Source organism: Xiphophorus hellerii, chromosome 10 (assembly GCF_003331165.1).
Source record: "Xiphophorus hellerii strain 12219 chromosome 10, Xiphophorus_hellerii-4.1, whole genome shotgun sequence".
NCBI lineage: Eukaryota > Metazoa > Chordata > Actinopteri > Cyprinodontiformes > Poeciliidae > Xiphophorus > Xiphophorus hellerii.
In genome coordinates, this window is record NC_045681.1 from 3,574,917 (window position 1) to 3,678,172 (window position 103,256).

General features: G+C 38.9%; 7 protein-coding genes and 2 long non-coding RNA genes across 20 annotated transcripts; 4 read left to right on the forward strand and 5 right to left on the reverse strand.

The window, feature by feature from the left end:
* The first annotated feature begins 1,785 nt into the window (after window positions 1-1,785).
* Window positions 1,786-15,800, forward strand: adprh (ADP-ribosylarginine hydrolase). Its single transcript, XM_032574961.1, has 8 exons — window positions 1,786-1,962; window positions 3,280-3,394; window positions 3,480-3,588; window positions 7,738-7,836; window positions 7,913-8,018; window positions 8,502-8,768; window positions 9,740-9,954; window positions 15,383-15,800. Exons 1-8 carry the CDS (start codon window positions 1,955-1,957, stop codon window positions 15,529-15,531), a joined length of 1,068 nt encoding a protein of 355 aa, XP_032430852.1. The 5' UTR covers window positions 1,786-1,954; the 3' UTR covers window positions 15,532-15,800.
* A 681-nt stretch (window positions 15,801-16,481) lies between these two features.
* LOC116727497 (uncharacterized) lies at window positions 16,482-17,824 on the reverse strand. The gene is made up of 2 exons (XR_004340808.1): window positions 17,768-17,824; window positions 16,482-17,121 (listed from the first exon to the last, which is right to left on the reverse strand). It is a non-coding gene; the product is annotated as an uncharacterized LOC116727497 (long non-coding RNA).
* A 1,662-nt stretch (window positions 17,825-19,486) lies between these two features.
* Window positions 19,487-26,181, reverse strand: LOC116726570 (uncharacterized). 2 transcript variants are annotated; one of them, XM_032573333.1, is made up of 2 exons: window positions 26,111-26,181; window positions 19,487-24,803 (listed from the first exon to the last, which is right to left on the reverse strand). In XM_032573333.1, exon 2 carries the CDS (start codon window positions 21,467-21,469, stop codon window positions 19,967-19,969), a length of 1,503 nt encoding a protein of 500 aa, XP_032429224.1. In that variant the 5' UTR covers window positions 21,470-24,803; window positions 26,111-26,181; the 3' UTR covers window positions 19,487-19,966. The 2 variants fall into 2 exon arrangements, with proteins under 2 accessions (XP_032429224.1, XP_032429223.1); XM_032573332.1 differs by lacking the exon at window positions 26,111-26,181 and adding an exon at window positions 25,450-25,506.
* Window positions 26,182-31,808: 5,627 nt separating this feature from the next.
* Window positions 31,809-49,928, reverse strand: atxn2l (ataxin 2-like). 5 transcript variants are annotated; one of them, XM_032573994.1, is made up of 24 exons: window positions 49,703-49,928; window positions 49,201-49,307; window positions 47,169-47,208; window positions 46,386-46,442; window positions 44,104-44,175; window positions 43,819-43,978; window positions 42,475-42,605; window positions 42,269-42,360; window positions 41,102-41,350; window positions 39,344-39,783; window positions 38,811-38,897; window positions 38,622-38,726; window positions 38,389-38,469; window positions 38,236-38,297; window positions 36,833-37,185; window positions 36,674-36,743; window positions 35,981-36,115; window positions 35,656-35,719; window positions 35,154-35,311; window positions 34,928-35,069; window positions 34,483-34,592; window positions 33,498-33,677; window positions 33,267-33,426; window positions 31,809-32,469 (listed from the first exon to the last, which is right to left on the reverse strand). In XM_032573994.1, the coding sequence occupies exons 2-24, from the start codon at window positions 49,251-49,253 to the stop codon at window positions 32,420-32,422; spliced, it is 3,051 nt and encodes a 1,016-aa protein (XP_032429885.1). In that variant the 5' UTR covers window positions 49,254-49,307; window positions 49,703-49,928; the 3' UTR covers window positions 31,809-32,419. The 5 variants fall into 5 exon arrangements, with proteins under 5 accessions (XP_032429885.1, XP_032429884.1, XP_032429882.1 ...); XM_032573993.1 differs by having other exon boundaries at window positions 49,201-49,310; XM_032573991.1 differs by having other exon boundaries at window positions 42,484-42,605; window positions 49,201-49,928.
* On the forward strand, window positions 39,653-47,367 carry LOC116726999 (uncharacterized). Its single transcript, XR_004340739.1, has 2 exons — window positions 39,653-39,760; window positions 47,171-47,367. It is a non-coding gene; the product is annotated as an uncharacterized LOC116726999 (long non-coding RNA).
* Window positions 49,929-50,284: 356 nt separating the features above from the next.
* mto1 (mitochondrial tRNA translation optimization 1) lies at window positions 50,285-59,510 on the forward strand. 2 transcript variants are annotated; one of them, XM_032573995.1, is made up of 13 exons: window positions 50,285-50,326; window positions 51,673-51,875; window positions 51,944-52,143; window positions 52,419-52,536; window positions 52,910-53,208; window positions 53,301-53,413; window positions 54,531-54,721; window positions 56,357-56,487; window positions 57,261-57,465; window positions 58,025-58,193; window positions 58,279-58,388; window positions 58,595-58,752; window positions 58,832-59,510. In XM_032573995.1, exons 1-13 carry the CDS (start codon window positions 50,295-50,297, stop codon window positions 59,000-59,002), a joined length of 2,100 nt encoding a protein of 699 aa, XP_032429886.1. In that variant the 5' UTR covers window positions 50,285-50,294; the 3' UTR covers window positions 59,003-59,510. The 2 variants fall into 2 exon arrangements, with proteins under 2 accessions (XP_032429886.1, XP_032429887.1); XM_032573996.1 differs by having other exon boundaries at window positions 50,298-50,400.
* Window positions 59,331-67,647, reverse strand: LOC116726998 (tectonic-3-like). 5 transcript variants are annotated; one of them, XM_032573998.1, is made up of 15 exons: window positions 67,052-67,647; window positions 65,884-65,998; window positions 65,704-65,801; window positions 64,885-65,012; window positions 64,697-64,805; window positions 64,238-64,350; window positions 63,889-63,930; window positions 63,709-63,783; window positions 63,518-63,637; window positions 62,670-62,771; window positions 62,480-62,583; window positions 61,238-61,385; window positions 60,364-60,498; window positions 59,569-59,792; window positions 59,331-59,532 (listed from the first exon to the last, which is right to left on the reverse strand). In XM_032573998.1, the coding sequence occupies exons 1-15, from the start codon at window positions 67,404-67,406 to the stop codon at window positions 59,499-59,501; spliced, it is 1,902 nt and encodes a 633-aa protein (XP_032429889.1). In that variant the 5' UTR covers window positions 67,407-67,647; the 3' UTR covers window positions 59,331-59,498. The 5 variants fall into 5 exon arrangements, with proteins under 5 accessions (XP_032429889.1, XP_032429891.1, XP_032429890.1 ...); XM_032574000.1 differs by having other exon boundaries at window positions 59,331-59,527; window positions 59,564-59,792; window positions 64,885-65,000; window positions 67,052-67,646; XM_032573999.1 differs by having other exon boundaries at window positions 59,331-59,527; window positions 59,564-59,792; window positions 64,885-65,003; window positions 67,052-67,646.
* A 6,198-nt stretch (window positions 67,648-73,845) lies between these two features.
* sult1st6 (sulfotransferase family 1, cytosolic sulfotransferase 6) lies at window positions 73,846-81,348 on the forward strand. Its single transcript, XM_032574008.1, has 7 exons — window positions 73,846-74,601; window positions 75,972-76,100; window positions 77,295-77,392; window positions 77,585-77,711; window positions 78,593-78,687; window positions 79,664-79,844; window positions 81,053-81,348. Exons 1-7 carry the CDS (start codon window positions 74,415-74,417, stop codon window positions 81,163-81,165), a joined length of 930 nt encoding a protein of 309 aa, XP_032429899.1. The 5' UTR covers window positions 73,846-74,414; the 3' UTR covers window positions 81,166-81,348.
* On the reverse strand, window positions 81,346-95,254 carry atp2a1l (ATPase sarcoplasmic/endoplasmic reticulum Ca2+ transporting 1, like). 2 transcript variants are annotated; one of them, XM_032574007.1, is made up of 24 exons: window positions 95,137-95,254; window positions 94,486-94,503; window positions 94,236-94,318; window positions 92,933-93,037; window positions 91,406-91,544; window positions 89,681-89,761; window positions 89,507-89,592; window positions 89,125-89,422; window positions 88,864-89,030; window positions 88,415-88,503; window positions 88,220-88,322; window positions 87,997-88,128; window positions 87,767-87,883; window positions 87,473-87,691; window positions 86,504-86,615; window positions 86,140-86,363; window positions 85,821-86,041; window positions 85,544-85,746; window positions 85,375-85,460; window positions 85,158-85,291; window positions 84,961-85,078; window positions 84,143-84,260; window positions 83,833-83,878; window positions 81,346-81,979 (listed from the first exon to the last, which is right to left on the reverse strand). In XM_032574007.1, exons 1-23 carry the CDS (start codon window positions 95,252-95,254, stop codon window positions 83,874-83,876), a joined length of 2,976 nt encoding a protein of 991 aa, XP_032429898.1. In that variant the 3' UTR covers window positions 81,346-81,979; window positions 83,833-83,873. The 2 variants fall into 2 exon arrangements, with proteins under 2 accessions (XP_032429898.1, XP_032429897.1); XM_032574006.1 differs by lacking the exon at window positions 83,833-83,878.
* Between the last annotated feature and the right edge of the window lie 8,002 nt (window positions 95,255-103,256).

Consider the following 103,256-nt stretch of genomic DNA (forward strand, 5'->3'; position numbering starts at 1 on the left):
GTTCTGCTAAACACATCTTGAAGGGCACCTTCTTTTTCTCGCTATGCATCGTCGTCTGTGGCTCAACTTCCCTCACAACAACATTGTTGGGTGTATCTATCTTAACAATAAGATGGTTTGACGACATCCTTCTTTCAGTCAGAGATAAATCCGTTTTCTACTAGATTCTGTAAAGATTTCACACAAGCTCAGTGTCCGTTGAGTATCAAGCAAAGTTGAACTTCTTTTGAGTGTCGAAAGGAACTCCCAGGTGAATGTGTCGCGAACGGCTGCTATGCGGTTGTGACAAAGGTTGATCAATATGACAAGCCTAAATAAAGGTTTGATGTCACAAAATTCTGCCTATGACACGGTAGTGTGATGTCACACATTGTGACATTACACTACACTGCACTACAGTGATGTCACGTTGCCATGGTTTCCTTTGAATTCAAACACTGATACTGTAATATTTCAAACACTCAAGAAAACATCCGTTTATTCAATACCATTTATACATAAGTAACATATATTATATTGTAAACTGTTTATTTCTTTAGCAGAATGGCATGTTATGGTTTACAACAATCATCTAACACATCAAGTGTGTTAGTTTCATAATTTTGGTGCTTTTTCACCTCTAATTTTCTCATTTTTAGCTTCCTAAAAACTAGACTTGAATTGAAACAAGGTGGACGAGAGAAGAAATATAAAGCCTAAAAAATACAGTATCATTCAAACAGCAGCTGCAAAATCAGATAATCAAGAAAATCCAGCAAAAACCTCAGAGATGCGTCTCCTATATGTAAAAACATATTTGCTGAGTTACAAATTTTGAAGGTTTTTTTGTCACATAAATACATTTATATGTATGTTACATTTTAAAGAATATAGTTTATAAAAAATATCATAACATTATTTTAATCATTTAACTCTACGAATCACTTTGCAAGTCATAATAAACTATTTTATGTGGAAAATAAAATAGTTTTATTGGCATTGCCGTGGAAAATATTTGCCTAGTTACAATTTTCTTGTGCTTATTTAGTTACATAAATTATTCAGATGCTGAAACACCATATCAACACACTGTAATGATGAAACACACTGTAATAAATATATGTGTTTAAAACTGCATTTTAAACAATGTAGTTTATGAAAACTTTGTCAAATATTTGTTTTTAAATTTTATTTAGCATTTTTACATCCTTTCTGTGCTGAAATACAGATTAAATTACCAAGAAGAGCCAAAACATTTGTGAGCCAAGTTCCTTTCGGCAGCAAAAAATAATAATAATAATTAAAAAAAGAAAAAGAAAAACAGTTGTAGTTTACTAGATTTGAGGGGCGATTAAGTATTTATTACAGTATTAGAATATCAAAATAAACACATTCCTCTAACTTGTCCTTTTACCTATCTAACATAAATATATATTTTTAATCCCATAAGATGTAATTATTGAATGTATTCAGATATTCCCCCTCAAAAATGACAATATTGACTTTATAAGTGGACCTTCCATTTTGAAATTCCAGACATTGATGAAACAGTGACATCTAGTGGTGAAATTGATTAGAGTAATATCTTTGAAGGGTTTTTTTAATTAAGAAAATACCCATTTTACATGGATGAAACATTTTGAGGAACCGCTCTAGGTAATCAGATGTTTTTGGAATTTAAATTCTGAAAAAGAAAGCATTATTGTGTATCATTAAATATTATACAGTATATTTGCTTTTGGTTAGACGTGGGGGGATAAAAGCCCCGGAAACAAGCTCTTATTTTGAAAATAAGCCGTAAATGTGTTTACCGTAATACTTAGCACTCGTGCGCCACAGAAAAAGGCTCGTGGGGGGCTGGCTGGACCGTTTGTTCCGAAGCAGAGGCTGGTTTGACCGCAGCGCCGCGGCCTCGGTGTCAACTGAACTGAATGTCCGCCTCGTCAGGTCTGATTTCCGGGAAGGACGCTTTACAATGGACCGGTGAGGCTGATGCTGTATAACGGCGTTTCTGTGCGATACCGAACCGGTGCAATACTCTCTAATAAAGCCAGACAGCTACTTTTTATTTAATCACTCGCTTATTTCTTCGCTAAGAAGCCTAACACGCCATAATAAATGTATTCATAACCACACTGACACACTTTGGAGAAATATTATGCACAGGTGTTTCCCAGGAAACCCGAGAACTCTATTTATTTTAGTAATAAATGTTAGAAAGTGCAATTTACGGATTTATAGAATAGCTACAAGAAAAGTTATTTACTTTGTCCGAAAATGTCAAAGATCAATAACATTTTTGTATAGAAATGTTGGCCCATTGAAGCAACTACATTGTATGTGTTCTCAATACTTTGTTGGGGCTCCTTTTGCATGAATCACTGCATCAGTGCAGCGTGGCATGGAGCTCAGCCTTCAGGCAGAGTCTCCATGATAGTCATAACATTTCTGAATTAAAAATCATTTTCAGTGGTCTTGTGTAATGCTCTAACTTTCTGATAAAAATAATTTTCGGTTATCACTAGGCATGTCACGAAAAATATTTTTTGCTGGACATTAAATTGCCCCAGAAATTATTGTGATAATATCGTTATTTTGAGACCATGGTTTTTGTAGCTAGCAAAAAAAAAAAAACAATAAAAAAACATGTCTTTAAACAAGTCAATGGAGTTAGGTCTTAGAGATCTAAAAAGAAACTGCTTTTTAGGAGTTGCTGTCTGTGGTTCCACCTGACCATAGCCACAGCAAATCAACATGCTAGTGATAGCCATCATGCTAATAATAGTATTTAAGCTAGTTTTGATATAAACGCTAAACTTATACTAAACAAAATAAGTCAATGATAGTCAAAATGCTAGCAATAGCCAACACTTTTTTTCTTCTTTTCTTCACAATTAAAACAAAGTTAAAAATTTGGCATCATTTTAGCTAGCTAATATTTTAGCTAAGTTTTACTTATACAGTTGTTTGTCTACTAAGTTGAATAAGTCAATGATGGTCAACATGCTACTTATACCCTATGCTATTGGCATGATTTTAGCTAACCTTAGCAGTTAGCTAAATTTAGCTTATGTACTGTTGTTTGCCTACAAAATTGTGTAAGTCAATGATAGTCAACATGCTACTGACAGCATTTTAGCTAAATGTAGCTTTGTCACTCTAACCCTATATACGAGAACAACGAGACACATTTATTTCAACTTATTAGAAATACAAGATGTCTTCTTTTAGAATGGTATGTGGATTGATAGCAGCATATCCAAGTTAAGGGTCCAGGATTGTTTCTCTTTGCACCTACAGATTTGCTACGGTGGAGCATTATAAGGCGGGCATGGTGCTGAGTGGTGCTGGTGATGCTCTGGGCTACAAGAACCAGCTCTGGGAGTATAACGAGTCCGGACCAGCTATTCACCAGGTCAGGAAACTAAATCCTGTATCTTCAGGAGCTGATCTCAAAGCAGAAAAACTTCATGATGTTTGTCCTCTTCTGGCCCCCGTAGGAGCTGCAGGAGCTCGGCGGTTTGAAGAGCATCAAGGTGGAGCTTCCTGATTGGCCGGTGAGCGACGACACCGTTCTACACCTGGCAACAGCTGAAGGACTGGCAACAGGTGAGATCAACAACCCAACAAACCCACAAACTACAGTTGAGCGATTAATTGGATTAATTGATTATTCAAATAATCGTCAACTAATTTAGCAATTGATTAATCGGTAAGTGGAGTATAGAATCAAAACATGGCAATTTGCTGAAAAAACAACATATTCAGAGCAGTAATGAAGCCAAACATGTACAAAACATATATACATTTCGCATTTATGATTATAGACTTCTCCTCCATGGGCTGCCACCTTATCGTGGTGGAGGGGTTTGAGTGTCCCAATGATCCTAGGAGCTATGCTGTCTGGGGCTTCATGCCCCTGGTAGGGTCACCCAAGGCAGACAGGTCCTAGGTGAGGGACCAGACAAAGAGCAGCCCAAAGACCCCAATGATGAAGGAAAACTTTGGACTTGGTGTTCCCTCGCCCGGACGCGGGTCACCGGGGCCCCACTCTGGAGCCAGGCCTGGAGGGGGGGCACGATGGCGAGCGTCTGGTGGCCGGGCTTTTACCCATGGAGCCCGGCCGGGCTCAGCCCGAAGAGGAAACATGGGCCCCCCCTCCCATGGGCCCACCACCCGTGGGAGGGGCCAAAGGGGTCGGGTGCAGTGTGGGATGGGTGGCAGCAGAGGGAGGGGACCCTGGCGGTCCGATCCTCGGTTGCAGAAACTGGCTCTTGGGACGTGGAATGTCACCTCTCTGGTGGGGAAGGAGCCGGAGCTAGTGCGTGAGGTCGAGAGGTTCCGGCTAGAAATAGTCGGTCTCACCTCGACGCACGGCTCTGGTTCTGGAACCAGTCTCCTTGAGAGGGGCTGGACATACTTCCACTCTGGAGTTGCCCAAGGTGAGAGGCGTCGGGCAGGAGTGGGCATACTTGTTGCTCCCCATCTCGGCGCCTGTACGTTGGGGTTTACCCCGGTGAACGAGAGGGTAGCATCCCTCCGCCTACGGGTGGGGGGACGGGTTCTGACTGTCGTTTGTGCTTACGGGCCGAACGACAGTTCAGATTACCCACCCTTTTTGGAGTCCTTAGAGGGGGTACTGGAGAGTGCTCCTCCTGGGGACTCCCTTGTTCTGCTGGGGGACTTCAACGCTCACGTGGGCAATGACAGTGAGACCTGGAGGGGCGTGGTTGGGAGGAACGGCCCGCCCGACCTGAACTCGAGCGGTGTTCTGTTGCTGGACTTCTGTGCTCGCCATGGATTGTCCATAACGAACACCATGTTCAAGCATAAGGGTGTCCATATGTGCACTTGGCACCAGGACACCCTAGGCCGCAGTTCGATGATCGACTTTGTCATCGTTTCATCGGATCTGCGGCCGTATGTCTTGGACACTCGGGTGAAGAGAGGTGCGGAGCTGTCCACTGACCACTACCTGGTGGTGAGTTGGCTCCGGTGGTGGGGGCGAAAGCCGGTCAGACCTGGCAGGCCCAAACGTGTTGTGAGGGTCTGCTGGGAACGTCTGGCGGAATCCCCTGTGAGACGGAGCTTTAACTCCCATCTCCGGCAAAACTTCGAACACGTCCCGGGGGAGGTGGGGGACATGGAGTCTGAGTGGACCGTGTTCCGTGCCTCCATTGTCGAGGCGGCCGATCGGAGCTGTGGCCGCAAGGTTGTCGGTGCCTGTCGCGGCGGCAACCCTCGAACCCGCTGGTGGACACCTTCGGTGAGGGATGCCGTCAGGCTGAAGAAGGAGTCCTATCGGGCCTTTTTGGCCTGTGGGACTCCGGAAGCAGCTGATGGGTACCGGCGGGCGAAGCGGCATGCGGCTCGGGCGGTTGCTGAGGCAAAAACCCGGGCGTGGGAGGAGTTTGGAGAGGCCATGGAGAAAGACTTCCGTACGGCTTCAAGGCGATTCTGGTCCACCATCCGGCGTCTCAGGGGGGGGAAGCGGTGCAGCACCAACACTGTTTATAGTGGGGATGGTGTGCTGCTGACCTCTACTCGGGACGTTGTGGGCCGGTGGGCAGAGTACTTCGAAGACCTCCTCAATCCCACCAACATGCCTTCCACTGAGGAAGCGGAGCCTGGGGACTCTGGGTTGGGCTCTCCAATCTCTGGGGACGAGGTCGCCGAGGTGGTTAAAAAGCTCCTCGGTGGCAGGGCCCCGGGGGTGGATGAGATCCGCCCGGAGTTCCTTAAGGCTCTGGATGTTGTAGGGTTGTGTTGGTTGACGCGACTCTGCAATGTCGCATGGACATCGGGGGCAGTTCCCCTGGATTGGCAGACTGGGGTGGTGGTCCCCCTGTTCAAAAAGGGGGACCGGAGGGTGTGCTCCAATTATAGAGGGGTCACACTCTTAAGCCTCCCTGGCAAGGTCTATTCAGGGGTCCTGGAGAGGAGGGTCCGTCGGATAGTCGAACCTCGGATTCAGGAAGAGCAGTGTGGTTTTCGTCCTGGTCGTGGAACGCTGGACCAGCTCTACACCCTCGGCAGGGTCCTGGAGGGTGCATGGGAGTTCGCCCAACCAGTCTACATGTGTTTTGTGGACCTGGAGAAGGCGTTCGACCGTGTCCCTCGGGGAGCCCTGTGGGGGGTTCTCCGGGAGTATGGGGTACCGGGCCCTTTGATACGGGCTGTCAGGTCCCTGTATGACCGGTGTCAGAGTCTGGTCCGCATTGCCGGCAGTAAGTCGGGCTCGTTTCCGGTGAGAGTTGGACTCCGCCAGGGCTGCCCTTTGTCACCGATTCTGTTCATCACTTTCATGGACAGAATTTCTAGGCGCAGCCAAGGTGTTGAGGGGATCCGATTTGGTGGCCTTAGGATCTCATCTCTGCTTTTTGCAGACGATGTGGTCCTTTTGGCTTCATCAGATCGTGATCTGCAGCTCTCGCTGGAGCGGTTCGCAGCCGAGTGTGACGCGGCCGGGATGAGGATCAGTGCCTCCAAATCCGAGGCCATGGTCTTGAGCCGGAAAAGGGTAGAGTGCCTTCTCCGGGTCAGGGGGGGTGTCCTGCCCCAAGTGGAGGAGTTTAAGTATCTCGGGATCTTGTTCACGAATGGGGGAAGAAGGGAGCGGGAGATCGACAGGCGGATTGGCGCAGCGTCTGCTGTCAAGCGGGCGCTGTACCGGTCCGTCGTGGTGAAGAGAGAGCTGAGCCAAAAAGCGAAGCTCTCGATTTACCGGTCGATCTACGTTCCCACCCTCATCTATGGTCATGAGCTTTGGGTCATGACCGAAAGAACGAGATCGCGGATACAAGCGGCCGAAATGGGTTTTCTCCGTAGGGTGGCTGGGCTCTCCCTTAGAGATAGGGTGAGAAGCTCAGTCATCCGGGAGGGACTCAGAGTAGAGCCGCTGCTCCTTCACATCGAGAGGAGCCAGTTGAGGTGGCTCGGGCATCTGGTCAGGATGCCTCCTAGACGCCTCCCTGGTGAGGTGTTCCGGGCACGTCCCACCGGGAGGAGGCCCCGGGGAAGACCCAGGACACGCTGGAGGGACTATGTCTCTCGGCTGGCCTGGGAACGCCTCGGGATTCCCCCGGAGGAGCTAGAAGAAGTGGCTGGGGAGAGGGAAGTCTGGGCCTCCCTTCTGAAGCTGCTACCCCCGCGACCCGACCTCGGATAAGCGGAAGAAGATGGATGGATGGATGGATGGATGGATTATAGACTTTGTAAATATTTTCTACCCAGAACTCTTTAAGTGGCAGTTTTAGCTTCACCTGGTTTAAATTTAGTTAAAAATTGAGCTCCTTTTCCATCCAATTATTAAATAAAATAATTAATCAACAGATCACTCTGTATTGATGTTAAGTTAAGCAGAAAGAAGAGCTTTTCACATGTTGATGTTGAAAGTAAATTATTATTTATATAAATTCTTTATTATGGTTTTCATGCATTTTAATATTGTGTATGTAATCTTAATCTGATTAATCATTAGAATAATTGATTATTAAATAATCGTTGGATACCTACCACAAATCTCTCGTCTCAGTGTTTTTCCTCAACTTAAAGATTTTAAGTATAATTCCCAGTCTTGCCTGGAGTTGCAGTTTAATTGAGGTTCTATTTAAGACCAAAATTAAAAATGGACAATTAAATTAACGTTTAGGTTTATTCATAAAGCCTCTCAGATTAGTTCTAGATTTGAGTGTCCAAAAAGCGCTCTAAAAATGTTATTATTACAATTTAAAGTCTGCAAATTGTGGCATTTTTTAGGGAAAACGGGGGAGGAGCTCCTGCATGAGGTGGCTGGTCGGTATGTGGAAGCGATGAAGGACATGGACGGGAGGAAACCCGGCCCTTCCAGCATTCTGGGTATGTTTTATTTGTAAAATGAGCTAAAATTTGCTGTTTGGAAAGATAGATGTGCAGCTGTGATGTGCTCTATAAGGCGTTTCCCAGCTGAAGCCAGGGGAAGAAGAGGGCTACAGAGTAGCGTATAACCCAGATGGTACGGGCTGCGGCGCGGCGATGCGGTCCATGTGCATCGGTCTGAAGTAAGACGCTTCGTCCTGCTGACTTCAACATGTTTCATTTTGGTTTAATAAAACAACAAACCAACAAGGCGTGGCTCATACTTGTGAAAAATAAAGGAACAAATCTTTTTCAGTTTAATTTCAAATATGGACGAAACGATTAATCAATAATCGTAATTAATCGATAATTGAAATAATCATCAACTAATTTGATAATCGATTAATCGTTATGCAAACTCAAAAATAAATAAATTTTACATTAAAGTTTTAAAAAACTATTTCTAATATGTTTATAAATAAATAGAAAATAAATAATATAAAATATAAATATCTGGTTCAACATCTGCCAAAAAATGTGAAAATATAAAATTTTCCAGGAAACAGAGTTTTCCATTAGCAGAGCCATAAACGAACATTTTAAATTAATCTTTAATTAGTTTACTTATACAATTGAAAGAAACTGACTCTATGAAAAGATAATTTGAGACACGTCTCCTGCTTCAGGTACCCGAAGCCTGACCAGCTGTTGTCGCTCGTGGCTGTTGCCGTGGAGACGGGCAGGATGACCCATCCGCACCCCACGGGTTTCCTGGGGGCCGTGGCGTCAGCCCTGTTCGCCTCCTACGCCGTCCAGCGGCGGCCGATGACCACCTGGGGCCTGGGCCTGATCAACGAGGCCTGCCCGGTGGCGCGGACCATCGTCCAGGGCCGGGGCTTCGCCGTGGACGAGACGGAGCGCGACTGGGGCTACTTCTGCGACAAGTGGCAGTGGTGAGAAACGATAAAATCTGTTTTTAATTTTACTTTTTATCTATGTGAAAGGTTCATAGGCCGCTTTTTGATGAGTTTCACAATCAGAAATTTGAGTTATTTAGTGTCATAAGTCAAATGAATAACATTTTCACCATGTTGTACATTCTTTAATACGTCAGTTTGAAACTAAATATTTGTCTCAAAATTACATATTTAGTTAGCAAGCTAAAAAATTTTGCTGAGAAGCTACACATTTAGTTAGCAGGCTCAATACTAGCAAGCTAAATTGAATATTTAGCAAGTTCAATATTTATTTTGAATCAAAAATATATAGCAAACTAAATATTGAAGCTAAATTTAGATCAAAACCAACATTAGCTATCAAACTAAATATTTAGCTCCAAACTACATATCAACTTAGCATTTAAAGCTAAATGTTTAACAAGGTAAATATTCAGTTGAACTAAATATTTAGTCTGCCAGTAAATATTTAGCTAACAAGCTAAATCTCTACCTTCAAACTAAATATCTCGTTAACTTGCTAAATAATTTGCAAACTAAATATTTAACTATTTAGTTTTCAAGATAAATATTTATTTATTAAAAAAATATTTAGTAAAATACTAAATACTATTTAGTATTTAATGTATTAGTAATATTTACTTGTCAAACTAAATATTTAGCTAAGTATAGCTTGCTAACTCTTTAGCTTCAAACTAAATATTTAACTAGTTCAGAGCTAAAAAGTTAGTTTGGATTGTTAATATTTAGTTTGAAACTGAGATGTTTATAAATGAATGAATAACACGGTGAGATGATTTTGTGCCAAATGTCCCTGTTAGATTAAGTCTAGCTGCAGAGAATACTAAAGTCCAGCCTGACAGACGATTGATTGATTGGTAAAGCTAATTGATTAGATACCTAACTGCTTTGTTGCAGCACATGAGTTAATCATGTTGATGTCATCAATGCTCTTCCTCTGTCCTCAGGTACCTGGACCTGAGGGGCCTCTCTAACGGAGTGGGCCCTTTGCTTTGGCCCCCGTCCTACGGCCCAGCTGAGCGGGACGAGGCCTATAAGAGCTTCAGTCTGTCTGGCTGGGCGGGACGCAGCGGCCATGATGCTCCCATGATAGCGCTGGATGCCTTACTGGGCGCCGGTTCCGACTGGGAGGAGCTGATGAACAGAGCTGCTTTCCATGGAGGTCAGTTATAAAATGTAGAGTTAAACATTACAGGAGCCCTGTGGGCTTTACAAAATATATTCATTATTTATTTTTTTCCACAAAATTATTCTTAGATCAAATTTTAGTGTGGTTAGTTCTGTTGAGCTTTTTTGGGCCTCGTCACTTTAAATCCAAACATGCTGCTGCTGGCCACGGCCCCAACTCAATGTTTACACTTACACATGAAAATGGCTGCAAACAGATGCGCAACTATATATCTTGGAAAAGCAGAAGTGGAGCCTCCTGCACAACCAAGAATGCAGCAGTCCTGGAGGTCAGATAGGGTTGCTAGGAAACAGGCTGGGCTTCACTGGGGGTTGCTAGGTTATGGAGCAGTGCCTGCTGATTTGTGATGTTACATTAGGGAGGTTTTCGAAACAACTTGTTTTCCAGACACCAAAAGAAGCTTGTTAAGAAGCTCATTGTTAAGAAGCTTGTCTGCATTTTACCAACAAATGCGCCAACCAGATGTCTTTTAGATTGCTTTATGTTCAAGTCATTGATTACCGTATTTTCCGCACTATAAGTTGCACCTAAAAACCTTCAATTTTCTCAAAAGCCGTGAGTGCGCCTTATAATCCAGTGCGCCTTATATATGGACCAATATTGAGCCACAACAGGTCTCGCAACTACGATAAGCAGCCGCTGACTTCATTTCCCCCGTAGAAGAAGAAGCGCACGGTGCAGGCTGGGTTTTGTGTAAAGACCCCAAAATGGCTCCTATTAAGAGACAAGCTTACGACGCAGAGTTTAAGCTCAAGGCGATCAGTCAGGCAGTAGAACACGGGAACAGAGCAGCAGCCAGAGAATTTAACATGAACGAATCAAAGGTGCGGAAGTGGGTATATATTGTGATTGCACTAACGTTTGATTTACCATAACAGTATCAGACTGTTTTTTACGTGTTTATTGAATCGAGGAAAAGTTCCCCTCCACTATATGTTATACCTTGCCGTTGTTAAAAGATAAACTGTGTCACGAAAATACCACGTCACTTACTTTACCTCGGGGAAAATAATAAAACAGCTGTTTATTCATTTTGGGAATGAACTGAGTTTTCAGAACGCTGGTTTGTAATCTATTTATAAACTTTGACTGACCTATCTGACTATTTTGTTGACATTCCCTTTAGCGCAGCTCCATCTAATGGATGCATAACGTAACCCCAGCCTCTACTGTAGCGTCTATTCTATGCGCCTTATAATGCGGTGCGCCTTATATATGAAAAAAGTTTTAAAATCGGCCATTCATTGAAGGTGCGCCTTATAATGTGGAAAATACGGTACATTGATGACCACATTTATTGACAGATTTAATGTTTCTTTTATTTCTTTTGCATGATATAACATTTTTAGAAAAACTTAATTCCATAATTTGAGTGTATTTATTCATCATTATGTATAAATGTTAACAAAAATCACCAGTAGCAAATGTAACGCTTTTCTTAAATGCGCAGGTCTGACTGCAGGGCTTAGTGTTAACCACTCTATAAAATCAGAAATAGGTACGGCATGGAGTCATGATTGGGTGGATAATTGATGCAACTGATGCAAAGAGCTTTGTTTATATTGCCATTTATTGCAGTGGAAATAGTAATGATAATAATAATGACAATAATAATAATAATAATACTAACAGCAAAAACTAAACAAAGAGAAATTGTTCAAAAGAAACAAGGACGGGGAAAAAGAACAAACCGAAAAAGAAATAATCAATAATACTTCAAAACCAAATGTAGTTCAAAAGTCCAAGAGCAACGGGAGAATTGTTCTTTTCCTTTAGATACTCCCTTAGAGTTTATTTTGTTTCCTGTATGGAAAGTGTTGTTTGGTTTTCCTGTGTGGAGAGTGTCTTTCTTTTTCCTACCACCAGGTGGTGTGTGGGTAGCTCGCCATCCTCCTTCAGCAAGCGAGTCGATGAAGGGGGAAAAAAAAAACCTGACCTAAAAGGCCAGAAAACATACATTAAGTTCATATATAAATGTTATATTTATATAAGCTAAATGGGAAAAAAACAAATACATACTGCTATGTATTGACAACCACTTCATATATTATAAAAATGAGAGAAAACAAAAAAATCCTTTTAAAAAGAAAAGTGCACTTCATAATTCAAGTTCAAAATTTCTCAAGGTAATTAGCAGTCGCTACGAACAGCTAATAATAAATCAAATCAATCAACTTTAAGAATGTGATTGATCAAAGTAGCTACAAACAAAATCATATTAGGTACCAGACTTCATTGATGCACCAGCATGGAATACAACAATAAACAAAGAAATCATGAAAAATAATCAAATATAAAGTTGAAAGAGAAGCCTTTAAATATTAAAGGTGTGGCCTTTAATTCGGCTTTAACAGTGTGACTTTTTATTAAGTAAGTTATTAGTAAGTGGACTGAGCTGATGTGGCAACTGATTGTCGAGTTGGTAGCTAATGCTAACTGGCGGCGCACAGCGGAAATAACGCCCCATCATATATGGATGAATATTTACTCACCGTCGAGTAACGGCTTGTTTGAGGAAGTGGATGTTACTTGTTCTCATCAGAAGGTAAACCAGGCATCAACAAAGCCCAACCTGGTGAGTATTGCAGCGGATATATTAGCGGCGCTAGTATTGCTGATACAACGTCAAGTTCAGATGGTACTTAACTCACCGCAGATCCTCGAGTTTTAGAGATGAATTTGTTCAGCGATGAGTTGAGTTGGAGATTTGAGATTGTTTTATTAACAACCAACGCCACAACCAACAGTGAGCAGCAGCACAGTGGAAACCCGGAAATACACATGAGGGTCCCAGCTGTTAAAGGGACGGCTTAAAGGGAAGGTGGTTGGGGCGTGGCGGTCACGTGGGTTACACAAACCAAACCTAATTTTTCAGCATTTAATTAGCCAGTTGGTATAGGAATAAAGATGGCGGCCATGCCAGAACGGAAGAAAAAAAAAACACTTTATGCAGTGCCGTTTTGAAATAAACACTCGAGAAACTCCTTAAGTTATCAATAGTGCTCAGATGAATGATGGAGCAACGCAAACTTTCAACCAAAATTACTGACACGCTATGAAGAAGGACACGACAACACGGGAGACATAACAGGAACCCCTTAGCATGATAGAAAAATGCCTTTCTAAATTTACTAATGTGAGAATACCAAAGTTTTCTGTTTATTCGATCAATATTTAACACAAAAATTGTTTATATGTGCTTAAAAATTTAGCACTTCATGTTATGGAAAGCGGTCGGCCATTTTTTTTTTTTTTTTCTCCGAAGAGTTTTTGCGGCGCTAGTGGCTCGTATTTTTTCCACAGTAGGCAGACAGCAGTGGTGGGAAGTAACGAAGTACAAGTACTTCGTTACTGTACTTAAGTACAATTTTCATGTATCTGTACTTTACTTAAGTAGATTTAATAATGGGTACTTTCTACTTTTACTCCACTACATTTTACAGTAAGTATCTGTACTTTCTACTTCACTACATTTCTACAAAAGTGTCGCGTTACTCGTTACATCCAAGTCGCACTGCTCTCTTTTTGTCCGTTAAAATATGAAGTTCAGGGACTTTAAGGTGGCGCCGTAAAATCCAAGTAATAACGTGACTTAGTGTCTGTTGTCACCCATCGCCTCCCCCTTTACTAGCACGCGGAGCTCCAGACATGCGCAGTGGTTTCCTCTGAGCGGGAGAAGATGTCTAACTAATCGATAATAGCTGCATAAATCATAAGATATGACGACATGTAAAACCAGCAGCGCTTGGTGGGACTTTGTCCAACTTTTAGCGTCACTTGGAAGGAAAGCTTAAAGAAAGGTAAGATCTGTGGACGTGATGCTAGCAAAGCTAGCTGTACTGAGACACATGTTGCATCTGCGATGAAAAAAAGTTGTCACTCATGCGCTGAATTATTGTGTGGATTCAGGAACGATCCGATTCTTCTGGACGGATCTTTACTAAGGTTGATGGGACTGAAGCCTCACTGAGAGCCATTCTTTGTTCTTGTATACACTGCAATAGCTATATATATATATATATATATATATATATATATATATATATACACACACACACACACACACACATTTATTTAATTGCCGAATAAGTAAAAGTTGAACGTATGAACACAGAGCATGCTCATTGATTGATTTTGTCTCCTGTCATGGTGGCAAACATGCAGTGGGAGGGAGGATGAGAACAGTCATGGTGCTCCTTCTGCTTGTTGCGCCGTTGGACAGTGTTCATAGTGTTGTTGTAATGTTACAATTACAACTGTAATTGTAACATAGCAATTACAGTTAATTGCTATGTTTCATGGTTTAATGGTGCAGACAGTTGTGGTTTCTGACATGGGCAATATGGGCAACCGCCCAGGGCGTTATTTTTATAGGGATGGCAGGCGACCTCTGCGGATTGTAGCACAGCGATGAAAGCAAAACAGAATGAAATGAGTTGTAATTGATACTGGTTAAATATATTTCAGCTCTAAGTATTTATATCTAGGTGTTTTTATGGAAATGAGGATCTTTCAGATCAATCTGAGAACCAATTTTGATAGGTGCACTTCATTTTATTGTGTCATGTAGCGCAGGGCGCTGGTCTTGGTCTCGTGTTCAGTGGTCTTGACTACAACTCTGCTACGTGGCTCCTCGATTGCATGTCTTCCCCCGCACACCTTCGTTCCATCCCCTTTCAGTTGGATTTCTTTCTAAATAAATGTCACTAATGAAGTTCATGCTACGTTAGGACAGGAAATAAGATGTTTCCATCCCTGAAATTATGATGCATAGAATCACATATCTAAGTCTAAACTCTTACAGAGAATAAACACAATAAGAACATGTTTAATCTGTGACATTGTTTATTAAAATGGCACATTTATGATGTATTCAAATTAAATACTATCGGCACACTTAATGATATTAGCGATTAGGTTATGTATTCAGCAAGTACTTTTACTTTTAATACTTAAGTATTTTTAAAAGCCAGTACTTTTTTACTTTTACTTAAGTAAAATGTTAATGTGGTACTTTGACTTTTACTTGAGTACATTTTTGCCTGTGTATTTGTACTTTTACTTAAGTACATTTTTTGAGTACTTTCTCCACCACTGGCAGACAGGAAGGAGGGTGAGGAGAGGGGGGAAGACATGCGGCAAAGGTCGTCGGGACCGGGAGTCGAACCCGCGACGTCCGCGTCGAGGACTAAGGCCTCCAAACGTGGGGCGTGCTAACCCCCTGCGCCACCACAGCACGCCCCCCGGTCGGCCATTTTGATACAAAAGAAAACTCAGTTTTTAAAAAAATGGCCGCTCATCACTCAGTCGATCGATAAGAGCAGCCAACTTTAATAACTTTCATTCCTACAACTGCGAAGTAAAACTACTTACTTATACCTTTCTCTTTGATTCTGCCAAGGTGACAGCGACAGCACAGCGGTGATCGCCGCCTGTTGTTGGGGTCTCCTTTACGGAACCAACGGGGTCCCCGAAGGCAACTACAGCAACCTGGAGTACCGCGACCGACTGGAGCGCTGCGCCGAACAACTCTACGCCCTCTCACACTAAAACAGCGGCAGAAACCGGGCCAACGAACCGGCGAGCTCCCATCGACCCACAAAGTGGGTTGTCATTTTAGCCTGAAGGGAAAAGATTGGTCCAGTAAACTAGAGTCGTTTTCCTCGTGGTTGACAACAGCCTGGCTTGTGTTTAGAGCGCTCCCCCTGGTGGCCATTCCTGAGATGACAGTGGAGGCAATTACCTCATTTAGTCTACCGGTACCTTAAATAAAGGAAAGCGATCAAAGATGCTAAATAAACACAGTTGACACGTACTAATTATTGATGTCTTTTTACTATATTACTTTAGTTACTGATCAATCAATTATTCTAATGATTAATCGATTGATCTGCATGAATGATCTGCAGGATGTACCATTTTTTCCAATCGCTTAAGCCTTTCATACAATATTAGAAATACATTAAGAGGCAAATAAATGCAGTTCCTTTTTAAAATAGAAATATTTTTTTTGCCTTAAATGCAATAACAAATGAAAAGCTCAGCTCTTCCCACTTGATTTATCAACACTGTTTAAGTGTTGATTATTTTAACATTTAATTATTTGAATTAATAGATTATTTTTGGCAGAATTTTAACTGGATGAAGCTAAAATTGTCTCTTGAACAGTACTGGGTAGAATATATTTACAAAGTAGGTTTTTTCCCCAAGTTAAATGCAAAATGTATATTTTTGTTTCACTGTTTTTGTTTAAACACAACTATGAATATGTTTTTTCAGCAAAATGGCCTTTTTTGAGTCTGCATATTCCAGTTATCAATTAATCAGATTATTCATGATTAATTGGATTACTTATGATGAATGCGAGTAATGACAATTAATCACGATTAAACATATTATTCGCAACTAATCCGATTAATTGTTTTGAGTAACATTTGCACCATTACAGTAGAAAGTAAAATAAAAACAAATGACGGTAGTTGAGTAGAGAACTTTATTTCTTAGTCATTGTTTTTAAACTTTTTTTTGTCTTGTCCATTTTTTTTATTAATTATATTTTCCTACAGGAGAGAAGAAGGGCTAAGGGGCAGATTTTCACTACTAGATTGAGTTTTAAAATTTTTTTTGCTAAAAGTCCCCTCACGTCGTCGCCTCCCTCCTCTGTCACGCTCTCAATCTTTTACGTCAGTCCGTTTCCCGTTTGTGTTGTGGTAAATACAAAACCTCACAAGGCTTAAAAACATTTCTGGAAGAGAAAAAAACGTCTGCTGCTGCCCCCGCCTGTTTCTGATTATCTCCCCGGTCCAGGACAACAAAAACCAAACAAAAAGCGGGGAAGAAGGTGGAGGGAAGAGCTGCGGCTGTCCTCTCATCTTCATCATCACCAGTAATAAAAATGTCCTCGACTGGGCAGACGTTCTCGCCGATGAGCAACATCACAGCAGAAGAGTAAGGTGCCGTGAGAAATTTGTGTCGTCGTCTCTCCTCTGTGTGATTCTGTCAGTTCTGGGTTGTTCTGTCCTGGACCGCAGGTCCAGCAGGAGGTGGGGGAGGGGGGACCAGGACGTCATGGAGGATGGGACGGAGGCGTTTAGTTTCCAGGTGGATGGAAGGGGGCAGGGTGTGTTTGTACCTGCATCGCTGTGGAGGACAAGGACACAAACCGTTAAGATCGCCGATGTAATATAATCGTGATCATGGAAATTCACGTAAAAAGAGATTTTCTGAGTTTCAAAAGTCAAAAACTCTCGACTTTAGAAACTCTGAAATTTCCAAGTATTTTTCTACAAAATGTATGAGATTAATTTTTAAAAAAAAAATCTATAGAAAATTTTAGACTTTTCAATCCTGAAAATTTTCTTGTCAATTTTGATCTCAAAATATCTGAGTTTTTTGGCATAAATTTAATTTTAAATCTACAATGGCGCTAATGTTACATTGTACAAACCTGACTTCATGTAATTATATTTTTTGATTTACTGATGTGTTTTGATGCTCTTGTAGAAAATAACAGGAGAAAATAGTAAAAAAAAGGAAAATTCAGTCAGTGTTTTTTTAACACTAACCAAAATTTAGACTTACTTTATTGTCATTTTGCATGCACAGGGTGTATACAGAACGAAATTTCGTTGCATACGGCTCAGGACAGTGTTTTGAGCTTCCAATGTTGTGAGGTTTATTGATTAATATAAAACTTTCAGAGATTTTTAATGTAAATATATCATATGTATCATGACGATGAGTGGAGTTAGTGGCGGCTGTAGTTTATCTTAATGACAGTTGCTACCTGGTGGGTGTCCTATGTAAAAGTGCTGGTGCAGTCCTAAATATACTTAGTAGTTATTAAAAGGAATACTTGAACATCTTCAGTATGTCTATTCAACGGAGCTTTCCTAAGGAAGAAAAATTTGACAATGTTCTCCATCCATCCTCTATGGAGAATATTTATTTATTCTTCTTCATTTCTCTTTATCTGTCTCCCTCCCTCTTTCAATTTTTATCAATTGTATTTTTCTCTGTAATTATCAGGTTTATTTCCTTACCAAGTTCAGACTGTCAGGCTGTTTCCCCTCTGAGAGCCAAACCTGGTCAAAACTTTTATTCGGTGATGACTGAATTTTAGCTGCGTGTCAGGGCAGGGCAGGGCTCACACGTCTTCATTTCTACAGTTGGCCCTTCGCCATATTAAGACATTTCCTCCCGCTGCTGCTAGCTGGAAGCTAAAGCTAGTTCCGCTTTTTTAACTTCACATTGAGCGCGAGCGAGCAGAGCAGTCGCATTACTTTTCTGTGACTTTAGCCGTTTTCTTTCTCTTTGAATCGTTCTTCTGCTGTTTTCCACTCACGGAAACCCGTTTCAAAGCATCACTGACTTTTAGCATCGTTTAAAATACAAAACACAGCCGCGGTGGATGGAGGAAAACTCAGCCTGTGTTTGGATGTACTCACCACTTGCGAGTTGGCTTTCAAAACGCGATCCGGAGAAGAATGGACCTTACCAGAGAGGCCGCTTTTCATTGGCTGATGCCCATTCTACGTGGTCACGTGAGTGGCCGTCTCACAAACACACTTAGCTTCCCGTTAGCTAAGTACAGCATAATGGCAGAACTGATGCAACTTCTACACCTTGAAGCCTGTCTGCTACACAGTCTTACGTTAGCTAAACAGATCAATATGCAATGTGTCTGTATCTGACATACACTAAAGATTTTATTTTAGCAGAAAAGGCTTTGGACTAAACTGTTACTCGTGTTAGCCACGTTAGCACCAAGTACAGCTAGTCAATCAACCATCGCTGTGTTCAGGGAAGCGCTGATTAATAATCGAGAAATAAATATCAAGCCTGGAAACTTGATATCGTAACGGACTGAATGTTATGTTTTTAACGTAATCTTTGCTCGTCTTGGGGCGCAGGCGGTTGCCACGGTAACAGGTGTGCTTAAACTACAGAGAGAGAGAGAGTAAAGAGGTAGGAGTGGTTTTGAGTTGATCACCTGCTAATCAACCGCTGCTGTGTTAGCCATTTATTGGTGACAATTTTTAGAGTCAGATATAAAGACTGTAATGGATGTTGGACTGAATGGGGGAAGCCGGAGTACCCGGAGGGAACCCATGCATACACGGGGAAACTCTGCCACCGTGCAGCCCTCGCTTTTTTATATATGTTGCCTCACATTATTACTGGTTCATGTTATGTTTATTTATGTGAAGCATCCCTTTCATGTTTGGTGGTGTAGTGGAGCCAACTGCAGCACTGAGAACAATTCATTCAGCAGGTCATGTTTTCATCATTAGCTGTAAGTGGAAAATCGTCAGAATTTCTCTGAAATGTCTTGTATTCAATTCCTCTAAAGGCCATCACGTTTTTCCAGAGTATGTTGTATATATATATATATATATATATAAAAACATATATATATATGTTTATATATATATATATACAGTATATACTGTATATATAATGAATGGGGGAAGCCGGAGTACCCGGAGGGAACCCATGCATGCACGTGGAAACTGCCACCGTGCAGCCCTTGCTTTTTTATAAACAGAAGTATAAAGGACTAAAACTACCATAACTAAGAAAAACTATAATAAAACAAAGCAAGATTTAATTAATTAATAACTAATAAAAATGAGCAACTACACTCTAAAAATGAATTAAAACAAGTCACAAAACAATTTATTGCAATTTATTGATCGCAATAAATTGCAACCAATTACTTGTTGCATTTTTAGAGTCAGATATACAGACTGCAATGGATGAACGTGGATGTTGGACTGAATGGGGGAAGCCGGAGTACCCGGAGGGAACCCATGCATACACGGGGAAACTCTGCCACCGTGCAGCCCTCGCTTTTTTAAACAGACGAATACAGGAACTAAAACTTCCACCAAGCAATATTTAACTAAAAATAACTAATAGAAATGAGCAAATACTAGGGAGGCCCAGATTATCTAACTCTCACCTCTCTTTTGAATATAAAACATCAGCGCTCCATGTTGGCTGGTTTGCTCTTATCTTTATATTGCCGCATAAATGATGGGGTGACAGCTTTTTTAAAACGCCTCCAAAATGAAACCTCTTTCACTGGGTTATTGTCTTCGTCAGAGGTGGTGTCCTGATTTTGTCCGGGTTTTGATTGGTGCCTGATGTTCTGTGTCTCCATCTTGGTTTTTGTGGCTATCTTTGGATGGACTGCTTTTGATTGCCGCCTGAATTTCTTTGCTGACACAAATTGGCGGTGGACTGCTTTCAATTTTGAGGTCTCTGGAAATTCTGTCTGGGTTTTCACAGAGACCATTTTGTTCTTGTTCTCTCCTTGTGTAATCGCATTATGTCCCATTTCATGCTCATCAGATGTGGCTTCACTCTTTCTTTGAGGTTCTGGGGACTTGGGCAAATTTTCTACTTCCTCTGAGTCTTGAAGCAGTCGCATCTGTTCATAGAGCTGGAGCTGTCTCAAACAACACTCATAACTATTTTCTAGGAAAGTTCTCCTTTCAACTCCCTCAGGAAGCGACGCAGTTGTTTTCCACAGTTCTTGAAGAAGTTCGTGTAAATATTGTTGAAGGTCAACAATCAATTTAAATAAAGGTTGTGGCTCTTTTGGACATGGGAGAAGCAAAGGGATGGGGATTTCAGTGTTGTCGTGTTTGTTGACTTCATCTTCAGAGGTTTGGTTGTCAGGGACCTCAGGGACGTTCTCTAACTGGACATTTTCTACGGTTTGATCGTGGGAGACATCGGGAACTTTCTCTACCTGGATGTGTCCTGGTTCAGACACAGTTAAAGACGGTGGTGTATGTTTCATGTCCTCACAGGTCAATGGCTCTTTCTCTCCTGGCTCATTGTCTGTCTCCGGTGCTTCATACATTGATTCATTTTCCGTATCCAGTTCAGTAGAGATGACAGTTTCCCTGCTATGAGCCTCCTGATCTAAGCAGTCTGTCTGATCATCTTGATTTTTCAGAACAGTACTATCATTTTTTTCATCAGCATTTTCAGTGGATGAAATCTTACCAACCGATGGAGTGAAATCTTCTTGTGAGGTCTTAATATCCTGAGCAGATTGCTCCTCCTGTGTTTGAGCCACTTCCTCTTGTGTTTCAGGGATAATTTCCTTTATGGTGATCTGTAAGGCGTCCTGCATTTCGGTGATTTCAATTGAAATGTGTTGATCAATAGGAGCGCGTAGCTCCACCCAGACCTTCAGTGGTAGCGGCTCCTCCTTCTTCTTCTTCCTCTTCCTCTCAGGTGGTCCGTTTTTTCCTTCATCATTCACAGTCTCCTGTGTTGCATCGATGGGTTCAATGATGAGTGAATCGTAAAACTTTCCAGTATCGTCATCCAAACTGTGTTCATGTCCTGCTAAACACATCTTGAAGGGCACCTTCTTTTTCTCGCTACACATCGGCGTCTGTGGCTCAACTTCCCTCACAACAACATTGTTGGGTGTATCTATCTTAACGATAAGATGGTTTGACGACATCCTTCTTTCAGTCAGAGATAAATCCGTTTTCTAGTAGATTCTGTAAAGATTTCACACAAGCTCAGTGTCCGTTGAGTATCAAGCAAAGTTGAACTTCTTTTGAGTGTCGAAAGGAACTCCCAGGTGAATGTGTCGCGAACGGCTGCTATGCGGTTGTGACAAAGGTTGATCAATATGACAAGCCTAAATAAAGGTTTGATGTCACAAAATTCTGCCTATGACACGGTAGTGTGATGTCACACATTGTGACATTACACTACACTGCACTACGGTGATGTCACGTTGCCATGGTTTCCTTTGAATTCAAACACTGATACTGTAATATTTCAAACACTCAAGAAAACATCCGTTTATTCAATACCATTTATACATAAGTAACATATATTATATTGTAAACTGTTTATTTCTTTAGCAGAATGGCATGTTATGGTTTACAACAATCATCTTTGGTGTCAAGTGTGTTAGTTTCATAATTTTGGTGCTTTTTCACCTCTAATTTTCTCATTTTTAGCTTCCTAAAAACTAGACTTGAATTGAAACAAGGTGGACAAGAGAAGAAATATAAAGCCTAAAAAATACAGTATCATTCAAACAGCAGCTGCAAAATCAGATAATCAAGAAAATCCAGCAAAAACCTCAGAGATGCGTCTCCTATATGTAAAAACATATTTGCTGAGTTACAAATTTTGAAGGTTTTTTGTCACATAAATACATTTATATGTATGTTACATTTTAAAGAATATAGTTTATAAAAAATATAACAGATTATTTTAATCATTTAACTCTACGAATCACTTTGCAAGTCATAATAAACTATTTTATGTGGAAAATAAAATAGTTTTATTGGCATTGCCGTGGAAAATATTTGCCTAGTTACAATTTTCTTGTGCTTATTTAGTTACATAAATTATTCAGATGCTGAAACATCATATCAACACACTGTAATGATGAAACACACTGTAATAAATATATGTGTTTAAAACTGCATTTTAAACAATGTAGTTTATAAAAACTTTGTCAAATATTTGTTTGTCCATTTTATTTAGCATTTTTACATCCTTTCTGTGCTGAAATACAGATTAAATTACCAAGAAGAGCCAAAACATTTGTGAGCCAAGTTCCTTTCGGCAGCAAAAAATAATAACAAAAAAAAGAAAAAGAAAAACAGTTGTAGTTTACTAGATTTGAGGGGCGATTAAGTATTTATTACAGTATTAGAATATCAAAATAAACTTGTCCTTTTACCTATCTAACATAAATATATATTTTTAATCCCATAAGATGTAATTATTGGATGTATTCAGATATTCCCCCTCAAAAATGACAATATTGACTTTATAAGTGGATCTTCCATTTTGAAATTCCAGACATTGATGAAACAGTGACATCTAGTGGTGAAATTGATTAGAGTAATATCTTTGAAGGGTTTTTTTAATTTTGAAAATACCCATTTTACATGGATGAAACATTTTGAGGAACAGCTCTAGGTAATCAGATGTTTTTGGAATTTAAATTCTGAAAAAGAAAGCATTATTGTGTATCATTAAAGATTATACAGTATATTTGCTTTTGGTTAGACGTGGGGGGAAAAAAGCCCCGGAAACAAGCTCTTATTTTGAAAATAAGCCGTAAATGTACCGTAAGTACATTTGTGCTAAGTACCGTAATACTTAGCACTCGTGCGCCACAGAAAAAGGCTCGTGGGGGGCTGGCTGGACCGTTTGTTCCGAAGCGGAGGCTGGTTTGACCGCAGCGCCGCGGCCTCGGTGTCAACTGAACTGAATGTCCGCCTCGTCAGGTCTGATTTCCGGGAAGGACGCTTTACAATGGACTGGTGAGGCTGATGCTGTATAACAGCGTTTCTGTGCGATACCGAACCGGTACAATACTCTCTAATAAAGCCAGACAGCTCCCCCTGGTGGCCATTCCTGAGATGACAGTGGAGGCAATTGCCTTATTTAGTCTACCGGTATCTTAAAGGAAAGCGATTAAAGATGCAAAATAAACACAGTTGACACGGACTAATTATTGATGTCTTGTAACTATATTACTTTAGTCACTGATCAATCAATTATTCTAATGATTAATCGATTGATCTGCATGAATGATCTGCAGGATGTACCATTTTTTCAACCACTTAGGCCTTTCATACAATATTAGAAATACATTAAGAGGCAAATAAATGCGGTTTCTTTTTAAGAGTTTTTTTGTCTTAAATGCAATAACAAATGAAAAGCTCAGCTCTTCCCACTGATTTATCAACACTGTTTAAGTGTTGTTTATTTTAACATTTAATTATTTGAATTAATAGATTATTTTTGGCAGAATTTTAACTGGATGAAGCTAAAATTGTCTCTTGAACAGTACTGGGTAGAATATATTTACAAAGTAGGTTTTTTCCCCAAGTTAAATGCAAAATGTATATTTTTGTTTCACTGTTTTTGTTTAAACACAACTATGAATGTTTTTTCAGCAAAATGGCCTTTTTTGAGTCTGTATATTCCAGTTATCGATTAATCAGATTATTCATGATTAATTGGATTACTTATGATGAATGCGAGTAATGACAATTAATCACGATTAAACATATTATTCGCAACTAATCCGATTAATTGTTTTGAGTAACATTTGCACCATTACAGGAGAAAGTAAAATAAAAACAAATGACGGTAGTTGAGTAGAGAACTTTATTTTTTAGTCATTGTTTTTAAACTTTTTTTTGTCTTGTCCATTTTTTTTATTAATTATATTTTCCTACAGGAGAGAAGAAGGGCTAAGGGGCAGATTTTCACTACTAGATTGAGTTTTAAAATTTTTTTTGCTAAAAGTCCCCTCACGTCGTCGCCTCCCTCCTCTGTCACGCTCTCAATCTTTTACGTCAGTCCGTTTCCCGTTTGTGTTGTGGTAAATACAAAACCTCACAAGGCTTAAAAACATTTCTGGAAGAGAAAAAAACGTCTGCTGCTGCCCCCGCCTGTTTCTGATTATCTCCCCGGTCCAGGACAACAAAAACCAAACAAAAAGCGGGGAAGAAGGTGGAGGGAAGAGCTGCGGCTGTCCTCTCATCTTCATCATCACCAGTAATAAAAATGTCCTCGACTGGGCAGACGTTCTCGCCGATGAGCAACATCACAGCAGAAGAGTAAGGTGCCGTGAGAAATTTGTGTCGTCGTCTCTCCTCTGTGTGATTCTGTCAGTTCTGGGTTGTTCTGTCCTGGACCGCAGGTCCAGCAGGAGGTGGGGGAGGGGGGACCAGGACGTCATGGAGGATGGGACGGAGGCGTTTAGTTTCCAGGTGGATGGAAGGGGGCAGGGTGTGTTTGTACCTGCATCGCTGTGGAGGACAAGGACACAAACCGTTAAGATCGCCGATGTAATATAATCGTGATCATGGAAATTCACGTAAAAAGAGATTTTCTGAGTTTCAAAAGTCAAAAACTCTCGACTTTAGAAACTCTGAAATTTCCAAGTATTTTTCTACAAAATGTATGAGATTAATTTTTTAAAAAAAAATCTATAGAAAATTTTAGACTTTTCAATCCTGAAAATTTTCTTGTCAATTTTGATCTCAAAATATCTGAGTTTTTTGGCATAAATTTAATTTTAAATCTACAATGGCGCTAATGTTACATTGTACAAACCTGACTTCATGTAATTATATTTTTTGATTTACTGATGTGTTTTGATGCTCTTGTAGAAAATAACAGGAGAAAATAGTAAAAAAAAGGAAAATTCAGTCAGTGTTTTTTTAACACTAACCAAAATTTAGACTTACTTTATTGTCATTTTGCATGCACAGGGTGTATACAGAACGAAATTTCGTTGCATACGGCTCAGGACAGTGTTTTGAGCTTCCAATGTTGTGAGGTTTATTGATTAATATAAAACTTTCAGAGATTTTTAATGTAAATATATCATATGTATCATGACGATGAGTGGAGTTAGTGGCGGCTGTAGTTTATCTTAATGACAGTTGCTACCTGGTGGGTGTCCTATGTAAAAGTGCTGGTGCAGTCCTAAATATACTTAGTAGTTATTAAAAGGAATACTTGAACATCTTCAGTATGTCTATTCAACGGAGCTTTCCTAAGGAAGAAAAATTTGACAATGTTCTCCATCCATCCTCTATGGACAGTATTTATTTATTCTTCTTCATTTCTCTTTATCTGTCTCCCTCCCTCTTTCAATTTTTATCAATTGTATTTTTCTCTGTAATTATCAGGTTTATTTCCTTACCAAGTTCAGACTGTCAGGCTGTTTCCCCTCTGAGAGCCAAACCTGGTCAAAACTTTTATTCGGTGATGACTGAATTTTAGCTGCGTGTCAGGGCAGGGCAGGGCTCACACGTCTTCATTTCTACAGTTGGCCCTTCGCCATATTAGGACATTTCCTCCCGCTGCTGCTAGCTGGAAGCTAAAGCTAGTTCCGCTTTTTTAACTTCACATTGAGCGCGAGCGAGCAGAGCAGTCGCATTACTTTTCTGTGACTTTAGCCGTTTTCTTTCTCTTTGAATCGTTCTTCTGCTGTTTTCCACTCACGGAAACCCGTTTCAAAGCATCACTGACTTTTAGCATCGTTTAAAATACAAAACACAGCCGCGGTGGATGGAGGAAAACTCAGCCTGTGTTTGGATGTACTCACCACTTGCGAGTTGGCTTTCAAAACGCGATCCGGAGAAGAATGGACCTTACCAGAGAGGCCGCTTTTCATTGGCTGATGCCCATTCTACGTGGTCACGTGAGTGGCCGTCTCACAAACACACTTAGCTTCCCGTTAGCTAAGTACAGCATAATGGCAGAACTGATGCAACTTCTACACCTTGAAGCCTGTCTGCTACACAGTCTTACGTTAGCTAAACAGATCAATATGCAATGTGTCTGTATCTGACATACACTAAAGATTTTATTTTAGCAGAAAAGGCTTTGGACTAAACTGTTACTCGTGTTAGCCACGTTAGCACCAAGTACAGCTAGTCAATCAACCATCGCTGTGTTCAGGGAAGCGCTGATTAATAATCGAGAAATAAATATCAAGCCTGGAAACTTGATATCGTAACGGACTGAATGTTATGTTTTTAACGTAATCTTTGCTCGTCTTGCGGGGCGCAGGCGGTTGCCACGGTAACAGGTGTGCTTAAACTACAGAGAGAGAGAGAGTAAAGAGGTAGGAGTGGTTTTGAGTTGATCACCTGCTAATCAACCGCTGCTGTGTTAGCCATTTATTGGTGACAATTTTTAGAGTCAGATATAAAGACTGTAATGGATGTTGGACTGAATGGGGGAAGCCGGAGTACCCGGAGGGAACCCATGCATACACGGGGAAACTCTGCCACCGTGCAGCCCTCGCTTTTTTATATATGTTGCCTCACATTATTACTGGTTCATGTCATGTTTATTTATGTGAAGCATCCCTGTCATGTTTGGTGGTGTAGTGGAGCCAACTGCAGCACTGAGAACAATTCATTCAGCAGGTCATGTTTTCATCATTAGCTGTAAGTGGAAAATCGTCAGAATTTCTCTGAAATGTCTTGTATTCAATTCCTCTAAAGGCCATCACGTTTTTCCATAGTATGTTGTATATTTATATATATATATATAAACATATATGTATATATATATATATACAGTATATACTGTATATATAATGAATGGGGGAAGCCGGAGTACCCGGAGGGAACCCATGCATGCACGTGGAAACTGCCACCGTGCAGCCCTTGCTTTTTTATAAACAGAAGTATAAAGGACTAAAACTACCATAACTAAGAAAAACTATAATAAAACAAAGCAAGATTTAATTAATTAATAACTAATAAAAATGAGCAACTACACTCTAAAAATGAATTAAAACAAGTCACAAAACAATTTATTGCAATTTATTGATCGCAATAAATTGCAACCAATTACTTGTTGCATTTTTAGAGTCAGATATACAGACTGCAATGGATGAACGTGGATGTTGGACTGAATGGGGGAAGCCGGAGTACCCGGAGGGAACCCATGCATACACGGGGAAACTCTGCCACCGTGCAGCCCTCGCTTTTTTAAACAGACGAATACAGGAACTAAAACTTCCACCAAGCAATATTTAACTAAAAATAACTAATAGAAATGAGCAAATACTAGGGAGGCCCAGATTATCTAACTCTCACCTCTCTTTTGAATATAAAACATCAGCGCTCCATGTTGGCTGGTTTGCTCTTATCTTTATATTGCCGCATAAATGATGGGGTGACAGCTTTTTTAAAACGCCTCCAAAATGAAACCTCTTTCACTGGGTTATTGTCTTCGTCAGAGGTGGTGTCCTGATTTTGTCCGGGTTTTGATTGGTGCCTGATGTTCTGTGTCTCCATCTTGGTTTTTGTGGCTATCTTTGGATGGACTGCTTTTGATTGCCGCCTGAATTTCTTTGCTGACACAAATTGGCGGTGGACTGCTTTCAATTTTGAGGTCTCTGGAAATTCTGTCTGGGTTTTCACAGAGACCATTTTGTTCTTGTTCTCTCCTTGTGTAATCGCATTATGTCCCATTTCATGCTCATCAGATGTGGCTTCACTCTTTCTTTGAGGTTCTGGGGACTTGGGCAAATTTTCTACTTCCTCTGAGTCTTGAAGCAGTCGCATCTGTTCATAGAGCTGGAGCTGTCTCAAACAACACTCATAACTATTTTCTAGGAAAGTTCTCCTTTCAACTCCCTCAGGAAGCGACGCAGTTGTTTTCCACAGTTCTTGAAGAAGTTCGTGTAAATATTGTTGAAGGTCAACAATCAATTTAAATAAAGGTTGTGGCTCTTTTGGACATGGGAGAAGCAAAGGGATGGGGATTTCAGTGTTGTCGTGTTTGTTGACTTCATCTTCAGAGGTTTGGTTGTCAGGGACCTCAGGGACGTTCTCTAACTGGACATTTTCTACGGTTTGATCGTGGGAGACATCGGGAACTTTCTCTACCTGGATGTGTCCTGGTTCAGACACAGTTAAAGACGGTGGTGTATGTTTCATGTCCTCACAGGTCAATGGCTCTTTCTCTCCTGGCTCATTGTCTGTCTCCGGTGCTTCATACATTGATTCATTTTCCGTATCCAGTTCAGTAGAGATGACAGTTTCCCTGCTATGAGCCTCCTGATCTAAGCAGTCTGTCTGATCATCTTGATTTTTCAGAACAGTACTATCATTTTTTTCATCAGCATTTTCAGTGGATGAAATCTTACCAACCGATGGAGTGAAATCTTCTTGTGAGGTCTTAATATCCTGAGCAGATTGCTCCTCCTGTGTTTGAGCCACTTCCTCTTGTGTTTCAGGGATAATTTCCTTTATGGTGATCTGTAAGGCGTCCTGCATTTCGGTGATTTCAATTGAAATGTGTTGATCAATAGGAGCGCGTAGCTCCACCCAGACCTTCAGTGGTAGCGGCTCCTCCTTCTTCTTCTTCCTCTTCCTCTCAGGTGGTCCGTTTTTTCCTTCATCATTCACAGTCTCCTGTGTTGCATCGATGGGTTCAATGATGAGTGAATCGTAAAACTTTCCAGTATCGTCATCCAAACTGTGTTCATGTCCTGCTAAACACATCTTGAAGGGCACCTTCTTTTTCTCGCTACACATCGGCGTCTGTGGCTCAACTTCCCTCACAACAACATTGTTGGGTGTATCTATCTTAACGATAAGATGGTTTGACGACATCCTTCTTTCAGTCAGAGATAAATCCGTTTTCTAGTAGATTCTGTAAAGATTTCACACAAGCTCAGTGTCCGTTGAGTATCAAGCAAAGTTGAACTTCTTTTGAGTGTCGAAAGGAACTCCCAGGTGAATGTGTCGCGAACGGCTGCTATGCGGTTGTGACAAAGGTTGATCAATATGACAAGCCTAAATAAAGGTTTGATGTCACAAAATTCTGCCTATGACACGGTAGTGTGATGTCACACATTGTGACATTACACTACACTGCACTACGGTGATGTCACGTTGCCATGGTTTCCTTTGAATTCAAACACTGATACTGTAATATTTCAAACACTCAAGAAAACATCCGTTTATTCAATACCATTTATACATAAGTAACATATATTATATTGTAAACTGTTTATTTCTTTAGCAGAATGGCATGTTATGGTTTACAACAATCATCTTTGGTGTCAAGTGTGTTAGTTTCATAATTTTGGTGCTTTTTCACCTCTAATTTTCTCATTTTTAGCTTCCTAAAAACTAGACTTGAATTGAAACAAGGTGGACAAGAGAAGAAATATAAAGCCTAAAAAATACAGTATCATTCAAACAGCAGCTGCAAAATCAGATAATCAAGAAAATCCAGCAAAAACCTCAGAGATGCGTCTCCTATATGTAAAAACATATTTGCTGAGTTACAAATTTTGAAGGTTTTTTGTCACATAAATACATTTATATGTATGTTACATTTTAAAGAATATAGTTTATAAAAAATATAACAGATTATTTTAATCATTTAACTCTACGAATCACTTTGCAAGTCATAATAAACTATTTTATGTGGAAAATAAAATAGTTTTATTGGCATTGCCGTGGAAAATATTTGCCTAGTTACAATTTTCTTGTGCTTATTTAGTTACATAAATTATTCAGATGCTGAAACATCATATCAACACACTGTAATGATGAAACACACTGTAATAAATATATGTGTTTAAAACTGCATTTTAAACAATGTAGTTTATAAAAACTTTGTCAAATATTTGTTTGTCCATTTTATTTAGCATTTTTACATCCTTTCTGTGCTGAAATACAGATTAAATTACCAAGAAGAGCCAAAACATTTGTGAGCCAAGTTCCTTTCGGCAGCAAAAAATAATAACAAAAAAAAGAAAAACAGTTGTAGTTTACTAGATTTGAGGGGCGATTAAGTATTTATTACAGTATTAGAATATCAAAATAAACTTGTCCTTTTACCTATCTAACATAAATATATATTTTTAATCCCATAAGATGTAATTATTGGATGTATTCAGATATTCCCCCTCAAAAATGACAATATTGACTTTATAAGTGGATCTTCCATTTTGAAATTCCAGACATTGATGAAACAGTGACATCTAGTGGTGAAATTGATTAGAGTAATATCTTTGAAGGGTTTTTTTAATTTTGAAAATACCCATTTTACATGGATGAAACATTTTGAGGAACAGCTCTAGGTAATCAGATGTTTTTGGAATTTAAATTCTGAAAAAGAAAGCATTATTGTGTATCATTAAAGATTATACAGTATATTTGCTTTTGGTTAGACGTGGGGGGAAAAAAGCCCCGGAAACAAGCTCTTATTTTGAAAATAAGCCGTAAATGTACCGTAAGTACATTTGTGCTAAGTACCGTAATACTTAGCACTCGTGCGCCACAGAAAAAGGCTCGTGGGGGGCTGGCTGGACCGTTTGTTCCGAAGCGGAGGCTGGTTTGACCGCAGCGCCGCGGCCTCGGTGTCAACTGAACTGAATGTCCGCCTCGTCAGGTCTGATTTCCGGGAAGGACGCTTTACAATGGACTGGTGAGGCTGATGCTGTATAACAGCGTTTCTGTGCGATACCGAACCGGTACAATACTCTCTAATAAAGCCAGACAGCTCCCCCTGGTGGCCATTCCTGAGATGACAGTGGAGGCAATTGCCTTATTTAGTCTACCGGTATCTTAAAGGAAAGCGATTAAAGATGCAAAATAAACACAGTTGACACGGACTAATTATTGATGTCTTGTAACTATATTACTTTAGTCACTGATCAATCAATTATTCTAATGATTAATCGATTGATCTGCATGAATGATCTGCAGGATGTACCATTTTTTCAACCACTTAGGCCTTTCATACAATATTAGAAATACATTAAGAGGCAAATAAATGCGGTTTCTTTTTAAGAGTTTTTTTGTCTTAAATGCAATAACAAATGAAAAGCTCAGCTCTTCCCACTGATTTATCAACACTGTTTAAGTGTTGTTTATTTTAACATTTAATTATTTGAATTAATAGATTATTTTTGGCAGAATTTTAACTGGATGAAGCTAAAATTGTCTCTTGAACAGTACTGGGTAGAATATATTTACAAAGTAGGTTTTTTCCCCAAGTTAAATGCAAAATGTATATTTTTGTTTCACTGTTTTTGTTTAAACACAACTATGAATGTTTTTTCAGCAAAATGGCCTTTTTTGAGTCTGTATATTCCAGTTATCGATTAATCAGATTATTCATGATTAATTGGATTACTTATGATGAATGCGAGTAATGACAATTAATCACGATTAAACATATTATTCGCAACTAATCCGATTAATTGTTTTGAGTAACATTTGCACCATTACAGGAGAAAGTAAAATAAAAACAAATGACGGTAGTTGAGTAGAGAACTTTATTTTTTAGTCATTGTTTTTAAACTTTTTTTTGTCTTGTCCATTTTTTTTATTAATTATATTTTCCTACAGGAGAGAAGAAGGGCTAAGGGGCAGATTTTCACTACTAGATTGAGTTTTAAAATTTTTTTTGCTAAAAGTCCCCTCACGTCGTCGCCTCCCTCCTCTGTCACGCTCTCAATCTTTTACGTCAGTCCGTTTCCCGTTTGTGTTGTGGTAAATACAAAACCTCACAAGGCTTAAAAACATTTCTGGAAGAGAAAAAAACGTCTGCTGCTGCCCCCGCCTGTTTCTGATTATCTCCCCGGTCCAGGACAACAAAAACCAAACAAAAAGCGGGGAAGAAGGTGGAGGGAAGAGCTGCGGCTGTCCTCTCATCTTCATCATCACCAGTAATAAAAATGTCCTCGACTGGGCAGACGTTCTCGCCGATGAGCAACATCACAGCAGAAGAGTAAGGTGCCGTGAGAAATTTGTGTCGTCGTCTCTCCTCTGTGTGATTCTGTCAGTTCTGGGTTGTTCTGTCCTGGACCGCAGGTCCAGCAGGAGGTGGGGGAGGGGGGACCAGGACGTCATGGAGGATGGGACGGAGGCGTTTAGTTTCCAGGTGGATGGAAGGGGGCAGGGTGTGTTTGTACCTGCATCGCTGTGGAGGACAAGGACACAAACCGTTAAGATCGCCGATGTAATATAATCGTGATCATGGAAATTCACGTAAAAAGAGATTTTCTGAGTTTCAAAAGTCAAAAACTCTCGACTTTAGAAACTCTGAAATTTCCAAGTATTTTTCTACAAAATGTACGAGATTAATTTTTAAAAAATCTATAGAAAATTTTAGACTTTTCAATCCTGAAAATTTTTATAAATGGTAGATATAGAAAAAAGTGAATTTCCACAAAAAAACCCTAAAATTTCTGAAATTCTTTTTATCTACAATGACCCTAATATGCCGTCGTACTAAACTAACTTCATTTAATATTTTTAAATTCACTGTTTTTGTGCTCTCCTGGAAAAAACCACAAAAAACAAAAATATTTTTGTTTTTCTGACAATTTTATTGTGAATTATTGTGACAATTTTCATCTTTTGAATCTTAAATTTCTGTGACTAAATTAAAAAATTCTGGGTTTTTTTAATTTAACTTTTTGGCATAAATTTAATTTTAAATCTACAATGGCGCTAATGTTACATTGTACAAACCTGACTTCATGTAATTATATTCTTTGATTTACTGATGTGTTTTGATGCTCTTGTAGAAAATAACAAGAGAAAATAGTAAAAAAAAAGAAAATTCAGTCAGTGTTTTTTTAACACTAACCAAAATTTATTCGTTTATTGATTAATATAAAAGTTTCAGAGATTTTTAATGTAAATGTATCATATGTATCATAACGATGAGTGGAGTTAGTGACGGCTGTAGTTTATCTTAATGACAGTTGCTACCTGGTGGGTGTCCTATGTAAAAGTGCTGGTGCGGTCCTTGCTGCGGCCCGTGCTGCGGCACGCCGCCTGGTCCCTGCTGAGGCGTCTGCAGCATTACTAGCTGCGGCTGGCCGTGGCTGCCTGAGTGGTGAGGTCCCGGCATCGCTCCTTGAACGTGAGCCTGATGGGAGCCAATGAGAGCTTAGATCCCGTCCAGGTAGAGCAGCGCTCAGGGAAGAGGCAGAGACGTACCTGAGTCAGCTGGCTCAGAGTGTAGGCAGGCGGGAGGCCCTGGTGGCTGTGGATGCTGTACCCCGGAATGGGGTAGGAGCCCTGCGGGGAGGTGTGGCCCGGCGGCATGTTGGGCGGAGTGGGAGCCGAAAGCGGACCTGAGTGGTACAAGGACTGAGGCTGCGGGCCGGACTGGGCGTTCTGCAACGAGACGCAGCGAGAAAACCTGAACCCGGGCATCTGAAGACGAGATCGTCACTCAGGATTCAACACTTATATCAGCATGACAGAGCTAGGGTTTAAATATATCGACTCGAATGAACGAGTTACTAACACTAACAGACAGAGAGTTGGTTAGAACAGCTGGGAAACTTCAGAATCCATCCAGAAATTACATTTCTGGAACATTTTAAAGAACAAAAAAACTAAATTCACAGTAAATTTACAGAAGATTTTTCACTCGTCAGGATTTGAACCATGCAACCTGCAAAACAAAGGACAAAAAAAAGGATGAAAAACGAACCAAATGACAGATGCAAGGAAGGATGAATGAAAAGATAAAAGAGGAATAAAGGAAGAAAAAGGACAGACAAAGGAACCCAATAATGAAAAGAGCTAGGAAGATGTAAATATCGAAAGGACAGAAAGAAAGAAAAACTAAAATGCCGAAAAGAGACAAAAACAACAAAAGAGTGAACAAAAGTAAGGACAAAAAAAGAATGAAAGGACAGATAAAGTCACAAAGGGATGGAAGAAAAATAAGCAAAAGAAAGTGAAAAATGAGATAAAAAAGGAAAATAAAAATGTGTCTCTGCTCTAAAGTCTCGTTTCAAAGCTGAGACTTTTCTCTCCTACTTTTCCAAAAGTTTTTCCCGCCTTAGAAAAAATTACTCCAATGAAATTTCAGAACTCTAATTTAAAATATCTAATTAATGCTGCCATATGTTTAAAGTCACAGTCTCATAAAAACAGTGAGAATAAGATGAAGGTTTTCTGGGTGTGGTACCTGCCCAGGGCTGGGAGCAGCGTGCTGCGGGGGCGGCTGGTTGCCGGTCGGGGTGCTGGAAGGCTGCGGCTGATGGACGGCGCCCGAGTGATGAGAGAAGGACTGCGGCGCTGCACGCAAACAGAAAGGCCGTCACAAATATTGTTTTTCTGTAAAGAACTTGAATAGCTCGATGTTTGTTACAAAGTGGGCAGAGAACCCAAAAATTTACTCAAGTAAGAGTAGCTGGTCCAAGAAATTACTCAGGAGTAAAAAGTTTAAATCAAGGTTTTGATTTAATAGACATGTTTTATTTTTGTTTGTTTTATAAACCATGTAAAGGTTTGGTGTTTTAGTTTGGTTCTATTTTGTTATATTGTGAAAAACGAAAACTGATGGGGGGGAAAAAAAGTTAAACTCTGCCTGCTGCTGAGATGTCCTGACTTGAAAACCCAGCCCCACTCACCATAGATGCCCTGCTGCGGCCCCTGGGGCCCCTCTCCCTGTGCAGGGAACTGAGGCCCTCCGGGCGGGCCGAGGGCCTGGGGATGGTGGCCGCTGCCCTGACCTATCATCCTCGCTCCGCCCTGCAGCATGGAGTACATGGGCTGTGGAGAAGAAGCAAACGTGTTCAGGCTGCTACCCCCAGCCGCCCGGTGAAGGAGATTTAAGGCCTTTATTTGGCGCCGTACCTGTCCATTGTATGTCATGGCCTGGATGACCTGCTGCTGGCTGTACTGCTGCGGGTTGTACTGAAGGTACGACTGAGGGTACGGAGACGCCACCAGAGGGGCTCCAGCTACTGATGCAGCAGCTTGCAGCATTTGTGATGTTTCAGGCCGCGTCGGCACTAGAGAGGAGAAAATGTTAGGATAAATCTCACACCTGATAGTCTGGTTTACAATCAGACCAAGTCTACCACAGTGGCAATATTAGCTAATATTTTAATGTGGTGGGGTTTGTTTTCACACTGAACTGAGCCAAACAAACCAGAGTTTGATGCATTAACATCTCCCCAAGCAAACGGGACTTTGTAGGCAAACAAACTAGAGTTTGATCAAACCGGATTAATGGGGCAGTCGTAGTCACCGGAGCAAGAAAATCTGATCATTTCCTGATTTTAAAATGAAAATGTGGCAACAAATCCCATATATATATATAAGTTTACTCAGATGAGACAATAAAAACAGTTACCTTTGCCCCTGGGGTATTTTCCTTGGTTAACTGTCGACATTGGGTACTGGTACATTTGTGGAGCCTGCAGGAAATGTAAACAGGAAAATAAAAACTAAAATGTTGCTACTTTTACTAAAAAAATCCCAAACTTATGTTCCATAAATTGCATCATGTGCTTAAAAGAAGTGTTAATTTTCATCAAATGAAATCAAATTTGCATTCTTACCCAAAAAAATGCATAAAAATTTAATTTTTTAGACAAGAAACTATAAATATGCTTGAACAGTTGTCACTATGCCAATAAAATCTCTCAGTGATGCGTGTTTGTCTTCTGCCTGCATACCTGCACAGGGTGCATCTGTGAAACGTAGGAGAGGTAGGGAGCATTGTAGAGCTGTCCCTGCCCACCAGGATGCTGCAGGACCACTGGGCTTGGAGGAGTTGGACGAGGCGGGGTTGGTGCAGTGTTGGGTTTTGTCTGTAACAAAGCAAATAATCAGGTGATTATTTTATAGGTGATTCAGGTGATTATATACAGATGATTATTTTAAATGTCTCTGAGTTTGCAGTTTAAAATTACATATCAAGCGTTTCACTTTTGAGAAAATTCAGATAACCTGCAACCCAAGGTGTAAAAGAAATTAAAACGGATGGTAAAGAAAGTTGGGGACTTGAAATAAAAAGTTAAATATTATCAGTATAAAGAGAAACTTCACAGTCGTAAAACTAGGGCTGAAATAAATAATCAAATTAATTGTGATTAATCGATTGTTGAAATAATCCTCAACTAATTTAGTAATTGATTAAGCGCTTTTGTAAAGTTTTGACATAATTACTACTATAACTATATTGTACTTCCAGCAAATTACTTTTTGAGTCTATTTACTCCAGTTAATGGTTAACTGATGACTAAACTACTTGATCATTTTATTTATCAATTAATCACGGTTAATCATTTCAACCACAGTGTTTTTAATCAACAATATCTCCACATTTTCCTCTAATAAACAATTAGAATGTGGATAAACTTTCTTACCATGGGCATCTGAGTTTTGTTTGGGTTGAACTCTTTAGCATTTGGATTTAAAGTTGATTTCTTCACTTGACTGAAAGACAGAGAAAGATTGTATTTATCAACAGGGACGTCAACATGCAGGAAAAAAACCCTCATTCATTCACAGCCACTGAAACTCACTCTGCCACACCCTCAGTACGCTCTCCTGTCTCAGACCTAGCATCCTCTGTTCCCGGGGTCCTGGCCGGCTGAGGGGTTGCTGGTGATTGCCTGTCTGGAATGGGAGCTGTGGTAGCAGCAGCGGTGCCCAGTGGCGTTGTGGCGTCCTTGGTGGGCTCTTCAGAGGGAGCTGGTGAATGCTGGGGTTGGGTCTGGGAAGGACTGGGAGCTGGAGGCTGAGGTTTGGGCTCTGAGGGCGCGTGGGTGTCTGACGGAGGCTTGGCTGCACCTGACTGGTTCACCTCACCGACCGAAGGTGGCGTTGCTGCTGCCGGAGAGCTGGGAGAGCTGGAGCCGGCTCCACTGGGCTGGAGCTGGAAAACAAGAGTTAGTTCATAATAAAGTGAAAATCTTAGACTTTGTGTGTGTTTAAGAGGTCAATAGGAGGTCAGGATATTTTTTTATCTGCAAATGTTCAACAGCACATAGCTTGAAATATCTACAAAAGCGCATTTCATCCAATTTATGACTCAGTATCACATATGTACTCATGTATTTTCAAGTTACACTGAAATCACATATTGAAAAATCACAGAAGAGAGTTTTGAGGATAAAACCTCAAATTATTAAAGTGACTTTGGGAAAGGAGTTAAAAACAACAGAGAAATGGATGTGACAGATACCTTCCCATCCGGTCAATGAGGTAATGCAAAAACTATTTTCTGCAACCACACACAAGTAATAAAATGATTCATTCACTTTCTCTTAAAGTAAAGAAACATAATTGTGTTGGATACTATCTAGTTACATTTACTTAATTACATTTACTTGAGTAACTTAAAAAAAGTACTTATAGTATTTTTACAACGTTGTACTTTTTACTTTTACTTGAGTAATTTTATTATGAAGTTTTTCTACTCTACTTGAGTAAAATTTCTGTATTTTCTACCCACAGAATAAAAAACAAACATGTTTTAACCAAAAATTCAGCAGACACAGACCTGCAGTTTTTGTTAAAAAGTTTTTTATTAAAAGAAACTGATTTGGAAAAAGGATATTTTACCTGATTTTGTTATATTTTGTTACTTATATGAATTTTTGTCATATTGTAATTAAAATACCAACATTTCCACTTCATTTTACATTTTTGTCCTTCTGATTATGTAATTTTTAAATATTAAGTGATTACAGTTACTCAGTACTTGAGTAGACTTTTTACCAAACACCTTTTTATTCTTACTTGAGTCATTTCTTGAACGGAGACGTGAGTAAAAAATATGCTGAAGTAGTCCTACTCTTACTTGAGTAAAATTTTTGTGTATTCTGCCCACCACTGGACAGGACAAATGTTTTGAATTAAAGTTTAGATCAATATAATTGTTCATAATTTTTTTAAAAACACATTTCAACATAAACAGGCTTACCCTGAATTCTTTGCCGAATTTCCGCAGCTCTTCAAGTTGTGACCGTTGCTGAACCGAAGGAGCTGACAGAGGAAACGGAAAACAATGGTTATAAAACTGAGCAGCCATTTAATAAACCGATTAATTTTCCTTAAATGTCCGAAGCTCATAAACCTTTGCTGCTTTTGCCGTCCTCTGTGCTGCCAGGGCTTTCTGCAGAGCGCTCTTTAGCAGCTGTACCAAGGATCTCATTCACTGCAAAGGCAAAAATAATTAGAAATCAAATCTCCATTCTACTCTAAAAATATGTTGAATTAAAGTTTTTGCAATTGCGGGATTGATTTTGTACACTCCATAAAACCCAGAGGAACAGGAACCAAAACAGACAGCTGGCTGGGAGCCATTACCATCTACAGTGAAGAGAGGGGCGGGGCCAGACGTCTTCTGGGCGGACACAGAGACGTCTACGAAAGGCGAGTCCTGGGAAGAGGCTGATTTAGGAGAACGAGTGGCTGCAAGGACATCAGAAACACCATGGGTAAGTCTGGATAAAATGTTGCAAGACAACTAAGTTTTTATTGAATTTGAATCGTTACCTGTGGACTGTGAAAGTGGGTTTGGAACGCGATTTGTCCGACTTGGCTGTGAAGGTCTTTGGGCTTTAGGAGACGGTCCAGCAGAAACTGATAAGACACATAAAAAATTGGCTTTAGCTACTCAAATTTGTGAGGCGGCAGATGGAACAATCAGTGATTTAATTCATGCAGGGTTTCTGCAGATTTCACCAACAAATTTAAGACTTTTTAAGACCATTTATTAAATTTAAGAGCTGCATCACGACAACACAAATTAGTAAACAGGCAATAAATTTACACTTTACCCTTGATAGACATAAAAAAGCTAGCCAGCTAGGGTATATTAGCAGTAGCAGCAGCTACCTTGAGTCACAGAACGTAATGATTATGTTTGCGGGTGACTCAAAGGTTTGCCTGACAGAGAAGCCCCACAAGATCAAATATTCCTGCTGCAACAAAATTTAAGACCTGTGACTAATGTATTTAAGGCCAACTTTGAATGATTTTAAAGCCTTAATTTAAGACTTTATGGCTGCTCTGACAGCCTGTCTTACCTCCATTAACAGGCCTGCCAGCATCAGACAGAGACAGCGGGTGTGAGTGGGAGTGAGGAACAGGATGTCCGTGAGGGTTGGGGGGGCTGGATGGAGACGTGGCTGTAGAAGCAGAGGTTGGAGTGGCTGCTGACCCACCAGGAGACGCAGGGGTGTATGGGCTCGCCGGACCGGAACCTGGACTCGGACTTCCCGGTGTATGGTGTGCGGCGTATGCCCCGACTCGACTCGACTGAGGGCTGCTTCTCTCTGAGGGAGAGACTCCGGGTTGGGGTCCAGCAGCCGAGGGGAGCTGGGGCCTCGGCGAAGACGAGGATGAAGGAGTGGGCCGGTACCCTCCGCCAAATCGACTGTGTGGTGGCGGCCCGCCGGGACCTCTCTCAGCTCGCTCGCGGTTCAACTCTCTCTGACGTTGAGGTAGTGGAATGTATTTTCCCTCTCTGAGAAACAGAAAGTCCATCAGAAATGTACTAAAAACAACTAAAACCAGGTGGTGCAGCATTTCAAATGTCACTCCTTTCACATCATCTCATATCGGATCTCAGTAGTGCCAATTAATCGTATTAATTGTGATTAATCGATTATAGAAATAATCGTCAACTAATTTAGTAATCGATTAATCTGTAACTTTAGAATACAGGCTCAGAAAAGGTTAATTCAGAGCAATAATTAATATTTTGAATTTAAGATGAAAACATCTGTCTGTAAATATGTTTAACCCAAAACTCCTCAAGTGACATAATCTCAGCTTCACCCAGTTCAAATTCAATAAAGGAAAGCTATATTATTGCATTTTAACCAATAAAATGTTATTCTCTTGTCAAAAAAAGGATTTTTTTTATTACATATTTTAATGTATTTCTAACATTGCATAAAAAAGGTTAAAGTGACTAAATGAAAAATCAAACCAATTTTTTCCTCCAATTAAACCGACTAATTGTCAGAATAATAACCGATTATTAAAATAATCGTTAAGTGCAATTATGCAAAACTGATGAGCTCCTCTTTTGTCCCATCATAGACAAAAATTATATTGGAGGTTTCCTTTATTCATATATCAGCTTCAATATTTATTATTGTAGGTGAAGTCATGGCAAGGTGTAGGACTGAAACAATTAATCGATTAATCGCGAATAATCAATTATTGAAATAATCACCAACTAATTTAGTAATCAAATAATCATTCATTGCTTTATACAGACTTTAAAATTTGGGGGAAAACACTCTCAAAGCAGCGATTAAGTTAAAACTGTTGGATTTTAGATGAAAAATCTTGTCTGTTTATAAGTACGTTTCACCCAGAACTCCTCAAACGTTACAGCTTTAGCTTCACCTGGTTCAAATTCAGTAAAATTCTCATATTAGGCACCTTTTGCTATCCAGTTACTAATTGGCTAATTGAAAAGAATTTGTCAAAATATTAGCCCTAAAATTTACTAACGTTATGTCATGAAGAAATGGCTCTTATTTATTATTTGTTTAGATGCCGAGGTATTAATCCTTTGCCATTTTATTGAATTTTAGGCGATAAAATACTGTTTGTCTTTAATTCATTTGCATTTTTTACATAGCTTTAAAACTGTATAAGATAAATTTAGTCGTTTAAATGAAGAAAGATTAATCGTCAGAATTATCTATTAAAATAAGTCCTAGAACAGTGGTTAAATTATTAGGGACATCATGTTATGCATGTTTGCTTAACATTCTCAGGACGTTTACACACATCTACATGAACAAGTCATGGAGATCCAGTCTCACCTGCTGCTTGCTCCAGGACTGTCTCTGCCTTTTTCGCTGCCTCTGTCTCGAGGGCTCTCGCGACCTTTCTCGCGATCGCTACCGTCCCGCGCCACAGAGCTGTACTTCTCCTCCTCGGATTTGCCCTCGTCGTTTTCCAAGCCGACGCGATGGCGGTACTGGGGGCTGGATTCGATCTCGCTGGCCAGGCGGGCGGCGCGCGCCTCCCTCTGCCGATAAACCTCGGAGTTGCCCCGCTCCAACGGGACGCTGTGAGGACGGAAAAAATATTTAGAGCAGCAGAGTCCAAACATTTAGTCACATGGGCTGAAATGGTCACAAGTATTCATGAGCCAAAAAATAAATAATAATTTTTCTTCTTAAAAATTATTTATTTATTTATTTAAATTAAGTGCTAGTGAGCACTTAATCTGTTATTAAGTGCTAATTAATAATAATAATTATTATTATTATTAATAATAATAATTAATTATTTTTACATTTTCATAATTTAATTAGACAAATGAAGCTTGTCACATTATTTGCAGAAAAGGGGTGTGTAAAACTTTGCAGAAATGAAACTTTCTGCATATTTTCCTCAAAAATTTAAGGCTCCAAGCTTGAACATTTGGATTGATTTTAAAAAATAGACCTATAACAAATTATTATTATTAATTATCAGCAGTAACAGTTATTAGACTTATGTGATCCTATCTAATATAAAATTAAAGAGAAGACAAAAAGTGTATTTAATAATAGACAATTATTAGACCTGTAATTTTTCTGCAATAATTTATGGGATAAATTGTCCCATAAATTATTGCAATAAACGATAATGTCATTTTGAGACCATTTTCAGTCAATATAATATTAATATTGGCAGATTAATGCAGGCATACTCAATGATAAAAAAGTTTAATCACCACTGAATTAGTGCAATGAAAGAGAATAATCAATGTTTATTATATTTTTACGCAGGTTTATGTTAGCTCTGCGTCAGCTCCAAGTTATTTACACTAAAACACAATAATTATCATTATTTTATTAACCCTGAACGTCTGATTCTACGGAGTGATTAATTAATCTACACCTGTTAAAAAGTAAAATTAAAATTACAGTAAAAACAACTTCTGACAAGGAGACAAAACATTCTTAAATACAAATTTACCATGAATCATTTTAACTTACGTATACATGGAGAGACTGGAATCATATGTAGATGTGACTCCATATTTTACTTCATTGTAGCGAAACATCTCGTTTGCATCCCAGCCATTGGCCTGCAGAGCAAAAATCAAAGAGACAATAAATACCCAATCTGATACAAGTATTTTATGGGATGGGAAGCAAAAATCCCCCATTTTATGCGGCGGTTCTGGTTTCTAAAACGTCACCTGACTTACGGCATCATTCTCAAGGTCGTAGCTTTCTCCGTTGCTGTCTCCTCCCTCCCATTTCTGTAGAACCTTCTCCTTATGTTCTCCGTTAATGCGACTGGAGCTGATGGCCGTGTCTGTGAAGGTGTCTGAAAGTCAAAAACACACAAAGTCACGATTTTATTTAGGGAACAAATAATGACTGACGAGTTGCAACGCCTGGTTTTATTTTCCATGTTATCAGAAAATAACATTGGTAGGAGTTCACCGTTTTGGTCCAACAGTTCATACTTCCTCATAAACTCCAACAATTTATCCTCAAAACTATCCAGCATGTTTTCTGGCTTCAGGAAGTTTAGCAGTTTGGCTCTATTCTGACCAATCTTGTATAACTTAGTATGATTGGAAAGTTCACCAGGTGGGATGTGATAAGACAAAACAAACGATTAATCATGATTAATCGATTACTGAAATAATCGTCAACTGATTTATTGTTAACTGGAGCATACACTCAAAAAAAGACAGTAAGTAAGTCAAAACTGTACCAAAAATTGTAAACGATTAATCGATTACTTAATTAGTTAATGATTATTTCAATTATTGATTAATCACGATTAATCGCTTCAACCCTAGTTACAGTGACTGTGAAGTTTTCCTTTAGGCTGATGATATTTTACTTTTCATTTCAAATCCCCAAATTTAAAATAAAAACCTTTGCTTGTAAATAAGTTCTACCCAGAACTGTTCAAAATTTCTGGAAAAAAAATTCTCACATTAAGCACCTTTTTCATCCCATTACTAAACAGCTAATCCAAAAATCAATCAACAGCTGAGCCCTACATGGTACTGATGCCAAGTCAAGCAGAAAGGCTGAGTTTTTTCTGTTTTTTTTAGCTGCATCTGCATCCTTTGCTACAAATGATTATGAGTTCACTAAAAGGAACTGTGGGAATAAAATTAAATTTGATGTGATTAATACAAAATTTTGCATATTTTCTTATAACCAAAAGACTGAATTGTTATGAAAAAAATTATTATCTGATAATAAAGTTATAGTACATTATCTGATGAAATTTTCCACCACAGAAATCATGGTCATCTAAAATCAGAAGCTGTAAGGCAACATTTAAAATAAAGTAATGTAATAATTATTGAATACTAAATAAAAAAACATTTGAAAAGTTGATGTTTCTTTACATAATGTGTAGCATTGTCTGTGGGCTTGCAAAGGGGTCCCTCAGACAGAAGTTAATGCTTTTTGGGGGGAATAGCATGAATAAATAAGATAATCCTTACTGCTCAAATTGTGCAGTTTGAAAGCATAATTTGTTGAATTTAATCCAGATAAGTGACTGTTAGTACCTCTGGTAGCGTAGTTGAGGTCAACATCTCTGCAGATCATTGTAACCAGATCTGTTGGGCTGAAGATCATTGTGTCGGTAATGTCCTCACTGCGTGGCGGAGCAGATGACGAGCCCTCTTCCTCGCTGCGTTTGTGTACAGCGTCCACAGCCAGCTCACACTAGGAAGCAAACAGAAATATTAGGACAGAGCAGATACGCACAAGAAGCTAACAACCGAATCAAAGCTCCCATTTCAATCTGATTAAAGTTGTAAGATTATTTATGGAGTTTAAGAGCGTCTTACCCGAGAACTGAGTGTCTTGAAAATGCCTTCGAACATGCTGCCATTCTTCACTCTTAATTCACAGGTGGAACCCTGAAAAATAAACATTTTATTTGAAAAGTTCATCCTTTATTAACGGATTATTACAGAAAAATTGGTACATTTATTATGCAGCATCCTGTGTATAAAGAGTATTAGGAGAAATATGATGTAACTTGAATAAATATTTTAAAAACTTTTCCAACTTGATCTCACATAATCAGATATTGATCTTTATTTGGCTAAACATTAATCCAGTTGTATCCCAATGTGAAGTGCAACCATCTGCTCAGATCCAGCTGCCATGTTGTTTTATTACAGTGTAGTTTTTACAGGGTTTCTGATTTTTCTATTCCATTTAGCATATATATGTAATTTTCCTTTGGTTGCAGAGTGAGTAGGACTGGGCAATTAATAAAATTTTCTGTTTTTGAATTTTAAATTTTTGAAAAATCTGGATTTTCCTTCAGTTTCTATAGTTCAGAGTGATATAGTGCACCCGAAAACCACCATAGTTTTTGAAAAGCAATTTTTACAGCTTCTATTTATTTCAACGTTGAATTTATTTCAACTCACAGAAAGAATGATTGTAATAAAAAAGTCAGTTTTTTAATTTATTTTCTGCTATTTGAATTTCTCTTTTAAGAAAAAGTCATGAGGTAAACAATTTATTTAAAATAGAAAATCAGATCTGGTATAAAGAAAAATTGCCTAATAATGATTGGCTTAATTTTAGAGGTTCACAACATTTTTAAAAAACAAACAAGTATCTACAAAAAATAGCCAAAATGCACCAAAAAAACATTAAGCTGTTGAGTATTATTAGTGTTCAATACAGCATGTGGAGAAGATGATTTATTGTATCGTTTATCATGTATCGTGATAAGAAATTTGAAACAATAGGAATTTTGATTTATTCTTATAATGAATTCAAATAAATGATGTTTGTAAAAAAAAAAAATATTCTGGTGCCAGAATACAAACTAGATGTGTTAACATTTCTGTTTTGAAAAAGTTCGTAAGTGTAAAATCAATCAAATTTAAATTACAAATAATATTTTATATATTTAAACCTCCAAAACTGTCCATATTGGTGCGATTGTTATTTTAACTATTTAGTTTGTTCTTTTCAACAGTTTGTTGATATTTAATATGTGAAAACATAATTAAATGCAGATACTATGAGCAGTAAATGTATCATTTCTTTATGTGACTGGTGTCTTAAAGAAGTGTATTACAAATAGGAATCAATGTTTTTCAAGAGCAGCACTATATTTAAAAATTTACTTACATTTTCTCCGCACTCATTTATAGATTATTTTTAGATTAACATATTTGCATGTGCATGCTTGTTCTTTATTTATATTCAGTCATACTAAATTACTTATCTCACTCATATATATTTTATAAACTTTATCTCTCATAGTTATATTTGTATTAGTTCCTTAGATGGAGTAGCTTGTCAATGAATATGAACTTTACTTTGGAGATCAATAAAGTATATTCTATTTTATTCTATATTTATGGGGCTACAATTTCTGTGAAATGCGATTATAGTTGTACAATTACCTAAAATGTAGTAACAAACTGTTTTTGTAGTCTATTCTATTGCTTTCAGAATAGTACCAATAAATATTGTGGTAAAACTTTAAGCCTATATCGCCCACCCCTAATGATATGAAGTGATTTTGTTTTTTATCTTTCAGATGTTTGATTTTAGTCAAATGCCATTCCTTCCTATTTAATATTCATTTTCAATCCTATTTCACATTTACCTGCCAAATATGAACAAGATTAAACACACTGAGGGAAAGTAGGTGTTAATGGATTTCCACATAATGTGTAGAATCATTAGCCCTGCTTCAGTGTGACCCAATATATCCAATCACACAAGTGGCTTAATGACACCATAAAATAACTTTTTTGTGCGTTTGTGTTGCTTCCTTGTCTTTCGCCTCCCCTCTAATAACCGCTGCTTCACTATAGCAGGAATAAATGTGTGGCGCAGCTTTTAAAAACGCCATTTAACACATAAATAGGCAACAGAACTGAGGTTTTAATGTTCACGTTCAAAGCAATGTTGTTGCTAATTTTAGATATAGATGTATGACTTATCACCATTCAATCCTTCCCTGGAAAAATGTTGGTTGTCTTTTACCTCTAATGTTTTTAATTAGTCACACAAACTGAAGGAAGTAATTCTTCCAGACTAACAATTAGGATCTGGGGGGGGAAACTGACAATGATCCAAATGACTGACTCACCACTACAGCTGTGAGGAAGTGAAGCATTCTGGCGTTGTTGTACACACCCTCAAATACCTGTACACAGGAAACACACAGGTATGCATCATGAGAGCTTCACACACATCTGACACATAAACCCAAGAAATATTTATTTATATAAGAGCTTTAAAAGACACAGATCACAAAATGGTGTGGATAATAAGATTAAAAACATTAAACATCAATACATCTACATTAGTAAAAACAATTGTAAAAAAATAAGATTTTAAAAGCTTTTTAAACAGTTTAAATTATACAAATATTAATTAACGTTGAGTTGAAGGTCATGTTGACATCCTGGGATGCATTATCTGCAGTTAAGCTTAGACTGTAATTCTGATCCATTTTAAAAAGACAAATTACTCTTTTAAAGAAAAATCAAGTCACAGTTGATAAGTGAGAAAACCTGAAGTGAACTTGAGTTTATTAAAATGTTTAATGACTTGAAACAAATGAAAAATTATGATTTGAACTTTTAATCTCTTTAAATGACTGGATTGCTGTGAAAATACAATTATATAGTATGTATATAAATCACATCTACTATCTTTGTAAAGTGGTTTAAAAAACACATTTATTATAAATTGGTCCCATATAAAAATAATTAAAATAACCTGAATTCTGAAAATCATGTAAAGTTTTAAAGGAATATTTTTCCTGTTGCTGAAGTTAAAAGCAGAATCCTTTTAATTTAAATGCTGTTCATTTTTTTGTTTTATTAATTCTTCAGCTAAAGCAGCTTTTTGTGCTTGGTGTACTTACAGGAGAGGACTGAAACGACGGCTTTGCAGAGGAACGATTCCTGCAAGAAACAGAAGAAAAAAAAACTATTTAGAAGAAGAATCAAATTTCTTTTTATCTTCCCAGGGTGCTGTTATTTCACTGTGTACATAAATGTAACAATTTGTAAAAATTTAAGTATTTTCATGAATAAGATAAGATAAATGACTTATGCTGGTCAGTTTTCCCTGGATCTGTAATTTCTGAACCATTTCCTTAAAAGAAGCTTTATTGCAAGTATCCTGTTAATCTTTCCACATATATAAAAATAAATGATTTGATCCAGGGTCTATCAAAAAAAAACTGGAAGTGTTCTTATCTTATTTTTAAAGACGAACTATTATATTTACTTTAAAAACTTTGGTTGTCAGACAGAAGGAACTCTTAAGCTGTTTTTAGATTCTAAATATATATTAAAAGTAAGAAATAAACTTTCTTCTAAATAATTGGAAGGTTACAATATTACCATCAGAGTTTGCAGCCTGCAGTTATTTAATTTATCATTATGTTATTGTTCCTGTGCCCTCCTATTTATATGCCATCATTAGGTTAGAGTTTCAACCATTTTTATTGGTAAAAAAATGGTTGAAACTGGTTAATGTAAAATCAAAACACCTTAAATATTATCAGTTAGGTCAGGTTGAACACAGTCATGTTTGATTTAATTGAAAAAAAACTATCTTTGTTTTTGTGTTTTGAAAATTTAACTGATTTGATCCCTGAGCATGTTTTATTATGTCAAAGTATCCCATTATATCACAATTTACCTTTTTGTTATTACTTCAAAAAATATGCAAACTGATTTTGTTTGTTTCTTTGTTACCGTTTCTAATATCGATGTCTTTTGCCTGTGTGAAGGGACTCTAAATCATTATCATCTGATATTTACATTTAACTCCTTTAAAAGGTTAGATCAACCACCAAAGATCATATTTTTTTAAGTTAAGTAATTTTTTATGATTCTGACTCTTGTCAAGGGTTTCTAAATAAACCAGTGTTTTTGCTTGTTAAAAATCTTCTCGTTTTAAGAGAAGCACCAATCTTCTTGTGCATTGATCTTCTATTTTGAGTTTGACATAAATAAGAAAAACATTAAAGGCAATCTTATAAATCTTTCATTTGTAATTGGATTTTAAATCCCTACATCCATGAAATTACCTTAAGCACATTTCTCTTGTTTAATGTGTCATAATCCTTACAAAAACACATATTAAAAAAAATTTAATTTATAAAAAACAGCAAGAAAACTAGAAATTGCTATGGGCCAATCTCTCAACAACAAACGTGCAATTTTTTTATTTTATCTTTGGCAAATTATTTCAAAATTAAATATTTTTTCTTAATATATGACAATAAAAAATCGGAATATACCTGGTACTAGGATTTCATTTGTAGCCGTCTTAGAAAGAGAAACACTGACGTATTTTTTTTTTCTTTTAAGATTAAAATAATTAACGGAATTTAATTTCTATTTAGACATTTAGCAAAAGCATCCGGATTAATTCATGTGCATTAAATTGCTAAGAATAAAGAAGGTAAGCTAAAATAAAATGTAATTTTATCGCTGCTACACACAAGGTTACAAAACAAAGACGGAGCTACAAAGACTTCAGTCAACAAACATCTAAAGACATGGTTCATACATGCCGGAGTCTCTGCAGCGTTAATAACTTACAGAATTATAACGACAGCAGACGAAAACAAAACAACCACATATCGACACGAAAAGGCAGCTTTTCAGAACTGACAGGCCAGCTAAACTTTGCATAGCCTTAATGCTTCTTTATTGTTTTCACAAAGTCGGACCCACCTCACTGATTCGGCTATATAAAACAAACAGCATTTATATTGGTCCATAAATTCTGCCCATCATAATTAAACGAATCCTATTGGCTAAGACAAAGTCTCTATGTCCAAGTCACGCCCCCTTCGAGCAGGGTGCTTTAACCGGTAGGCCTTGCGCGCACGGGACAATCCCCGGACTGTCCTACCCAGAGAGACCCCGCTCGCTCACCTTCCAGCCGGTGTCCGGCCGCCGCTGTTGATGCCGCTGACTGGGGAAGACATACCGCCGGGCCCTGATGTTCCGTTAGTCGCCTTTCTCCCGCCTGAGCCGGATTGCTGCTGGGGTTTCAGCATTGCGAAGCACAAGCCTTAGACAGTACCAAGCTTGAGCTAACTTAATAAAACTGAAATCTCCCGAAAAGAAGCTGGTGTAAAGCCAAACTACCTTTAGCAAAATCACCTGCCCTAGAGAGAGAAGAGCCGGGGTAACCTCAAAAAAACACCCCGGCCACTGTAGCTACTCAACACCAGTCGCCTGTGGCCTACAGTGTTAAGGCAAACCTCGTTGGAAATAAAATTAATTATAACATATAAATTAAACCTCTCAGTTACTAACTATTTTGTAACCCCTTGAGTTACGTAAAAAACAAACAACTACTTTAAAAAAACAACAGCTTCCATGTAATTATTTAGCAGGCTAAATTAGCATTAGCTTTGATCCTCAGGCTCACTTCGGACGCTTTCCCTCCGGGATTTACTTTCTTCCCTCTGTCCTGTCGCCTCAACTTCGGCACCGCTGGCTCTTCCGTTACAAACTAAGGGCTTGACGTTACTGTCAGTCGCCTCAGAAGGTTGAAATTGTTCAGGTTTCTCGGAGAAAACCTGCTGCGGTCGGTCAACACCACCTTTCGGTAGGCTCACTTGACTCAATCCGCGCGCGGCTGACTGGAAACCGGCTGGAAGGGGGAGGGGGCGTTGACGTGCTTTTTTCACGTACCGGTGAGAGAACAACGAGTTCATTAATCCACGCTTTGATCTAAACAGGTGTATAGCAGGTGATAAAAACAAGAATTGATGTATTGTAATGTACACGTGGCAAACACTACCTATCTTTATTGGTTTACAATATTTTATTCCATTTGATCATGTTCGATTCTATCTTCTCCCTCCACCATTGCACATTAAGTTGCAGCTTCTTTACTCAATTTCTCTAACTTCAAGAATAAATTTTGAATAGATTTCAAATGATACGAAGTCATAGACACAAAAAAAATTGTGCGTGCGCCTATACGGCATGTATTACGGCGCTGTGCTCCAAACAGCATGGCAGCTTCCGTACAGAGCATTTGCGTAAGGTAGCTGGAGTTTCACATTAAAGAAGCCTTTTTTTCTGATTTGGTCTTCGTTTCTGTTGGATTCAAGTTATACAGTAAGCATAGCAACGATTTTATTTTCTGGTTGGCTAACTGTAAGTAGCTGTAACGCTTAATAGTGAATGTTAGTTGTGGATGTTCTTAAAGTTACAAAATATGGAAGCGAGTTACCAACACTAGTTGTATGTATGTGCGCTTTGTACCAACAAAGTGCTGATATTGTGGCTCCAATTCACTATTTATTGATTCTGTTTGTAGGATTTACTAGAAATGTACATCCACGTTTAATTTAAAGGTTACATACGGAAGTGGATTAGAGCACTAAAAAAATGAATTCTGACTATATATCAGAATTCCAAGATGGTTCGAAATAGTCCAAATTCTGGAGAAAAAAATTATGAATTCTCAAATTAAAGTATCCGGACATTAATCTCAGCATTCAAGAAGACAGTATTCTGACTTTCTCTGACAGAATTCTGGCCTTTTATCTCAGAATACAGAGAAAAAAAAGTCTGAATTCTGTCTTTGATTTCTGAATTCAGATCTCAGAATTCTTTTGTTCTGCTTTTTCTTTTTTTAGCTCTTCTAGAAATAGTATAATGACCTTGTATTTCCCAGGTTATTGAAGTATAACCTGGACACACATAGACATAAAAAATTCAGCATTGTGTATCAACAATTTTTCCTCACTTCACTTGTAAATGTTGATATAAACATTACCAGTCGAATATGTAATACTTTTTAACATATATAGAATGTCATATGTTAGCGTTTTGTATTAAAAGTGCAAACTAACTTTTGAAAAAAAAAAAAGTATTCTCATTGCATAGTCTCTACTGCTTCTAAAAACAACCCAAGCACTTAAAATAACATCCAGATGTTCTTTTGACAATATGTTAATGTTTTTTGGTGTCCGGAAAATGAGTTGTTTCAAAAACCTCCCAATTTTTAAGTCCCAGTCAGAACTGTACCATTACCTAGCAACCCCAGCCTGTCACCTAACGACGCAAGCTGAGCTCCAGCATGTTTGATCAGCTGGTCTTACTGCTGTAAGGGCTGTACAATGGCTGCTGGAAAACACAAGTGTTTTTTTTTGTTGACTTACCGACCAGAAACCACTTGCTGCATTCTTGTTGGTTGTGCAGGAAGCTTCACTTCTGCTTTTCAAAGATGTAGGCTTGTATAATTGTGCATCTTTTTACAGCCATTTTCATTTGCGAGTGTAAACATTGAGTTGGGTTATTTGCATAAATAAGAGACTATAGACTGATCCTAATCTGTTCAAGAAAGCATAACAGGTCACCTTTAAAGCTGCAATTCTTTGATAGGTGTATGTCTCACATGTTGACGAAGAAGCTGCCCCCAGTGCAGAGCGTCTTGTTCCTGGTTTCCAGGAGAGCCAGTCAGCTCTCCAGACAGCGGTATGATGTCATCGTGGTGGGTGGGGGCCACGCAGGAACCGAGGCAGCGGCTGCAGCGGCCCGAATCGGGGCAGAGACCCTCCTGGTCACACAGAAAATACAAACAATCGGTACGAAGAATGGGTTTATTGAGACTGGGTGAACATTTAGAGATCTCACTGTGCCTACTTCCTCACAGGCGCGCTGTCCTGCAACCCGTCCCTGGGCGGCATAGGTAAGGGTCACCTGGTGAGGGAGGTAGACGCTCTGGATGGGCTCTGTGGTCGAGCTGGAGACTGGGCGGGGATTCACTTCTCCGTCCTGAATCGTAGCAAAGGCCCCGCCGTGTGGGGGCCGAGAGCCCAGTTGGACCGGCAGCGCTACCGAGAGTTCATTCAGGTTCGCCACACACACACACATATACTGTATATATATATATATACTGCATATATATATATATGCTGGGCCAGACGTTAGAAAGAGGTTATAGGGGCTGTAACCCCACAATTTTGGGGGGGGGTGCAAAAATAATTTTTTTCTTTTTATGTAAAATTTACTTTTTTGAGCTTTACATTATGTTATAATCTCTCATCAAAAACATACCTGGAGTGTTGCTTTGGTTCTTTCATGTTTGTGAAATCTTTTAATCTCAGATCCAGTTGTTCTACCTGCAGGCAGAGCTGCTGTCCACTCCCAGGCTGAAGGTTCTGGAGGGCTCAGTGGAGGAGCTGCTGGTGTCGGAGCCGAACCCTGCAGAACCTGGACGCCACAGAGTCACCGGGATACGGCTCGGTACGCATCAGTCATTTTCCACATTTTATTCAGGGAGTCCTTCCTTCCTTCCTCTCTCCCACTGTCCCTAACTCCCATCCAGCGAAACCACAGCCAAGGGAACGGGCTTGGCAGAATAAACGGGGAAAGAAGACAGTGTTGAACTTCCTTCCTTCCTTCCTTCTTTCCTTCTCCTCCAGACAGATAGGCACGCACACGCACGCACACACACACACACACACATACATACATACAATGTTGACCTGAATCCTGGATCCCTTCAACATGAATTTGTTTTAAAATCTAGACTAACTTTGTTCTCTATCATATAAATTGTCAGTTGTATAATCTCAGGTCAGATTTTGTCACCATGGTTTCTTAATCCCTCCATCAGCCAATGGCAGCCAGCTGATCTCTGCCTCCTCCGTGGTTCTGACCACCGGTACCTTCCTGTCCGGCTCGCTCTTTGTGGGCCAGACCTTGTCCCCCGGAGGCCGGATGGGAGACGCCCCGTCGAGTTCTGGCCTGACCCAAACGTTGAGGGACTGGCTGGGTCTGAGAGTGGGCAGGCTGAGGACCGGAACCCCACCCAGACTTTTAAAAGACTCAGTGGACCTTTCCCTGGCTAAACTCCACCCGCCGGACTGCCAGCCGACGCCTTTCAGCTTCATGAATACTCACACCCGCTGCAAGGTCCAGTACGGGATTGGTTCTGACTCGGTTGGGTCCATCGGCACATTTTCATCATAATCACTGCAGATACTTTTATTTTGAAACTTCTGTAGCCGGAGGAGCAGCTGCCGTGTTACCTGACCTACACGACTCCAGGTGTAGAGAGAGTGGTGAGGGAGAGCCTCCACCTGAACTGCCACATCCAGCAGGACGCCAAAGGACCCAGGTACACAGAGTTCACCAAAAACGTATTTACACCCCCAACTGTCAGTCTGAGCAGCTTTCACTCACACAGCATTATGCTGCCACCACTGTTTTTCTAGTCATCAATCCCTCGTTGTACATTATCATCTGTGTAGTTATTATTTATCCTTCCTTCTTTTCTTCTTTTCCTTTCTTGTTTTCTTCTCCCCTTGCTTCCTTACTCTTTTCTTTTTCTTTCCATCTTTGCCTTAGTTTTATTCCTTCCTTCTTTTTCCTTTCAATCCTTTCTTTCTATCCTTCCTTTGTCCCTTTCCTTCTTTCTTCTTTGCTTTTTCCATCCATTTTCCCTTCCTCCTTTCTTTCTATCATTCCTTCTTTTTCTTCCTTTCTTCTTCAATTCTTTCTGTAAATAATCAAAAATTAAGCTCCTTATTTATTGTATTCCCTTTTAGCACTTATTGCATTTACTTCGTTTTATTTTGTATAATATATGACCAACTTCCGGTTTTTGACTTAATGCTTTTATTTTGATAAGAGAGCTTCCGTTGTTTATATTGTAGAACTGCAGCTTAAAAACAGAAAGGAACAGACAAGTTGCACCAGAATTGTAAAATGTATCTTGTGATTAGCGGCCCCCTTGATAGAGGCACAAGGTATGTTTATTTTGTAAATAAGGATATTTCTAATATTGATCGGTTGGAATTGTAAATTTGTTTTATTGTATACAAACACTAGGTCATAGTTTTGAATTGGAGTTGATATTTTTAGGAATGAATGTTATTTTTAGTTGATATGTTACGGTTGTAAGAGCGTGTTTTTGTAGCTTACACTGTCTTTTTGTGTGTGTGTTTGTGCAGATCTTACTGTGAAACTCAGGGTTTACTCCCAATAAACCTCACTGTTCATCAGTAAAGTCACAATCCCTCATTTGGGGGAATCTGCTACACTTTCCTTTAACTCCTTTCCTTCTTTCCTTCCCTGTGTATTTGGAGTGATGTGTAGCTCTTGTTTTCTCCCACCCACATTCTGAAAGCCTCTCAGCTGCAGCTTTAAGCTGTCAGCCTCTTCAGCCTCCTGCTGATTTTTGATCCAGTTGAACTGAAGCAGAAACATTTAATCTCTGTGTTTTTCTCTCACAGATATTGCCCCTCCATTGAGTCCAGGGTGCTGCGCTTTCCAGGAAGAAGTCACCAGGTGTGGCTGGAGCCTGAGGGGTTGACCTCTGACCTCTTGTACCCACAGGGTCTATCCATGACCATGCCTCCTGACGTGCAGCTGCGCCTCATCAGAGAAATCCCTCCCTTGCACAGAGCAGAGATCCACACTCCAGGTATGCAGAAAACCTGGAAAACCTGACCCAGAGCGGGAAATGGACGCCATCAGTAGATGCATCTCCATTAAAAATATACGTAAAAGGGCGTGCCGTGGTGGCGGAGGGATTAGCGCGACCCACATTCAGGCAAATGTAGCCTCGACGCGGCTGTCTCGGGTTCGACTCCCGGACCCGACGACGTTTACCGCATGTCTTCCCTCCTCTCCTTCCCCCTTTCCTGTCAGCCTACTTTGAAAAAAGGGACACTAGAGCCCACATAAAGACCCCTTGCGGGGCGATAAAAAAATAAATAAAAAAAATATACGTAAAACTTTGTCGATATTCCACTAATGTTAAAAAACGCACACAATTTTACAAAAAACAGTCTTCAGTGATTCCATAAAATAAGGAACACAATTAAAATCAAACGTGTTCGGAGGAGGATTAGGACCACTGACTTTTTTTTTACCCCTCCAGGGGGTCTTTTGTGGGCTCTAGTGTCCCTTTTACGAAAGTAGGCTGACAGGAAACAGGGAAGGAGAGGGGGGAAGACATGCGGCAAATGTCGTCGGGTCCGGGAGTCGAACCCGCGACGGCCGCGTCGAGGACTCAAGGCCTCCAAATATGGGTCGCGCTAACCGCTACGCCACCACGGCACGCCCAGGACCACTGACTTTAAACACAGAAATTTAATCTCAGAAGACTAAAGTCAGAATTCAGAGAAAAAAGTCGAAATTCTGCGATTAAAGCCATAATTTTGAGATTAAAGTAAAAATTCTGAGGAAAAAAAAGGCCTGAATTCTGAAATGAAAGTTAGAATTCTTAGATTAGCCAGATAATATTCTGAGATTATTGTCTGAATTCTGGAAATATAATCAAAATTCTTTGTTTAAAGTTAAATTTCTCAGGAAATAAATTCTAAATTCTGGTTAAGGTCACAATTCTTAGGAAAGGAGTCTAATTCTGAGAAGAAAGAAAAAATCTGAATTCCAAGAAAAATGTCAGAATTCTGCGATTACAGCCAAAATTTTAAGATTAAAGTCAAATTTCAGAGAAAAAAAAATTAAATTCTGCGATTAAAGCCAAAATCTGGAGATTAAAGTTAAAATTCTGAAGAAAAAAAAGGTCAGAATTCTGAAATTAAAGTTAGAATTCTTAGATTAGCCAGATAATATTCTGAGATTAACGTCTGAATTCTGGAAATTTAAATCAAAATTCATTGTTTAAAGTTAGATTTCAGAGAAAAAAGTCTAAATTCTGAGATTAAAGTTATTTTTTTAGTGGTCCTTATCCTTCTCTCTCTATATATGAAAAAATTAGTTCACAGTTAAATCATTAAAAAAAAACCTGCTGCGCCATCAGCCTCCTAGTCTTTTCTGCCACAGTATCATCATCCGTTTATTGATCACATATTTTGTATGATGCAAAATAAGTGCTTCCATTGCAGTTTTGTGAAATACCCCAATTTCAATACAGCAAATAACCTAGGCAAAACCTGTTTTATATATATATTTTTTATCAAAAACGTGTTTTTTTAATTGTCCTTTCATCAAACTAATTTATTTTCATAATTCCAATTTTGTGAAATTTTATGGTTAATACAAACGCAGCTGCTTGTTTTTTTTTTCCGTACAAACCTCCCGCTCTCTGCAGGTTATGGTGTGCAGTATGACTACGTGTGTCCCACCCAGCTGAGTCCCGCGCTGCAGGTGAAAAACACGCAGGGACTTTTTCTGGCCGGCCAGATCAACGGGACGACGGGTTACGAAGAGGCAGCTGCACAGGTGATTCCTGAAGCTCAAAAATAACTTACGGCGTTGGATAGAGCTGCATAATCTTTTAAATTAAATCCTCAGCAAACTGTCAATGGTTGGAAATTTGGAATTTCCAAGTAACAGAATACCTTGGAAAAATATTCAGAATGAAGTCCTTATTATAATCGCTTAAAATCAGAACAAGAATTACTTCAAACCCATATCTGCTACGAATAGGGATACAAGTTATCGATTGTTATAATTTTGCTCCAATATATCTCCTGCTTTTGTAGCTAAACCAATCAGCAATTTTTTAATGATATTGACTCGCTCCGCCATTAAGAACGGCTGAATGAGCGCTGTTGATAACATAAGGTTCTTGCAGATGGTTTCAATTTCTAAATAACTTAAAAGAGTTTGTCGAGTGCTTATGTTTTAAAATAGAAACGCATACAGTTCATTTTTGATCCCACCCGTGACTTTGTTTGGAGCGTTCCCGTTCTGGTGTGTCCGCCATCTTGAAGTCCCGTATCATTCCTGTTGGTGATCCTCCGCGTCAGGATGACCAACAGGGCCCTCTGCTGGATGGCAGCCAAACTACAACACCAAAGGAAGGTTTAACGGACGCCATTAGCTAATCGATCGGATCTAATTTTAATCTAATAAACCATTAATTGAAAATAAATAGTAAGTCAGTTACCTAGCTAGCATCCAACCTAGTTAATGAATAATTTTGTGTTTAACCGTAGCGATCAGACAGGAAGAGAAGAGGAATCATGTTTCTCCGTTGGTCTTCTGTACAGGGGCTGTGGGCGGGAGTGAACGCCGCCCGCCGCGCCCTTTCACAGCCTCCGGCGGCGCTGTCTCGGACGGAGAGCTACATCGGCGTCCTCGTTGATGACCTGGTGAGTCGAGGAGTTACCGAACCGTACCGCATGTTCACCAGCCGGGCGGAGTTTCGGACTTCTCTGAGGCCGGACAACGCTGACCTCCGCCTTACGATGAAAGGTAGCCCTCCGCATCTGACTTGGTTTCCCTAATAAAGCGCCAGCTAGGGCCCGGCGACATGGCTTAAAAATAAAATCTCGGTTTTTTTCATACTAAATCTAATTTTAGTCGATTATTTTTTTGCTTTTTTTTTCCAAAAAGAAATTACAGAAAAATATTTACAAAAAGTGAGTTTCATTTTAATCATCCATTCTGCGAGTTGTATGACGGAGCATTAGGACCAGGCTATGAACATTTTGGTTTTTGTAATATTATGACTCTGGCTTATAATTATATTCTTGTAATTTTACGGCTTTATTCTAGTAATATTAAGACTTTATGCTGGTAATATTTCAGCTATTATACTACTTTATCCTAGTAATATGACTTTAATCAGACAATAGTATTGCCAGAGTTAGACTTTATTGCAAGAATAAGTTAATTAAGACTCATTCTGGCAAGACAAAAAAAAAATCCAGATTTCCCAAAAGTTAAATCTTTAAAATCCAAAAATCTGACTGATGGAGAGAATCGATTTATCTGCAGCTCTGAACAGCATGTTGTTCTGCGTCTCCATCAGGGTTTGAGCTGGGATGCGTCTCGGCTGTGCGCCACCATGAGGCAGTTAGGGTGCGTTGCAGTCTCCAGAACGCAATAGCCGCCCTCCAGGCTCTCACAATGTCCTCAACCAGCTGGAAGAAGAAGCTGCCGGGAATCAGCATGAGCGAGAACAAGAACCAGGCGCTCAGGTGAGTCCTGTCGGTTCAACCAAAACTACAAAGGTTTCTGTAACATCCCCGGTTTATTTTTGGTTCTGGTTACTTTTCTTTCCAGCGGGATGGACCTGCTGCAGTACAAAGACGTCTCCTTCGAAATGTTGGCTTCTGTCTTTCCTGAGTCCCTTGCACCATACATGGAGTTCTCACAAAGACTCAAAATAGAGGGTAAAACCTGACTTCTGGCATTCCACGTTAAGAAGACGATCTCACTGTAAACCCAGGGACACAGGATATTTCAAGTTTATTCTCGTAATTCTAGTGACTTTCTCGTAATTTCATTTTTTCTTGGTATGGCCCAACTACTCCCTTGTAGGAAATAATTTTCTTCAGGTTCGAACATTAAATAATCTTGACTCTCGTCTGTCATGCAGCCGTGTACAAGCCTCACTGCGACCAAAACAAGAGCGAGATCAAGAGGATTCAGAGCGAGGAGAACATGTCTCTGCCGCAGGACATCGACTACTTCACTCTGTCCGTGTCTCTGTCGCAGGAAGTCAGGGAAATCCTCGACAGATTTCGACCGACCACCGTGAGTCTGAATTTTACTGCGTTTTGTGACATAAAGAAGTTAATTCTTTTCGTAACTTGTCGCTGTGTCTGCCGGCCAGCTGGGAGCTGCTACCCGTCTGGAAGGCATGACTCCTGCGGCGATCGCCAATCTCTTCAAGTACGTTGTCCTTACAAGGAGACAGGAGACCATGATGAGCAGAAAGCAAGCGGACAACGAGGAGGAAAGAGGAGAGGAGCCGTGCAAAAGAAATGCATCTTTACCTCAATAAGACAGACTGAGAATGTAAAGAAAAAATATTTATTCTGGGAAGATAAGAATAAAATACAAGACTTTCATTCAGAAGGACGAGGAAATATGTAATAAAATTCAGACTTTAATCGCAAAATTCTGACTGATTGAAATCCAAATAAATAACCAAATGTTCTTAGGTGTTAGTAAATTAATAATTATATAACTGTTTCTTCCTCGTTAGAGGATTTGTAAATCTGAATTTTAAGCCCAAAATGTCCCAAACATATTTGGTAGATTTGAGTTTTGAGACTAGATTTGCCTTATTGTGCATAAACAATTTAAACATTTCTGATTCTGAGAAAAAACAGAATTCAGAAATAAAAGTCAGAATTCTGAGATTAAAGTCAGAATTCAGGCTTTAATCTCAGGGATTAAAGCCTGAATTCTTTTCCATTGGCCCTAATCCTCTTCTGTGCATTTGTTATGTAAAATAGTGTTTTATTTTTGAAAAATAGCTGCACAATTAAAAAATTTCACGTTACGTTCTGTAACGTGAGGAATCCTAACGTGAGGAATCCTAACTCTGATAGCAGAGTTCCTAACTCTGATAGCAGCAACAGTGGGAACACCATTAAACTCCATGTGACCTTCTCAGCGCCGCAGCCGTTCGTATCAAGATGGCCGTCCAGCTCCGCGGCGCCTCGCATGAAGAAGCCGAACGGAAACCTCCAGTGAGGCTGAGGAACCCCTCTGGGGGCTTCTGGGTAAACTGTGGTTTCTACGAACGTGGCTTTGGCCGTCAGGGTGAGAGGAGATGATAACGGACACTAGAGAAAAGACAAATACAGATAAAATGACCCAAAAAGTAAATGTTTTACAGTGTCTTATACAATGGCACATAAGGGCCATTGTAGACAGAAAAAAAACTACATTTCTGCCAAAAAATTTCAGAAATTTTTAAATTAATCTTAGAGAATTTCTAAATAAGAATTTTGAAAATATCTTAGTTTCAAAAGTTAAAAGTGTTCAACTTCTGAAACTTTTCTGAGTTCAGAAGTCAAAAATTTTAAAATTTCTAAACTCAGAAATTTTGACATTAATCTCAGAAATTTTCTAAAGAAAAAGAAAAATTTCTGACTTTCAAAGTTAAATTTTTGACTTTTGGAAATTTTAAATTCCCACATTTTTTCTAGAAATTTTCTTAGATTAATGTAAAAAAAATTATTATTTTTTTGTGTGCAAATTTTCAGCTTGGAGCTCAGAAATTTTCTCATTTTTTATGACATTTCTAAGATTAATCTAAATGTTTCTAAGCTTTTTGGTGGAAATGTACTCCTTTTTAATCTCCAATAGCCATGATATGCTATCGTAGTTTTTAGGACAAGCGAGTTTCTGCACCTGGACTTTTTGACAGCGGAAGAGAAATTTGGCTCCCAGGATGTGGTTCTGAGGAACCTCGATGAATCCCTGACGAGCCCAAACAATTTGGATGGAGAAAGAGAGAGGAAGGTTGCAGCCAGATTCACATGACTCCTGTAGAAAGAGGAGAAAATGTTACAATAATTGTGATACAACTGCAGCCTCACAATGAGTGGAATAGAGATCACCTGAGTTAATCTGAAGTTGATTGATTGATCTCAATTGACTAACGATTAATTGATAAGCGGACATTTTCTTAAAAGCCAGTGTCAAGAGGGTCAACTGACGTCTTTCCATAACAAGAGGTCCTACATTTTTCGTTTTTAAAAAAGCACTTTTTATTTGATCATTCAGGTTTCCTCACATTATTAAACTTAGACAGCTCTCAAAATCAACCGTGCTTACTGACACCGTGTATTTTTATATAACATTTAAAAAATTTTCTGTTATGCCCTCTGATTTTTACTCATCACATTCTCACCTTCATAGCAAATCAGTTATTTCTGGTTGCTCCACCATTCAGCACAACTGAAGCTTATCTAGTGTTTATATTTCTATTTTCCCCCCATATGGCGCCCCTGGGGTGAATACTTTTTATTTAAAAGGATTGTGTAAGACCGAACAACAGAAAGTAGTTAGTGACGGTGAAGTAGAAGGAAAATGATACACGATTCTTTATTTTTAATTTATGAACAATCTAAAAAGTGTGGCATGGATTTCTTTCCCAACCCAGTTTACTTGAACACATTTTGCTCCAGTTTCAGCTACAAGTCCGATGCGTTTTGACTTCCAGCTTTGTCAAGAGGCTGACATTTTTTCCAAATTATTTTCTTTTCATCAAACTGATGCGTACCTGCGGATCGATCTGACAGTCCTGTATCAGAACTCTCGTCCAGTTCGGTTGGAGGCCCGAGTTCATGGCGATCTCATCTGGAGCAGTGGATCCTCGGAAGATCTCATAAATCTGTGAACGCAGCTCAGTGCAATTCTGAGTTTCAGAACTAGATGGCATAGGAGAGGAAATAAAATACTTTTTAGGGTTTTAGTTTGTTTAAAACTGGTGTTTTCTCCCTACAAAACCATTTCACATATAAGGATAAATTGGTGTCTGCTAGGCTGCAACTAATGATTATATTGGTAATCAATTAATCAAATATTTTGATGATTAATTGAATATGAAAAATTATGGACTCTGAAGATTTTTTTAAATTAACCACTTAAGCTTTTTATATACAATACTAAAAATACATGAAAAGAGGGAAATAATTCAATTATGTTTTTTTTCTTACTTTTTAAACAGGAAAATAAACAAACTAGTCAATATAAAATATGCCACATCAAGTGGCATATTTTGTTTAAAGAAAAAAAAATTGGGGGTTTTCAGATGAAAAGTAAAATATCATCATCATAAAGTGCAACTATGGCTGAAACGATTAATTAAATTAATTGTGATGAATCGATTATCGAAATAATTGTTAACTAATTTAGTAAGTGATTAATCATAAAATGAAGTACAGTTTTTTGTACAGTTTTGGCCTAATTACTGCTGTGATTATGTGTTTTTGATTATGTGTTTTTCTTCAGCAAATTATCTTTTTTTAACCAGTCTGTATATTTCAATAAACAATCAATTACTAAATTAGTTGACGATTATTTCAATAATCAATTCATTATGAGTGAGCCAACTAATCGCTTCAGCCCTGGTTGTACTGAGGTGATGTTTCCCTTTATGCTGATGATATTTTACTTTTCATTTCAAATCCCCAAATTTCTTTACCATCTGATTAAAACCATGTTGGTTTGTAAATATGTTTTAGCCAAAACTCAAGCGGCGGAGTTCAGATTTACTAAAGTTATGCAGTTTATTTTATATAAAATGCTTAAATTGTTAAATGAAAATTCTCAAAATATTTTATTAATCAATTACTAACATAATGATTAATTAGCAGACACCAATTTACTACAATTCTAACCCTAAATATGTTCAAAAAAGAAATAAATATAGTCTATATTCAATCCAAAGTTTACTGCAACAAAATGCACCAGTGGGTCACAAAAATATCTATATTTTACACTGAGCCTGGTGTCTGCTCACCTGAATGTGCAGCCATTGATGGTGTTGTGTGTGAAGAGGATGGACGATAGCCTGCTGGGATCGGAGGAACACCTGCCACCGTCTGACACGCCAAGTGACTTCAACTAATCCACCATCAAGGAAGAACGATGCATTTATGCCGATAATAATCAAACTTCTGACACAGCAGTTACTTTATTGTCAAGGATACCGGCTGCATTTCTCCGTCAATAAGCGCCATGACAGCAGATCCCTCGCTCAGTCCAACTGCAGGTGGTTTTGGTTTCACAGAAGTGGGTCTGGGTGTGTCCCGCTGTAACAGCATCATAGCAGACATCATAAGCTGCATTTCCAGAAACCATGAAAATATCCAAGAACTGAAATTACACAAATAAATGCGCTTAATGGAAACACGGCAATTTCGAAAAGAACCCATGCTTTTCGATGAAAGGTTTCGCAAAAATGCAATGAAAAGACTTCTTTCGCGTCATACGAGTCACGTGATCAACACCATGACGTTACTACTGGCGAAAATGTTGAAGATGACGACAGGAAGTAGTAGGAGGAGAGTGGTTTGTTTTTGTTGTTTTCTGTATTACACCAAACACTATAAACAATATTACCTAGAATTTCGCCGGTGGACTTAAATACAGTACAGAAACATTCTAATCACAAAATATAAACTACAACATGTCCATCTAATAGTGAAAAGTTATCCCTCTCTCATCAAAAGTCCGTCGATTTGAATAAAAACATCCCGCAGTGCCGAGGCTTCTTCTGCTGTTTTGGTTTAGCCAAGTAGGACGGACGACCGCCCCAAGATGGCCGCCGTATTTCCTGCGCTCCAGCAGGCAATGCGGGGACTACTCTTGATTATGTCTAGTAACATTGATCACTTGACTCCTGTGACGTGAAAAAAATGCTTCCGATACGACTGAAAAACCACCTCACCCTAGCACAAAAACCTTTTATCGAAAAACATACGTTCTTTTCATTAAGAACATTTATTTTCTTAATTCCAATTAGCTGAACTAATGGAGACGAAGATTAAACATTTACTTGAAATTCTACAGAGTGTGTCTGGAGCACCAGCTGCTGAAGAGGAACGTCAATCAGGGTGAAGTTGATGGAGGCGTTCGTCAGCTCCCCTTTGGGTGTGTAGTAAACCAAAAACTGTACCTGCAGGAAACAAGCACAGCTGAGTTTGAAGCTTCAGTACGGATTAAAAGCACATTTATGGGCCTACTCACCGTCTTCACAACATTTAAACAAAAGCCGTTTTGCTTGACAGGTGCAGGCCAGTCAGACAGCGGTGTAACAGGGACCTACAGATAAACAGCATTATTAATGTACTGCCATCTTTGTTTACACAAAATCATAAAAAAACAAACAACAACAAAAGGTTCTGAAACTGTCAGGTGTTTCTTTACCAAAAGATCTGATGTTATTTTCATGGTGTCCGTTGTTGGAACCTGTAACAATAAAACACAGGCATCAGTCTGATGCAAGAGAACATGGAGTATGTATTAAAGCTCGGCGATAAATTAATTTGATTTATTATTAAAATTTTTGGAAACCTGGATTTTTTTTCCACCAATGCATTTCTTGAGTTTCCAAAGTTCAGAGTGATGTCAAGGCAGCCAGGGCCACCATTTTGATTTACAGCTTCTATTTATTTGAATTTTAAATTCAGGTCAAAGTCTTAAATTTTATTTTTAAGCCATATCGCCCAGCTCTGGTGTGTATATTTTTAAAAAGTGTTCATCTGGACTTGCTGACCGTTACGAGACTCATGTTAAAATAGTAAGAGCTGGAGCTGAGATCCGGATCGGTGGTGCAGGACTGAGAGGTCACCATCCGGGTGCAAGAGAGCGACGTAGATCTCAAAAACTCTGAAGAAAACAAACACAAACATAAGTGAGATTAAAAACTCAACAAACACAGAAACCTCTGCTTTAAGATATTCTTTTTTTAGGTACGTTTGCAAATATAAAGAAATAAAAAGTGCATTTTAAAAATCTGGTCATCTTTTATTTGTTGAAGCACAGAAACCAACATGTTTAACAAAAGACGTCCTCTGATAAAATACTAAGTTTAGTAATGTTTGTTTCTCTTTCAAAGTTAATTAAACTCCAAACATAAAACGCTATCTGGCAGGTTTCCATCTGAGTCTATTTGGGGAAAGTCTGGTTCACTGTGTGATTCAGCAGTTTAACTTTTCATGCGGTGTGAACTTACTTGCAGGGTTACGGTTGAAGCAGAAGGAAGAGGCGGCACCAGGGGCCGGCTGATTTAGGAAGCCTTGCACTGAGAAGTTGTACCAACACGTCTGGATAAGATCATCAACCTAGAAAAACATTTTCTCTATCAAAAAAGGAAGAGAAAACACGTTCCCTGTACTCCCTTTGTGTAATGTAGGTATTTACCTGGTGAAAATGTCTCCTGTATGCTGGGATCGGATATTCTCGAGGTGAGAAATGGTAGACATCACCTGTCGCTGGAAACCGAGTCAAAGCAGGAAGAGACGGCGGTTCTGCTGCTGCTTCTGCTGCTGCTGCAAGATCGAAACATTTTAAACAGCAATTCAGGTTAACATCTTTATCTCTTATAAGGTTGAAACTATCAATCAGATTAATTGTGACTAATCTATTGTTGAAATAATCATCAACTAATTTAGTAATTATTTAATCATTACATTTGAGTATCCAGATGCAAAAAAGCAATTTTTTGAAAGAACAACATATTCAGAGCAGCAAGTAAGCCAAAACTGTACAAAATATGCATACATTTTGCATTTAAGATCAAAAAACAACTTTTCTATAAATATGCTCTATCCAGAACTCCTCAAGTGCTAGTTTTAGCTTCACCTGGTTCAAATTCTGTAAAAAGAAAAACATCTATCTCATATTAATCACCTCTTGCTGCTCAATTAACAAACGGTTTATCCAAAAATTAATCAACAGACCAACCCTGCACCCTAGTGATTTTAAATCAAGCAGAAAGACCTGAGCTGTTTTGCATTTTGAACAATAAAATGTTTATATTCTAACTTAAAAATAAATGTAACTATTTGTGTATTTTTAATGCATTTCTAATATTTTAGGAAGTAACCTTAAATGGTAAAAGGAAAAATCAGCAAAATATTCCAGTATTTTTTATCCGATCAATCTTCAAAAGATAATCACTGGAATAATCGATGACTAAAATAATCGTTACTTGCAGCCGTAATCACTTAATCCATTTACCTGCTGCCTGAACACAAAACAATGTGTCCGTCACCGTGACGAGTGATGGATCCACGTTGGCTCTGAACATCAGCCATTTTTCGATGCAAACTCGTTTCCTGCATCAAAAAAGCAGATTTTAAAAAAAAACCATTAAAGCATTTATGTAACACACAGGGAGGGAATGTGTGGAGAACCTACACGTCTTCTTTTGGACAGCCGGTGAAGACGGTGGTTAGGTTGGCAACATCACAATCAGCTGTGTCACAGCAGCAGCCGATGTCGCAGAAGTCAGGAGTTAAATCACAGAGACAAACTGCAAAAACAAAAAGATGAGTATTAGTCACGGGATTCGCTGTCAAAATCAAATACGAGACTTTTCATACTCTATGAATGATGAAGAAAGAAGTGATTACTGGTGAACCACAATCCAAACACTTGACTGTTAGGTTAATTTGTCTCTCTAACACATCGTTTGTTGTGTGTGAATGGTTGTTTTTCATTTATGGTGGCCTGTGAGGAACTGTGTTCAGTCAGAGGCTTCTTCAGAGTCACTGCAAGACTGACTGCTACTGGAGATTCTTCCTGCCCACAGCAGCTGCAACACTTAATTTCCCTTTTGGAAAAATTGCTTTGATTTAAAATGAAGCAAAAATTATTATTATAACCTAAACAGTAAAGATAGATGGCAACAGAAAGGTACAAAATGATTATAAATATTACTAAAACAACCAAATCTTGCATTTTGGGGGGAGATTTGGTGTCTTGGTATTTAATATTAAATCTGAAATGACTTCAAACATTAATGACTTTACACATAAATTTCTTCTAGCTTCCTTTTATGTAATGCAACTAACAGTTACACTTTATTTGAAGGGTTGTGCATAAAACTGACATGACGAACACTGTCATAAACACAACATAACACCTGTCATGAACACGAAGCAGTCTTGTGTTTGTGACTGCTGTCATGAAGTGTCATTGGGTAAATAATTATATTTTAATGCAAGGTTGCACTAAAAGATGCTTTAAAAGTGTCCACTTTGTATTATTCTGTAAATAATTACATTTTAAAAGCAAAGTTGCATTAAAATCTGCATTAACAGTCCATTAAAAGTGTCAACTTTGCATTAAAAGTGTTATTATTTACCGAATGACAACAGTCAAACCTTCATGAAGAGTCCTTAATTTTTATGACAGCGTCATGTCAGTCTTTTGCACACGCATTCAAATAAAGTGTTACCCAATAAATAAAATGGGGCAAAAAAAAAAAAAAAGATATTAAAAGTATAAATATTTATAGAAAATGTTAAACATACTTGAACTGTCAAACCAGCAATTACTATCCCTGCTAAATTGTTCTGCTTACTCTGTGGGTCGCCCTGTGATGACATCGGAGTTCGGACGGTGGTAGGAGACGGAGTTTCTGTGCCCAAAGTGGGATAAAGAGTGGCTTCCTCTGTGGCCCCCGCAACAGAGGGTGTTACGGGGGCCACAGAGGAAGCCCCCGTAACACCCTCTGTTACGGGGGCCACAGAGGACCCACCCCGGCTTACGGGGTGGGTCTGTTCACCCACCCCGTAAGTCGGGGTGGGTGAACTGAAAGGGCCCCCATTTGTTTGGCTGGAGATGGTAGAGTCAGTGACCACTACATCTGTGGCTGAGAGAGCCAAACGTCCACACAGGAGGAGGACGTGAAGTGAATTCAAACGGCTAATAATCATTTGGCTAGCGGAGACATGGTTCGGTGAACGGATCCGGAGCTAAATAGTTAAATCAGCTGTAAAAACAATGTTAGTTTTACAGCTTAGTTTCCGCTACACCCATAACGCCAAACATGCACTCTGTTTCATATATTAGTAATTAAGAAATTTCAGAAAATATCCTCCGAAGTAACATTTAGCTACATGCTAACCAGGCATCTCCAAGCAAGCTGCTTGTTACCAAGGAAGTTGTCGTCCCAACTTCCGTTTTACGTAACCGCTACCGTAAAACACGAATAAAGAAGCACTACATATCATGAGTGCATTATATCTTAAACATTATTTGAAAAAACAAACAAAAAACAAGAGAATAATCTTATAGATAAGAAACCTCTCAACCAAAATACTGAAATTAAATGGTGATGCTTTGTCCAATAAAATTGGTTTCATTTTATTTGGGCACTGTTAAAAATCTGATCATATTTAACAACAGTGTTTAAAGAGAGAAATTCTCTGATGACGTTTTTTTAAAAAACCTAATAAAACTGACTCTTCCCCCATTTTACATCGAAGTGAGATAATATTAAGCAGTACCTAGCAAGTTCTTCTGTCTGATTTCTAGTGATGACCCAATTAAAACATTTGGGATGATATTTATACTAATATTGTTGCTGTGACGGAATACCAATATTATTTATATTATATATATTTCCTTGTCTCTATTAACATTGCTAAAAATCAACAACACAGCTAACATTGCTTTTGTGCTTTAGTTAAACATTTTGCGATCATGCGGTCCATGACTCTCACATGACCAAGTAAAAAGGAGGTTTCAATTTGAAGGACATGTGGCATTTGCAACATTTTACTGCCTTAAAACAGACTATAGAATGTAATGAAGGCTGATATTTAATTCAACTTTCATTTAGGACTAATAAAGTATTTTTTAAATGAAATTAAAATTGAACATAATTTAATGTGTTGTTTAAGTTTTACAATATTTTACACAACATTATTGTATTTTTCTGCACGTCTGCAGGCTTTATATGTACAATTGGGGGATATATGTGTAAGAAAAGCGTGTCCATGATCTTCAGTTTATTCACTGTTACTCTCTCTTTTAAATTTTAATGCCTCCTTTCTGATGATTTATTGATGGATTTCATTTGACTGCATGTTTCCTCCCCAGAAAGCCAGACCAGCTCTCCTGGAGCGGCAATGGAAAGCAAAGAAAAACATCTGTGACCTGGTATTAGAAATATCCCTGATGTGGACCCGTGGAACCGAGCAGCTTTAAATCAGCCAACGCTCACAGAAGTATGCTTCACTTATTCAGCCTGCAGCCAAAAGGTAGAGATTTTGCTCTTAAAACACTGTTTTTATCCTTAAATTCTTTAGACGTAGCAGTTAATCTATTCAGCATCGGATATGTTTTTATTCTTTGCTTTTGCATCAAGCTTGCCTGTGCATGGTTTCACTTTTTTTTTTAGCGGTGTTGCACATAAAGCAATAATAAATAAATGAACAGATGTTATAAAGCAGGTCAGTGACAAGCTGAGTTTTTAGTTCGAGCTGAGTCATCAAAAGGAGCTGATTGAAAAAACATGAATGAAACAAATCTTATATTCCTGTTAGAAACCTCACAAAGATAACAACATTTTACTGTTTTAAGCATGTGTTTCTGGATAATTTTATAAATATTAGATGTGTAATTTAATATTTTTGTTTGTTTTGCTCTCCTTGGCTCATGCATGAATGGGCCCATTGCAGTGGATGAATGCTGCTACTCATACATGTATTTATACATTTTTAGAAAAGTGTAGGGTCATTCTAACTGAAAACAGAGCAAAAGTTGACCACAACATCCAAAGAAGAGATTTGGAAAGTACTTGAAGAAGCCAGGAGGAATATTTCTCATTGGGTTACCAAATGAAACCACAAGAAAACTTATCAACGAGCTGCGTGAAAGTGTTTCTTTTGGGGGCCGAGAAGGATGACGATATCAGAAAAATGTTATAATTAGGAGTAAAATCAACAATATTAATAATTATATTTCAGAATTACGGGCACTGAAAGCATTTTTTGCTAATTTTAAAAAGACAAACTATACATAGTACTCATGTAACGTCACACTTCTGGGAACTTTGTAGCTGACAGCCATCTTGGTAGGTATCCGTAACTAAATGTCATGACAGTTGCTATGACAACAGTAAACAAGCCCCATTGTCTATATGGTTTGATCCCAACCACAGCGATTTTATTGATATATAGTTGTCAATAAACTTTCTTTTTGTTGATCTTGAAGCCATGGTTCATCTATGCTTTGAGCTGTGTTTGCCTACCAAGATGGCGGATCAGCGGCGTGGATCACTTCCTGTATAAACTGTCTACACTAGAAATTACCCAGGGGGGCCTTATTAATAATAAAAACACTGCAGTTGCTTCCTTTGCCTTAGTGAAGGACAAGAGAGTATTAGTTGGTTAATAAAAAACGTAAATTAAATCACTAAATAAACACAAGCTAACGTAGAATATTTTGTAGAGAAATAAACAGCATTTAAAATTGGCTTATTTTGTGTTGACATTTGTGAACCACAATCTCATTGTTATATTTTTAGGTTTTATAGCAAAAAGAGAAAAAAATCACAGGAACTAAACAAGTTTTATTTACCTGGATTAAGGATGAAATTGCTCTTTGGATTATAAAGGTTTCAGATCAAATCATATTGTGTTAGAATGGCCTAATCAAAGTAAGTAAAAATTTAAAATAGGAGATTTTGAGACATGACTTTTAAATTGCTGTTTACAAAAGCTCTCCATCCTGTCTGACTAAACTCTGCTTTTATTTAGCAATGGGGAACAAATTTCAGTTTTTAATTTAAAGATTGAGAGAGAGACTGAAGAAGTGAACTGCAAACCTTTCAAGCTTTTATTTGTAAAATAATTTTGTAATAATTTTTCTTCCACTTCTCATTTAACCACAACTTTGTGTTGGTCAATCCCCTTAAATCCCTAAAATTTATTTTGCTTTGTGCAAGTCCTCTGCCATCCACTAGGGGGTGCTGCTAAATCTTCAACACCAAACGGTACACAGGGAAAGACTAGAACAAGTCTTGACCTGTGGAGTCAAACAGGGACATAGACATAAAAGAAACTGATCATATGAAGGAGGTGAATAGCAGGTTAGGTAGGATTACTGTCGAAATGCTACTTTTATAGTAGTTTGTGGCTGTTTTAAGAGTTTGAACAAGAAAGTAAGAAGCTAAAGCCAGTTTAAGCAACAATATTTCTTGAATGCAAATTTTATTTTTAATTTCTCTATTATTTGTTTTTAACTATATCATTTTCACATTATTCTTGAACAAAAACATGTTTGGCTTTTAAATGTAAAGGCAATGTAACAGTATTTATCCCTTCTTACTTACTCATATAACAAAAAAATGGCAACTATTAGTGTGATTTATGTTGATGCTGTTATTTTGAAATGTAACCGGAAGTTTGTGCTTTGTTAAGGGAGGCGGGAGAAGTTTGTGGAGACGCTGCTAATGTCGGAGCAGCTAACAGCGTGATCATATTTAAGTGCTTGATAAATATTTTGATACCTTCGTTTACTTAGCACTCGAAACTAAGTAAAGAAGTGAAAGTCCGATACCAGCGAAGTAAGCTAGCCAAAAAAGTTTAAAAAAAAAAGAAAAGTGGAATGGCGGACATCCAAACTGATGTCCTCCTTGAGAAACGCCCATCACGAGATGCTCGTCCAATCGTGTTGCGCCTGATTTTGTTCGTCCAATCAGATGATGCTCTTGAGAGATGTCTTCTTTTGGAAACATTTACTTCATCTACAGACAAAAGGTTTGCAATATTGAATATTTTGGTATTGATCCGATACAAAGTAGGGCCTAATACCAATACTGATATCTACATTTTTTCGAAGTTTCCTATTTTTAATTAAATTCAAATTCAAAAATACTTTATTAATCCTAAAGGGAAATTAAATGTTGTTGTAACTCATTAATTATCAACCTCTGTGACCTTTTTGTAGTTTTTCCTTTGAATTATTTTGTTTTTAAAAAGTTTATATGCCTACAGAATACTCTACTGCATGCATTATTTTCTACACAAAGAACAAAAACATCTAAAAAGAAACAGAGGATAAAGAAACTCTTCATAGAAAACACACGTGCTAACTTCCTCCAATGTAGGAGTTTCTTTCATTCCTTAAATAGCTACATTTTGAGTTTTTGCACGTCAAGGCCACATTTGGAGACATTGTGGAGCCTCATCAAATTCAAATCAAATGTGGATCATGAGATTGCAAATTTTTTAGTCCCTGTTAGATCCCTGCTGCCAGCTCCCACACAATGAGCACGTAAGCTTTACCTTTCTCACGCCACAGATCCTGTTTGTCACGCAATGAAGGGGGATGGTGGTGGTGGTGGTGGTGGTGGTGGTGAGATGACTGATAAAAATCCATGCATGAAAGAAGTTGGCTTGTAGCACAAGCTCAGACAGAGCAGAGGAACAGGAACAGTGTTTTGCATAAAATTTCACCTGCAGGTCTAAACTATAATTTTAAATAGGAAATAGATTATTTTGTTAATTTCTTATAGACTCACCTTTTTATAACTCAATTTTTGTTGTGTTTGTTGGCAAGACTTTCCTTTGTTACATTTCCTAAAGGAAACTTAACTGTCATGAGATATCTGCAGTTTGCTCTTTACAGGAACGACTGTCATGGTAAATTTGGAGCGTTTTGATTTTTTTCAGGGTGGAATAGCTAAATATTATTTAACAGAACTGAAACGATTAATCATACCAATCATGATTGTTTAATAATCATTTAACCGTTGAATTTTACAGACTCAGAAAAGGTCAATTTACTGAAAAAACAACATATTTAGAGCAGTAATTGGGGCAAAACCTTACACCAAATTTATGCATTTCACATTTAAGATAAATAAGCCTTTGTCTGTCACAGAAATCATCAAATGGCAAAGTTTTAGTTGCATCTTGTTTAAATTCTGTAAATAAAAAAGCAACATTTTCTTTTCACTATTAACCAGTTAATCCAAAAGTTAATCACCAGATCAGCCCTGTAATGTCAAGCAGAAATTGGTTTTCACATGTTGATGTTAGGATTATTATTTTTGCTGCAAATGCATCCATTGCTCTAAAAATGATCAACCATAGACTAAATGAATGTTGTTACATTTTAGGAAATAAATTTGTATTTTCTTCTTTTAAAAAAAAGGGAAATATAAATCATATTTTTGTTTTTTATGTATTTTTATTATTGTATAAAATGAGCATCAGTGGTTAAATAAAAAACCATCACAAAATAAGCCTTTCATATCAATCAATATCAATAATTATTGATTAGTTTTTTTGTTTTAAATATCTGAAATACTACCAAACTAGTGATTTCCCTGTTTTATCCACGGTTTTCACTTCACACTGTTGCTTTTTATTTTTAAGCAGTTATGAGGCAAAGTGGCAAAACCTTAAACGGTTGCTGGGCAAGTTACTCTTCAGGTTGTTGCTAGGTAACCACAGAGTGAGTTGCTAGGTAACCAGAGAGTGAGTGAGTTAGTTGATTCCACCAACCTTGCTTAGCTCGCTGTGAGAGGTTGAGCATCTATGAAGTCTTTTCTCTGCCTACATCCCCCAGAATGCTGTGCGGTTATGAATCAGAGTTCAGTGAAATTATTGAATATTCTACCGGACATATTTATCAATATTGATCTCATGTCTGTCACAATATTTATTGCTGTTGGTTTATTGCAGGTTGTGTGAATAATTTTTAAAAATCCCCAAACAACTCAAAACTTCAACGTCCAATTCTTGCTTTCAAAGATCTGTGAAGTTGTATTTTATAAAATCACTCTGTCAGCTGTAAGCTTATATTGTCCGCATTTCCACAGCTTCTTAAAAAAAAAAAAAAGGTCCTAAACTGTGCAGCATTCCTTTGTTTTGCATCTCATGCAACTGCTTGGCTGAGCTTATTTACAGAGAAAACATTGTTTCCACTGTCAGCCGGATGTAAAGACTGGAAATCCTGGAATGCCGCCTGGGGCTAAAAACAGCGAAGCAGAACATGCAGAGATCTGAAGATATCACACTAATTGACCTGGTCACGAAAAATGTTTCGACTCTACAGGCATGTAGCAAGCATTGTTTTCCGGCATGGACTGGATTTGTGTTGACTTTGAAAGGGTCCAAAGGTGTGTTTTAGCTGGACAGTTTCCACAGATTTCCTCTCGTCTTTTACGGAGAACTTGTGATTTCTTCGTATTAGTTGAGAAGGCTGAATGACATTCGAGCCGTCCCCCAGGAACACTGTGCAATTACACGATGTTCTGTGAAAAATTAAACCCATCTGTCAGGCATGTTTTCTGGCTGCACCTCACGTCTGAGTGGCTCTTTCAGGTCCCTCCCTTGTCCCGTCCTCAAATTACAGGGGAAACGGTTAAAGAAAAGTGTGAGAAAGACGTTGAATTCATACGTAACTGGGATTGTTACATAAGGGTACTTTAGTGTAGATCACAAGGAGATAAGAACCTGGTACAGGCACTCAGGCAGCCGAGTTACAAAGTATAAAGAGAAAGGAAAGCAAACACATTTCAAGAGATTGAAGCAATTCTGCTGAGAAAAATCTTCTGACAGGTTGTTGATTTTTTTTTTTTTTTTTTTGCTTTCAGCTTCTGGGGAGGATTTACTCTCCACACAACAAGAAATCCAGAAGACAGGATCCTGGGAGGCAGGTAACAACGCAAGGAGGAGACAATGGCAGGGACAAGGAAGTATTCACACTGACTGTGGGCTTGCCGGTCACGCAGGGAGCAAGAGTCAACAGTTGTAGTTCTTTGTGTACAGAAGCAAATCGAGCTTGAATGTTGACAGAGCCAGCGCCCGGGCGAGCCGCTGAAGTCAGAACTTGGGGGAGAACGACCACGCCGGCTTCACTTCTTCAGTCATTTCGCTGCTGAACTCTTTTCTGATTTTCCTCGTCCGAGCGGAGCGGCGTCGGTCATGGCAGAGGAGAAGGAGTTATCCTACAAGGAGGCCATAGAGAAGGCCAGCCCCTCCATCACTCGCTTCCCTCTCATCCACATCAGAGGGATTCCTCTCATGTGCCACATCGCCAACAACTGGGACTCCATCTGGGCTTTCCGTCCCGACCCGTCAGACCTCCTCATCGCAACCTACCCCAAAGCAGGTACAGCCTCCAGACACAAGCGTGGTAAAAATGAGCTCTAGATCTGTTTATCTATCGCTCTGAACAAGAACGTTTGCTGAAAGTTGCTGCTTGTCATAGAAAATTTGGACTGCAAGGAAAAAACTCTCACCAGTCGCTTAGCGCTCACCTTGAGGGAAAGTGCTTTCTCAGAACATGAATCTGTATTTTCAGATTGGAGCTTTCAGAATTTCAGTTTATATCCAGAAACATCTGTGACCCAACTAATATCCATAGAATTAAATAAAAACTTTTAAAGAGACAATACTCTATGAGATCTTGATGCAGAAATCGTTTAATTTGTTCATTTTTCGGGTTGAACCTTTATTCTACCGCTTATATTATCACGTATAAAGTGAAGGCAGGATAATCATGTTTCAAAGTGATGGAGCATAATTTGACCAATATAGGTCCTCAAAAAGACACAAATATCTCAGATTTTCAGCAGTCATGTAGCGCTCACCTCGAGGGAAAATACTCCACTGCAAGAAACAAAACTCCTACCAAGTATTTTGAGTGTAGCTTCTTGTGCAATGAGCTTGTTTTAAGTAAATATAGTTCCTTAATATTGATGAAAAAGTTCTAGTTCCATTGGAAGATTATTTCACATATACCAAGAGATCCATGTTACAAGTGACATAATCTGCCAGTGGAACTAGAACTTTTTAAAAATCAATATTAAAGAACTGTTTGCATAAAACAACCTTCTATATTTTGCTGAAAAGTTACCTGTAAGATAGTTTTGTCTTATTTCAAGCGTACTTAGATATTTGCACTAAATAGACCAAAAATATTTGGTATGATTTTCTGTCTTTGCAGTGCTGTGCTGTCATTGAGTTCACAGATCAGCTCTACAAACATAAATCTTTCCTCTCCCTTTTAACCAGTGTTTCCCAGAGATTTTCTGGGCCTCCCTATGGATCACAATAAAATCCCCCCCAAAAAAGAAAAGAAAGTCAACTGGGCACAAACATCGTTCAACCAGACTTAAACCTAAACACATATTTTGTTTTCAAACTCTACTGAAGTTTATTTCACACTTCAGGTTGCAACAAAACAAACTACAAACCATCTTTACAGTGAAACACTTTTGTGTAACTGTTTTTTTTTTTTTTTCATTCATCCATGCCGCTTCCCTCGCCCCCCCCCGGCTATTGCTTAAAGCTAATATGGTTGAGTTGGTATCCCAGTTTTGTAACAATATTTCCTGGCTGTTGTAACATCTTGTAAGATGACGAGTTCCCCAAATTTCCCAGGGTGACTGAGCACAATTTCTGATGCAACGTAACAGATGGGAATCAATGTTTCATATTCTTGATTAATGATAGGATTGTGTATGTTTTGGACCTTAGGGACTACATGGACGCAGGAGATAATCGACCTTCTTCTTCACAACGGGGACGCTGAGGCTTGCAAACGAGCTCCCACCCCGGTCCGGAGTCCGTTCCTAGAAATCTGCTCTCCACCCCCGATCCCATCAGGTGTGCGTTCATCCCTATAATTATTGTTCCTTCATTTTTGATTGGGTTGAGAGATTGTGAAGTGTTATTAGCTTGTTCTTCTGTTTGTGTTGTGTCAGAAGCTGTAAAAATCATTTATGGGGGATGTTATCATACGATTATTCCAGACTAATGCACCTCAATGCACTATTACCCCATAAGAATTTCCCTTTAACACAATAGTCAAAGTATGTGGCTCAAACATTAATAGATTTAACTCTTTATATTTCATGAATTTAAAAGCTAACCACAGTTGTTCACTTTGCAACAAACGTCAATGTATTTTATTGGGGTTTTGGAGCAGCGTAAATTAGTAAATAATTCTGGAAAAAAAGGAAAATAAAACATGTTTTTAAATAATTTTTTGGAAATAAAAAATCGCATTGTGGAATGAATTTATATTCAACACCCTAAGTCAATGTTTCAACCACTTTTATGTTTTTTTAGGGGGGGTGTCTCTACAAGCTCTACAAGATGCAATTACCAGAAAAAAATAACCTTTAAATTTTGATGGAAAAACTTTTAATTATCAAAACGCGTGGATGAAATTATCAGTATAAGATTCTTTCTTCGAAAATAATTCCAACCGATTAACTAATCAAAGCCGCTTAGATCTTGTTTTATAGTGCTGTAGTTTGGCCGCCATCCAGCAGATGGCGCCACTGGTCATCATTAAGCGGATCCGTTGATACAGAAACAAAAGATGGCGGCCAGGCCAGAACGGTAAAGAGAAAACGGCGGTTCAAAGTCAGGTGTAGGAGGCAAAATTTATTTTATCCTGTTGTTTTGAAATGTAAACACTGGAGAAGTTACTTAATTTATCACCATAATACTCAGTCATTCGGTCGAGTTGCTACTTGACGGCGCAAAGTTAGCATATTATGAAAAATTTAGCCGTTTATGTTATGGAAAGACGACCGGCCCTCTTAAAACAAGGGAAAACTCGTGTTTAGGAATATTGCCGCTTATCAATTAATCATTAGTAGATCAATAAGATCAGCTTTAGATTAACTCATTAAACAATAACCTGGATCACTATTTTAAATATTTTGCAATGCACTGTATCTAAAATGTTAACAGGTTATCCAGCCTCTCTCTCTGTGTCCTGAGCTCAGAGTTACAGGCTGAATAAAAACGTTTTAAGTCTTTTACATGTTTCTGAATTTCTCCTTTTAGGTCTTGATCTTCTGAACAAAATGAACCCTCCGAGACTCATCAAGACACACCTTCCTTTTCAGTTGGTGCCTCTAGGATTTTGGGAAAACAAATGCAAGGTAAAACCGGACCTCCAACAGACTCATCAGACCCAGAACGATGCAGCCTCTTTCTGCAGCTCCTAACTAGCCAGTTGATGGGGTTAAAGGTTTAAAAACAGTGCAGGCAACCGTGATACAGATCCAAACATTATCTTCACCGCTGACTTCCTGCTGTAAATCTGTGATCATGTTTCTTCTTGTCGTGCGAAGGCTATCTACGTCGCACGCAATGCCAAAGACAACCTGGTGAGCTACTACTACTTCGATCTAATGAATAAAACCCAACCAGAACCTGGACCCTTTGACGGCTACATAGACAAGTTTATGAGAGGAGTGTGTAAGTGGGTTGAATTTCATTCCTTTTGCTTCTCCTTAAACTCAATAAACTGTTAAATCCCATATGACTAATTAAACTTTATTGCTGACAATAAAGTTTAAATAGTACTGAGATTACTAATTAAACTTTATTGTTGAGTTTTCATGTAAAATTTAACGGTTATTGGTAACCTTTGTCACCTCCTTTTTGTGTTTCCCTTTAAAAAAAAAAATCTTCTTATGCTTCACTAGTTGTGATGAGATTAGTAGCAGCTCGCCCAGCCAGCATCAGATAGAAATACCAGTCAAAGGAAAACAACCTCTGCAGATCTGCACAGGAATTTCAGCTGCATTTTTTAGCTACTGATGTTTAACTGACATTACTGAAATAGTTGCTGCTTTACTGAATCACAAGCTTAACGTTTTTACCATTTAAGTTTATTTGCAAAGCACTATTCATGCACAAGTTAATTAAAAGTGCTTTACAGGGAAATAGAGAAACAGAGTTAGAGGAAATGTATGTATTTAAAACATATTAACAATTTAATACTATAATATATATATTTTTGTAACTGTTTGAAATGGAGGTAGACTGAAGTAAGCACTTGCTTCATCATCCTACACTTTTCCTTTTTTGCACATTATTCGTTACTTAGAGGACAAAAAATGTGAAAATACATTTACATTCATTTATGTATTTTGAACAGATAATAAAAACTAAAAACGGGAAAAAATAAAGAAGTTAAAGGAACAACAGTCTCACAATCTAAGATCAAGAATGCACATGTTAATGTTTAAAGCAAACACTGACTGCCAGAGGTTGGAGAAAACGTCCCCAACCTGTTAAAACACAAGCTTTAACACCTCTAATCACGACTTAAACGCCTGAATCCGTCTCCTCAGTGTCCTGGGGCTCCTGGTATGATCATGTGAAAGGTTACTGGGTGGAGCGGGAGGAGAAGAATATCCTTTACCTTTTCTACGAGGACATGAAAGAGGTGAGGACATTAGTGCTTAAATTAAAACCGTAAGCCTAAAAATCAGTCATCAAGTCTAGTTTTAAAAGCTGTTTGACACAAAAAGGTTTTAGAAAAAAATAAAAAACCCTAATATAGACTTTTGTCCGATTTAATAAAATTTTTTTGACATTTTCTTTAGGTTGACATGACTGTACACTGCCAAAACACAAAATCTAGTTTCGAGTGCAGTTATCATAGCACACTATAAATAAGAGAAAACTAATTTACAAATAGCTTTTCAGCATTCTATAGGAGCTTGTTTTAAGTAAATAATTTCTTCACGTTGATGAAAAAGTTCTAGTTTCACTGACAGATTATATTACCGATAACATGGTAAAAAATATCTTGCTATAAGTAAAATAATCTGCCAGTACTTTTTCATCAATATGTAGGAATTATTGACTTAAAACAAGCGTGTACATATTGCTGAAAATAGCTTTTTATTAAGTTAGTTTTGCCTTATTTTAAGTGTATTAATATATTTGCACTAGAAACTAAGCCAAAAGTACATAGTAAGATTTGTATGTTTTTTGCAGTGTTGCTGCTGAGAGTCTGAGGTTTTTTGTATCTTTGTGAGGATCCACATTGGGTAATGCTGGTCAAATCGTCTCTCTTCACTTTAAAACCTGATTATGCTGCTTTCACCTCACTTAAGCCAAGCTTAAGTCCTCAAAATTAAATCATTTTAGCTTATAGTAAGGGAAACATGTCTTGCTCCACTGGTAGATTTTTATTTTTTACTGAAAACAAACTCCTATATCTTGCTGAAAAGTGACCTTTAAGTTAGTTTTGTCTTATTTCATGTGAACTAAGATATTTGCAGTACAAACTAAACCAAACACTTGGTAAGATTTTGTGTTTTTGCAGTGTACTTCAACCAACTCATTAATTTATGCTTCAGTTTTTGTCATGGTTGATTATCTCAGTGTGAATAGCGTTCCGATGATCCCTACAGAATCCCCGCCGTGAAGTGGAGCGCATCATGAGGTATCTGGACCTGTCGGTCTCTGATGATGTAATCAACCGGATTGTAGAGCTCACTTCCTTCAAGAGCATGAAGGAGAACCCGATGGCCAACTACTCCTGCGTCCCATCGCCTGTTTTCGATCACTCCGTCTCCCCATTCATGAGGAAAGGTGAGTCAGTCAAGTGAATCACTTGGCAGTGCACAATATCCGGAAATATACGCAGATATATAAGTTAGCGATCAAACTTAGGTTGCGTTGATGTAGATCCTAAATATGGAAAATGGCGTACCTTACTATAACTTTTTCAGTTAGAAAAAGAAAAAAAATTTTAAAAATAGTTTTTATCAATTGTTTAGTTGGTAAATGTGAAATACCTAGAAGAAAAAAAAAACAAATAAAAGTTGGAAAGTTCAGGGTTTATATATATATATATATTACTTTTTCCAATGCCTCACGGTATTAATTGATTTTAGTTGTTAATATTTAAGGATCCACCTGTCCAAATGTAATTTTCAGTGCTCCATGAGCGCCCTCTACTGGTCAGATAATTATTACCAGCTGAATTAGTCAAAGTACCAAAACCTTCAGTTTTAAGTATTTTCCTGCTGTATTGTTTCCAGAGTCGGGTAGTAACTAGTTACATTTACTCAGTTACATTTACTTGAGTTACCTTTTGGGAAAAATGCAGTTTCCCTAAAAATATTTTAGGAATATTTTTACTACGCTTTATTTTTTACTTGACTTATTTTCTTAAGTATCTCTTCTCTTACTTGAGTAAAATTTCTGGATTTTCTACCCACTGAATGAAAAACAAACATGTTTTAAACAAAAATTCACCAGACAGAGACACACCTGCTGTTTCTGTTAAAGTTTCATAAGTTTATTTTGAAAGAAACTGATTTGGAAATTTAGTTTATTTTGCCTGATTTTATTTTGTAATTTTATAAATTATTAAATTTTTTGTCCTTAAAATACCAAAATTTCCATTTAACTTTATATTTTGGTCCATCTGATGATGTAATTATTAAATATTAAATTAAATTTGATGAGTTACTAAGTACTTGACTAAACTTTTTGCCAAATACTTTTTTACTCAAGTAATTTCTTGGTCATCTACTTTTTACTTAAAAATATGTTGAAGTTTAACTTTTGAGTACAATTTTTGGGTACAAAAATTTGCCAAACAAAGTCCAAAGCTCTTTCATAAGAATAATAATTGATTCCCAGGAAATGGGACCAAACAAGACAAATTACTATCAGATGTATCAACCAAGAACTTGCTTCTGAGTTTTTTGAATATCTAAATATCCAACTGTGTTCTTCTCATTTTTACCCACTTTTTAAATGTTTTTTTTTTTTTTTTTTTTCAAATTCAGGTGAAGTGGGGGATTGGAAAAACCATTTCACACCTGAGCAGTCAAAGATGTTTGACGAAGATTACGAAAAGCAAATGAAGGACGTCGACATACCGTTCAGGAGCCTCATCTAGAGGAGTTTTCTGCAAACCAAAGACTGACTCTGTTCAGCACATAAACAGCAGCACTGTCAGCAAGTTTGGCGCAAGCTTAAAACCAAAACAAGCTATCAAAAAACAAATACAAATTATGTTTCAACACTGTAATCACTGCACCTCGTTATGTCGAAAAGTGAATAAATGTATTCCACAAAATAAGTTTTTAATCGTCACTTTATTAGAGCTTATCACGTAAACAATAAATAAGACCAGAAGTGTTGTGGCTGAGTGCCCATTTTATGCCATGAGGCCTCCATCATGGTACCTACGGAGAACGCTGGCAGCTGGAGGCACGTGCGTTTTTATTCATTTTTTCTGCCCTTATGAAGTCATTTTTTTGCAGCCCTACAACACGCTGTACAGAGCCTGGGCCAAGCAGGGAGGCTGCGAGACGAAGAGCGACAAAGACTAGAATAAAAGTACCGAGCTGGAAAATCAATCATATGAAAATGGACAGAGGACACAAAAACACAACAGCTGAGAATATCCAAGAGGTTAACAAAAACAATTCACCTTTAATACATACTTTTAAGTCTTAGAATAAAATCTTAAATATTTTAATACTTTGTCAGCAGGCATTCTCTCCTGTAATTCAATTCAATCTTCTCTAGGTGGAGGCTGTTTTTCGGTGGATTTTTATTAAGTTTTTATTGTTTTTATGTTTATTTTCCAGTGTTTTCTTTTCTTCTACTGGTTGGAAAACTATGGCTCCTTATGATCTCTCGCTTTCTCTCTTCTTCACCTCAAGAAGATTTTCTTCTTCTACATTTCTACTTTTTAGCCTCTGTGCCTGGTGAAAAGAAAACAGACCAATTAGACGGGGTGCAATTTTTAAATACATAAAAAACACAAACAACAGTCAGTCCAAATGCTATTTTAGACAAACAAAATAATGGGGACAACCTTCGGACATTATTTAAATCTGGGGAAGCAAGCTGTCTGAAATTCTGTAAAAATCTAAACATAAAATGCTAGATAATTTGTTGGGTGAAATTAAATTTTAACTCTCAGCTAAAGTAATTTGGATTTTATCCAAAGGCCTAAAATTAATTTAAAAAATGCTACATTTGACAAACCTTGAATTGAATAAATCACATTTAATCTAAACAGAAAGATGTTGGAGATTTTAATGTCGAATAAAAGCAAAGTGTATAAAAAATAAGGGCATAAACAGTAAATTTATTTTAATGTTTAACGATTTTGTTAACGGGTTGTAAAAAACGCCAGTGGCGTACCACAGGGTTCCATCTTGGTGTCCGTCATATTTAAAATCTACATGCTCAGATTAGAACAAATTATAAAATTGATTACTGCAGATGATACTCAGCTCTACATTAATTACAATGTCACCAAGCGACCATGAATCCTTTCAAGCACTGAACAGATGCTTAGTTCAAATCAATAGGCTACATGGATGAGCCATAAGTTTCTCTTCAGCTGAATAGAAACAAAACTAACTGGACCTAAAGAGGAGCGATCCAGAGTCAGCAGCACACAGTCGGTTTTACAGCTAGAAACTACTGATCGGGTCTGAAATCTGGGTGTAGGGATTAAATCAGACCTGAGCCTTCAGCGACACATAAAGACAGTTACAAAGTCGGCCTTTTGTCACCTGGAGAAAATGTTCATGATTAAAGGCGCAGCACAATCTAGAGAAACTAATCGGCGGTTTGCCGTTGCAGCACAAAATACATTAAAGATCTGCTGTTGCTGTATCAACGTTCCAGACCAGTTGGGTCTTTTGGTCCTGTTTCTGCTCTGGACCAGAACCAGAACCAAACATAGCTGAAACACTGAGTTTCTTTAAATCAAGACCAAAAACCCATTTATTTAGTATTACCTTTAATTAATAATACTTGGAAAATCTTAAATTTGATCTGTGTTTCAATTCTTTACTACCCTTTTCTATGTCACTGTAGTGTATTTTTATTGTGTTTTTATCATGTAAAGCACTTTTAATTGCCTGGTTGCTGAAATGTGTTAAACTGGCCTTACCTAAACTCAGAAATAAGAAGAGTTGTTTTCATAATGCTAACTGTTCAAGCTACATTGATGCTGAGATAGTTTCCATTGATTTTCTGGGCTGGTTATCTGCATCAAAGCATAACAAGGTTTAATAAAAACTACATATTTTTTTAAATAACGTTCAAAACTTTTGAAATCTTTTTACTGAAATGCAGATTTTTCTCAGAGAGCTGCTTCTTGCAAACCAATGGCACCAATAATTAGTATTTTTGAAAAACAATTATTCCTCTATATGGGATTTTTTCCCCCTACTAAAGAAATGCACTCAAATTAAAGGGCTATTTTTCTAAATTTTTTAGTAGATGCCTAAACTTTAAGCCTGTTCTTTATCAGACATGGAAAACCAAAGCAACACGACGTTGAACAGTGACGACTCAGACAAGACCAACTCACCTGCATGGTGTCAGAAGCAAAACTAGCAATAAGCAGAACTAATAGAAGGAGACAGCTGCACTGTAAAATCTCAGATCAAAATGTATTTTTCTATATTGTTTTTCAAAACTGAGGAGAAACAGACTAAATGCAAGTACAGGACATGGAAAAGACAAAAACTAAACAACCACAAACATCAATGGCTAATGCACACCTTATCACCACTAGCGACAAACAGTGGAATACCTTGTTTTAGTTACAGGTTAACGGAGATGGGTTGTTCAAATTTACTCTGGAAATGAGCAGAAAGGGTCAGTGAATTAATGATGAGAGGAGAGGTGAGAGACATGACACAGGTCAGGTAAGGTCAAACAAACTTAATGGAAGTTAATGAAGGGAAATTATGGAGTGATAAAAACAGTAAAAATATTAATGATTCCTTAAAACAATGAGGTATTAATGAATTATCCAGCAGAGAAATTAATATGAATGGTTACCCTACGAAACTTTTTACTCATTTGAAATTGCAGACGCCCAAAATGGTGAGGCTACTCACTCTCAACGTAGTTGCGGGCCATGAACTTCAACACCTCATCAATGAGGATGACGGGGAAGGAAAGTTTCAGGACCATCATCCACTGCTCAAATGACAGATGGGTCAGCTTGAAGACCATCTGTGGAGGCAGAGGTTAAAGGTGGAGGTCAGGGCAACTTTCATTTTAAAAATGGCCTCTCAAACATCACTTTTTGTACTTCCATTTGGGTCTCAACTGCTTCTAAAAAAAAAGCCCAGGTGCTTAAGAAAACAACAAGACATTTTTTTTGGTGTCTGGAAACGAGCAGTTTCTAAAACGTCCTGATTGTTAAGTCACAACCAACAGGAAGTTCCCCGTTGACATTCCTTCATCAGAGTATCTGCAGTTTTCAGCAAGTCAAGTTTGAGACTTTTTATAGAGGATCTATTATGCAAAATTCAAATTTTGCACATCTTTTGTCCTTCCATTTTTTATGACTTGCCATCCAGAAACCACTTGCTGCATTCTTGTTGGTTGTGCAATAGGCTCCACTTTTGCTTCTCAAAGATGTAATGTTATACGACTGTGTATCCATTTTTGTGTGTGTGAGTGTAAACATTGAGTTGGGGGGTGTGGCTAGCATCAGCTTATTTGGATTAAAAGAAACAAGAGACCCTAAAACAGCTCATTCTGAAAGGAGCTGAAATCTCATTACCTCAGAATGATTTTGTGCAAAAAAAAACATTTAATTGTGTTTTGCATAGCCTGCAGACCTATCCTAACCTGTTCAAAGAAGAACAGTAAGTCACCTCTAAAATATTTATTGAATCCAGGGACAAAATTGGTACAATAGACTTACGGGCAGTGGGTCAACATAGATGATCATGAAGTGCAGGGACATGGACAGGGTCATGGCGGCAATCAGCCAGAAGTTGCTCCATGGGGGCATACGCAGCAGAGACTGATTCTCAGACAAGCTGGAAAAAGAAAGGAACACATCAGTTGAGGCTAACACAGCAGCCGTAAGAATTATTTGTGGTTATGAAGGTTTAGAACCTGTTGAGAGCGTTGCACATCTCAATGGTGACCAGCACAGACAGGGCCATGGTCATGGGTGGAGCTGCCTCAAAGATCTCACATTCGAGACCGGCGAAGTCCTCGTTCTCATCATGGCACTGCATGAAGTGGGACTAGACCAGAAAGATGGGAGGGCTCAGCGAGGCAGTTCAGGTATATTGGTGGAAGACGTATAGAAAAAGACATCGTAGCTTACCAGCTGGTAGTAGGTGACGCCGGGACCGGTGGAGTCATAGATGAACCACCAGGCAGCACCGCCAACAGTGGCAGCACCAACGTATCCTGTTGGGGTTGGACACCAGCATCAATGTCTGCAAGTGTTTGTCCTACAATTAAATGAAACCCAAACTAAATCTCTTACTTACCACCAATAGCCATGTATCTGAAGAACAGCCATCCAGAGATCAAAGGCTCCTTGGGGGAACGTGGGGGCTTGCCCATGATGTCCAGATCAGGGGGGTTGAAGCCCAGAGCGGTGGCGGGCAGACCATCAGTGACCAGGTTGACCCAGAGCAGCTGGACGGGGATCAGAGCCTCAGGCAGACCCAGAGCAGCGGTCAGGAAGATACTGAGCAAACAGACAACTTCGGTTAACTCAAGGAACGAAGGAAAGACATTGCTTAAGTCACACAAGTCACTCACCAGACGACCTCACCGACGTTGGAGGAGATTAGGTAGCGGATGAACTGCTTCATGTTGTTGTAAATAGCTCTGCCTTCCTCAACAGCAGCAACAATGGAGGAAAAGTTGTCGTCAGCCAGGACCATTTCAGAGGCAGACTTGGCAACGGCAGTGCCAGAGCCCATGGCGATGCCGATCTCGGCCTTCTTCAGGGCCGGGGCATCGTTCACTCCATCACCGGTCTGGAGTAGGAAGAAACAACCATCATTTAGATTTTAATGTACTGAATGACATCACACATATCAAGTTAAAGCTGCATCACAAGGTTCAGAGCTCTTACCATGGCTGTAATGTCATCGTAACCCTGAAGGAACTCAACAATCTTGGACTTGTGGGCTGGCTCCACACGGGCGAAGCAGCAAGCCCTGCGCACGGCCTCGGACTGCTCGCTAATGGGCAGATCGTCAAACTCACGTCCGGTGTAGGCCTTGCCAGAAACATCCTCATCCTCACCGAAGATGCCAATGCGACGGCAGATAGCAATAGCAGTTCCTTTGTTGTCCCCTAGAATCCAAAGAGAAACATTTGGTCTCTAATTTGAAGGATTGTTTTAAGTCTCCAGGAACATGCATAGCATTTTACTATGTATGAAGCATTACATTAACATAGCCTGCGATAAGATTGTGAAATTGCCCGATACTAACCAGTGATCATAATGACACGGATTCCAGCATCTCTGCACAGCTCGATAGAGCCAGTGACCTCCTTACGAGGGGGATCCAGCATACCAACGCAGCCAACGAAGGTCAGATCAGTCTGAGGAGGGAAGGGTGATGATTAAGGCATGTTGTTAAAGTCTCAATATCGAGCAAATCATTGACTGGTCGTGGTTTCAAAGCCGCTACACCATCATGCGATTTAAAAGAAGCTTCCCACTGTTACTACATCACAAAACATGGTTAATGGATAAACACTTTATGTACACACAACGTATTTGGTTCAACAAACGCATTTACTTTACATCCTCTCCTAAATTTTGGTGTTTCGGTATCGTTTGCCCCTTCAGAGTTTTTGTCACTTCATAGAGACGGAAGTATGGCATGGAAAGTCAAGATATTGTCTAATACAAGATGTCTCGTACCCGTCAGTGTTTTAATTTTCACCTAGCTTGGGGTTGCTTTGTGTCTTTTTGACAACCAATGGTTATTGTAGAAGAAAATTCCTATCAATACTATGTAGCATCTCAAGTGCAGTATTAGACAAACTAAATATGTATGCGGTGGATGTGTTATATATGTTGTGTGTGATATGTGTTGGTAGCACTGTTGCCTTGAAGGTCTTGGGGTTTGATCCTTACCTGGGGACTTTCTGCATAGAGTTTCCATATTCTCTATATGCGCATGTATGGGTTCTCTCCGGGTAGTCCGGCTTCCTCCCATAGTCTAAAAATATGGCTGTTAGGTTACTTAGTCTCTCTAACTTGCCCTTATGTATGACTGCCTCTATGTTGTCCTTTGATGGACTGGTGGCCTTTCCAGGGTTTACTCCATCTCTATCCCAATGACCACCAGTAACGACCCAATGACCACTAGGCAACAGTCTTAACTTTGTCATATGGTGAAACTATGGTATTTTCACTCGACATCTCATAACAGCCAATATTCAAGTTTCACCTCATAATCGGCAAACTTGGTTGAGTCCTCAAGGTTCATCTCCTCTGGCTTCAGTGGGCTGTCGCGTGTGGCAAGAGCCAAACAACGTAGGGTGTCACGGCCGGTACCCCAGTCCCTGATGACGGCCATGATCTTATCCTTGATGGCGTTGGTCAAGGGAACACGGGTGGTGCCAACGCGGACATAGGCACACCTGTCAATCACACCCTCAGGGGCACCCTGAAGAGACAGCAGGATTGGATAAGGAATGTCTTATTAAAGCTCAGGTTGGTGCACAACAGAATAAGAACCCACCTTAACGAACATCTTGGCGCCACCGTCACCCTTGGCTGGAGTGCAGTACACAGACATGGACTTCCTGTCACGGGAGAACTCCAGAGTAAAGTTCTTCTTCATGAGCTGCTTAATCACCTTTGAGAGGATAAAGAGAAGAGAGGTATTACCATCAGGTACGTCACAGTCGCTAAATATTTACCGAAGATCAATGATTCTCGTAGCTTTATGTATGTGAAGAGTAAACTTACAGAGCAGCAGGCATTGGCTCTCTCAATCCTGGACAGATTCTTCACATTGCTGTTAAAGACGTTCATCTTCTCAACCAGGCAGCACAGGGCAGTCTCAGTGGCCTCACCGACCTTCTCATAGATCTTCTTGGACTGGAGAACACAGATGTTGATAGGGTGACTTGGTTTCATCACTGACAGCAGTTGGGTTTCTCTCTGGCACACGGGCAGTTTTGGGGTTTACCTCGTTGTAGTCCAGAGAGGAGTCGTTGCACAGAGCACAGATGGTTGCCAGCTCAACGAGGCCATCGTACTGGCTGCAGTTCACCTTGCCACCTCCCTGGGAACTGATGGGAAAGGGGCAAATCCAAATTAATAAGTGATTCAAGAGTATCAATGGTCTCTGAACAATGACAAATTGTAGTGAAGACAAACTTACACCTCGCCCTCGGGGGTGTACTTGGAGCCAGAGATGTCAAAGGCATCAAGGTCAACATGGTCCCCGTCAACGTTCTTGATAACAAACATCTGGAGGAGAGGATACAGCGATTGGTTTTCCTTTGATTAATGCAGTTTTTGACAGAAAACTATCAACATTCTATAGCGGCGTTTCTCAATTCCAGTCCTTCGGGACCACTGCCCTGCATATTTTAGATGTGTCTCTATTAGAGAACAGTTGATTCAAATAATTGCATGCCCTCCTCTGCTTGCCATCAAGTGATACAGAAGTCTATTAATCACCTGCTGGTTGTGGCTCTTTTTCAAACACCAACAGGAACACCACATTGAATGACTGAAAGTAATGTTTGAAGAGCTTTGGGATCCTCTGAACTTGGTAAAGAACTATACAATAGCAGACCATTTACAATTCTTTGGCAAAACACCCACCTTGGTCACACACATCTGGTTGGTTGTGAGGGTGCCAGTCTTGTCGGAGCAGATGACGGAGGTGCAGCCCAGGGTCTCCACAGAGGGCAGACTCCTGACAATGGCGTTCTTCTTGGCCATACGGCGGGTACCAAGAGCCAGACAGGTGGTGATGACAGCAGGCAGACCTTGGTGTTCATGAAGGACACTTAAAGTCAATTGATAAACAAAGAGGAAAACAAGGAAGAGAACAAAAGAAAAATCTTTATTTGCCCTCCTTACCCTCAGGAATGGCAGCCACAGCCAGAGCAACAGCAATCTTGAAGTAGTAGACGGCACCACGGATCCATGAGCCACCGTGGACTGGGTCGTTGAAGTGGCCGATGTTGATAGCCCAGACGGCGACACAGATGAGAGAGATAACCTTGGACAGCTGCTCGCCGAACTCGTCCAGCTTGGCCTGCAGAGGAGTCTTCTCCTGCTCGGTGGCGGCCATCTGGTCACGGATCTTGCCGATCTCGGTGGAGACGCCGGTGGCTGCAACCACGCCAATGGCCTTGCCAGCAGCGATGTTAGTGCCCTGCAGCAGCAGTCAGTCAGATGAACGACGTCAGGTTCAACAGAGACAAACTGGTGATGAATTAGACAGCAGAAGGACACTCACAGAGAAAAGCATGTTCTTCTTGTCCTGGTTGACGGCTCTGGGGTCGGGGACAGCATCAGTGTGCTTGATCACACTGACGGACTCACCTGAGGAGCAAAAAAACAAAAGATTTACCAAACGCCACAGAGATGGAACAATAAAAACACAACTAAAATGTTTTTTAGGAGACCTTACCAGTGAGGATGGACTGGTCAACACGCAGGGTGGTGGACTTGATGGAAACGATCCTGATGTCGGCGGGAACTTTGTCACCAACTGTTGGGATTATAGAGAATATTTAATATTTACTGAACTCTTACATAAACCATGAAGGGTTCATTGCAGTGTGGATTAGTTTGTCTAAAGCTGCAGCCAAAAGCCAATATAAAAAAAAATATTAGAATACATAATAAAAGATCAAATAAACAAATAGAAACTAATCTGAATATCTAAACCCATAATTATTTATGCTATGGTAGATTTTGTTTTGAGGTGATCTTTAATTTTTCAAGCATATTTAACACAACTGGAAGTAACGTTAATGTCTTGGAGCGGCCCAGACGGAGTCCTGGCTTGAATCTGATTGAGACTCTGTGAAGGAAACTAAAGATTAGGGTGATGGCATGGCATCTTTTTTTATTTTCTGAGCATATTTTACCTTGTTTCACTGTTTTTTAAAATAATTTATTTGTCCTATATTACTGACTTTTGGTGTATTGTATCTAATCTAGCTTCTCCCTAACTAGAGAATGTGTCAAAACAAGAAAAATACCTCTGAAAATTAATTTGCAAATGACCCCTAAGTCGTTAGAAAACAGTATAAATCATGGATTTCATAGTGAAGCGAGGTTTAATGCGGCACTAAGCTGAGCAGACCAGCTGGACGGATGACAGGTGTACACTGGCGGATGAAGGAAAGTGAGCGATGGCCGGCTGGGGAAAAGAAATGAAACAGCCGCTGGTGAGGGTATTTATACTCACGGTTCTCTACAGTCAGCATGTTTGCTCCGCAGCGCTGCACACGGCGCCTTAAAAAGGCACGGCGCTTTGACATGAGCGTACTGTACGCTCTGATTCCCTAAGCACAGCCTGAAATTAATCAAAACTTCAAAATTTTTTCCAATTCGTTTGATAATGCTCAAATATCCCTGTTGTTTTCAGTAGCGGTGTTTTTTGTTTGTTCAATTTTTTATTTTGTTTTTCATTTCTCCGACATTGATTAGCTATTGAGGCAATATGGACTTATAGTTTTATGTTACTGTGATTTAGTTATTATAAAAGAAGTTTGCTCAAGCTACGATGTGGTTGTATCTTCAAAGTGGAACATTTCAATAAATATATTGAGGTAAAAAAAAAATACATTCAACTGTGAAGCTTATTTCTGACAGGACGTGTACGACGAGGTATTACCATAATAATAATAGTTAAAAAAAAATTGAGAAGTAATAATATTACAAGAATAAACTTGCAATAATACAAGAACAAACTTTATTCTTGTACTTTTATGATGTTATTCTCGTAGTTTTATTTTTTTCTTTGCATGGCCCTAATACTCCATCAAAGAAGTGAGACAGACATCTCTCAAAAGATAATAAAATAAGATAAAGGACATATTAATGTAAAAAAACATTTATCTACGGTGATGGCAGTCTTTGAGGTTGGAAGGCCTCTTTGCCATCTCCTTCATCTTTATCTCCCTCCACAGATTTTCTGTCAGATATAAATCAGAACTCATGCTGGGTCAAATCTGAAACATGAATGTCACTTCAGTCTAAAGAAAAGTGCTGGTAGAATTAAAAGATTACACAAAGCCCATTATTTGTGGTGCTTTTTACGGCCAGGACCTGTTGTCTCTTATCGTCTCACACCTCACAGAAGTCCAATCTTTCAACCACAGTGACGAGGCTGGACAGCTCTTACCGGACACCTCCACAACGTCTCCAGGGACGATTTCTCTGGCCTTGATCCTCTGCACACTCTTTCTGTCAGAACGGTAAACTTTGCCCATCTCAGGCTCGTACTCCTTGAGAGCCTCGATGGCACTTTCAGCGTTACGCTCCTGAGGACAGACAAGTGAGGAGATGATATTCAGAGTTGGGTAGTAACTAGTTACATTTACTCGATTATATTTACTTAAGTAACTTTTTTTAACCTTTATATTGAAAGGAAACTGAGTTGGAAGCTTTTTGTTTTGCCTGATTTTGTTGATTTTTGTTACTTAAATGAATTATTGTCATCTTGGTCCTTAAAATAAAAAACTTTCCACTTAACTTTATATTTTGGTCTGTCTGATGATGTAATTTCTAAATATTAAAGGACTGATAATTTGATCAGTTATTCAGTTCTTGAGTAGACCTTTTACCAAATACTTTTTTACTGATGAGTAATTTCTTGGATGGCTACTTTTTACTTTTACTTTAGTAGAAATATGCTAAAGTAGTGCTACTCTTACTTGAGCAAAATTTTTGGTTACTCTGCCCACTTCTGATAATATTGAGACAAGACATAAGAAAAGATGAAAACAGCTAAGGACGCTTAATGAGTTAAACTAAATTTAATACACACTACAACACAAAGGGCTAAATTTTTCATAATATGCTCAAGTTAAAAATTCACATTATATCTGAACCTTGTTTTTGTACATTTTTATATATTGTTACTTTTTTGTTTCGCACTCCGCTATTCTGTCATCATCACATCCTGGCCTTCCTAGCAAATCAGTCATTTCTTCTTTTTTTTTATCGCCCTGCAAGGGGTCTTTTGTGGGCTCTAGGGTCCCTTTCTCAAAGTAGGCTGACAGGAAACAGGGAAGGAGAGGGGGGAAGACATGCAGTAAACGTCGTCGGGTCCGGGAGTCGAACCCGCGACAGCCGCGTCGAGGCTACGTTGCCTCTGAATGTGGGTCGCGCTAACAGTCATTTCTGAGTGAGAAGTTGGTGCTGCTCGGCTAACTGTGAGCTAAGGTTAAACTTTGGCTTGTCGAATGTTTATATTTCAAAACAGAACCGCATAAAGTGCGTTTTACATCCCAAACCAGACTCCGTTTGGACCGTTTCTCTTTCCTGATCCGCCATCCGTTTAAGGATGACCAACGGCGCCCTCTGCTGGACGGCAGCCAAACTACAACAAGGTCTAAACGGAGTTACGGTAATCGATTGGATCTAATTCTAATCCAATAAACCATTAATCTACAATTCATTGTAAAAACACCATCAGAGATACGTTTCAGCTGCTTGTTCTCCATAATGTTTAAGACTGGCTAATAGTTTCTGCATGACGAGAAAAATTAAGCTAGCTTAATCTCGGAGCTATTTTTAGCTTCGGTGTGAAGCAACCGCGTCCGGGTGCGGAACAGGGGCCGTAACCGAAAACCTGGGTACTTTCTGTCATCGCTGAAATGGATACGTGTGGAGATATTGCTCAATGTCTGGGGCCGGTGTCACCGACCTGCCACACTCCGACGACGGCGTTAGCGATGAGGATAAGAAGGATGACGAAGGGCTCCACGAAGGCGGTGACGGTCTCATCGCCCTCCTCGAACCAGGCCAGCACCTGAGGCCAGAGCAGGAAAAAAAAAGTCAACAAATCACCCTGTTCAGGCATTTTTATTGACGGGAATCAGAGAAATAAAACTGTCTGAAGCTTTAGAAATGCATAAATACCTAGACAGTGATGGGTAGAGTTCACAAAAAGTGTATTCAAGCAAGATATTTTTACTCAAGTAAAAGTAAACACTAAAAAATGTTTTGTAAAAATACAACTCAAGTACTGAGTAACTGATCAAAGCATCAAAATTACATCATCAGATAGACTAAAGTATATAGTTATGTTTACATTTTAGTATTTTAAAGATAAATATGAAAATAATTTATATAAACAACAAACCAACAAAAGCAGGCAAAAAATTACATTTCTTTCAATGTATTATGAAACTAACAAAGACTGCGGGTGTTTGCTTGTCTGTGTCTGGTGATTTGTTTGGTGAAAACAAGCTTCTTCGTCTCACAGTGGGTAGAGTTTACAGAAATTTTACTCAAGTGCGAGAAGCGATACTTCACAGTGAAAATACTCAGGTGAGAGTAAAAAAAAGACTCATCAAGGTACATTTTTCACAAAAACGTTACTGAAGTAAATGTAGTTACTACCCAACTCTGTGCTTGGGTTATCAAACATTTACGTTTTGTTTTGAACAACTTTCTTGAACATTATTTGTATGATGACATAATCCTCATTAATTTTAACCCTGTAGCTTCTCTCTTCTCCTGGTTTCCTCCTGAGGAGGTCCTCCATCTCTTCCTTCACGCCTGACCTTTCCCGAAGGATTCGGTTTCTCCCCTCAGCTTGGGGGCTTTCTTAAAATAAACCCCTCACCTCTCCAGCCCCCTATACTTTCACGGGCCCCCTTCTCTCGTTGGCTTCTTAATATTCGCCTTCTAAGGCCATCGTGACAGCTGGCCACGAAAACTAGGCACAGCAATTAATACACCTCCTACAAGCCCTTTGCGCTGCGGCTTCTCAAGTTGTCGTCTTTAAAAATACATAGAGGGGTCAAGGGCCTTGAAGAAGGGGGGATGTAGAGTTGTATTTCACAAAAGCGGCCACAAGGGTGGTGATTAACAAGTCTAGATTTGCTACATTGGTTTTTGTGAATAAAGATTAAATAAAAAAGTGAAAGTCTTCATGTGTTCTTAAAGATTTAAATGTGTTAATGTCAATGAAGGTGGAAGATAAATGGCATGAAACAACTTACAAAAGAGATGCATGCAGCCAGCAGCAAGATCCTGACGAGCAAGTCCTCGAACTGCTCAATGATCAGCTCCCAGATGCTCTTGCCTGAGAGACACAAACAGTCAAATCAGCCAATGACGGGAGGGAATATTGAGAAATCGTCGCCAATGATTGACAAACATCGTCCAACTTTTGCTGTTATGTCATTGCTTAATAGGATTGCTCAATGTAATTGGTGCTCATGTGGAGGAAGTACTCAAGTAGACACTTACCTTCCTCAGCAGGAAGCTCTGTAGATCAAGTTGAGGCATGGCGGAGACAGAGAGAGACAAGGAAATGCATCGTTTAGTCAGTGTTCACTGGAGAAGCATGTTTTTATGAATTGTTGGGGGAAATTCTCAACATAAATTCACCAAAACGCAAAGATTTCTCAAATTTGTGAAGGAACTTTAATTAAAAAAGTCAAGCCGCAGTGTTCTTCTATCAAATGATCATTCATTCAAATGTTTACAGACAACCCATGCAATGAAGACCCTCAGCCAACGGTTATTGATCAGATATATCAGCAAAAAACGCCATCTAAGGCCCTGTCTGTATTACCAACGCTAAAATTATCTGCCTCTGCTGGTGGAGCCTGTCCATATATCACCCAGGAAGTTTCTTGAGCCGTCACCTGTCTCTCGCTCTCCAGCCATCTTCTTCGGCTATCTTTAAATAGCTCCTCACAGCCGTCAAAGTCTCTGCTTCTCAGTATCTCTGCATTTTACCAGCTGTTGTAAGTCTGCTCTAAAGCAATGAAAGTTTTCAGAAAGCTACGCTGATGACAACCAAACTGAAAACCAGAAAATGTCTGGTGGAAGTAACGCAGTTTTCTGAACGGACTAAATGCCAATCCCCTCCATCCCCATTGCCTGGATTCTCACCATTGAAGCCATATTTCTCCAGGCTCTTCTTGACCTGGTCGGGAGAGAGGCCGACGTTCTCGTTCACCCCGAAGTAAGACAGGCATTCTGTCGTCTCCTTTGTGTGCGCGTTCTCCATCCTCTCAGGATAGACTAGCCGTGCCTATCCACGCTCTTATTCTCCTGTTGCTGTGCTTCTGTTGTTTCTGCGATGTTCAACCCTTGGTCCACCGCCCTCACTTAGAAGTGTGGCACCCTCCGATTCAGGAGTGCTGGACTGACAGAAAGAGCGAATGGGTACGTACACGCGGAGGGTTTTATATCTACGAATGGGCTCGGGATGGGAGGAACACGCCACTCCAACTTCCTGCATAGGCCGACATGCTGGTGGTGGCGGTGGGGGTTAAAGGGTGGGGTTTGAGGTGGAGCAATGAGGAGGTGAGACGATGGAGTTGGATTTGGAAAGTAGGAGGTGATGCAGGAGAGGGGCTGGAAGGAGAAGGAGGTGTTGCGAATGGAAATGAGACCTGTTTTTGGAACATGCATGGTCAGTGGAATAAGAAGAAGGGAGAAGGTGAGAGAGCAAAGATGGGAGATTATGAAAGGGCGAGTGGACTGGAGGCAGCGCAGAGGGAGGGCTGTGGGGGGCACTGATTGACGGATCAACTGGTTTCTGCTCAAGACGATGGCCAAACTGGTGGGAGGCAGACTGACTCGGGGAACAAGCTGGCACAGGTGAAGCTGCTCATCCCTGAAATCTCTGCAAACATGTTTAGAAGCATCTGAAATTTTACAAAGATGCCCACTCAGTTAAATGAGACATAAAGTGTTTTCACACCTGATAGAACAGTAGGTTGGGTTCGATTGGGGGCTGAAACTGCAACATGTTGATTGGCTCTCCCATTAATCAACATTCTGATGTGTAACGATGGCACTTGACAAAATGCATGCTTCAGTTGTTGAGTCTGCGTTCTGTGACTTTGCATTTTAGTGTTTTTATGATGTAAAGCACCTTGAACTGCTTTGTTGCTGAAATGTCCTACACAAATAAACTTGAAAACATTTGTTACATGTTCAGTTGGTGCAGGTCTCTTTCACACTGCATTACATTTTACAATTATTATTATTATATAACATGAACTGGATCCAACATACCGATGAACCAGCGCAGATTTCTCTGCAGATGTGACCAGGAGGGATTTGTAAGGCTGTGCGTTCAGACCGCAGCGGGTAAAGTGATCGTAATTTAAGTGAAGTGGTTTTATTTAATTTATTAAAAGTTATTGGGGCCACAGTCAGTGGTTTTTGTCACTATGGAGAAAAAGTTAGATGCTTTCATCTGCTTTATGTGTGATGGGATCTGGATTCGCGGTTCAACTTGGTGAATATTAACTAAACAGCATAAAAATGCGGCTAAATAGCCGATGTTAATATGGTTATAATTTGACGGGTAAAAATAGTACATGACCGATTTTTTAAAATGTTTTTTTAATGTTTTAATGTGGTTTTTGGTCCACATCTGAGTTCAGTTGTGCATTCACACCTCTCCAAACGAATCAGACTTTCTAGGCAAACAAACTGGATTTTGATTAAAACAGACCAAACTGGTGTGGATTAACCCTGAGTGGACATATGAAGAAAGAGCAGCAGAGGAATGATGGCTGGGGGACGGGAATGCCAAGATATCACAGCACAGGAGAGTAGCTCTCGCCTGCAGAGCCTCCAGGATCAAGTTTTATTTATTTATTAGTTTTTTATGAGGAAGGGAAAGCGTCAGAGACGATCCAGGTCCAGAGCAGGACATTGGCCTCTTGTGGTGGAACCGGTGCAGTGAGGGAAGCTGGTAAAAACTCAGTGTGCTGATTTACTGTTTGTTTTCAGAGCTGTAAATGTCCTGCTGCCTCATGCAGCTCTACTGATGGTAATAACAAATACAGCTGATTGTTAAAGTACTCGTCACTTACTGAACTTAGAAGACATTTTTCATCAATATTTATGAATTATTGACTGAAAACAAGCTTCTATATCTTGCTGAAAATTACTTGTAAGTTTTGTCTTAATTCAAATGTACTAAAAACATTTGCACTAAAAACTAGAACAAAAATACTTGATAAGATTTGTATTTTTTTCCCTCAAGGTGAGCGCTAAGTTGACTGCTGAGATTTTGAGGTTTTTTGATCTTTGTGAGGACCCATATTGATAAAGCAGGCCAAATAGTCTCTCTTTACTTTAAAGCCTGATTATACTGCCTTTGTCTTCACTTTATATGCAATAATATTAACCAGTGGGGTCAATTTCCAACCTTCAAAATTAACAAAGTACATGTTTTTTGCATTATTACGGACATAAACTGAGATTCTTAAAGCGACTCAAACTCATATCTGAAAATACAGATTCATATTCTGGGAAAGCTTCACTGCAAAACAAAATCTTACCAAGTATTTTTGGTCTAGCTTCTGGTGCAAATATATTATACACTTGAAATAACTTGTTTGTAAGAATCAAAGGCGTGTTTTATGTAAAAAGTTCCTTAATATTGATGAAAAAGTTCTGGTTCAGATTATTTCACTTATAAGATGAGAAAATGTTAAATAATCTGCCAGTGGGGCGTGCCGTGGTGGCATAGCGGATAGCGCGACCCATATTTGGAGGCCTTGAGTCCTCGACGCGGCCGTCGCGGGTTCGACTCCCGGACCCGACGACATTTGCCGCATGTCTCCCCCCCTTTCCTTCCCCGTTTCCTGTCAGCCTACTGTCATATAAGGGACACTAGAGCCCACAAAAGACCCCCTGGTGGGGTAAAAAAAAAATAAAAAAAAAAATCTGCCAGTGAAACTAGAACTTTTTCATCAATATTAAGGAATTATTGAGTGAAAACAAGCTCCTCTATCTTGCTGAAAAGTTACTTGTAAATTGTTTTTTTTATTATTCTAAGTATACTAAGATATTTGTACTAGAAACTAGACAGAAAATATTTGGCAATATTTTGTGTTTTTGCAGTGCAGCATCTGAATCTTTTCCCCACTGAAACATGTTTATATTAGTTGCTCTCCGCCAGCGTACCATCTCCGTTTCATCTGCTCGTTCTCCGGGCCCCCAGCTGTCGTACAGCCGCTGTGACCTCTGAGATTTCGGGGGCCGTGAAAGGGTTTGGCCTGTCAGTGTCTCCCTCAGGGCACAGCAGTGACATTTAACTCAATATCCCAGAAGGATAAGGTTTCTGCCGTGCTCCCCTCCATCTTCCGCCTCCGTCTGTCGCTGAAGTGTGAGTAGCCCGTGCACGCAGGAACTCCTGCAGACACCGCGAACTGGGACACCCATCTCCACCCCCGCTGGGTGAGCGCGCCACACCCTTCAGCCTCGCTGAGGGATCACCGTGTGCCACCCAGCGCTTTCCTCTCTCCACTTTTGAACTTTGTCCATGTTCCCAGCTCTTTACAAGTGTTGAGCACTGCGGTGGCGCAGCTGTACTCATCCTATGCAACTAAGTCTGTCTCTGCTGACTTGCAGGCCTCAGGCAAAGTGAGAGGCAACTAGTGTCACTCTAAGATGCATAGCTCTGATATATTTTCTGAAGATTGCCCTGTGGAGAGGTTTCTACCCACTACATTGAAAATTTGTGCACAAATTTGCAAAAAAAAACAAAAATCCTACCACATATTTTGGTGTAGTTTTTAGTGCAAATGTGTTTGTACAATTGAAATAAGACAAAAGTAACTTACAAGTAACTTTTCAGCAAGATATAGGAGCTTGTTTTTAATCGATAATTCCCTAATATTGGTGGAAAAGTGCTAATTTCACTGACAGATTATTTAATTTATTATTACTTCATTTATAACATGGTAAAAATTTCTTGTTCTAAGTGAAATAATCTGTGGAACTACACATTTTCATCAATATTAAGCAATTATTGACCAAAAACAAGTACCTATACACTGAAAAAAATGAACTTAGGGAGTTGTTACATTAACAAAAGAATATCATGTACTTTTAACTAAATAATTTTATGTTTGAAACGAAAACGTGATAAAATCATGTTGGATAAACAAGAAATTCAACAACTTAACGTTTATGAATTTTAATCATGTTGAGCTAACATGATTCATTATAGTCAGATTGATCTCCCTCCGAAGAGGGTCTAGCAAGATTATGGAAGATCACGCGACACAATGTGATCCTGGGAAAACTTCAAAGCGGTTTTAGTTACACATTAAACTATAGATATTTGTTTTTCTCTGCAGGGCACTATTGGCATTTAAGAACTGCACTGTAACAAATGGCTGTAAAAACTACAGCATGAAAATACAGTAAGGTGGCTGGGTCTTGAAAATACAGTTCTGTTGTACCTTTTCTAATTGTTGAGTGTTCTTTCTACCCTTTCACCCAGACTGTCTTAAAACACTTAATGTAATGTAACTTAAAAAATTGTCTTTGAATTAACATAATTAAATCATGGAAAGGATTTCCACACGATTAAATAGCTTTCTTTCAGCATGAAGCATGTTTGTTGAGCTAACTTAATTTTCATGAGTTGGATCAACTTAATTAAGTAGAGTGAAGGTACCACTGAACATCAACTGGTTTCTTGGGCTGCGATGGTGCAGGGGGGTTAGCACGCTCCACGTTTGGAGGCCTTAGTCCTCGACCCGGACGTCGCTGGTTCGACTCCCGGTTCCGGCGACCTCTGCCGCATCTCCTCGCCCTCTTTCCTGTCTGCCTACTGTCGCAAAAAGCGGAGAAAAAAAAAAGTTGGTTTCAACTAATGCAATTTTCTAAATTTGCATTCATCTTAATCAAGTAAAGTAAATTATTTGGTCCAAAACATCGCAAATTAGTTGGTCTGGCTCTTTTAAATAAATTTTTTTTGAAGTGTAAGTGAAATTCAGTTACACTGCAGATATTATTTTTGTAAAAACAAAGCAGAACTGAACCCGATTGCACTTGCATATCGTTTTTCACGCATGCAAAGTATGCTAAAAGGTTCTCGGAGTGATTGGATTTATACAGCAGTGCGGACATAATTAGGGTTATGAATAAAGCAGCCATAAAGTTGGTTTTAGAACCGTACTTGTTACAGCATTAGCTAATAGTAATAATAGAGGTGGCAGCTGAGCCTCTGAATCCAGAATTCCTCTGCAGATATAAATAGAGAAGGTGACAGTGTGCAGTCGGCGGTGGCAGCACAACAGCTTTGCTGCGTTTCTACATGGGAATGTCTGCTCCTCGCTGCAGCTCAGATTCATGAATCAAACCTCCACGTATCACGGAGAAACGTTGGGACTCATTAAAACTCCACAGTGCCATTAGTGTCCAGTAGGACTGCGAAGGTTCTGGTTGTTCACACCATTCCAAGCATTCAGGGATGTACTATATTAGCCACGAGGGAGCTGATGAGGGAACGCAAGACTGTTGATCATTTTAATAGAGTGTCGCTTACCTGGTTTGCGCTGCATTTTACAAACCGGAGGTGTTTTATTGGGAAACTCGAGGTGAGCCGAAGGTCTCGCAAAAGAGAATAATTTACAGAGCAGCTGAAATTTTTAGAAAACCCAATCTGATCCTAAATAAGGTTAATAAGTAATTGTTTTTTGGGGTTTTTTTGCAAAATCATCAAACCTTTGTAAAATTGTTGTCACAAGTCATCTGTTATCCTATTAGCTATTCAAAATGGGAAGATAACATCACATTCCATCAGAATAAAGATCTATTATAAAAAATTTACATTTTGCTTGTTTTTTGTGCTTCCATTTGGGTTTCTGTTGCTTCTAAAAGCAGCCCAAACGTTTAAAAAACCCACCCAGCCAGTTTGTGGCAACAAGTTAAAGTTTTTTGGTGTATGCTAAGTCACAAATCAGCAGACACTCGCCTAGCAACCCCAGCCGGTTACCTAGCAACCCAAGCTGAGCTCCATCACATTTGATCAGGTGGTTTTACTTAACCTGTTGAAGGAAGTTCAGAAAATCTGAAAAATGTCAACTTTCAAAATCAGAAATTTCCAAGTTCTTTCTAGAAAATTTCAGAGATAAATCTCAAAGTTTCTATTTTTTTTCTAGAAACATTTTGAGTTTAGAATGTCATTTTTTCTTCTATATTTCTGAGATTAATCTCAAAATTTAAAATTTTTTGGACAGAAACTTACTCGTCCTTTTTTCCATCTACAATGGCTCTAATAGCCAGAGTATATTAGTAGCAAGTTAGCATTAGCACCAACCGCAGAACGCGCGCCTCTAACATTTGACTGACAAAAAAGTCCCAAAAGGATAAAAAAAAATACAATTTATAGAATTATATCTTGGTAGAATACAGAATGTTACTTTAATTTAAGCCATATTTTATTGAAGTTGGATTAGAAATAAGGGCGCTACAAACATCTTTGTGACTGATCGGAACGGTTTCGTTTACCGACATGACTAGTAATGGCGCCTGAAGGTTAGATACATACGGTTAGCTTTGCTGCATAACTTTTGCTAACTTCTGCCCAAAGATTATGTAAATTAATATTACTTACATTTCTGGGTTTCATTTTGTTAACTGTTATAACGCGGCAGCGTGTCTATGGGTGGGTAGTAAAAGAAACGTCTTTTTGCCCCCCCCCCACTACACTCCAGGAATGTGCGCATGCGCGAAATACCCGGATGTAAACAATAACATTGAATGTGTCTATTTTAAATAGTCCAGCCGCCGCAGATTTTAATGTCATCAAACGTATCTAATGCAAGTCTAACTTGCATTTTTTTTTAATTTAAGACATTTTTATTGTTCTTATTTGAATTTTAATAAACTTCTGATACATAAATTTTATATTTTTAAAGGAAGCGCAGACACCCTGATGTGATTTCTTTATTTACTCAAGGCTTTCCACTGAATAATGTTTCCAGCTTAATTAAATAATCACTGTGATGAATTGCAGTTGCAGTAAAACACATTGTTCAGCATTAAATTACCAATATTTGCGTCCACAAGAACATCTGCCTTGCCATTTTTACTGGCACACATCCATGAATCAGGAGGCTTATATTTCATGAGGGCCATTCTGTTACCAGAGTGTCATAAACCAAATCCTTGTGCAGTTTTATAATAGCTGTCATAAATTACAAAACGGCTCAGTGTGTCAGGCGGGCAAGGCGATATGAATGGCTATGTACAGTATTTAGTATCATCTAAAAGATGAACTCTGTAAAATAAACATATTTAATGTCTTATCTATTTTAAGTCCACTGACCTTCCCTAACCAAAGGCACAGCTGTAAGCGAAGGAGCAGCAAAACTCGAGTTTTCTCTTTCCAGTGAATCTTAATCTGGTAAACAGACTCACTGAGGTCAAGGTCAGGATTAATTCGGACCTCAAAGCTCACCGAGCAGAACAGATTTAACCCAAAAGTCCCCCAGTAAACTTTAAAAAAAGGCAAAAATAGAGAAAGAATTTGAGATTTTTGCTAACAGTGAGCTTCAAAATACAAATAAATAAGTAAAAATGTGAAATATTTGAAATTTATAAATTCTCCATTGAATAATTGGTAAAAGAAAGGCCAGAATTAACATCATTCAACTTGTAAAATACCTTTATGACAATCTTAGGAAGGACAAAGAGTTCATGACCTTTTTTAAGCCTCCATTCTACAGTAGTACACGTCGCTCCTCACCTCTGTGTTCCTGTAAAAGGAAGGCAGAGTGATGGACGGGGCGTCTTGACCGGGTCGCTGATGACAGGAAGATGAATGAATGCAAAAAAAGAGCCGGAGAAATGCCAAAGAAGAAAACAAGAGTTCATTTAAATCAGTAAATATAGAAAGACGCCACATTTTTTCAAAGAACGGCAGCATCAAATAGTTTTATCTTTAAAAACAAACACTTTGAGATTGTGATTATTTTTATTAAAAATGCAGCTCCATGCAAAGTAAATCTTTACATTTTTGCATTTAGTTAAATTAGGGACGTCTTAACACGTAACCTAGAGAGTAAAAAAAACCATTAAGCTAAATTAAATTTCTTGTGCTGGTGGGAGTGGATTAATTTATTCATTGACACTGCCACCTTGTGGACAAAAGCTAACATCACACACCAAATACAAACTAAATCCTCCAGTGTTTTTTCATTTGGTTCCTTTTTTTGCTTTGTGATCAGATAAAAAAACAAACAAAA

Excerpts from the sequence above, each read along its gene's own strand:
- adprh (XM_032574961.1), top strand. Across the intron at positions 8,019-8,501 it reads TCCATGTGCATCGGTCTGAA|GTACCCGAAGCCTGACCAGC; the intron begins GTAAGACGCTTC and ends CTCCTGCTTCAG. Across the intron at positions 8,769-9,739 it reads TTCTGCGACAAGTGGCAGTG|GTACCTGGACCTGAGGGGCC; the intron begins GTGAGAAACGAT and ends CTCTGTCCTCAG.
- LOC116726570 (XM_032573333.1), bottom strand. The coding sequence starts at position 21,469 with ATGTCGTCAAACCATCTTATCGTTAAGATAGATACACCCAACAATGTT.
- atxn2l (XM_032573990.1), bottom strand. The coding sequence starts at position 49,325 with ATGCTGAAACCCCAGCAGCAATCCGGCTCAGGCGGGAGAAAGGCGACT. Across the intron at positions 43,979-44,103 it reads TCAAGACACTCAGTTCTCGG|TGTGAGCTGGCTGTGGACGC; the intron begins GTAAGACGCTCT and ends TTTGCTTCCTAG. Across the intron at positions 35,720-35,980 it reads CACAGATGCACCCTGTGCAG|GCTCCACAAATGTACCAGTA; the intron begins GTATGCAGGCAG and ends CATTTCCTGCAG.
- mto1 (XM_032573995.1), top strand. The coding sequence starts at position 50,295 with ATGGCAGCTTCCGTACAGAGCATTTGCGTAAG. Across the intron at positions 53,414-54,530 it reads CAGGACGCCAAAGGACCCAG|ATATTGCCCCTCCATTGAGT; the intron begins GTACACAGAGTT and ends TTTCTCTCACAG. Across the intron at positions 58,753-58,831 it reads ACAGATTTCGACCGACCACC|CTGGGAGCTGCTACCCGTCT; the intron begins GTGAGTCTGAAT and ends TCTGCCGGCCAG.
- LOC116726998 (XM_032573998.1), bottom strand. The coding sequence starts at position 67,406 with ATGATTATTAGCCGTTTGAATTCACTTCACGTCCTCCTCCTGTGTGGA. Across the intron at positions 63,784-63,888 it reads AAATAACATCAGATCTTTTG|GTCCCTGTTACACCGCTGTC; the intron begins GTAAAGAAACAC and ends GTTTATCTGTAG. Across the intron at positions 59,533-59,568 it reads CCACTGTTGCTGCTATCAGA|GTTAGGATTCCTCACGTTAC; the intron begins GTTAGGAACTCT and ends AGGATTCCTCAC.
- sult1st6 (XM_032574008.1), top strand. The coding sequence starts at position 74,415 with ATGGCAGAGGAGAAGGAGTTATCCTACAAGGAGGCCATAGAGAAGGCC. Across the intron at positions 74,602-75,971 it reads CGCAACCTACCCCAAAGCAG|GGACTACATGGACGCAGGAG; the intron begins GTACAGCCTCCA and ends TTTGGACCTTAG. Across the intron at positions 77,393-77,584 it reads TTTGGGAAAACAAATGCAAG|GCTATCTACGTCGCACGCAA; the intron begins GTAAAACCGGAC and ends TGTCGTGCGAAG.
- atp2a1l (XM_032574006.1), bottom strand. The coding sequence starts at position 95,254 with ATGGAGAACGCGCACACAAAGGAGACGACAGAATGCCTGTCTTACTTC. Across the intron at positions 89,593-89,680 it reads TGACCAGTCCATCCTCACTG|GTGAGTCCGTCAGTGTGATC; the intron begins GTAAGGTCTCCT and ends TTTGCTCCTCAG. Across the intron at positions 87,884-87,996 it reads GAGCCAATGCCTGCTGCTCT|GTGATTAAGCAGCTCATGAA; the intron begins GTAAGTTTACTC and ends ATCCTCTCAAAG.